Source organism: Anabrus simplex, chromosome 1 (genome assembly GCF_040414725.1).
Source record: "Anabrus simplex isolate iqAnaSimp1 chromosome 1, ASM4041472v1, whole genome shotgun sequence".
Lineage (NCBI taxonomy): Eukaryota > Metazoa > Arthropoda > Insecta > Orthoptera > Tettigoniidae > Anabrus > Anabrus simplex.
Window position 1 is genome coordinate 46561274 of NC_090265.1, and position 144179 is coordinate 46705452.

Here is a 144179-nt window from a genome sequence, read left to right on the forward strand (position 1 = left end):
TTGGAATCATGGCATTTTATACTATGATAAAGAGTACAAGGTCGAATTCAGTGACCAAAATTTCAACATAATGTTTTGTTGTTGTTTTGAATGACTTGATATGCCATAAATCATATTCCAAAATTTTATTACCTGGAATAGATTACAAGTACATTAAAAATTAAATCTTTATTAGAAAGTGAAATGTTACGCCCCTTTTCATTCACGCTATGTAGTAGTTTTGAAATTCACGCTTCAGAGCTGCTGAGCATACCTAAAATTAAAGAGAAAGTTCAAATCTTCCTATTGGCTGCACTGCCAAACCTTTACCGAAACCAAATAAAAAATTATACAATATAATATGAACGACGATTCAAATAGTAGCGGGTTCAATATGGTCTCAATTTGAAACTATGTTCCTGAATATTGGCAGTATGTCTTAGAATAAGCAATTTACTTGGCTTTATTTAGAGTATAAACCAAACCCTACAGCACGATAGCAACGAAAGTCCTTCGCCTACCAAGCGACCGCTGGTGAGCCTGAAGGCCTGCGGATCACGATATGTCGTGTAGTGGGCACGACGAATACTCTTGGTCTTTAATCTTGGCTTCCTAGACCGGGGCCTCTATCTCACCGTCAGATAGCTCCTCAATAGTATTCACGTAGGCTGAGTGGACCTCGAACCAGCCCTCAGATTTAGGTTAAAATCCCTCATCTGGCCGAGAATCGATCCCGGGGTCTCCAGGTAAGAGGCAGACACACTATCCCTACAAATAGTGTCAATAATTATCCACATACCCGTAATCGCTCTTCAAATAAGATTCAAATTAAAAACTCAAAAATTGTACGCAAGGGATGTTTTGAAATTGTGCATTTTTTTTTATATAAAATGTATTCTAAATCTGAGGCTATGATAAAAAATTATTCCAAATTTTAGAATAATCTAAATGGTTGCAACGTGAATGAACTCACAAAATATGGTGATTTTTTTTATTTCTAATTGCTTTACGTCGCACCGACACAGATAGATCATATGGCGACGATGGGACAGGAAAGAGCTAGGAGTTGAAAGGAATCGGCCGTGGCCTTAATTAAGGTACAGCCCCAGCATTTGCCTGGTGTGAAAATGGGAAACCACGGAAAACCATCTTCAGGGCTGCCGACAGTGGGGATCGAACTTACTATCTCCCGAACACTGGATACTGGCCGCACTTAAGCGACTGCAGCTATCGAGCTCGGTATGGTGAAAATCGGATGAAAATCCCAAGACTTACAAAACTCAGTGTGGTCCTCCCTTAATACTGCAAGCGGATGAGAAATGCGCAAGAGTCAAGAACATTGCTAATAGTAAGTTATGTATAGTTAAGACTTCAAGCCCACTCTTCAAAAATCAGAAGAGTCTACTGGAATCGAACGCAAGAACTTGGGGTCATGTGTCTAGAAATGTGATCCATCGAGGCAAATTAATTTGAAGTGGACAGCTAGAAAAAATGCAGCTTAGTGATTGCCCAGATTGGGTCTTCCCAACAACACATTGAGTCAACTTATTTACCTGTGGTGGTTTGCAACATGTTTACTACAAATTGGTCATAATTAAGGGCGACACTGCAAATCGAATCCAATACAACCTGCAAAGTGACTGTCATGCTAACCCTTTACATCGGAATTAACCCACAGTAGAAATGGGATCGGTCACTCCCTCTAGCACCCAGAGCCCATGTTTTGGTTTTGGCTGGCTCAAACGAATGGCTGGAGACACTGAAGAGCATCGTGGTCAGCGTGACAGGCTTCCTAGCCAGATGACCTGCAGGCACTACAGTGCAATGTGATGACCGTCACAGGCTTCCAAGTCAGTTAGCCTTCAGATACTGCATTGCATCGTTGTCAGCGTGACGTACTTGTCACTCAGATGGCCTGCAGGCAAACCAGTGTAACACAGTCAGCTTAACAGGCTTAAAATTCAGTTGGCCTGCTGACGCTACAATGCAACCTAGTCAGTGTGATAGGACTCCCAGTGAGTTTGCCTGCAGACACTGTAGTGTAACGTGGTCAGCGTGACGGGCTTCCAAGACAAATGGTCTGCAGACACTGCAGAGCAACGCTCTCAGTCTACTTCTTGACTTTCGTGATCGGGCCACTGCCTCTCGTGTACAACTACTACTCAGTTCGTCTCACGACGCTGAGTGAAGTACGTTCCAGTCCTCAGATCAGCGTTGAAATGTATAGACTTGTCGGGAATCGAAACCGGGGCCTCAACAAACAGGCAAGCCCTACACCCATCACTAGGGCTCCATAAGTTAGTTGTAACCAAGGAAGCTATCATGTTACCTTTAATATTTGAATTGTAATCACAGCTGGAATCGAGTCAATCTATCTACTGAATCCGATTATTATCCCTTTAAGGAAGCACCGTGTGCTAAACCTTAATTCAATTGTTCAACTTCTCTAAAGCAGAGAAGAGAAAAAACCCATGCATCATTCTAAATAATAGCGTAAAGAATTCTCCCCATTCACATTTCTCTTACCTTCGGCTGTATAACGGACAGAGAACGTACGAGAAATAAAGAATTTCCTCCTATCGTTTCAAGCAGCAGAACATTACCCAGTTATTATTCCCTACAAGCTTCACTTTCCCTTCAAAGGACGGATCCATCTTGTATCACAGAGAAAGAACAAAGTTACTGTAGAGAATTAAGAATTTTAATTGGAGTAAGAAAATAAAGATGAAGATCCCATTATCATTGAATGAGTGTTTTACAGAAAGCTGTGAAAATGGAGGAGTTGGAAAGGGAAAGGAGGGAAGCGCAGAGGAAGAAGAAGGAGAAGGGGTAACTTCGGAACGTGAGAATTGAAAAATGAGAAAAGTTCTTCTGATTCACAAATTAATGTTCCATCTTCCGCGTCTTGTCTGTCTGCGTATATCTAACCATTGTTTTCTCCTCCACTGAAGTTCCAGCCAAGTTTTTATGTAATCGCGCTAGATTAGGTGCGAGAAACTCCAACTTGGAATTAGGGAGTGATGCATTCAAAAGTTGAGCATTGGTGGAAGTTAATTCCTTTATGGGCCGCCCTTCTGGGATATCAGCCATCTCCACCTGCAAGCAAATGCGGGAGACTCCGTGTGTAGTGAAAAAGATTTAATTCTTTGTTTCGTTGATTCGTTTATATAGGCTGTAACATCCTACATATTCTCATATTTATTAGGTTGATTGTCTGTTCTGACCTTCATTGGGGTAATAATATTAACGAGGTTGTTATAAAGGTTACACCTACTGATCTCTTCACATGGTTATGAGGATATTTACGTGTTTTAGTAACGATGTAAAGGAGAGAACATAGAAGTCTCTGGTAAGATAGCATTTGGAGTATGGTTCCACGGTATGGGATCTCCACCAAGACTACTAGATACGAGAACTGGAAAAAATCGAAAGAAAGTAGCACGAATTTTTCTGGGTAATTTCTGACATATGAGTAGTGATAAGAAAATGTTACAACCCTTGGGCTGGGAAGACTTGGGAGTATGGGGACGAGATGCTCAACTATGAGTTATGTCCAGTGTTAGAATTTATAGATTTACTTCATCTCATTTATATACTGCAACAATGCTCTTAATAGAGATCTTTCTACTTTTGTTCTTTGTTACCATAATGGTCATTGTTGTAAAGATAATACCGTAGTTTACTGAATCTTAATTTGATAATCATCTATGAATGATGCTGTATGTTACAGTAACATTATATAAGACTGTTTTCTTTAACTATTAGTTTAGTCTTTAGTTTATTTTAGGTTTAGTTTTATTACTACATTTTCCTTGTTTTTATGTTAGTTTTGTACCATTTTGACCGAGCTCGATAGCTGCAGTCGCTTAAGTGCGGCCAGTATCCAGTATTCGGGAGATAGTAGGTTCGAACCCCACTGTCGGCAGCCCTGAAAATGGTTTTCCATGGTTTCCCATTTTCACACCAGGCAAATGCTGGGGCTGTACCTTAATTAAGGCCACGGCCGCTTCCTTCCCACTCCTAGCCCTTCCCTGTCCCATCGTCGCCATAAGACCTATCTGTGTCGGTGCGACGTAAAGCAACTAGCAATAATAATAATAATGTATCAATTTGTAATTTTTACTGTAGTCTACTGTGATAAGATAATTCCTCTGTTGTAAACTGTATTCAATAAATGTATAAAAATAAATTTTTCTCGCTGCCAGTGGAGAGATGGCTTGGAATGACACAATTAGATGAATAAGCTTGAGCCCAGCATCTAAAAGTTGGAAAAAGCATAAAGGATAAAAGGGTAAAGTTAGAACCCAAGAGGATAAGTTGAGGCAAATATTAATTTATAGGACGAGATGAAAGGGAATGGAATCAGTTATCAAGGGAAATGTTTACTAAAATTAAAAATTCTTCGAAAATGATTATAAAATGTTAGGTAATTATTTTGTTCTATTTGTTTTACGTCGCACCGACACAGATAGGTCTTATGGCAACGAAGGAATAGGGAAAACCTAGAAGTGGGAAGGAAGCTGCCGTGGCCTTAATTAAGGTACATTCCCAGTATTTGCCTGGTGTGAAAATGAGAAACGACGGAAAACCATTTTCAGGGACGCCGACAGTAGGGCTCAACCCACTATCTCCCGGATGCAAGCTCACAGCCGCGCGCCCCTAACCGCACGGCCAACTCGCCCGGTAGGTAAGGAATTGATACGGAATCTGTCACCTAGGCGACAGTTCTAAATACAGATTGATTGATTGATTGATTGATTGATTGATTGATTGATTGATTGATTGATTGATTGATTGATTGATTGATTGATTGATTGATTGATTGATTGATTGATTGATTGATTGATTGATTGATTGATTGATTGATTGATTGAATCAGTATCTCGTCTATTATTGGATATTTCTAATCGCAGAATGGCAGCAGTCGCCTTGCTAATCGTGACCTCGGGTATTTCTCACCAAAAAATTCGAACGGTCGATCAATAGCGTCGGGAAAACTTGACAAGTGTACGAATCTCTGCAGCATTGCGAACTGTGTGCACATGCACGTAAAAAACATTTTGAGGTAGCTCTGATGAGAAGGAGAGTGAGACTGCGTGGGAACATGGGTGGTACATGTCCAGCTTTCGTCCTGCTTTCATATTCAACACGTGGAAACAGTAGAAAGTAGAGCAGGAAAAATACAATGTCTTCACAGTTAAACTGACTTATCTTCAGTATAACTACCGAAACCATATGGGCATGAACATAGACCATCCCATGGCAACGAGTTTTCCTCATCTCTTCTATCTCGAGCAAGTCTTTCGACGTCCTCCCATGAGAAGCTCAGCCGTTGTGGCTAGAAAATACACTATGACTTAATATTTCAGCTTGGAACTCTAACCATTTGGCAGGTTCGATCCTGGCTCAGTCCGGTGGTATTTGAAGGTGCTGGAATAGGTCAACCTCGTGTCGGTAGATTTACTGGCACGTAGAAGACCTCCTGCTGTGCTAAATTCTGGCACCCCGACGTCTCCGAAAGTCGTAAAAAGTGTTAGTGGGATGTAAAGGGAATACAATTAGTATTATTACTACTACAACTCTAATCAGAAAGGTTCTGTCATTAGTGTTCAGTATTGCAAGAATTACTGTATATCAACGAATTTTCGTTCTGAGTGGTACATGCGCTGCGGGTTAGTATTTATCTCCTCAACAGTGTCACATGGCAGTATTTCGAGGCGCAACGACGATAATGCTCTTCGTTATGTGATTTAGGACGGCCTCTCTGTAATTAAGCGTTTGGTAGATTCGATATCATAGTTTACTTTGGAATTATGTTGTTTTTCACGTTTAGAATGTTACCAGCCAGCTGAATCTTCTGCGTGCAAAGATGTTACGAAGCTTCCATGATCTACTTCCTCGCAGTACCTCTTCTTGGTAACGAAAATAAATATAAGATATTCAAGATTCGACGAATGCACCGGTGTTGGAAGACGTAAACCCGTTTATTGATACTTGCTGGTGACTTCCAGTAAGGAACACATAAAAAATCCGCCAAGGATGGGACGGGGATAATTAATAGGGGTGTTGTTCATTGATTCTAAGGTGGTTGTTCATCTTTCCACGAGTACATAAACTGCCTCATATTTACTAGAGCTGTACGTAAATTTCCTTCCATATGCAGAGAACGTGGAAACTTCAAACCAATCATTAGTGCACTTCATGCAATGGTATTTATGAAAGTTACGTTGACAGTTTCTTTATAATTTGCTTTACGTCACACGGACACAGGTAGTTCCTATGGCGACGATGGGATAGGAAAGGCTAGGGGTGGCAAGAAAGCCGCCGTGTCCTTAATAAAGTACAGTCCCAGCATTTCCCTGTTGTGTAAATGGGAAACCATGAAAAACCATCTTCAGGGCTGTCGACATTGGTGTTCGAATCCACTATACCGGATGTAAGCTCACAGCTACGCGGCCATAACCGCACGGCCAACTCGCCGGGTCGTTGACATTTTAGCATTACAACCGAAAGATAAAAGTATAGGAGAATTCATTGATTCTGGACACCAACATATCAAAAGACAAGTAGACGCTCTGGAAAAAAGCTGTGAATCAACGCCATTCACCCGAATATTTACCATTGCACAGAACTTCTTAAGCAAGCACAGGTTTCGCTAAGAAGCATAGGCGAAGGGAATAAATCTGTTCTGAGCAAATAATTATTTAAAATTTTCTGCTCTTCTTCACAAAAAACAGGGCATTTGATTTGAATTTGTTAAGGCTGCTCGTTATGAAGCATTTTGTGTTTGAAAGAAAGTATTGTGATGGAGATTTTCTAACTGAAACTAATTTAAATTTTAACCACATTCTAACCACACTAGTAATGTCTGCGAACTGTGCACGTAAGGCACATTTGTTTACAGTCCTAATTTTGCAAAAGAAAAATGAACATTTTTACAGCCTATTTATAAAATGGAAGTACGTTCGCTGTCTAGGGGCCGATGACTTAGATTTTAGGTCCCTTTAAACAACGAGCATCATGACCATTGTACTGGGGATATAGTGTCTCTAAGTATTCAACGAGATGTTCTAAACTATGTCCATCTCTGCTAAAGACAGTGCAATCGATAGATAAGAGACCTCTTCAGGGAAAAACCCTAATCACTTTTGAAAGGAAGTTCCTATCTCTATGTCTGTGAACGTGATAGCATGCCGCTGTTACTTTTTCTGTAGATTCACGTACTTCCTCTACCACCTCCTCTAATTCTACCAGCCTGTCGTAAGCTAGAACGTAATATTTCTGACCAACTTGGGGCTCTCTTGGTTAATGGAAGCCGCCACATCCAATCCTTGGATCGTGAACATCCAGGACTTTAGGACTCTCTTTCTATATAAGCTGAGGCGTTTTCACCCTCAGTGCATTGCCTTGCTGTTGTGGTTGTATTCACATCGTGAAAGAGGGAGAGTTCCCCTCGGGGATCCCTGGAGGTGGGGGTTTCGACCAGAATGAAGTCTCAACTAATAAGGTATGATGGAATAAAATTATCTGAGAGTACTTAACTGCGTGTGAAGTGTAGACAAGATTTTCGCAGCTTTCATTTAAAACATAACCTTCAGGGCTTTCCTTTTTAATCGTAATGTAGGGTGGTCTCTGGACTTAAATAATTATTTTCCTTGTGGGAAATTGGTTGAATTGAAGGGAGCACGAGTGGTTAACCTCGTACTTCTCCCATTCAAATTAAACTCGGTGACTATTTTTTGTAACTCTAAAATTGAACTTACGTTTTTAGGTTTTAAATATTAATCTCACTTAGTCACCTCGTAGTATGGGATTAGTCCCTGCTTCATCGGGTCATTAGCCCTCTTAGGGTTCTAACATTTAATTTTGAAGTTTTTGGTGTCCACCTCCTTTCAAATTAGTTATTGGCCTGTCTTAAATATTTCCTTTTTTTAAATGCGTTTTGCTGTGGACAAGCAGTTTATTATCACTAAAATAAATTGAATGAGTGTATCAATATCCCATTATGGGGCTGATCTTGTTTCGTGAAATGGGTTGTGACCCATGTTCGGAAGTGTAATAATGGAGACATGGTCTCTTTCTGAAATTTTAAGGCTAGCCTCAATTTGAATTGAGCCTGGATCAACTCAACCTTGTCACGGTCATGTTCACGTAAATGGGAGCTAAATCCCTTGATGACTGTACCTGTTAAGAGTCAATAGGCAGAGCTTTTTAGCTCTTATCTTGTTTTACCGAGCTGATGAGCTCCAGTATCGTTTCAACGTTGTAAGGGTTTATCGAGCAACCTTGCTCTCCTAAGAATTGTAAACTTACTATGATGAAGTCACGGTCTGTTAGATAGAAAATAAATACAATTTCTAGAATTTTGCTAGTATAAGTTATACTTTGAAAAGTAATTGTCTGCCCATTCAACCCAGATGCCGCCTATTCCTCTGTGAGCCAAGAAAACACGGTAACAATCATCATCATCATCATCATCAACATAATCATAGCGTTCGCTCTCTAAGTTTACAGACATAATTTAAGTACCGTTGCTCATACAGACAGGGGTAAGTTACGGCTCTTTTTAACCTAGTATGGAAAGATACTGTCTCCAAAGTAATATTGAACTCGATCGTGAACGTATTGGCAACGAATTGGCATTAATCGAAAATAATTTACTAAAGATCACACAGATATGAATGCACGTTCAGGAAACTTGGAACAAGTCAAAACAATGAACACCTCTTTTACTCTGTGTTGAAAGTGATCATTAATTTGGAGATGACAATGGTAGAGTGAATGACAATGACCATATTATCCAGTCACGTGCGCACTGGAATCATCGCTATTATGTGCATGACGCTGTCGCCGTCATCATCATTATGTCGCCAGTACATTACGCTAATTGTGTTTGTCCGGGTTGAACTGGGTTAATGAAGTGCCGTTGTCCAGTTGAAGCCTCGCCGCGATCTCACCACTTTAAGACAAATGAGCAGTGCTTTCCAGCACAATGCATTCAATGACTTCATCCTCGAGGGGTCTTCGGATCGATAGCTTTAAGTGTTATCGTAGAAGCGTTGTGAATAACATAGTCTTTGCAGTCGGTCAAGTAGCGCGTTAGTCATGATATCGAATTGCCATGAGTAGAATTGTTACTATTTATTTATTTATTTATTTATTTATTTACTTATTTATTTATTTATTCCGCTTACCGTCCAGTATTGGTTTTCCCCGGACTCAGCGATGACCACACCTCTACCACCAGAAGGGCAGTGCCCTGGAGCGTGAGATTTGATTGGGGATACAACTGTGAAAGAGGATCAGTTGCCTCAGCTGCTATGTTGAAGAGAGGCCATGTGGATAATGGGAAGATTGGCAGGGACAGGCAAGGGAAAGGGAAGGTAGAGGCCGTGGTCTTACGTTAATTTCCATCCCAGAATTTGCCTGGAGAAGAAGTGGGAAACCACAGGAAACCACTTCGAGGATGACTGAGGCGGGAATCGAACATCCTCTACTCATTTAATCTCTCGAGGCTGAGTGGATCCGGTCATAATGCTCGTGCCACTTTTCACATTTCGTGGGAGAGCCGGAAATCGAACCGGGACCTCCGGGGCTGGCAGCTGATAACACTAATCACTACACCACTAAAGCGGATTATTACGCACAACATTTCGCAATTCGCAATTGTTTGTCCACAAGTCGACTAGATGTGAATGTCTTTCTACCCTGCATTCTGTGCTTCTGATATGCGAAACATGTTTTTAAGCCCAAGTTTTCACCTCAGAACGACTTACAAAGAGGATATTGATTTTTGGCAGGACCTATCACGCAATTGATATTGGGTCTTAACTTTCTTGGTCTCAGCCGAGTAACAACTTCTCAATAATTTATCCTGTCCCACATGCTTCCAACTTTCGAACAAGCAGACTCGGGGCGTTAACGGTAACATTATAATCTAGTAGAGTTACAAAATAAATTATGTGACTTCACCACATACCGACGAATCAGCAGTACAGTAAGTAGATGAAAGGAAAATATCACGGAATGTTACGGTAGTCTAATAAATAAGAAAGTGGCGTGCGGTTAGGCTGGACGAATCACGATTCATTTTTATCTCGCCCTTAAGGCATGAGAGCATCTTCCCGTCGCATAAAACAACTGTACCAAGCAAGTGGCCGCGTGGTTTGTGTCATTGCATTCAGGAGATCGTAGGTTCGAACTTTACTGTCGGCAAAACTAAAAATGGTTTATCGTGGTTACCCACATTCACACGGAAAACCAGCTTCAGGGTTGCCACCGGTGAGATTCGAACCTACTGTCTCCCCCGAATGCAAGCTCACGGCTGCGTGACCCTAAGCGCATGACCAACTTGCCAGGTTGTCAGTTCTGTCTGTCTGTCTGTCTGTCTGTCTGTCTGTCTGTCTGTCTGTCTGTCTGTCTGTCTGTCTGTCTGTCTGTCTGTCTGTCTGTCTGTCTGTCTGTCTGTCTGTCTGTCTGTCTGTCTGTCTGTCTGTCTGTACGTATGTACACGCATCACTCGAAAAAGGCTGAAAATAATTTAATGAAAATCGGTATGTAAAGTCGGGGCATCTACCACTACAATCTAGGCTATAAATAATGTTATTCGCTCTGAATGAAATGGAAGTTTAGGGGAAGGCCTGAAAATTAATAAATATATTTATATTATTAGTGGTCCTATCGATAAAAGTGACATAACTTAAGTTATATAGAATTAAATTTCCTATCATTTATGTCCCATACATGTTTACCGTACTGGCTATGATAACAGAGATATTCATGAGTTTGTATTTTTGTTGCTAAGTCCATATCAACACGGAGCCAGGAGAAAATGGTGAGCAGAATTTAATGAAAATCTGTACATAGAGTCGGGGAATAAGAAACTACAGTCTAAGCTATACACAATTTTATTCATCCTGGATGAAATTGTAGTTTTGGAGAAGGCACCTAAAATTTAATTCTTAAATACCTACAGCATGTTATTGGTCCTATCGAAAGTACTGCATAACAAAAGTTAGAGACAATACAATTTCCGATCATTTATGTTTATTCAGTTTTAGCGTACCGACTATGGTAAGAGTGGTATTTCAGAGTCGGAGGAAAACTAAATGTGAAGGCCTACAATATCGAAAGCGCATAACATTCATCAACAATAACATTATATTGTTCATTGTTTGTTGTGATGTTATTTGTCTTATGCTGCCACTCAACTCCGATGCGTACCGAGTATAACAGCCTAACTGAATATTGGCGGGAAATAGCTGCGGAGTTAGAAAGCTTTCTTCTTTAGCATTCCATTCCTCTGGTTCATGCATTTTCTGATACTGCTGGTACGTAACACGCTTGTTTATCATAGTATTCCAGCTATTCGATCCCTACTTTGACGGGCTGTTTTGAATGAGTTGTGTGCACATTAGCAGAGGCTCGGTTAGTAGTAGTTGTATGACACGGTCTAGAATTATAATTTAGGCCATTTCCTAATTATAGCACCACAATTCAACAAATAATTTAAAATGTAACCCTGAAAAGAGCCGTTTCTTAATAAAAGCTTCTTCCGCTTCACTTTTATTAAATCTACATTAATTTTATTCCAAATTAGCAGTGAAGAGGGGTTTCTTCTCTGGCTTGGAGGAAGAATTTGCTTCCAAGTCAGATAGTTCTTTCCGCCGTCAGTGTAGTGAATTGAGATTTTCCGATTCATCGGGTATCTTACGAAATATAATAGTAAATGGACATAGTTTTTGCCCTGGGACTCTCCACTATTCGGCCTACCCCACTATATCGAAAAAAAGACGAAGAGTGTTCACAGATCTCGGCTGTCTGCGGCTTGGTCATTCCAGCTCTGAAAATTTGGATTGTTAGATTGGAAGCGTAGTACTGTTCGTTAAAATTGAGAAAATGTGTGGTTTTTAATTTGATCGAGTATTTCCTATGAAAAAATTTCTTTTAATCGTGTCGTTGTAATGACCTATGTCCATTTTAGTTCGGAAAATTACTAAGACAGTCTTTCTGAGGATGTAAAAAGCCAGGTGGATATTGAGTGTCTGCAATTATAATGCTCCCCAACTTGATTGTGACTGACGGTAGGTAAGTGGGCCTACCGTTACAATGAATATTCCCCAACCCAGTCTTCATATGAGAAGAGACGTTTGGTGACTTCTCCGTCGCGTTTCTAGGGTAACGTTAAGAGCTATGCAATTTAATACAATCTTGCTCACAACATGTACACTACCTAACTTATAATTCTGTACACAATGTAAAATTCCGTAGCGAAGCACGGGTACATCAGCTAGTAATCTATATATTAAAAGAGTTTACTAAAAACAGCTTTGGCAAATCCGTCCGTCCGTTCTACTTGACCGATTAGCTTCATTGTTATTTTATTCTATTCGAAATGACCTGCCGGTGAATCATGAGACATTGATAGGTCTTTAAGTTCAGCCAACTTTGAGTTACCCGCAATACACTATGTACTTAACAGTTTGCTAAGCGACTAGCACTAACATTAATATTCTGATATGTCTGGTTTTCATCCTTAGTAACATCATTGCATGCAGCCATGTTTGATTACTACCTGTGAAGGCAGAGAGTACACACTTCTTCTGATCGCGGAAGAATACGGAAGAATTCCCTGCTAGATACTCTTTGATTCCTAGCTTCCAAATAATTATAATAAACAGATGGCACAGCGTTACTAATAACTTTTATGTTGCTAAGTGAAAAAAGTCTACGTCCAAACAGACCCCGTCATGACATATTCCTTAGACATTATCTGGGAACACCTATCGTAGGACAACGTAGCTATAAGAGAAAGAGTGAAGGCCATGTAACTTAAATTTTTTTTAAATGTCATAGCCTTCTATGACACATTACCAAGCTTTACATCAAGAATTTCACGATAAAGAGCGAATATATGGATATATTTTTTTACCAAATAGACGGTATGATGACATGACGTCAGAGTGGATGAATTCTGAATAGGACTGCGGCAATTCATAACGCGCTTCGTATTAAATGTTCTTAAAACTATCGAAAAGGGCAAGCAAAATATTATGACTACGATAGGCATATCAAGACGAGTTATCTGACCTACACTAGTGTCCAAAAGTTAAGCTTAGTAAGTTACGAGTAAGCAGGGCAACAGGAAATAGACCGGAAATCGCACGACATATGCACCTACAAAACTTATGTGTTCGCTCTGTGTACGAAAGGAGTGTTCCCTGCTTTGAATAGCAGCGTAACCGCAAGGTAAACACAGCCAATGCCTACGCCCCATATTCCCTCAGTCGTGTTTCCCTGTTTTAGTGTGAGGAGTGTAGCCTCGCGGTGAACGTGACAACATAATGGCACAACGACGCCATTTGGACCCCGTTTTGCTGGGTAGAATACTCGGCCGCCTGGAAGCAGGCCAGACACAGACCGAAGTCACCGTATCCTTGAAAGTGACACAAAGTGTCATTTCGAGGCTTTGGAGACGATTTCGAGACACCGGAGATGTTAGTCGTAGGCCAGTACTAGGTCGACCAAGGGTAACCACCCCACAGCAGGACCGATATCTGGCCTTAACCACCCGACGAAATCGGAGTGCACCTGCAAGACAAATGTCGGTGGAAACTGCAGCCGTCTCAGAGGTTGCCGTTCACCAGCAAACTGTGTACCGGAGGCTCAGAACAGTAGGGCTGTTTACCGACGTCCAGTGGTGTGCGTCCCGCTCACTCCAGCACAGAGACCTGCCCGTTTACTGTGGAGCCGTCAACATCTAAACTGGACCACGAATGAATTGAGGCATGTGCTCTTCACAGATGAATCCTACTTCAGTTTGCACAACGATTCCCGTCGCACATTACTCTGGAGGGGACCGGGTAGCCGATATAACCAGAGGAACATCGTGGAACGGGACCAGTACTGTGGTGGTGGCACCATGCTGTGGAGCGGCATCATTTTGAATGACCGTACGGACCTGCACATCTTCATGGGTGGTACGAGGAACACTGTTAACGCTCGCAGATACAAGCATGAGGTACTGAGACTTCCTCTTAATGGACGATAATGCCCGACCGCACCGCGCTGCTCTGGAGTTTGAATTTCTGGCTGGGGAAGTCATTCATCTCATGGACTGGCCAGCGAGGTCTGCGGATCTGAATCCTAGAAAACATGCCTGGGATGCATTCGGGAGGCGAATTGCATCCCATCAGCCTTCATAAAGGACTCTTCAAGACCTTCGCATTGCCCTTTTGGAGGAATGGGATCGACTGCCACAAAAGCTCTTGGACCATCTGATAGAGAGCATGCCACGTCGCTGCGAAGATTGTGTGACCGTTAGGGATAACTATACACCCCATTAACAGCATATTTTGTCGTGGAAGACATTGCCAAGTTTGGTTAGTTGTTGTCAAAGATGTACCATAGCTATCAGAACCTTTATAACACTGTTTTCTTGGATATCTTTGTGACATATGATGTATGAGTCAGCTTCCGTTTGTTCAGCAGTCGGTTTGACATTCCTATGGCCTCGTTTAGTGATTATGCAAATTTTGGAATTTATAGTGAATGCTGCTCATGGATCCTCTAGTGTATTTGAAATTCTTTTTTTTTTGTTTTATGATGGGTACTATTACAACTCGAAATATATTAACGGAGATCAAGAGTCACCCGTACCTTTGGTATTAGTAGAATTAAAAGTAACATAGAAGAGTTATATGTAGTTTTACGTCGAACCAATACAGATAGGTCTTAAGGCGACAACGGGAGAGGAAAATACTGGGAGTGGGAAGAAATCGGACGTGGCCTTAATTAAGACACATCCCCAGCATTTCACCAGCGCGAGAATGGGAAAAGCATATTCAGGGTTGCTGATAATGGGGCTCAACCCATTATCTCCCGAATAATTCACAGCTTCGCGTCCCTAACCGCACGGCCAACTCGCTCGGCAAATAGAAGGAGTTATGAATCTTCGAAGATTGAATGTGTCGGAAAAGAATGGTATAATAATAGCGTATGGCCCCCGGAGAAGCCTGGTGCTGTTCTTTTTCTCGTACACGGTCTATTAGGTGACCTGCATGTCTGTGAAGATGAGGGCCCTACCTAGGATGATTTCTAATGCTGAATATGTCACACACACCCAGCCCACGAGACATTGGAATTAACCAATTAAGGTTAAAATCCCAGACCCGGCCGGGAATAGAACCCGGGACTCCCTGAACCGAAGGTCATCACGCTGACCATTCAGCCAACGAGTCAGACAGACAAGAATGGTAAGGACCACTATGGCTGTCAGAATGAAAGACTCCTTGGATCTCACAAACCTGATGATATTAAGAGGTCACTAAAGAATGCCAGGAAATTTGTAGCGAATGCTATAATTAAAATTTTTACTACTATCTTAGGAATAGGCTACAAAGTTTCGTTGGCAAATTGCAGATAAAATTATGTTACTAACTGGTCAAGGAAAACCAATTTGAAATTAATTGTGCTCTTTCCTTTCGTTTCTGGTTATACACCGGCACAGCGGATCACACTTCGTGTCAGGATGTGCAAACGCTCTATTAAATATTATAAGATGTGAATGTTTGCTTGCTTGCTTGCTTGCTTGGTTGAAGGCTTAAATCCTCTACATCTCCACTAACAGCTGTTATAGATGGCCAAGGCATCAGTGAAGAGGCATACTAAAGAAATGAGGAGTTAGATAGTTTACCGTTGCCTTACTCGCCGAACCAGAAGTTGCCATTACAAATAAGTCGCCCACTGAAAAGCACGCACTCATCGACACTATCAGGGACATTTTCACACCATTAATAACAAGGACTAGCTGCATAAGAAATATCATTACTAGCATCCCTCACGACTCAAGCAGTTTTATTATGTTGAAGCTAAGCATGAGACTGAGACATGTCAATGAAAGTTACAAATCTTTCCTGGCCTGTACCAGAACACATCGTCTACTGTAAACATTAACAATTGCCAACAATGGTAGACGCTGGGATTGAATATTAGAAAATATATAAAACTCTGCACACTAAATAATATAGGAATAGATTAAAGTTACGTGGATGAATAAGAAGCACCTCATCTGGTGCACACAATAGTCCACGGTACCGTTGGCTGCCATCGCTGTTCCTCTGACATCACTGACTAAATTGCATGATATAATCACATGATTGGGCAGTGACATTGGACACCTGATCCCAACCCGCAATTGCACGTAATGCGAGGTCCACCGTGTGTGGCATACACACTAGGATACAGTTAGGTAACATGATACAACGTGGGATAATGTGCTATTCTCCTTGGAAACTACCGCATGTGTTAACAAATTATATGAAATCACGATAAACCATCATTAAAGGAGACATTCTGTTAGATATTTAAATGAAAATTTAAATCATTCACATTCCGAGAATTCATTGCCAATTAATAAATGAACATGACTTAGGGGATGCTCTGTTGAACATTTTGAGATGTATGCATTTATGTATTTTTTATTGACAGTCTTTACTTTTTAACAAGATCCCGTTGTAATTAAGAGAAATGTAGGGTGTAATCCTTACAGAAATGAAAGAACAGGCTGACGGTAAACAGGACTCAGTGTAAAGGAATTTGAAGGAGAATTGGTGCACCTGCATATAACTGAGGAAAGATGTGTAAGTATGCTGGTATATTATTTGCAGCGAATAATGTTTAGAACAACACATATTACAAGATGGATGATGTGCAGATGTTGGTATTATGTTATCACGACTTGTGAGGTAATTTAGTTATATTGTGAAACCTTGTATATTCATGATACTTTTAAACAACTTTTATGGATTGTTTGACTTTGTCTGATAAAATGTACGTTGTTTTATAGCAATAAATTCTATTCTATTCTTTTCTACTCTATTTTTATTGCCTTATATAAAGGTGAATATGATTTTTTCCGGGCAGTAATGATATCAATTGAGAAGAAAAATACTGCCAAAAAGTGTTGAGGATTTTAGAACCATCAGTTTGATATCTCATTCAGCAAAATATCTTTTTTCTTACAAGTTTATTTCCGTCGCACTGACACAGATATGTCTTATGGCAACGTTGGGAGAGGAAAGAGCTAAGATATGGAAGGGAACAGCCGTGGCCTTAGTTAATGTACAGCCCCACCATTTATCTTGCGTGAAAATGAGAAACCAGAGAAAATCATCTTCAGGGCTGCCGGCAGTGGGATTCGCACCCACTATCTCACAAATACCAGATACTGGCTGTACTTAAGTGATTACAGCTATCGAGCTCGGTGCAAATGTTTTACTTAGGGTGATAAGTAGGACTCTATTATCGAAAGCTGGACTAAAGTATTGCAGAGGAAGAGAGAAGAGGGAAAGGAACAAGGGACGCAATTGGACTAGTTAGAACTATAGGTGAGAGATACACTGAAAGAGGAAGATAAATATATCGATGGCTTTCTTTAAAAACCTCGTAAGTCCGAATACACTTCCTATCCATTATATTCCTTAAAACTGGTCACGCCTCCCAGTCTCATATTTATATGCAGTCCAAAAGTGTAATTTTCGTTATGGTCATTTTCTTCTGACAATTTGTAAAGGAAAATGAACCTTAAATATATTATAGTGTAGGAGTGTGTAAATTTGCCATGCAATCAACATCCCTACAATACGGTACGGTAAGGTCCATTTTCCTTTAGACTTTCGCAAAGGAAAATGAACACAGCGAAAATTATTCGGATGGACTGCAAACAAATATATGACCGGGAGGCGTGACCAGTCTTAAAGAATATAATGGGTAGGAAGAACATTTGGACATACGAGGTTTTAAAAGAAAGCCATCGATATACTGTTTTCATTGACGTGGAGAAATCCTTTGACAGGATACACTGGAATAAATTAATGGGCATTCTACGGAAGAATGGAATTGACTGGAGGGAAAGAAGGCTGATGAAGAATCTATACCTACAACAGAAAATAAAAGTGCAGATGACACAGGAAAGCACAATTGGAAGGGGAGTAATGCAAGGCTGCTGTCTCTCCCCGATACACTTTAATATGTATTTGGGGCACATTATTCAGAGATGAATGGATAGAAAAAGATGAGTGCTGGTTGGTGGTTCCGAGGATATAATTTATTTGATTTGCTGATGATATGATGTTATTTGATTCTACAAATTCGACCATTTCCGGGCCTTAGTTGGTCCGAATTCAATAAGTTTATATAAATATACGACGGGTGATGGTTTGGTCGCGCTGGCAATATATTATCTATTATCTATATATACTATCTCATATTATTTCATACAATTATTTCACTCGTACATGTTTCGGGCGCCCCAGCTCCCTTTATCGACGATTTCTACCTCATAAAGTAAGATTGCCCATTTCTTAAGATCTAACATCATTCGGCTATACATAAAACATCGTCAATACATAACGATATTTTTAACACATACACAACATTATTTCTTGATAATGTTTGTTATGTATTAGAACACTTTGAAACGTAAAGAGATCACTAGTTATTCTTGTTATATAACGCTTTAAAACACGCATTAAAACGTCTGATGGTTTCTTTGAAAAGACAAACGCAAATAAAATGATTTTTGCTACTGTCTTTATGCTTACTGTTGTAACTCACTAGAGTGTTGGAATGTCCACTTATATACTAGCAAAGTTAAAATATTCGCCTTATTGTTCTTAGAATAGTTACTAGAATGAACTGATATACCACTGGATTATTAGACTCTTTATCCATGTGCGTAATTGACTATATCTGGTCAGATGGAATCGTGCTATGTTAGTGTTGGGCTGGAATTTCGACAGAGCGGATCAAACCTCTCGTCATGTCCTTGAATTTGTGGCTAGTATTTGCTCTTCATAATCTAAAATAAGAATAAACCATGTTAAACGGTCTAAAATCAGAACGAAAATGCCGTGTAGGCTATGTTTGAATGCGACTGAATTTACGTATATTGTCGCTCACCGGCCAGCTATTACGACAGAGAGCGAAGGAGCTATGCTTGGAATGAAGAAGATTTAAATATGATCTGTATGGATTCCCGAATGAGAATCAATACGAAAAAGACAAAATAAGTGCAGGGAAAACAAGGAACGTTATCACAGATAGATATAGAACAAGTAAGTGCTTTCAAGTATTTGTGAAGCATAATAACAAAAGACATGATATGTAAACAGGATGTGAAAATTCATATCACAGTTGCCAACGAGTCATTTAATAAGAAGAGGAGGCTTCTTTTTTGGTGCATGGACAAGGACCTGAGGAAGAAAATGGTGAAGTGCTTTATGTGTAGCGTGGAATAATACGGAGCTGAGACATGGACACTGAGGAAAGAGTACTGAAAGCAGGAGGATGGAGAGGATGAAATGGGCTGAGAAAGTGAGAAATGAGGATATGCTGAGAAGAGTGGGGGAAGAGGGAGAAATATTAAAGGTAATCAGGGAGGGGAAACACAGTTGGCTTGAACACTGGATGAGAAGGGATTGTGTAGTAATGGATGCTATGGAAGGAAGGAACGGTGAATGGAAGTAGAAAACACCAAGTGGTTGATAGTATAAAGACAGATGCAAATTATGTGAAAACGAAGAGGATAGCAGGTCACAGGAATGCATGGAGAGCTGCCATGTGAAGACCTGCCCAAGGACAGACCACTAATGATAGTGATTAGAATAGCCAAGTATTTGACATATTCAGGATTGAAGTTTAAACATCAATGCTTACTGATCTATATTTAGGGCAATGCCCAGGTTGCACATTCTCTATCTGTTTTTCCTAGCCCTTTTTTAATTGCTTAAAACAAACTGGACATTTATTGAACATTTTCCTTGGTAAGTTATCCAATAGAATGATGGGACACATCTTAAGACACCGAGGACTTGTGCAGTTGGTTTTTGAAGGAAGTGTAGGTAGTAAGAACGGTAGGGGTAGACCAAGGTATGAATATGACAAGCAGATTAGAGCAGATGTAGGATGCAGTAGTTACGTAGAAATGAAAAGGTTAGCACAGGATAGGATGACATGGAGGGCTGCATCAAACCAGTCTATGGACTGATGACTCGAACAACAAGAAGTTATCCAATCCCTAACTCCACTTCCTATAAACGAATATTTGACTAAATTTGTCCTCTTGAATTCCAACTTTATCTCTATATTGTGATCTTCCCCACTTTTAAAGACATCAGTCAAACTTATCCGTCTACTAATGTCCTTCCACGCCATCTCTCCAATGACAGTTCGAAACATACCGCTTAGTCGAGCAGCTCGTCTAAATTTCTCCCACGTCTTCCCAACATTTTCGTAACGCTACTCTCTTGTCGTCAGCAAAGGAATGGAAACATCAGCAGTCATAAGTGGGCCCGGAGTGGTATAAAACAACGTGACTCTCAGACACCTGCACGAAATACTTGCATTTATCGCTTCATGACACACCACCCCTCACCACCGTATAACGCTAGTGGGGGGGATGACAGTTCAGTATATATTTGACTTAAGGTGTAAGGAACAAGTGGTTTGGCGCCCCTTCAACAAAACAGAATTTAATTTATTCCGAGCATCTGAGAGCGAGTCTCTGCCAAGAGTTATACGTAACCGAAGAGAGCGGAAATCACTGGTACAAGAACGTGGAGTGTCATCTACAACAATAGTGCCACATGTCTGCTTTCCACACATCATGATCTTCAGCACGTTTCAGATCTTCAACCTACAACGTGATACTAAAATGTGTTAAAATATACTTGTTAAGAACGATGAATAAAGATTTAAATTTATACTTATCTCAGTCTTGACATGCTTATGTTGAAACCTCCGTATTTTCAAAAACATCTGATGTAGAAAGCCACAATAGTTTACACCAATTTCTGCAGTAATCTTCATTCCTAGTTGGTATCATTGCCGTAACAAGTGAACCTGCCCAGATCTTGGTATTCTGTTAGTAACTTGAGGGTTTCGTTCTGGGAGTTTCCGTACATAATTATTATTACGCTGTCAGGTAAGTTCCGAATGTGTCACCATTGCTCTTTTACAGTAAATGTCGACGCGTAGGACATGGCGTGCCGAATGGAATTTCCTACCGCACGTAAATGAATACTGCTTTTTCATTAGTACGGGTATAATTTTTTCTCATTAACTTATGTTCGATTTCGCGAAAAGGAAACAATTTTTGCTTTATTTAGCGAAATACGGCTGACCCCATCGCTTTAATTTCGCGTTAATCATCTTCTAAAATTACTAGCAGTTTCCCGCTGGCTCCGCCCGCAATGTGCAAAGTATGGTGTTGTTCGTTACTATCCTCACGGATGTCTTTGCAAAGTTTCGAGTCAATGAAATAAGGCACATGATCTGCTGTGTTAATAGAATGTAATATTATGTCACCAAACACTTGAAAATACATCACACAAAGAAATTGAATTAAACGTTCCTTGGAACAACACTACGCGCCGAACTCTTAAAAAGTCCTTCAAAGATCTTCGTCATGGAGACAAATGTACTCATAACTTTTCTCAGAACCTACCAATTTAAGTAGTTATTACCTCAAAAGAAAGCGCTTGATCCACTGCGTATGTTTAGACCAAAACGAACTGCATACCTCAATTAGAACAAAAGGTATGATTGCTTCAATGAAAAAAAAATGTTGAAGAAAAGAGACGTCAAATTGAATGTGCACTCATAACTTTCCTCAGAATCAACCAAATTGAATAGTTAAGAGCTGAAATGAAAGAGCGTGATCAACTGAGTGTTCTTAGGCCAAAATGAACTCCGTACCTCAAATAGAACCAAATATATGATTGCTACAAAGAGACAGAAAATTGAAAAAATCAAATAATTTGAGGAAGGTGGAAGTTAAGTGAATTATAGTACCTGATAACAAATCTGTGCTTGAATACCTTTCAGTTAAAAAAGAATGAAGGAATTCGACAGGATAGAATGGCCGGAATGACTGACTTTAGTTTTCATATTTTTTAATATATTAGATTCATAAATGTTTAATTCGTGAGATTCGTGAATTGCGTATGTGAACTATATTTAAATAAAGAGAAAGAATATTGATAATCATTCCTTATGGTTTATAGGCTATGTAATTTTGGTTAGAACTATAATATAGCCCTAATCAATATTATATAACAAATTACCGTTTCAACGTGCATAACCGTACTTTCAACTTATATGCCCATTTTATATATATATATATATATATATATATATATATATATATATATATATATATTCGTTTACGGCCATTAGAGACCACGTTAGATAACAATTACATGTTTCTGGAAGCCTTCCTCACAGCCCAGAACTTCAGCATCCTCTCTCTGGCAGCCTGTCTTCTTTCGTCCGTCCACCCACGGTTAAGTTTTGGTTCGTCATGGAATCCCTGAAATCTGTCGATCACTGACCTAAACTTTGTTCGGATTGAGATGTCTTCCGAATTTAGTCCCACCTGTCTGAGATCCTATCTCACCTCCCTGAACCATTTGTCCGACACTTTAGGTCTGCTGTCTAGTATTGTGAAAATCCTTTTCGTTAGTCTCTTCTCATCCATTCTAAATAAATGCCCATAGAATTTAAGTCTCCGTTTTCTCGTGGACTCAGTTAGCCTTTCGTATGCCCATTTTATTGAGGGATTTTGTAGAATATTAATAAGATGAAATAATTCTGTCGAAATGAGGAATTCTTGTTCTGTCTTCTGTTTCGCTTCACACACGTGATATTGGAACACAGATTCAATATCGTTGTCTTCCATGAATTTCACTGCATTCTCGCACTTATCGCAAAATAAGCAAATTTCCCTTTATACTGGCCTTGTCGCTTTAATTCGCTGCAATTCGCGAAAATAAAAATTCACTAATTTGTTAACCAGAATCATATGATTCGTTAAGATATTTCAAAATTTCTTGAAAATATTTCTTGTCTCGCTTATCGTTAATGCTTTATCCGTCCTTACAGGACAGTGTGAACTATAACTCCCCTATAGATGGCTGTTTTTACCTTCCAATCGGTACAGTAAAATGGAACATCAAAATTGACATGCAAGCAGTCTAGATTGAGTAACATGATAATGCATTTTCCCAGTAGTTAAGGCCATATAATGATGATCGTTATAATTATTTTTAATATTAATATTACTATCGCCAGTCTCACCGAGAGAAGAAACCGTGCGTGTTAAAGAGCTATAACTGAGGTCTGCGTCAGAAAGGGCATCTGGCCGTACAAAACATGCCATATAAATTCATCTCACCTTATTCTAGTCAGTGGTATGTTGTATGTTGTGTATACATCCCGAAGGCTGGTTTGATCCTCATAGCTCTTCCAACAGCTGTAATAATAGCCTGGGCATCACTGGGGTTGACATATATTATTCATGGTCTAGAGACAACGAGTCAGCTTATTGACCATAAGTACTAGGTTGTAACCCCCCCCGACCAGGTCACGGACTTTTTTACAAAGATCTCAGTACGATTTCGAGGTCTACTCGGATATGTGAAAACAATTGAGGATCTTTTCGAGGGTGAGACAGGTGCCTTGGCCTCTAGAAAGCCAAAATCAATGAGGCATTGATATGTGAAATGTAGTAAGTGCTAAAAGCAGTTTCTACGTTCTGTGCTCCAAAAGCCTGGTACTGAACACAGGAGCGTTCTAGTGGGAACATTTTCAAGCTGTACTAATTTCGTGTGGACAAACTACTTCCTCTGTGGTGTTAGTCTTGGTTTTTACTACCTTCTTCACAAAAAAACGAATAATCCATTTTTGGCACTTAATACCTTTTCCGTGTCAACGCTATTATCGAGGGAATTCGTCGCGTTGACTACGCGTAATCCGCTCATCTTCATGTCTTGAGATAAGCAGTGACTGCTTGGTAGGTCAAGGCCCATCACGGCTGTATGGAGGACTTTTATTATAATTAATAATCAAAATGTTATCTTAAACTGCAGAAGATCTTGAGAAAATGCTGCTATGGGCAGAGTCTTGGGTAAGGAGTGCAAGATGAAAATAAATAAGTCCAAAACAAAAGTAATGGAGTGCAGTCGTTCGAAGTCAGGTGATGCAGGTAATATTAGATTAGGAAATTAAGCCTTGAAGGAAGTAGATGAATATTGTTACTTGGTTAGTAAACTAACTTACACTGGCAGAGGTATGGAGGATATAAAATGCACGCTAGCACAATCAGGGAAGGTCTTTCTAAAAAAGAAAAAAAAATTACTCACTTCGAACATTGATATAGGCATTAGAAAAAAGGCTTTTAAAGAATTTCGCAGGAGCGTGGCATTGCATGAAAGTGAAACATGGGCGATAACTAGTTCAGTAAGTAAGAGAACAGAAGCCTTTGAAATATGGTGTTACAGAAAAATGCTGAAGGTGAGATGGATAGATCGAGTCACAAATGAAGAGATACTGAATTGAACTGGTGAGAGGAGATCCTTGTGGTTAAATATAACGAGAAGAAGAGGTAGAATGATAGAACGTGTCTTAAGACACTAGGACTTTCCCAATTGGTTTATGAGGGAAGCGTATGCGGTAAGTACGGTAGGTGTAGGCCAAGTTATGAATATGACAAGCAAATTCGAGCAGATGTAGGATGCAGCATTTATGTAGAAATGAAAAGTTTAGCACAGGATAGGGTGGCATGGAGACCTACAGTCTCTGGACTGATGATTCAAACTCACACATAACACATATTGTTAATGTAAGTTTAATAACACCAACATCTGAAGTTTAATGTGACCTGCTATACACCAATTATTACTCTCTGATTCTCTATCACGTTAGATTTCATCTTTGCGCTATTTAACTGTCTCCTCACCACAGGGCTGCATAAGTAACCCTAATGTCTGCATCACTGTTGAAACTTACAACAGTCTGAAGCATTGAGTGCTAGAGAAACGCTTAAACTTTAAAAGTAGATCCTGCAAACGTTACTGCAGCATTTACCAACAGTCGTTTCCATACAAAGAGTGTTATTAAAAGCTGAATAAGTTTTCGACTAACCAGCACGCTGTATCCACACATTTTGCACACCCAGAACATCGTGCAGATGAGAAACTTGGAGAACTGATGAAGGAAAATTAAATATTTACAACTTCAGATTTGATGGATAAACATGTTATACATTATTTACACGAGGGATAAACATGTGCAGTATTTACAGTCTTACACAACAAAATCTCCGTTACAAAATACATTTGTTATTAGTTAGTTAGTTAGTTAGTTAGTTAGTTAGTTAGTTAATTAGTTAGTTATTTGGACCAACCCACTAGCGAAGAGACAATGTTCCTGCCTCTTTGCCGATGACCACGGGTTCTATACCTGACCAGTTCAAGGATTGCAGTTCTGGACTGATGGCTGTAACGAGTTTTATTGTGCCTAGCGATAATACCACAGCCAGCAGACCCAAACCTGGAAGCCAAGTAATACGACTGCGAATGATGCAACGCTGACGAAATGATCTCGAATATTTGAGAGACGTCTGGCAGGGTAGCATTCACATTGGCAGGATGATGGTCTTAATTGCCAATGGCTTACCCACATCAGTTATAGTCACACAGTACAGTTCGTGTTTAGTATCATCACTTCAAGTATGTGCAGAGAGTGTCAAAAGAACCCTTTCATAATAAAGTTCCTATTTCAATACTAACTCGAGACATTTACGTCATGAATATCAGCATTCGTCGTTATAACCCTCACCTATTAAAAAGTTGTGATCTAAAAATAAAAATGTAGAACGATTAAAACAATAAACGGTACCATAAAAACGTTCCGTATTGTAAAATTCATACAATGACGACTATAACACAACAAGTGTTAAGAAAATATATGTACCACTAATTCTTGTATTTATTTATTATTACACTATTATATGTAAGTATTTAAGTACTGTAAATACCTGATAAATTACGAGGAACTCCAAAACTGCATAACCTGATTCTTGTGTCTGTTAGGTCATCAGCCCAGAGGCTGGTTGGATCGTCAAATAGCACCACCAAAGGTTATGCAGTTATAAGGAAACCGCAAAAACCAATGGCAGCACCAAAATGGGGCATACTAGGCAAGACGAGGAGTGAGGTAGTTTGCCATTGCTTTCCTCACTGGGTCAGAAAGTACTATTGCAGCAAGACTGATCCTATGAGCAACACCTTTCGTAACATTCACACACACTACTTGTGCTCCAAATGTCATTACTCAGCACCACCCATACCCCAGCAGCTTCCATATTGTCACAGCCATGGATGAGACTGGGACTTCGGTGAAAGCTACACTTTACTTTGGCCTGTGCAAGCAAGCAAGCAAGCAAGCAAGCACTGAATCCAATGTAGCACACTGTAAATATTCCGGGTGAAGATTACTCTTTTACTAAACCGCCCCTGGTTTCTTTGCAAGAGAACTGTACTGCACCAAAACAGTCTCCGTCTACTCTGTCTCCTTTAAAAATGAAATAAAATAAACTAAAATAATGAAATAAAAGATGTATAACTAAAATCTAACAGAAGATCTCGAGAAGTTGCTGAATGGTATGGATGAAGTCTTAGGTAAGGAGTACAAGATGAAAATAAATAAGTCCAAAACAAAAGTAATGGAGTGCAGTCGAACGAAGGCAGGTGATGTAGGAAATATTAGATTAGGAAACGAAGTCTTAAAGGAAGTAGATGGATATTGTTACTTGGGTAGTAAAATAACTAACGATGGCAGAAGTAAGGAGGACATAAAATGCAGACTAGCACAAGCAAGGAAGAGCTTTCTTAAGAAAAGAAATTTGCTCACTTCAAACATTGATATCGGAATTAGAAAGATGTTTTTGAAGACTTTTGTGTGGAGCGTAGCATTGTATGGAAGTGAAACATGGACGATAACTAGCTCAGAAAGAAAGAGAATAGAAGCTTTTGAAATGTGGTGTTACAGAAGAATGCTGAAGGTGAGATGGATAGATCGAATCACGAATGAAGAGATACTGAATCGAATTGGTGAGAGGAGATCGATTTGGCTAAATTTGACGAGAAGAAGAGATAGAATGATAGGACACATCTTAAGACACCCAGGACTTGTTCAGTTGGTTTTTGAAGGAAGTGTAGGTGGCAAGAACGGTAGGGGTAGACCAAGGTATGAATATGACAAACAGATTAGAGCAGATGTAGGATGCAATAGTTACGTAGAAATGAAAAGGTTAGCACAGGATAGGGTGGCATGGAGAGCTGCATCAAACCAGTCTATGGACTGATGACTCAAACACAACTAAAATCTTTCGCGTTCATTTATTTCAACTTGCTTTACGTTGCACCGACACAGATAGGTTTGATGGTGACGATGTGAAAGAAGGGGGCTAGCAATGGCAGGGAACCGCCCGTAGCCTTAATTAAGGTAGAGCCCCAGCAATTGCCTGGTGTGAAAATGTGAAACATTGGAAAACCATCTTCAGGACTGCCGACAGTGGGGTTGGAACTCACTCTCTCCCGGATGCAAGCTAAGAGCTGCGCGCCCCTAACCGCGCGGCCGACTTGCCCGGGCTTCCAGTTTTCAAGATAATTGTTTCTTCAAAAAAATTCCTTCAAAAGTAAAACTGATACAAGTGGAGGCACATGCTTCCCCTAGTGCACTGTCACTGCATTGTCCTGCATACGAGGCTTGCAATGGTGTCTCATCGGTGCTCTAGCGCCAGCGTCTTGGAAAGATGTAGCATTCCAACTGATGAGCCCACTGCTACACTGAGGCAAAACGTTGGTAATTTCACGATTGAAAAGCCCAAAGACTTAAGAGCTTAAATGTTTTTATACTTGTTTCAGGAGTTAGTACGTCATTTTCTAGTTGTTGGTAAGATTTTCGTGGGACGATATTCGCAACTAGGTTTCGACAAGGTTTATAATCTGACCGAGTCGGAATGATGCAACGAGTTACTATTAGATCTATAGAATCTGACCGCTTGTGGAATTTGTTGCATTCGTTTCATGTGATAAAGCAGTCTTTCACAATAACACTCCGATATTCCTCGAAGTACTCTACATTATTCTATATCGCTATATCCTCCGTGAATGGGAACAAAATAATACATCCATGATATCCTCTGCCTGTTATATGAGACAACTAAAAGCGGTAACACCCAAGGGCTCTGATTTTGTGAATGTGTGTTGGCAATCACGACAACTCTAGCTGTGTGTGATATTGTTTCCGGATCCACACTTTCCTTTTTCCTATCCAGCCTCTCTTGGTTATCCCTTACGTTTTTCGAAACCCCATGGTATTAGGTTTGCGAGGACTAGCGTTTCCTTCATTTATACGTCAATTGTAGTCTTTCAATTTCTTTTTACGATACCTTCATTCTTTAAAACGTTGGATCATAGTCATTTTTTTCCTCTGATTGGTGTAAGGAGAGGATGGTTGATCGGTCAAATTTTTTCTTAAAGCAACAATTACTGTCATTATTTGTATCACTGTTATAAATCCTTCGCTTACAAGATTCTTGAACGTAACCTTTTAATCAATAATACATGATTATGATGATAACGATGATGATGATGATGATGATTATGACGATGTCCGATTCATAGGCTGAATGGTCAGCGACGGTTCAGATTGTCCCGGGTTCTATTCCTGGCCGTGTCGGGGATTTTAACAGCAAATTGTTAATTCTTCTGTCTCGGGGACTAGGTGTCTGTGTCCGTCCCAAAACATTTCTCTTCATATTCAGACAACACACTATACTACCGACCACCACATAAACACGCAATAAACACGCATAAACACGCAATACAGTGTTGACGCATCCGGTCGTAAAAGAGGAACAAATCCACATGTGTGATACAGTTCGCACCTGCAACCCTACAGATATGGGTAAAGCGGTAGAAGAATAAGGATAAGGGATTATTATTATTATTATTATTATTATTATTATTATTATTATTATTATTATTATTATTCATTTCAATTATTTTAATACTGTATTTTGTAGGTGATTTGCCTACAGAGACAGACATGTCTCTCGGTAGCATCTAATAAACCACGAATGTAAACATATGGACTTAGCCAACTACTGTACAGAGATTTCATGATAATTTTCTTCTTTCAATCGTGTTTTATTATGTCCCTTATTTTTTTCTGCGATTCGACATGAGTAAATGTATAATATGAAATTTAAATTCTATTGATAACCTATACATTGAATGATATTTAACACGTTACTGATGGTTTTCTTTTCCAGTTGATCAAACTGTAGAGTAAAATATGTCCCAAGAATAATCGTAAGAAATAGCAGAAATATTATTGAAATGCTCACACAGAAAATTTAAAAAGGTAATAGAAATTCAAGTTTAGCCTCTCTCAACCACTTCATCACCGCTCTGGTAAATAAACTACGTTCAGTTGTCATAAAGCACTCCATTCTAATTTCTAAAGACACAGCGCAGAAATCTCTCATCTATTTATATTCCATTCTTCTTCTCTATTCGCTAGCGACGACTATAATTCGTGTTCACAGTCCTCTAGATTATTGACTAGAGACTTGTTCTATGAAGTAATCGCACTAATAATTCAATTATAGAATTTGCTGCCTTCAAGGAGCTTTTTATGAAATTTAATTACTCTTCCTGAGATCTGTTTGAAGCTACCTAATGAAAGGAACTTTGTTTTCCGGTTCTAGTTTTTTCTCTTTATCTGCTCTACAGTTATTGTTGCCAAATCCAGAACCGCAGAGTAAAATGAATTTATTATCTTTTGGCAGTCACATTTGATGTAAAAATCAAATAACAATAATTACAGGAGATGTATGCTCAAATTATAGTCTATTTATGATAACATAATTTACCACCTGGACCAAAACGTTAGAAACATACATTTTCAATCAAAGCAACATACATGCATTAATGTATTTAATTTATTTAATACAAGAATTCGACCCAAAGTTCAGACGGCTGTGCGCCGACTTCCGTGGCTCAAACCCCGGTCACTCCATGTGAGATTTGTGATGAAATAACCGGATGTGGTACAGGTTTTTCTCCGGGTCTCTGGTTTTCCCTGCCATATTTAATTCCATCAACACTCTCAATGACATTTTATTTCATCTGTCAGTCATTAATCATCGCCCCAGAGGAGTGAGACAGGCTTCGGCAGTTTGCACAATTCCTATCCTCGCCGCTAGATGGGAGCTTCATTCATTCAATTACTGAACTGGTAAAAAGACAGGAAACCGGCTTTGGATTTTCGTATTTTCATCTTGAAAACAAAAGTACGTAACGCCTAATTAATAAGCGTGAACACCACATACATATATTAATCAATCTTACAATTAGACATTATTGGAAGTACAGTTCTTACATGGTTTAATTAAAGCATGGTTACACAATTATTTAATGAATTAAACTTTCGGTACATAATTTATGACAGGTCACTCACTTTTTCAGGTAGCCTCTTTGTTATTCAAGAATCGATGAATTTTTTAATTAAAACCCGATCGACCTCCTCGCAAATCTGCAAATTTGGGATCATAAGTGGGACATTCACCCACTGGTTCACTGAGTCAGTTAAACGACCATTAGAACTTGAGTGACCACAGCAGTATTAGGAAATGATTGACCTATTCAGACTATCGGCCACGTTTAGCTTCTACAAATGTAGGGGAAATAAATGTGTAGATATATACCATAGTCATTATCCAGCTAGGAGTACCTCACACACTGCCTACTGTATGTCTAATAAAACCCCTTCCACTTTACAACATTCTACGCGGTGAATTGTCTTGTGGGTTGCTTGCTAGAACGCCCAATTAACCCATTATTGCATAAAGTTCTTTTTGTCTTGCCGCCATCCTGGCTACAAATGTGATTCACCAATGAATGCTAAGAACTGAAAATAATGTATTGTTGTTTCCTGTTGGCTACAGCCTTTCTGAAGTGAAAGGAAGTAGTGTGGGCTTAAAACCATGCATAAAGGTCGTACTTTTTATCATTTTTCGGACGCTATGCACTAATGGGTTAAAGTAGACGAAGGTATCAACAAGTAGCAAGTCCGACCGGGAGACCTCGTGTTAAATTCTCGTCTTGTACGGGAGTGTTATCCTCGAATGAGGGAGGCAACAAATATCACTGGGTCGAATGAACCCAATTGACGAGATGTCTGACACGAGAAAGTAAGTGATGTCATCACGCTGACGTTTTTACACTCTATTATAAGTAGGCCAGCTGTTTGGGCAGCAGCTTTCTTGGCAAGTTAATAACATGAGTGGGAACAAGTTTGTTAATTAAGGACATTGGTGACCATAATCATGGCACATCCAGTTTTATGTGAAAGCGTAATAAAAGGACCGTGCGTTCTGATTTCATAGATTCTAAACACACCGGCCAGAATTCAAGCTGCGGATACTTTCGTGAAAGAGGAACGTCGATATCAAATTGTTTCCACGCTCTTCAGTGTTATGAAAAAAATATTTCCAAATGAGATGAAGAAGTGGTTCTTTTCCAATTACTTGGAACGAAACCTGGACGTGGATGTGGTGTAGTTTTCAGTCCTAATGTCCTTTCTGACATCGGTCATGAGCGGAATGATGAATTCAGTATTGTGCATCTGTGAGTGTTTGGTGGCGTGAAGGGTTGTGTTTAAACCAAGTAGTGTTTATTGAGCCTGGATTGGAAACGTAGGTTTTTTAGGACACAAACTGAAACATGGGGCACTGAGTACCCCATAATTTAAATGAAAATTTGTGTAAAATATCCTGCAGCATTACGACTGAAACATACTGTAACAATTAATGGAAATGCCACTTAACGAACTTATAAAAACACCATGGCACTAAAGCTCTTGAAGGGCCTTGGCCTACCAAGCGACCGATGCTCAGCCCGAAGATTACGAGGTGTCGTGTGGTCAGCACGACGAATCCTCTCGACCGTTATTCTTGGTTTTCTGGATCGGGGATGCTATCTGACCGTCATATAGCTCCTCAATTCTAATCACGTAGGCTGAGTGGACCTCGAACCAGCCCTTAGGTCCAGGTAAAACTCCCTGACCTGTCCGTGAATCGAACCCGGGGCCTCCGGGAAAGAGAAAGGCACGCTACCCCCTACATCACGGGTCCGGCACAAACGAACTTATACCAAATACTATTTTCAAAAGTCATACTTTCAAATTTAAGGTGTGAACCCGGAGATAAAAATCGATATTTTGGTCATTTTGGTAAAAAAATTTAATAACCGAAATTGAAAGGATTGAGTTTCCTTTTTCTGGCCACAAAGTTATTCCGCTGAATTCAAACAATTTATCACTGCAATAATGCTTTGTTTGCCAATTGTAATTTTACCTTTAAATCCCATTTTCCTCTAAAAATTATTCTGCAAAATGTAACAAAATTTGTATGGTATATGTATCACAGCTATATTAAGAGACTTGCGTAAGGAATTTTGGATTGCAAAATTTTTTCAAGTAGTAGCGATTTTTTAGTCCAAAATTTTAGAACGTAAATAATACACAAAAATTAGTACGATATATCTCCTTATACAAATTATGTACGGGAAATCGATACGTAGTGATTTTAAAAGAAGCACAATATTATCTACGTAATTGCGAATTTACATTAATATGTTAATTCTACACTGACTTACAGAGCAAATGCAACACCAAGAAGGAGTGGTCAGAACTTTATGCCAATTGCAGGGTAGACTGACGTCACTGAGGTATGCTCATGATGTGAAATGCGCCGCTGTGCTGCGCACGTAGCGAACGATAAATGGGACACGGCGTTGGCGAATGGCCCACTTCGTACCGTGATTTCTCAGCCGACAGTCATTGTAGAACGTGTTGTCGTGTGCCACAGGACACGTGTACAGCTAAGAATGCCAGGCCGCCGTCAACGGAGGCTTTTCCAGCAGACAGACGACTTTACGAGGGGTATGGTGATCGGGCTGAGAAGGGCAGGTTGGTCGCTTCGTCAAATCGCAGCCGATACCCATAGGGATGTGTCCACGGTGCAGCGCCTGTGGCGAAGATGGTTGGCGCAGGGACATGTGGCACGTGCGAGGGGTCCAGGCGCAGCCCGAGTGACGTCAGCACGCGAGGATCGGTGCATCCGCCGCCAAGCGGTGGCAGCCCCACACGCCACGTCAACCGCCATTCTTCAGCATGTGCAAGACACCCTGGCTGTTCCAATATCGACCAGAACAATTTCCCGTCGATTGGTTGAAGGAGGCCTGCACTCCCGGCGTCCGCTCAGAAGACTACCATTGACTCCACAGCATAGACGTGCACGCCTGGCATGGTGCCGGGCTAGAGCGACTTGGATGAGGGAATGGCGGAACGTCGTGTTCTCCTATGAGTCACGCTTCTGTTCTGTCAGTGATAGTCACCGCAGACGCGTGTGGCGTCGGCGTGGAGAAAGGTCAAATCCGGCCGTAACTGTGGAGCGCCCTACCGCTAGACAACGCGGCATCATGGTTTGGGGCGCTATTGCGTATGATTCCACGTCACCTCTAATGCGTATTCAAGGCACGTTAAATGCCCACCGCTATGTGCAGAATGTGCTGCGGCCGGTGGCACTCCCGTATCTTCAGGGGCTGCGCAATGCTCTGTTTCAGCAGGATAATGCCCGCCCACACACTGCTCGCATCTCCCAACAGGCTCTACGAGGTGTACAGATGCTTCCGTGGCCAGCGTACTCTCTCCGGATCTCTCACCAATCGAACACGTGTGGGATCTCATTGGACGCCGTTTGCAAACTCTGCCCCAGCCTCGTACGGACGACCAACTGTGGCAAATGGTTGACAGAGAATGGAGAACCATCCCTCAGGACACCATCCGCACTCTTATTGACTCTGTACCTCGACGTGTTTCTGCGTGCATCGCCGCTCGCGGTGGTCCTACATCCTACTGAGTCGATGCCGTGCGCATTGTGTAACCTGCATATCGGTTTGAAATAAACATCAATTATTCGTCTGTGCCGTCTCTGTTTTTTCCCCAACTTTCATCCCTTTCGAACCACTCCTCCTTGGTGTTGCATTTGCTCTGTCAGTCAGTGTATTTCATTGGAAAATGGAATTAGGGATATAAAAATATTATGGAACAATTATTAATTTTTATGAAAGGAATATTCGTGATACCTCCACTTTTATGTAGGTGACATTCCCACGAAATTTCGTGAAAATACATGCATTAGGTAAAATATAATTTTATCTCCGAAGTGTCGCCTTAATCAAAGAATAGTCCGTAGGCCTACAGATATCTCCATTATATCACTATCAAGCTTCACTGCTCATAGGTAATTAAATTCGCACATTTAATACAGACCGATGGTGTTCGTCAAATAGAATAAGTGTATTTATCACAGGGACTCGTACTATCCCGTGGTGTTCCTCACATAGTGGGTACTAATCATAGGCAAGCCAGAACCCGCTGTGCGATGATTTCTTCTGTACTGAAATGAACTATATTATCGAACATGCCAGCATCGATAAACAATCCAAAGCATTGGATAACGTTTTCAGGAGCGTAGCATGGCCTTTAGGATCGGGTACAATGAACACAATGTCACTCTTCAGTGTTCTTTCAGCTTTCACATGAGGCTTCGATGTCCATCGATGACCATTGTTTCCTTCCATTTTTAACATGCCTTTGAAACATATACGCAATCCTTTTCCTCGTAGTCATCAATCACGTCCTCCTATTCGTCATCTAAATTGAGTGAGTGATCTACACGCTCCCACTGATCTGACTTCATCAGTTCATCTCTAATCCAATCGTCATTCTTTCCAGCAATAAAAGTATTTTCCACTCATCCTATTAACCTGTAAGTAGTGAAGAAATCATAGAAAACAAATGCATTATATTACTTGTCGGAGAAACAATGACAGCTCTACTAACGGCACAATACTTGCAATAACAACAAACCAAATTTAAAATGCGGGATGCTGCATGCCCCAAGCTACCTCAGAGCAGGAAATAATAGCTCTGTGCATTAACATACCTTTCTGTTCGAATGTTGACTCCCTCTGAAGAAAAGTCATCTGATGACGTTCACTGATAGTGTCAACATAAAATTATAGCGAAAAGATTTTTGTCTGTGGCTCTGTATGTCCCATGTTTCCATTCCATGGTTAATGCAAACACAAACACCCGGTTACCGCTTGATGATGATGCTTGTTGTTTAAAAGTGCCTGACATCTAGGTCATCGGACCCTGATGGTACGAAATGAGAAGAAATGTTATGACAGATTAGAAGTCCAAAATCCTTCACTGACCAGAATTCAAAACGTGAGGACAAAGAATGAAAGGATGGATATGAATTTAAAACAATCCGTGGATCCCACCAGCAGTGCCTCACATTCACAGAAACTGACGTAAAACAATAGGATTATTAACCAATGAACTGCTTCTAAAGAACAATACTAAATCGATGATGCTTGAAGTCTAAAGGAGTCAAAACTTCAAGTTATCGACCCCTCATAAGGGTACTTATCCCTAGGAAAGTAGAACCTTGACATTTGTCATGGTGCGGTACTAATAAAAATTATCCTAGACTCGCAGTATTCCACACATTATGGTACTGCTCACAAGTAATTAAATTCGCACATTTAATACAGACCTATGGTGTTCATCAAATAGAATATGTGTAGTACTCGTACTATCCCGTGGTGTTCCTCATATACTGGGTACTAATCACAGGCAAGCCAGAACCATGGTGTCGCTCACCCATGGTGTCGCTTATACAGTGGTACTAATTACAGGTACTCTAAAAGCCGACAGTGCACTGTAACTGAGGGGCTGACCGCACGGTGCTCCTGCGTGTAATAATCACAAACCTATTTGGTACCTAACATAGTGGTACTATGCGCAAGTAAAAGCGACCCATGGTGTTCCCCGCGTGGTGGTACTAATCACAAGTAGTTTCATGGTTCTAATAAAATCATCCCTTGGTCGCCCCTTTTAGTCTCCTCTTACGACAGGCAGGGGATATAGTGGGTGTATTCTTCGTCTGCATCCCCCATCCACAGGGGGTCACCAAGTTACCAGAGCCAAAATAAATAGATACGTGTAAAATTACCTGCCCGACCACGAATTCAACCTCAGTCCCTCTGAAACGAACGCCATTACACAGGCCAGTTAGCTAAGGAATTGGACAGGAATACATTTTATTCAATTAACATATATCGTTCTCTCATTACTCTCCAAAACGAAACTTTAAAATACAAGGAACAGAGCAACCACTGGAAATCACTGACCTTCCAAAAATTCTGATATGTGGCAGAGAGTGAAACGTATCGCATAAAATTCGTTCGAGTAAGCAAAGCTGGAAAGGGAGTACATAGCTGCGCTGAAATTGTGAAAGGTTTAATAATATCATGCACCGTCTGTGTTAGCTCAAAGCCAGCCGTTTCTAGAGAGGAAATATGCATCTTGAAACAATGTTGATCGTGAGCAGACTGTGAATTTGGCTGCAGCGTTGCGCGCTGTGTGTACCCCACAACGTGCATTAAGATGTAAGTTTGATAAGTCGGGCTGGGAAACACAACAGTAAATCAAACTGTACGACGCCGCACCGCGACGCGCGGCTTTACCATTCGTCGGCGGCATAACAGTTCTCCTTGCAACTCAACGTACATACTGTTTCCTTAAGATAGTTCTCACCTTGAGTCGCTGCTCTTATGCTTTGTAATATAATGAGTGCTCCAGGATTTCTAGAAAGAGCCCGGAGTTCGAGTTGTATTTATTTTACTATTTAATGAATAATAAACTAAATCAGTAAAGATAATGAAAGTGAATATTGCTTCTTTACAGTCGGCTTTAGGTCGCACTGACACAGATAGGTTTTACAGCGACGATGGGATGGGAAATGGCTAGGAGTGGGAAGGGTTGCGGTCCTGGCCTTTTTGAAGGTACAACTACGGAAAACCATATTTAGGGCTGCCGACAGTTGATTTCGAACCCACTATTCCCCGAATGCAAGCTGACAGATCCGCGCCCCTAACCGCACGGTCAACTCGGTCCGTATGAGTATATATAAAACGAACCAAATTCATAGGTACTTGATTTTCTGATGTCATGGAAATTCCATTTAAAATCTTATTGCCACAACCTGATAATGTATCGGCTGTTGGCTCCATCAGAATAAAAACTTTCTGTCATTTGAGCGTTCTGTGGTCAAATTAATTATTGAAAAATTTTGATGCTTAAGCCTAGAAGCTATAACGATATCTCAGTGCTCTGTTATATTATTTACTTATTTGATGATGCTCGTTGTTTAAAGAGGCCTAACATCTAGGTCATCGGCCCCTGCTGGTACGATATGAGACGAAATGAAATAACAGATTAAAATCTGACCACTGAATAGGATTTCAAAAATAGTAATAATGATGGAAAAGATTTTGAAGTTAAAATAATCAGTGAATGTATGTTGCAGTGCTTTTTACCTATAAAGAGATAAAACATAGTAAAATGTTTTAAAATTGAGTAAGGCATTGGCATTTTATTCAACAAATCTAAAGACGTATTAAAAAGTACAAAGAGATAGTCCATATAATAAAAGCATAATTAACAATAAAAGAGAAAAAAATGGAAACTTCACATTTAAACACGATGAAATAAACCGCTATCCTTCATAAAACGGATGACGAGGTCTACTGACTGTTCGTCACAAATCATAGAATTAAGCAGATGGTACTCGAAAAGTCTGGACTACGGAGCAGATCGTCCAGGTCCGTGCACTCCATATGGTGGTGTACTACAATGAGATGACCGCCACAAATACGCATATGTGGAGAGGGGGGCTCTCTCTTCAATAAATAGGAGTGTCTCAGGGCATGAATTAAGATGTCGCCAAAAAACTGGCTAATGTTTCTTAAAGGGACTGTGATTCTATGCACGAAATGGATGATTTTCCCTAGTAAAGCGTTACTAAACAGGCAGACCGGTGAACAGTTCGTGTAATAGCAATGTATTGCATCTGAAAGATTAGAAAAATATACCAAAATATCTTTCCTTTCGCTGTCACCAAACAAAAATCCATGAACCACATTCGATGCCGAAAGTTGTCCGTAAGCGTAGCAGAGACACATTCAAGGCTGAGTTCCGCTCGTATACTTTGCCATGACTCGAATTAGATCCAAAGAGTACTGCTTCTCTCCGTGAGACCCGAAAGGAAGTCTTATATACCTTGAAAGTTCATTTTGAAAATGAAAACCTACCACCTGTTTTCCAGTCAATGACCGGGTCAGGGATGTAATGAACGAATCATATATAGGCTATTATTACGATGGGGTCGCCACTCCCAAAGTGATATATATTAATGACTGATAGATGCTATGAAATGAGAATGGAGAGTGTTGCTGGAATGAAAGATGTCAGAGAAAACCGGAGTACCCGGAGAAAAACCTGTCCCGCCTCCGCTTTGTCCAGTACAAATCTCACATGGAGTGACCGGGGTTTGAACCACGGTATCCAGCGGTGAGAGGCCGGCGCACTGCCGCCTGAGCCACGGAGGCTCTCGAAAGTTCATTTTATTGTTCTCAACTTCTTTGAAAGAGGAGTGGCCTGACACTCCAGCTATTTTCTTATTTAATCGTATGATTATCACACCGAACAGATAAAACCACAAATATAAAAAAGCACATATTTACGAGGGTTAACCCAGAAATAATGCCTCGTATTTTTTACAAATACAAAGAACCATTTGTTTCTATAATATTTACAACATTTTAAAGGTTGAACTTTAAACTGTTTAACTACGTAATCACCATTTCGGTCGATGCACTATTGTAGACGCTGTGACAGTTTTTGTATGTCCATGTCATACCAGCTCGCTGCCATACCGTTAAGGAACCCTGTGGTCTCGGGTATGAAATGGAACACTCAGGTTTCGTCACCCGCGACAATCGAGTCCAAAAAGTTATCCTTTCTTCTGCATAGCGCAGGAGGCCAAACAACATTCACGCGAGTGGCGGCAACACTCTTTGTCCAAGCCGCAAAAATTAAGTCAAACAATAGCAGACGACAAGCTGAAGTATGAGGTTCAATGCTTCCGCAGCAGCGTGGTGGCAAGCAGGTATGACATGGGCACACAAAAACTGTCACAGCGTCTACAAAGTTGTATCAACCGAAATTTATTTATTTCGTTTGGCAAAAGAATGCACTGTTACGATAGTACCAATGTGTGCAAATTTTTTGTAAATATAATTATTTACAAATTAGAACTGATCAATGACTAACTGCAGTACAATTAAGCCTTAATATCCAATTCTCTTAAGCAGTTCATAGCTCCATTGATGGCTTCATTGCGCCATTTAAGTTACGGTGTGGGCACTCCATGACGATGTGATGGATGGTATGAGGCAAATCTGAACAGTTACAGTAAGGGTCCTTGACGATCTTCCATTTGTGTTTTCAGAACTTACATCTGCCACGTTGGGTTCTTATTCTGTTAAGTGACGTCCATACTTTCCTTGGTAATTTGAAACCAGGAGGTTGCTCAACTGGATGCAAGATTAGACCCAATCTATCTGGGTTAAAAGCTTTCCACCTCTCGCTCCATGCTGCATTTACATTAAATTTATATTGAACCAGTATCTTGCCTAGTAGTCGGGGAGGTTTCCAAGATTTCAGCCTAATATCTTCGTATGATGAATATGTGGAAAAATAGATAAATGTTCATCCTTAAAAATGATGTAAATATTATAGAAATAAATGATTTATTATATTCATTAAAACGTATGAGACGTTATTTTTGGGATTACCGTCGTACGTCCACATTCTGCAGCCAGATGATAGCGTCAGAGGTGAGACTAAACTAGTATTTAGAACTACCAGAGGGCAGCACTTGGTGAGCAGTTCAATTTCTACTCTTCCAGATCATCGTCGGTCGCTGCTGAACTGATCCAGCCTCACTTCTGCCGGCACTAGTTGCAGTTTTCACAGGATTAAAGGAGTGAACACGTGATCATACTGTTTCGTAGAACACAAAGTCTTACTGATTTAATTCAAATCAAACTCTTTCACAGTGAGTTTGGCTACTATGGCACAAGACTGATATCCTCGATGAAAGTCGTAGTTTGTGACGGATGGCAGAATTCCTGATAGAAAGGAAAAGAGGGTGAGGTCCACGTCCTCTTGGTTTCTCTCAGCTGCGCTTGTTTTCTGCATAGTTGTGGTGAAGAAACGTGGCTCAGTGCAGGTTGCGAATGGCATGGAGTAGACTCCACAGTACTTGCGTCTACTCTTCCAGTGCCTTCCAAACATGAAACTGCAATTAGTCAGCACCTGATCATATGCGAATGATATCAGCTAGACGCAATCAATAGAGGCTCACCAGGTAGTACTACTAAGATTTTGCAATACAATGTTTCTTGCAGCATCTTTACGAGAGATCTTGCTGTGGCTTTTTGTACGATTTCTATTTAGAGTGACTCCGAGATATTTGGGAAAGTGCATTTATTTCCGAATAATACTCCTGTATTATAATTTGCAACGCGATTTGCATGATGGAAACAAGAGACTTCAGTTTGGTTGTACTCAGAATCAATCTCAATATTTTATAAATGCGGACATTTTCCCACGTCTGCTGTAAGGATGTCTTTCTCAAAATTCCTATCCTGTACTCCCGGTGCGATATCAGATAGAATAACTATGTATACTTAGTTGTTGGTAGAACAAGGATGAACAAGTTAAAAAACTGTGGACAGAAGTGATCATTGTGTCGATTGTTACTTAGCTTTCTTTTGTAGCTTTCACATTCACCCAACAAAATTTCAAGTTGTTCTTCACCAATCATAATGGATTTTGCTGTAGAATTGTCACACCTCTTAAATAAATTCACAGTTCTAAGTTTAATTAACTTGAATGTAACCTTCACCATTCTGTCACAAGAATGATCCTTTTGAAATAATCTTACGTATACTGCAGTCCTATGTCATGAGAATACCCCTAAAGGAATGAATTTGTATAAAATATGGTGAAAGTAAAAAAAAATGTCTAGAAGTAGAGTTAATGTGAGTAAAACATTACAAGTAATCATGTCAGTTACGAAGCACGACAAAGTATTAACACACTGACATATGTTTTAGCTTACCTTTCGACATTTTCTGGATTATTTCCGACAAAAAATATCTTCGGTGTAAATGAACCGGAAGCTACCGGAAACGCTATTGAGAGGATAGAGGGGAACCTTAGTAATTGAATATGACCAAGAAATCTGTACAAAACATGCCATAGTTTACCGGAAGCGCGGGAAACTCGTGGTATTCGCGCAGTAGGATATACAGCCTCATTATTTCATGAGCAAAACCAAACACAAGTTTGAAATCCTTGAATTTAAATTCTGATCATTTTGAAATACGAAGAAAAATTAATCTGTAAATTTGGACTACAAAGTTAATCATTCTCACTAATTTCATGTCTGTTATTTCTAACTTATGAATAAGATATCCTGAGAATCATGAATCTCGCCATTTAATTTGATAAACTTGTAAAGCACATTTCCACTTTCGAGGTATTAAAATCCATCACAGCATATCACAGTTATTTATGGTCTTCCTGGAATTATCCCTGGATTCTCCTGGATTTGAACCTGTGCTGTCTGACTGGAAAGTGAGTAACTAATCTCTTAATAACGCTTATTTTCTGTAAGGGAAGGAAGTATCCCGTCGTTGGTTATAATTATTTCTCGGAATTCATGCCTTCGAAGCCGACGTTTTCTCTCATTATGGATTATCCGAATAAATATTAAAGAGCGGGAACATTCAAATTTCCATGAAAACAAAGAAACTAAGAACGTGGGCTCATAAGTAGAAATGGACAAAAATCCCCTTAGCATTTGCATGATTAGTACATGAAGAAATAAATGAAGAGGACGTCCCTAGGAAATAAATCTTACTCAGAAGACGTAATTGCTCTAATTTAAAAAATAGAAATGAAGGAGATACATAGAGTGGATAAAATAATATATATATTTCAATATCTTCTAACAGAATACGTTATAGAAGTGGGAATTACAGTTATTTTAGAAAGAGTCATCCCACTAAGAATTAGATCTAGAGAACCTTTCCATTTATTGAAACAAATTTCGATTATTTAGTTTCGAACAGATGGCAGCACTTTGAGGCTGCAGATATGTTACTGGTGTGAAGTCGTGATACGTCTCACTCATGTGGCTTACAATCATCAATTTTAGTTAAGTTTGCTTTAAATATGACAGCAATATTTTTTATTTCGTTTTTCGTTCCGAAATCCGGAGAAATTAAAAATTGATGGCCCACCAACATCGCAATAAATGTCTACAGTATTGTTATAAATTACTGCGTATTTCAATGTCTAATTCGTAGACCATTGTGAATAAAATAAATGACTACCTACAGTTATCATTTTATGTTCTTTGGTTTTAGCGACTTGTACCTTCAAGGTGATGATAATTGTTAAAGTAAGAAACTAGACATCGTACTAATGGGATCCTTTAATTGAAGACATTACACACTGAATCTAAACTCTCTGTGATGTTATTATATACCATGGCCAAGTTTATAATAAATCTTCGTTATCTAACCTGTCTATTCATCCCATCTAACACCACTATCGAAGCGGTAAGAACACACAGCTCCATCTTACAAGTTCATTCATAACTCAGCCTTTGTATCTTCATCTCTAATATCTCACCTCCCGCCTTCCCATCCTCTTGTTTTAATCCTCGTACTCAGCACTTTCATTTCAGTTACCTCCCAGTAATGTAGCACAACCAGCTTTCACTTCCACACAGTAAATTCAGACTGCAAAGAGAGTAGCGTAAAGGATATTTGGTGTATGAAGCTCCGTCCTTCGCACGAAATTCCGCTGGTCTCAGTAGAACATAAAAATCAGGTACATGATATGGCCCATATATTATTATTATTATTATTATTATTATTATTATTATTATTTTGTTACCCTAATTCATATTAAAGCACTGTAAACTTCTTAACCGACGTTCATATTTAATTCGCATTCAAGTTGTTAGACTGCAAGTAATTGACATTGTCTACCATTAATACCAAGTCTTCGTCCGGCTCCATGGCTAAATGGTTAGCGTGCTGGCCTTTGGTCACAGGGGTCCCGGGTTCGATTCCCGGCAGGGTCGGGAATTTTAACCATCAATGGTTAATTTCGCTGGCACTTGGGGCTGGGTGTATGTGTTGTCCTCATCATCATTTCATCCTCATCACGACGCGCAGGTCTCCTACGGGAGTCAAATCAAAAGACCTGCACCTGGCGAGCCGAATATGTCTTCGGACACTCCCGGCACTAAAAGCCATACGCCATTTCATTTTCACCAAGTCTTCAATATTTCACAAACCGCTTATATTACAGATTGTTACTGATTTGTCGCACCTCTTCACCGTGTTATTGGGAGAAACGGGTAGAAAACTGCGATATTCCTTTATAAAGAATGAGGGGTATTTCCAGATATTTTAACACTGCGACATAGTTTATAAGCCAGAAGGAAATTATGCAATATGAGGCAAGAAAATTAGCACTCAATTATATCTAGAAACATCCATCACTTTGTATGGCATTTTATGGCTGTGGGATATTTGAAAATCTGCATCACGAAATTAGCGATACAAAATGCATGACGCCACGCTGCCTAGCAACCGGGGAGGCTGTGATGTGAGGTAATAATAATAATAATTTCGTGTGGCTATTACTAGCCGAGTGCAGCCCTTGTAAGGCAGACCCTCCGATGAGGGTGGGCGGCATCTGCCATGTGTAGGTATCTGCGTGTTATTGTGGTGGAGGATAGTGTTATGTGTCGTGTGTGAGTTGCAGGAATGTTGGGGACAGCACAAACATCCAGCCCCCGGGCCATTGGAATGAACCAATGAAGGTTAAAATCCCCGACCCGGCCGGGAACCGAACCCGAGACCCTCTGAACCGAAGGCCAGTACGCTGACCATTCAGCCAACGAGTCGGACATGTGAGGTAATGATGGATGGCCATGACTGAAAGACGGGCGTTAGGGTACCGAGATAGTCGATGTGATCTTCTAAGCTGTGATGTGAAGTATTGACGAATGGCCATGACTGAGAAACACGGAGAAGGCTCTATTATCATAGAGGCCTTATCTCACCATACTCTAGAGAAATTAATTCATCCATGGTAGATTGAGTTAGTTTCTCCCTTTCGACGCGGTGAACCCCACACTTATCGACTCCATACAGGTCTCTCGAATTCGTTAGATGCAAATAAATTTATCGCTATCAATTTCAGTTCCATTTATTGAAATATATATTCATGATAATTAGATTTTTCCAAAAAAATTCAACATTTTTTTATTTTTTCACAATAGTGATATTTAAGGAAATAATCGTTAACATCTCTTCAAAGAAGGAACAGGTACAACAATCATTAACAAAGGAAAGACAGCAACGTAAGCCGAACTCCGAATACCTGTCGGTGGTGAAGAGAAAAATTTGAAAGGCATTAAGGAGTTCAAAGGAATTATAATGGAGGATAGTGGAAATTTAACTAGGACCTTTGGCACGAAAAATATTATTGAAAAGACAGAAAATATCACTGCAGAAGAGTCTCATTAGTAACAAGATAATGATCTATGAACTAGATTTTAGTGTTCAGAGACAAATAGTAGTATTTTTAAAATTCTTGAACTGATTTTAAACTTTACTATGTCCTCCCAGTTTTAATTACTGTGTTGATGGAAAGACAATAATTTAAAATCTGCTTTATTGCGCACTGACACAGATAGGTCTTATAGCAACGATTGGGTAGAAAAGGGCTAGGAATGGGAAAGATACGAGTGTGGCCTTAATTAATGTACAGCCTAAACATTTCTTGTTGTGAGAATGGAAAACCACAGAAATCTATTTTCATTACTGCCTACAGTGTTGTTCAAACCCACAATCTCCTGAATGCAAGCTGATAGCTAATTGGTGACAATAATTCATTGGGACACAGTAAATACTTAACTTTTAGTGTAAGGAAAGACCTTCATTGGGGTTATCACATAAACGGGATAGTAAATAAAGTTTACAGATCTCTTCATATGATTATGAGGGTAATGCAATGAAATGGCGTATGGTTTTCAGTGCCGGAAGCGTCCGAGGACAAGTTCGGCTCGCCAGATGCAGGTCTTTCGATTTGACTCCCGTAGGTGACCTGCGCGCCAAGATGATGATGATGATGAAATGATGATGAAGACAACGCATATACCCAGCCCCCATGCCAGGGAAATTAACCAATTAAGGTTAAAATTCCCGAGCCTGCCGGGAATCGAACCCCGGACCCCTGTGGCCAAAGTCCAGCACGCTAACCATTTATCCATGAAGCCGGACATTATGGGGGTATTTAGAGATTGTAATAAGGATGTGAAGGAGAGGCCATATAAGTCTCTGGTAAGACCCCAATTAGAGTATGATTCCAATGTATGGGATCCACACCAGGACTATTTGATACAAGAATTGGAAAAATTCGAAGCAAAGCAGCACGATTTGTACAGAGAGATTTCCGACAAAATGTTATTACGAAAATGTTCCAAACTTTGGGTTGGGAAGACTTGGGAGTAAGGAAACAAACACCTCGACTAAGGGGAAAGTTTCGAGCTCTCAATGGAGAGATGGGTTAGTATGACATTAATAGACGAATGTGCTTCATTGTAGTCTTTAAAAGTAGGAATGATTATAAAATGGAGATACCGTTGGAATACAAGGGGTCACATTGAGGAAAATATTCATTAATGGAAAGAGAAATTAGGGATTGTGAAATAATTTTTTAAGAGAGATGTTTTATAAACTGCCGCGCGTCTTGGATCACGTTGTTATCAGTTTGCATTCGCAAGATTGTAGCTTCGAACCCCACTGGAGATAGCCCGGAAAATGGATTTCAGTGGTTTCCCATTTCTTTCCTGCTCGTAGGAATTCCGTCTCCCATCATCGCTCCCTCTGCGAATGCCAGCAGTAAAATAACACCCACGGTATACTCTGCCTATCGTAAGAGGCGACTAAAAGGGGCCCAAGGGGCTCTCAACCACGGGGAACTCAGCTGAGTCCTGTCATTGCTTCCACTTACTTGCGCCAGACTTCTCACTTTCAACTATCCTATCCCTCCTCCCTTGATCAACTTTTGTTCTTTTTTGACCCCGACGGTATTAGAGCACTCGAGGCTCAGGGTGTCTTTCATTTGCACGCCTTTCGTGGCCCGTGTCTTCCTTTGGCTGATATCTTCATTTTTGGAAGTGTGGGATCCCTTCCAGTTTTTCTCTCTGATTAGTGTTATATATAATCCGGCTCCATGGTTAAATGGTTAGCTTGTGGCCTTTGGTCACAGGGGTCGTGGGTTCGATTGCCGGCAGGGTCGGGAATTTTAACCAACGTTGGTTAATTTCCCTGGCACGGGGGCTGGATGTATGTGTTGTCTTCATCATCATTTCATCCTCATCACGACGCGCAGGTCGCCTATGAGCGTCAAATCAAGAGATCTGCACCTGGCGACCCGAACCCCTCCTGGGATCTCCCGGCAATAAAAGCCATACGCCATTTCATTTCAGTGTTATATAGAGGATGATTGCCTAGTTGTACTTCCTCTTAAAGCAATAATCACCACCACTACCACCCCCATCGCCGCCATAAAATCTATCTGTGTCGGTAGACGTAAAGGAAGTTCTAAACAAAAAAAGATAAATTCCCAACTACTTTGAAATCATTTAAGGAGTGACTAGGTAAACAAGAGAAGGGAATCTGCCACCTGGGCAACATCACTAAATGCGTATCAATAGTGATACATCAATGTATTTCGCAAGATAATCATACATTCTGAATATGTCACATTACTATGTGTTTGATCATAACCTCTTCCACAGAAAATCAAGGTATTGATCCAGGCCTCGATACAAATATTCTTATTACTAAATATCTTAAAAATATTCCCCATGTGTTATTGTGATATTATACAAGAGTCCGCAAGTGTTTATAACGGCAGGAATAGAAACATTCCTAAAACTCATCCAAGAGTGCAATCGTTTAATGTTTTTGTGTTGCCTAGTACCGCAATATATACCAGCTGTTGGAAATAGTCATCTCATACGATATCATTGCGTGTAGTTCTTTTTATCCCATGTTTTTATTTTCATTTGCGCTTAATTTCCTTTCGGCATTCTCTCCACGACCCATTCTCTACAGTCGGGCTGCACACATACATACTTAAAGAGAGTTGTCCCTACTGGGAATGGTAAGAGTGTTTCATGCCCCACACCTTGCATTAACGCACATTGCGTTCCTTCCGTTATTTCAACTTCTTTGAATTCAGCTCTACAAAATTGTAGTTTGCTGTAAAATTACGAGACAGACCTCAGACCTCTCCTTAATTTTCTTTGCTTTTTACCGGCACATGTGTGTATAATGGCATTTTAAGGATCTCTGTTACAATAACTGTACGAAAAGGCTAACAAGTTTACATTCTAGTCTTATTCAAAGTTAAGAACTTCATTTTGGTCCGTATTGAATCTAGATTTACACTATAAATTGAGGATAATTATGTCCACCTTTTCAATATAAATACAATGTGACGTCATTAACACATCACGAATTTGAAAGGTAATAAATTCGTGATGTGTTAATGACGTCACATTGTATTTGTATTGAAAAGGTGGGCATAATTATCCTCAATTTATAGTGTAATTCTAGTCTTATGTCAATACTAATATCAGATACAAGAACATGAGGCACTATCACAATAATATTAAGGATTAGTGGACATAAGGCGTATAGATATTTTCTATCGAGATTGCCCATTATATCTCGCTTGTTGTTGTTGTTGTTGTTGATGTTGTTGTTTGGGTCAGCAGTCCATAGACTGGTTTGATGCAAGTCTCCATGTCACCCTATCCTGTGCTAGCATTTTCATTTCTACGTAACTAATACATCCTAATTCTGCTCCAATATGCTTGCGATATGCATTCGTTGGTCTACGCCTTCCATTCTACACTTTCCTCAAGAACAAACTGAACAAGTCATGGGTGCTTTAAAATGTGTCCTATCACTGTATCCCTTCTTCTCGTCAAATTTAGCCAAATCAGTACCACTTCATTGGTTATTATATCTACCCCTCTTTCGACATTCTCCTGTAACACCACGTTTCAAAACCTTCTAATATTTTTCTTTCTGTGCTAGTTATCATCCTTGTTACACTTCCATACAAATCACCAGTCCAGATGAAAGTCTCCAAAAACATGTTTCTATTTCTAATAACTATATTGATGTTCGTAAGGAGCAAATTTATTCTCGTAAGAAAATACTTCGTTGCTATTGCTAGTCTATATTTTATGTCCGCCTTACCTCTAGTACCCAAGTAACAATATTTATCTACCTCGTTTAGGACTATACCTCCTAATGTAATATTTCCCGCATCGCCTGACTTATCTCCACTGCACTCCCTTTATTTATTTATTTATTTATTTATTTATTTATTTATTTATTTATTTATTTATTTATTTAATTTAATTTATTTATTGATTGATTTATTTTCAACTCGATCTCCTTCTCCAAAACTGTGTCCATACCATTCAACAATTTACCGAGATCCTTTGCAGATTCAGATAAAATAAAAATATCATCGGCATATCTCAGAGTTTCTACTTCCTCTCCGTGGATTGAGATTCCCTTTCCAAATTCCCCGTTGATTGCCTTTGCCTTCTGTTCTATATGTAAATGAAATACTGTCTACTGGCTTTCATGATGAACGTGTCAAGTCCTTATGATCAGGTCCCCACTGTCATCTGGTTCGAGTCCCGCTGGTGGAAAAAAATCACGGTCAGAAGGTTGACTGGCAGGAGTCAGAAATTTCTAATCATTAGACTGAGTGACGAAATCCCGGCTTCAATCAACCTCTCTCCACTCTGTCCATATGGAGTGAGGCCATATGATGTTGTTGATGATGGTTCGTCCGTCAGATCCCTGAGCAGACCCCTTGGTGTTACTTGAAGAAGTAGGCAATGTGCTGGCACAGAATTTCACACTTTCCCTGTCTCATATTCCTCATCACACACCCAGATTCGCAAGACACCCGTAAGCTTCAACAGGAAAGACCTATATCTGGTTTCTCCGGAGGGATCAGGATATCACGTCACGTCTTCGTGAGGAAGACTTACTGAACGTTTTTCTGAAGAACCACCTTAACACTATCACAAGTAGGGGAAGGATTTTAAGAAATTAATAGGTTAGAACAAGTTGCTAGTATCGTCAGTACGGCTCTACAGCTATGTGAGTTGCGTACATTTTAGGAGTTTTGATAGTTCATATCCCTGAAATGTATAAAATCGAACTGGTTGATAATTGGGAGTTGCTTAATTACGTTTGCTTTCCGACGTATTAGTGCCTAAACATCCTTTACCAGGTCATAGGGACTAATACTAGACCAAAGGGCATACAAATATTGGTTGAAGTCCAAGACGTGTAGGTGGCTAAGACATATAGCAAGGTGTGCTTTACGAAATACTGTATGATGAAGGCCATAACGGAGAGTATGCGCTAAATGGACAGCGGAGAAGAGGTCTAGGAGGTCTTATCAAACCGGGGAAACTGTGGAGTCACTGCGGATGAGAACATCCTAAGACAGAACAACCTGGAAGCTGAAGTGGAAGACCTTTGTTCCAAAAGGGATTTGATACGGCTGTGAAAAAATAATTATGATGATGATCTTAATGAAGTGGACTGTCTCAATGTTGTTTTAAAAATCTTGTTATAAGAAATCTCCAATATCAACCCGCTACGATACAATAAAATAGTAGAGCGCAAGGTCGGAAGAGATCTCACCATCAACAGGCACAGGCTTCTCTAATACTCCCTACTCTATGCCTGCCTCCTGGTGCTGTGTAAAGAGGGAGTAAATGTTACTGTAACTATAAGTCATCGGTTTTCATTCATATTCAACCATTCTACTTAATACTTCCCCAGTGGTACATGGTCTGCTTTGGGGATCATTTTACGCCACCTAACAAGGCCACCTAGATCGTCCGAACATAGACTGACTTTTTACGGAACTTGATTTAAATCCTACAATCATCGTTACCTTAAACGAAAGTGAATTAGGCAAATATCTCCAACGTTCTCTCATTCCCATATTCAGATTGATAAGGAGGAAAAAAATGCTTATCCCCTCATAATTCCAATACTTTTTCTTGATATTCTAAATAGCACAGACACGTATTCAAACTATCATTATATTCCCTATCTGGTTCGGAGACTATTACTTTAATGTAACTAATGTACAGATTGCGGAGGTTCAGAATGCATTGCAGTATTATTTACTACCGGGCAAGTTGGCTGTGCTGTTAGGGACGCTCAGCTGTGATCTTATATCTGGGAGATAGTGGGTTCGAACCCCACTATCGGCAGCCCTGAATATGGTTTCCCGTTGTTTTCAATTTTCACACCACGAAAAAGCTGGGGCTGTACCTTAATTAACGCCATGGTCGCTTCCTTCCCACTCTTAGGTTTCTCCCATCCTATCATCGTCATAAAACCTACCTGTGTCGATGTGACATAAAGCAAATTGTAATTTTTTTAAAATATGCATTCTTTACTACGATTATTATTATTATTATTATTATTATTATTATTATTATTATTATTATTATTATTATTATTATTACCTGGTACTCAGTTTTCTATAGCCTGAGTGAATCCTTCCCGAAATTTTAAGAATACTTGTTTGAAATGTCAGAAAACGACTCTACATCTTTACAAGTGAACTCTACACAACTTTACCGGCTCGGCTGAAAAGCTTTCTAGATTGTACTCTTTACCCAAAGTTTAAAGAAGTATCGGGAAGTAAGTTACCGGGAAAGAACGTTAGCGACATGAATTTGGAAGATCACACAGTGAATCGATGTTGTGATGGTACTGTATTTACAGGCAAATTTGAGTTTTTATGGCCTAAGCATTGCAGACTATTTATGGCTATGAAGTGATGCAGCTAACGTGCGATGATACAGCCGAGAATGATGACATTTTTCTCTGTAAAAGTTATTGGTGTGGGGTAGACATGTTGATGGTTACACCGCCCCACTTCGCTCGTCTCGTCCTCATTATATCGATAAACTGACTGCATAAAGAGAGCTATGTGTATGAAGTGCCTTATGCTTTGCCATACCACATGCGGGAAGTGAGGCTTAAGTAGATCTGTAGCCAAGTTTGTAAGGGACAAACATTTCAAAATTGCAGTCGAGATTTAATATAATATAAGCACTACCTCAAACAAGCTACTTTAAACTGTATTTTAAGTGCACGAACGAACATACGGCTAGGAATACTTAAAAGAAATATTTTAATTAGTTCTTAGTATGCAAGACGTAACTTATATGTATACAATATGCCATTTATGTTATGATATAAAAGGGGTAGCATAATTAAGTGAAAGGAACAGTATTTAACATGAATAATTTTATCACAATATTGGATTTGAAAATATATATGCATCCATAAAGTGGTTGAAATTTTTTTATACATTCAGAATGAAGGAAGCTGTTAATACTATAGTATACTGTATTTCAGATTTGTAGGAATAAATTTACCGCCACCCGCACTTCGTGCCGTAGGTACCATGTAAGTTGATCATGATGCTGTTACGGTAAATATCTTCTGAACTGGTGAGCTGTGGTCAGAACAAACACCTTGCTGATGTTTTGTCTGGATATATGTCACCTTGACACTAGGAAAGCATCTTCGAATTAGTCCTACATTCTAATCATAGCTGTTATTTTTTTATTTAGCGTATGGCATAAAAACTACATCTGTACAATTCAAGCGAGCAACAATATTCTGGCAGCCATTCTATCTGAAAAGATAGCTGTAATATTTGTAGACCAAACATCTGGAAGGATAATTACTCTTGGTCTATAAGTATCTAGACCAAAATATTTTACCCCAGTTGTTATCACCAACAGGATTGGCTTACATTTGAGTTTGAAATAAGCCCTCCTAATTATTATTGAAATGTGCAAATAACTCATAAAGGTGAAGCGAAAATATTTCACAGTTCAATACGTCCTAAATCTTATCTAATAGCAGTGAGTCATCAGATATATTTCGTAATGTGCAAAGAGCTTTGCCGAGGAGTACAATTAGGATACTAGGCGACCACTGTCTGCAGTTACAACTCCCTTGTACTGCTGATGGAATCGTGTTATTTGTGCGTGGCAGGCGACTAATGTAGGCATACCTTTATGTAAACAGCCTCAAAACTGGCCAATTGGCCAACTGAGCATGAGATTTCTTTAGTACATCTTCATGCAGAGGAAAAGCTGACAATGAAGCTGACTTGAATGTGTACTTTAAGTACATAAACGAAAATACGGCTCAGAATATTTGAAAGGAATGTTTTAGTTAGGTCTTTCTATGTTACTCGTAACTCATATGCAAACAATGCGTTATTTTGTAAGTAAGATATTAGATAACATGAAAGAATTAAACCTCTTTGTGTGAAAGAAACAGTATTTTACATGAAGAGATGTATTAACGGATTCGATGTGAGAACATTATTGCACCCCTAAAATGGTAAAAAGGGATTGTATAAATTTATACATGCTCCTTCTAACACCTTGCAATGTTTCAAGTGAAGATTTGTCCCAATAGTCATCGGGGTTCGAACTCGGGTCAACACAGAAGACTTGTAGCATCTAATGCTCATAATCTATTGCAATCTTCCTCGATCATGGTTCGTTCTGGAAGTGTTTCTCACAACTACTCCGAGCACATCTGTGCCTGGGCGACTTTGACAATGTAGTACTTGCCCATCTAAACATAGCTTCTCAGACAGCATCGTTTTAAGAATATTTTAAACTTACAGTTTCCCGCTGGCTCCGCCCGCAATGTACAAAGTATGGTGTTGTTCGTTAGTATCCTCACGGATGTATTTGCGAATTTTCGAGTTAATGAAATAAAGCACATGAGCTGCTTTGGTAATAGAATTTAATATTATGTCAATACAACACTGGGAAATACATCACACAAAGAAATTGAATTAAACGTTCCTTGGAACAACACTACGTTTTTTTTCTATTTGCTTTACGTCGCACCGACAGAGATATGTCTTATGGCGACGATGGGATAGGAAAGGCCTAGTAATTGGAAGGAAGCGGCCGTGGCCTTAATTAAGGTACAGCCCCGGCATCTGCCTGGTGTGAAAATGGGAAAACACCGAAAAACCATCTTCAGGGCTGCCGACAGTGGGGCTCGAACCCACTATCTCCCGATTACTGGATACTGATCGTACTTAAGCGACTACAGCTATCGAGCTCGGTACAACACTACGCGTCGAACTGTTAAAAATTCCTTCAAAGACCTTCGTCATGGAGACAAATGTACTCATAACTTGTATCAGAATCCGCCAATATAGGTAGTTTTATCTCAAAAGAAAGCGCTTGATACACTGAGTGTTTTTAGACCAAACCGAACTGCGTACCTCAATTAGAACGAAAGATATGATTGGTTTAATGAGAAAAAATGTTGAAGAAATGAGACGTCAAATTGAATGTGCACTCATAACTTTCCTCAGAATCAACCAATTTGAATAGTTAAGAGCTAAAATGAAAGAGCTTAATCCACTGAGTGTTCTTAGGCCAAAACTAACTCCGTACCTCAATTGGAATCGATGATACGATTGCTCCAAAGAGACAAAATATTTAAAAATCAAAGAATTTGATGAAGGCGGAAGATAAGTGATTCATAGTACCTGATAACAAATCTGTGCATGAACACCTTTCATTTAAAAAAGGAATGAAGGACATCGACCGGATATAATGGCCGAGCCGACTGACTTTAGTTTTCATTTTTTTTTAATATATAGATGACTGCATTAACCAACTGTAGACGGGGCACGAGGTTAAGGTTGGAAAATAGATTCGTTGTCAGAGAAAGGTGTATAGAGTGGTTGGAAACAACGTGAACTGGGTATATGAGCATTAGAGAGTTGGTCATACTGATGGTGATTTAAAAAAAAAATACGTCGATATCTCACCCCGTTGTCATTTTATCAGATGCTGAGTTTAGCCAATCAGATCGCTTCGCGGGCGACTTCATGTGGCATTGTTGCTAAATCTGCACGTGGCGCCAATAGAAGAAATAACTTTTCTCCAAGGAAGGGACTTGATAGGCTCGCCCCATAGCAAGCACGCTACGATGGATTTGATGAAACCCGCGGTGTGATTAGGGTTTGATGTCCATTTCTCGGTATGGATCTCAAGCCCGACCAAGCCATGTGTAGGTTTAGAAACATCGCTTCGTAAAGTCCATTCAAATTCGCCCGCGAAACGACCTGATTGGCTAAATAGACAGCGGCGCGAGATATGGACGTACTTTGTTCAAATTACCTATCAGTGTGACCAACGCTACAACGCTCATATACCTACCACCCTGTAGTAAGTTCACCAGGAAGTCATTGAAATAAAGAGTATAATAATTATAATTTTTTAGACGGGAGGAAATTAACATAAAGGTTTCCTTTGAATTTCCTAATGGTCCTATGACTTGTTTTTCAGTGTAATATGGTCTATAACTCCATACATAAAAATGTTTAAATTTTGATGACGTATAATTACACATTATAAATGAAAAATGGAGCATCCGTGGCTCAGAAGGCAGCATGTAGACTTCTGACCGCTGGATATCGTGGTTCAAATCCCGGTCACTATATGTGAGACTTGTGCTGGACAAAGGGGAGACGGGGCAGGTTTTCTTCCGGGTACTCCGGTTTTCCCTGTCATCTTTCATTCCAGCAACATTCTCCATTATCATTTCATATCATTTATCAGTTATTAATAAATAACTTTCGGAGTGGCGACCCCATCGTAATAACAGCCTATATAAGGTTCATTCATTACATCCCTGACCCGGTCAAAGACTGGAAAACAGGTTGTAGGTTTTTATTTTCAAAAGAATGATAATAATTACATATAATGTAATTTTGGCTAAGTTAAAACGAGGTTTTCAATATTATTTAAACTATAAAAACGTCTTCTAACCAACGTTAAACACCTGTAACTGTGTTTATGTTAATATGTCTGAGAGGACTTTCCTCTTTTCTGCTCACCAACGACATTCCGGTACTTTAATCAGAATGTGGAACATTGAATTACAATATCAGCTACCATAACATGTTTAATATCATTTATGATGCACACACGCTCATCAAAGGTACAATTAACCCGCATTCCCCTCTTCGTGTTGAATATTAATAAGAACAGGAACTTTGCCCCAATGGCACTGAGCCGATCTCCGATCTATAACACTGTATTATTCAGCGTATTCGTGAGACTGTTCTCCGACAGAATTAGTTTATTCCACCAGTTTGAATAATCCGAACATTTTCATGTTCAACTAACCGAGATGAGATTAGCTGGTTTTACTGATGAACAACAGAAGATATGGCCATACCTGTGGAATATATCGTTCCGGAGGAACTAACACCACGAATTTGGCAATGTTCTTCCTATCTGAAATTAAGAATAGGAATCTTGGACACCATTATCCAAACCATAGCGGACTCTGCGTTGAAGAATTCTTTGGCGATTGTTAGACAACACTTGTTTTGCTCAAGTTGAAGTATCATGTATTGGATTTTTCAAATAAAATCTGAAAGAGTTGTGACACAAGCCCTGTTTAATCCAAACATCATATAAAATGAATATTATACATTGACTAGCAAATGTACCCGTGCTTCGCTACGGCGTTCAACATTGTATTCGAATATCGAAGTAAACAGTGTACATGCAGTAAATAAGATTGTTTTAAAATTGCATCTCTCTTAGCGTTATGCGAGAAAGAGCATGGGGATGTCCCCATACGTTGTTTCCAATGTAAAGTGTTTGTTACGGATTTGTGATATAACGGCAGGCTCACTTGCCTACTGCCATTCACAATCGAGTTGGGAAGTTTACATTATAATTGGAGGCCCCATTGCCTACTGCGCGGTCACAATCAAGTTGGGAGTGTTCGTTACAATGGCAGGCCCCATTTCCTACTCCCAAACAGATTACAGTCGAGGAGATTTTATTATAATGGCAGGCAAATTCCCTACCACCATTCAAAATTGAGTTGTGCCGTTATCATTATAATGTCAGGCCGATTTTCCTACTGCCAGCCAGCTTACTGCCAGTCACACCAAGTTGGTAAGTTTCCATCAAAATAGCAGGCCACTATGCCTAATGCTAGTCACATTTTAGATGAGGACATTTGTTTATAATGGCGGGCAACCTTGCCTTCTGCCAAACACAATCGGGTAGGGAAGTTTTACACAAAACTGCATGTTCACTTGCCTTCTGCAAGTCAAATCGAGAAGCGAACTATTCATTACAATTGTAGACCTTCCTTACTAATGACAGTTACACAGGAATTGGAGAAGGGCCCTTTTATACAGCCAGTCAAAGTCGGTGTGGGAGGTACTGATTACATTAACAGACCCACCCTTTCTCGATCGCTACAAATCGACATCAGTGAATATATATAGATCGACATACGAAAGTATATGCGTGGTTACAATATTGAAGACCTTGATTTACAGATTAACTGCTACTAAACGTACGTCATATCGACAAAGAATTATACTATAAGACACGCCGGATTTAGTGCCCTAAATGGCTGGTCCTATGATATGTCATCTATTCTAGGGTCAGACTGAGTTAGAAACGTGGAACAGGGTAACGTTTTTGTAAGATTATCTCACATTACATTACTTTTCGGATAATTATGTGACAGCTACATACATAGCATTTGGCTCACATATGGCTACTGGGTGGGCCAATTTTCGTGAAGAGTTTGAAGATTCTGTATTTCATGTAAGTAATCGAAAGTATGAATTATGCTTGTGAAAATTCCAAACTGACTTAACATCGATTAATAGAGAAAAATCAAGCGTAAAAGGGATACAGATATGGCAAAAAGTCATAAGACCAAGGTTGTAGATCATTCCAAATTGAACGGAGATTGTGCAATCTGTTATGTGATAGGAATTTCCGAAGGTCTGCACCATCATTAAAATTGCCTGCATATTTTGATATTCTTCGGGGATAAAAAGTGAAAAATGTAATAATCTAGCATGTTTTCCGTTCGTTACAGGCTAAAACGTATAATTTTGTCAAATTTCAATTATCTTCTTTTTTTCTTCCGGCAGATTATGCCGCAATCTGGATTTTGGGCAAGGCGGTTAAAAATTAGGACTTTCAGGAAACTAAACAAAAAATTGTGCAGATGGTCATTATTACCCCTTTAATGGAAAGCTGTACGAAAATTTCGCCAAAATAGTCAGTGTAGGGGCACACAGTCGTTACGATTTGATTTATATAAATAAGGAATCTGCTCCATGTAAAACACCTTTGTGGCTATGTCCGCTGGACTTAACCTGCAAAACTGACCATTCATGGTATCTCCCTTATTAATCCTCCTGACGAAAAAATGTACATGAAAAAATGGTTTAGAGGTGGAATTCCATCACGTTTGGTCGATTTCCAGTCAGGTTGGTCTAGTTCTGTATATATTGTGGAAGAGTAAAATCACCATTTCGGTTCCCTATAAACCGCCAGTCCATTCCGGAACATGAAATGTTATTTACGTTTAATACCTACCTTTGGACAGGTGGATGCTAAATATAAATTTTGGTTCGAATGTCTTCAGTAGTTTTCCAGTTGTAAGGAATACGCTTTACACGCACCCGGTCGTGAGTTAAGTCCGATGGGACTTGTACAGAAAAACGGTCCGTTAATGATATCTCCCTTATTAATCCTCGTATCGAAATGATGCACATGAGAAAAAAGGTTTAGAAATTAATTTCTACCAAGGCAGGTAGATTTAAATTAACGTTGGTTGTGTATATTTTGTGGAAGTGCAAAATCCAGTTTCTGTTTCGTATAAACCCCCAGTCAGTTCAGGGATTTAGAAACAATATTTGCCCTAAAACCTGTCAAGGACAGGCGTATTCTAAATATGAGTCTTGGTGGAAATACATCCAGTAGTTTGTAGCACTCGCGTACATACGGCGTAATTAAGGAAGAAAATAATACAGTTAAGAAAGTTGAAACTAATAGAAAATGTATTATAACTGAGGACAGCCGGGTAACGACAAATATGTAAATGCCAAGTGAATGTATTGGAAAATCAAATGCCCCTCAATAAATTATGCTAGTGTGAGTTATGGATATAATAAAGCGGTGACAGAGGAGAAATTTAGGTCCAGTGATTCCTAGGTAAACAAATAATAATAAGATGACTAATGGTGTTATTACTTAATCTATTCGAGGGCGGTTATAACAACCAACGATATTCCGCCAATATCCCGCAGGTAGGCCGATTGACGCCTATCTTGTCTTCTACCCAAGGAACAACCACGAATTTAAAAGCATGATGAGAAAAATGGCAATACGTTACTTCCCTGCTGGCATGCAGTCAGAAACTTTGCCATGGTAACCTGTAGGTTCGTTGTCGGTCTGTCTGTCACTCAATGCAGAGCATGATACCAGCGGACAATTGTAAATTTCTCCGTCATGTGAAGAGTAAGGTAAATTATGAACATAACGAAAGTTGTTTATAATGATGAGACGTTTCCCGTACGGTGAACGAAGTTTACAGAAAATCAATAGTATAAGAGACAATGGAGGAAAACCATTCTGGTTTTCCTATAAACCCCCGTCTTTTCAAAGATTTTAAAATGATATGCATATCGAAACCTTCCCCGGGATGAGTATACTCTAAATATGAAGTTTGGTTGAGATCTATCTAGCCGTTTCGACGTGATGGTGGAAAAACCATTCTGGTTTTCCTATAAACCCCCCGTATATTCAAAGATTTTAAAATGATATACATATCGAAACCTTCCCCGGGATGAGTATACTCTAAATATGCAGTTTGGTTGAGATCTATCCAGCCGTTTCGACGTGATGGTGGAAAAACCATTCTGATTTTCCTATAAACCCCCCGTCTATTCAAAGATTTTAAAATGATATACATGTCGAACCTTCCCCGGGATGAGTATACTCTAAATATGAAGTTTGGTTGAGATCTATCTAGCCGTTTCGACGTGATGGTGGAAAAACCACTCTGGTTTTCCTATAAACCCCCCGTATATTCAAAGATTTTAAAATGGTATGCATATCAAAACCTTCCCCGGGATGAGTATACTCTAAATATAAGTTTGGTCGAGATCTATCCAGCCGTTTCGACGTGATGGTGGAAAAACCATTCTGGTTTTCCTATAAACCCCCCGTCTATTCAAAGATTTTAAAATGATATGCATATCGAAACCTTCCCCGGGATGGGTATGCTCTAAATATGAAGTTTGGTTGAAATCTATCCAGCCGTTTCGACGTGATGTTGGAACAGACAAACAAACAAACAGACAGACAGACAAACAGACAAACAGACAAACAGACAAACACGAAACGTAAAAACCACCGATTCGGTCTTGAGTTGACCTAAAACGGATAAATATCTGAAAAATTGGCAAAACAAAAGAAATTACAGACAGCGGACCCCCTACAATTTTATTTATATAGATTAGGAGGCTGATCTTTTTAATCCCTAATAGGGGTGGCCATCACGCGGATTATCTCTCTCTTTCCTTAATACTGGTCACACTTCTCAGCCGCGTACAGAAATGCAGTCCATCAGAACAAGTTTCGTTCTGTTCATTTTCCTATACTCTCATGTAAAAGAAAATTAACCTTACCATACCATACAGTAAGCATGTACGTCCGCATGACATATTTAGGCACTCCTCGAGTATGATGTATGAAGTTCATTTTCCTTTACACACGCGCATAAGACAATTAATACTATGAAAATTATTCTGATGGACTGCATATCCAAATATGGCTGGGAGACGTGACCAGTCTTAAGGGGACCTGGGACACATTTTTTCGGTAAATGGACGAATTTCTCGAAATTTGAATTCTGTCATAAATAAACTATATTAACCTTCCTCTACATAACAAAAGTGGTTTTGTGTCGCTGTGACTATTTTTGACGTAGTTACGGCAGTTTTTAAATAGCTGTCCACGGTCATTTAATTCTCCACCACGTCCCCTTTCCTCTGTATGCTTGGCTATCAGTGTCCCTTCTGTTACCATTAATTCCCTCTTTGCAGTAGCATTTAGATTACACTATTTTTGAATACTGCAATATATACTGCCATCTATTGGCTATGTTATGAACTACTTGAACCATCAATTTAGTCAACATAAAACTTTATATTTTAGAACATGTTTATAACTATATCCATTTTAGTGACTTGAAAAATTATATGTGTTTTTAGAAGTAGTATTTTAATATGTTTGACAGTTGTAATCAAATTCATATATTTAATAAGTTAGTGGATAGCCTATACACGTCCTTGTTTACTATTGGGTTTGTTTTGGTCAGTTTTGTGAAATGCAAGCAAAGTTGTGGGAAATTGTTACTGAATATTGTATCAAAATGGATAAAATTTGCCGGAGTTGAAGGAAACCGAAACAAATAATGAATAAGAATAAAGTTAAGTGTGTTTCTATGAGTGAAAAGCGATGGAGAAATAAACAGGATGCCATAAAATCTCCGTCTGAATCTCAGCCTGGAACTGACAATGTACTGTATGTTCAATTAAAGGAGATATTCTAATTCCTCACAAATCTGTTGATGAAGATGTCATCAACAGAGTTTCTTCAGATCCAGTTGTCACATCTCAAGATACTTCTGAAGCAGAGATTAACACTGTGTTGTACTCTAAAAGTGAAAGCAAATTAACCTCGTTTCACTATCAACCCCAGTTTTCTAAAACTATGGAAGATAAGAAATAAATATTGGTTCATTCAGCACTGCTTGGAGAGTTGCTTTGCAGGGTCATTTGTAATGAGTATGTAGAAAAACGTTCGGTCATTGAGATAGGCGGTAATCAAGGGCTGGCCCATAAATTATCTGTAGGTTGTAAGAACTGTAATGCTAATTTCAATGAAACTTTCTCAAGCCCTAAAGTGAATACCACACATATAGATCAGAGACAGCCGTTTGATGTAAATAGGAGAGCTGTTGGGGCATTTTTAAGCGTTGAGGGAGGTCAGAGAACGAGGCGGAAGTTTTGTATAGATATGACATTAGATTCAATAGACTCCAAGACCTTTACAAAGCATATGAACAATTTGTCAGCAGAATCAGCAAAGGTTAACAGAGAAATTCTCTCTGCAGCAAGACAGGTTGTGCGCAAAACTCATGAGGAAGTAGATCCATCCAATGTAGGTAAAGAAGTGCTTGACACTGCTGTATCATTTGATGGAACGTGGCACAAGCATGGCCATACATCTCTCTATGGCATTGGCATAGTCATTGACATTCTGAGTGGATTAGTTATAGAACACCATGTGTTATCTAAATTTTGTCACATGTGTGTTGTAACTACTCATGAACTGGGTGATGATTCTCCAGAATATAATATATGGCTGGAAGGTCATAAAGCATGTGGGGGATGTTCCAGGAATTATGAGAGATCATCTGTAGCAATGGGAGTATTTTCAGCCGATATTTTATTTTAACGATCAGTGGAAGAATTTGGCATGCGCTGCGCTACTGTGCTTTCCGATGGGGACGCGCAAACATTTCTCCACCTTTCAAATGAAGCAGTGCATGGACAGATGTACAAATGAAGAAAGAAGAGTGCGTTAACCATGTTGCAAAAAGGATGGGGACTGGTTTGAGGAATTTGGTGAAAAAGTGGAAAGTAAAAGGAACTACACTTGGCGAAAGGAGGCCTGGAAGTTTGAAAGAAGCAACTAGTGTGAAGCTCACAAGTTATTATAGGCAGGCAATATGTGCAAATATTCCCTCAAAAAATAATATGAAATTTGCAATATATGCCACACTATACATTTACACCTCCACAGATGTTGATCCTTGGCGTAGGAAATGCCCCTAAGGACCTGAATAATGGTATAGCAACAGAAAAAACCCTCAAACCCATAAAAAAAGCCAGTTCAGTTCACAACTGCAATGCTGCTGAAAATTGTGCCTGTATACCAAAGGCTGGCAACAACAGAACTTCCGTCTAGATGTTGTAGAGGGGCTACTCAAAATGTCAATGAAAGTCTTCATGCATGTATATGGAAAAAGTGTCCAAAAGAGACCTTTGTGTCCTCAAAAATACTTGGAATATCTGTTTCTAATGTAGTTGCAGAATACAATATGGGATGTAGTGCAACACAAGAAATTAAAATGGCTGTAAGGAATTATAAACTTTCACCAGTATCCGCCAAACTTGCCACACAAGGAGATGAAAGAAGAAAATTGGACAGTCAGCGGTCAGTCACCCAACAAAAGAAAACAGCGAGGAAAAAACTGAAAATCCTCAAGGTACACAGGGAGGAAGCCAAGAAGAAACAGGATGGTAGGAGTTATAGTGCTGGTGAATTTTAAGAGATTTGGAAAGGCCGTTATGAAAATTTTTAATGGTTTTAGAACTAAAATTCATTTAACTGAAAACACCACATTTTGTAACCTGCAGTGTTCCATGCGGGTCAAATCTAAACCTATATCTATCAAAGTTAGTAATGTAGCTTCTATGTGATCTAACAAAGAAATTGTAAGATGGATTTTGCATTCTTCTTCAATATACTCATTTTATGGGGAAAAATATACAGAAAATTAGTGGAAAATTACATGTGATAAAATAAAAAAAATTGAAACAGAATTGAACAACATAGGGTGAATCAAAAATTCCATCCTTGTGTTTTTTATGCTACGTATAAGGAAGAATCATTTCAGAAGTTTTCAAATTCTCAGGTAAAAATCCATCCCGCAGGGAACTTTTGGAAAGTTGCCTGTTTTGCGAGTGTCATAAGCACAAAGTACATAATATCTCATATACTAATAAGGATATTAAGCTGAAATTAAGATATGTTATTTCCATTATAGTCCTACATGTTCCATAACAGTTTCATTGTGATTGCTCAAAAATTGTGGAAAATAAATATATAACACAGGTTCCCTTTAGGGAAATAATGATTAAGAAGAGCATTGTCACGTACGCAATATTGGTTCATCAGCACCGATATGTGAGAAAAATACAAGTAGTTCAAATAAATAAATAAATAAATAAATAAATAAATAAATAAATAAATAAATAAATAAATAAATAAATAAATAAATAAATAAATAAATAAATAAATAAATAAATAAATAATTAAATAAATAAATAAATCATCAATGATCTGGATATAAGGCTGTCGGTCAGGTGGCAAATTTCATATCGTATGTTTTCCTAGCTTTTAAAACGTTTTCAAAGAACATGGCAATTTATCGAACACTTGCCTTGACAATTTATTCCAATCCATTACTCCTCGTCTTACAAATGAATACTTGCCCCAATTTGTTATCTTGAATTCCAACTTTGTCTTCATATTATGACTTTCCCTACTTTAGAAAGCTCCGTTCAAACTTACTTGTCTACAAACGTCATTCCATGTCTTCTCTCCACTGACAGCTCGAAACATACCACACAGTCGACCATCTCGTCTCCTTACTCGCAGGTCTTCTCAGCCCAACGTTTGCAACATTTTCATAATACTATTAAAAACATTTATAAACTGAATTCTCTTGCAGAAAATTTGTACGTAAATTTTCAGATATAAAATACAAAATTTTGTATTATCTAATTATTTATCTATTGTGTTTCTAACGGGTATGAATCCAGTAATAAGAACACGCAGGCCTACATACGATGTATTTATGTTAATAAATATAAGTAATTTCAAAGAAAATCCACATATTAATTTCATGCTTTCTACAAAATTATAATTATCATATCCAATATCTATATGATTAATTTACATTTTTGGTGAGATCCCAATATTCACAGTTATAACTTAATATTAATACTAACCTGTAGATGACAGACGGATTCTGCAGAAAATGATAAGGCATATAACCTACAACATATAGATGATAAATAATTTTTATGTGAACTATAATTTAGTTTACAAGTCTGCAAGATAATTTAAAACAATGGAATGGGCAGGATAATTTGTCAACATTTATCTTTCAGTATCAAGAGAAAACTACATACATTAATCAATCTTAGACATAACCGTACGGTTGAAGAATTTAACTGTAGGCTTGATTCTTTTTTTTAATTTCACCAGATGCATTTTTTTTGCTAGGGGCTTTACGTCGCGCCGACACAGATAGGTCTTATGGCGACGATGGGATAGGAAAGGCCTAGGAGTTGGAAGGAAGCGGCCGTGGCCTTAATTAAGGTACAGCCCCAGCATTTTCCTGGTGTGAAAATGGGAAACCACGGAAAACTATTTTCAGGGCTGCCGATAGTGGGATTCGAACCTACTATCTCCCGGATGCAAGCTCACAGCCGCGCGCCTCTACGCGCACGGCCAACTCGCCCGGTGCGATTCATTCCAATGCTGCATAACACTACACGCGAGTTTTAAGAAAGCCCAAAACTGACTAGTGATCTTGAGTAGGAGATACTATCTGATGCAAGAGAAAGTAAGAGTTCTGTGTAAGACTATGTTTAAGCAATATTACGTACAGAAAGAATTCATTGACTAATGTTTGGGTTTATTAAATTTACCAGGAACGACAGGAGAAGTATATTCCGATATTGTATTGATGTTATAGTAAGCAATAGTATACTACCTCACACTTCATCGTACCTAGAACGCTTCGTTTTAGTGCCGCCATGATTTTTATGGTTTTCCAGGACCACATAACCTCTGGTGATGCTATATGAGGATCAAACCAGCTAGTGAGTACCAGTGTGATGCAAGAAGACAATAATGGAAAAACGCATATAAGCCTTGTCGGAAGTGTCTCTTCCCCTATTTGTTCCTTTATTCGTTCGCTTACTGTCATTGTTATTGTTCTTCAATCTACTTGCAAGGATGTACCAGCAGACGACGCTTTTGTGGTGGAGCTCGGAACGCTCGTGTGGAGATTCTCTAGCTTGTGATAATGATACAGCTAACTATACTCAGGAATATTAAAGGAAACAGAATGTACTGATTAGGAAGTTTTCTAAAGATTAATCTTTGTTCAGTTGTACAAAATGAATATCGTCGTTGCCGGGACAAAACTTCCTATGTGGTAATATTTTTGGAGATATACTGACCCACAGCACATACAATATGAAGAGCGAGAATATCTTGACAGCATTCACACAATATTGCACCTTAGATGATAGAACCTTACCGGCCAAAGTCCTAATTCACATAGGAGGTTTTGTGAATTTGTGAATTTCTGTGATTTAAAGCAAGAAGGCGAGTTGCATTCAGGTGTATGTATTGTGATAATTATTTCAAGTGTATGTGATATGTTTTTAATTGTTATAATTAAACTTAATGTTCATTGCTGTGGAGTGGATATATTAGTTACTGAAGCTCGGCAAGATGATTTCGTGATGGCAAAATAAATGTGCACTGGAGCTCGGATGCAGAAAGGCGTACTTCCATCTTATATCCCTTTGAACACGACGCAGCAGCCAATGGCAACTTCAGAACGATGAGTTCCGAATATGTATTACCTCCCTTTTTCTTACACTTGAATGATCTATGGGAGTAATTCCCCTTGTAATAATTTTACGATGTTATTGGGTGTTTCATTAGGAATTTATGTTTATAATTTTAGCTGTATTTATTGATTTCGAATAATTATTTTCATTTGAAGCTTAATACGGGTTCCTCAGAAAGAATGAAATTTATCCAAGAATTTACGATCAGTTCGAATTTGTATCATTCTTCGGTGTGAATTTTATGGGAACTGAGCAATCTAGAGTTTTTCCTAATGAAGTAGTACTATGTGTAAATTGTTACATGTTGCGATTAAATGTTTAAGATCAATGCAATGAAATGTTACTTAGTAGGTTCGATTCCGAGTTTATATGCGCGGATATGAGATTATTTGCATGTATAATGTAACCAGGGATCTTCAAAATATGCGAGGGAATAAGCTTGGAATGTTATTCACTAAACAAATTCATACAATGTAATGATAGACTTGGGAATGAACAGATAGTGTGGGAAGAAAGTTATTCGATAGGAATTTTATTTGAATTTGGTTATTGATGCTATTCTTCGCCGATACGAATTTTAATTAGGAAGACGATAACGGATCTATGTTATTATAAGTATATTAAAGTAATGATGGGAATATTGAATCTTCGGATCTTGAATCATGAGCTATGGATATGCCGAGGCATTATGATTATTTGAGAATCTCCGATATTAAGCCTTTGTAGAGCAAAACTCTCGGGAACTAAAAAATAGTATTCATTTGGTTAAATATCATGTCATTGGGATGTATTGTTTTGGTTTTCACCAAACTCTGAGTCATTAGGGGGGTAAGTATTTTTACCAGATTTCCACAGTGTGTTACACGAGAGAAGTTCAAGTGGCGCTCTCTGTAACCATATGTACCACATTCAGATGTGCAATGATTGAAGTGTTCTGGAAGAGCAAATTTCAAAAAAGTAGTACATACACCTACCACTTAGGGTAGGGTATTACCTTCTAAACATTTTTATCCAATATTCAAATTCGTAAATATATTTCCCAGCAACCTATACAGAGTTAATCACAGCTGTGTTAAAACTGCTTTTTTGGAGTACCAACGATGAAGATAAACAGTTGTGCCTTTCTAAAATATGGTGTGTATATGCACATTATGTCATTATGGCACTACCCAAAGTGAGTATTCAGTCTTCTAGGATTATACTCCGATTTATGCATTTGAAGAGAGTATTTTTAACATGTGAGATCCTTATCTAGTTGGGTAACTTTACAATATTGGAGATAACTCTTATGTATGACTTGTGAATGTAAAGGTTTGGATCATCCCACAAGTAGATCAAGTCATGGGACGAGAGTTGTAATGTGTAAGGTCATCGAAAACATTTTATTCTACTGTAGGTGAAGAGGAAATCCTCGATGATGTAGTATTTGAGAATATGCATGCTGATCGTACCACTGTCATATTTCAGCCTACTTGCATCCAGAAGACGATAATTTTTCAATATGATACTGTATGGAATTTTATTACTTAAGTCTACAAAATAATATGTATGCCTTCTATGCGTATTTTTCAAGTGCTTTAGGCGCAGATAAGACGTCGATTTGTTCTGTTTCTTGTATTTGTACATTTGTTGCCATAGGAGTCTTCCCATCCTTGGCATTCTTCATTTATTCTTTTATGAATTTGTATTCGATTTTTGTAACTGTTAGGCTCTTCGGTCTGCTAAAACTAAATTTGAGTAATAAATTCATCACCTAGGCCTACATGAAACAAAAAATACATGGTGTAACAGAATTATACTTGAAAAAGAAACAACTTAATTGAATTAAATTAACTAATTTGAAACTGAAAAGAATTGGCTTCAGGTATTACGAAACAAAATCTCCTATCATTAAAGAGCTGATTTAATTTCAGTGTATATGATACTTTAATTTCCCTTCTAGAGATGAGTTGTATTTTGCTAAATCTTTGTTTGTTTGTTTGTTTGTTTGTTTGTTTGTTTGTTTGTTTGTTTCTTTCTTTCTTTCTTTCTATCTTGCTTTCTTTCCTTCTATTAATCATTTTACCTTCCGGTGTTGGTTTCTCCCTCGGACTCAGCGAAGGATCCCACCTCTACCGCCTCAAGGCCAGTGTCATGGAGCGTGAGACTTGGGTCGGGGGATACAGCTGGGAAGGAGGACCAGTACCGTGTCCAGGCTGCCTCACCTTCTATGCTGAACATGGTCCGTGTGAGGGTATGAGAAGATGAGAGGGGATAGACAAGGAAGAGGGAAGGAAGCGGCCGTGGCCTTAAGTTATGTACCACCCCGACATTTGTCTGGAGGAGAAATGGGAAATCATAGAAAACCACTTCCAGGTTGGCTGAGGAGGGAATCGAAACCCCTCTACTCAGTTCACCTCACGAGGCTGGGTGGAAACCGTTCCAGCGCTCGTATCACTTTTCATATTTTATGGCAAAGCCGGGAATCGAACCCGGGCCTCCGGAGGTGGCAGCAAATCACACTAACCATATCACAGAGGCGGACATTTTGCTAAATGAGAGTGATATACATCGGACTCTCAACGCACACCAACTACTTAATTTATTATTAATTAGAATTTTTTATCATTGTTATATCATTTGATGTGTGTTGATGATGAACCATTTGGCTGTAACTACCGAAGTTTTAGAAATCTCAAGACAATGTTGGTGTAAATAAGTTGTGGAATGCACGAGTTGGATATTCTTATTAAATTTCAGCGTCAGGCGAGAATCAACCTATCGTCGTCGAATGAACAAGTCAATCTCTGTCCTTGTTAACATGACCTCTGCTATCGATATGCATTATAATCATTTTTCACTCACATTTATTTGTAAATATCGAACGTCATTTACCAAGGTGTTACGTACACTTATCCTTCACGCTACCCTTTATATTTACTAATATAATTGGAATGGGTGTATATGACATATGGTGAATTAATTTCACGACGTCATGTAAATAATTTTAGATCTTTATGTTCGTTGAATTGAAGTATTTAGGTAGAATTGACTCACGCCATGCAATGCCATCATGTGCCGCTTGACTTGTAGAAAATGCTCGCCATTTATCCACTACATCTTAACCCCTGAGTTGATCTCTTGTCTCCCACAGGCTGATCTTAGCCGTGCTACTTTAAACATCCATGTTTTGTATTATTATTATTATCATTATCATTGTCATTATCATTACTATTACAGAGCCATCGCGCCTCAGGCAGCAGCGCTCCGGCCTCTCAACCGCTGGGTTCCGCGATTCAAATCCCGGTGACTCCATGTGAGACTTGTTCTGGATAAAGCGGAGGCGGGGCAGGATTTTCTCCGGTTTTTCCTTCCATCATTCATTGTAGCAACACTCTCGAATATCATTTAATTTCAACTGTCAATCATTAATCATTGCCCCAGAGGAATGCGACGGGCTTCGGCAGCCGGCAGAATTTCTATCCTAGCCGCTAGATGGGGGCGTCAGTCATTCCATTCCTGACTCGGTCGAATGACTGGAAACAGGCTGTGGATTTTCATTGTTATTATTGTCACGTCCGGATCTGTCCTTGTTAACATGACTTCTGCTATCGATATGCATTATAATCATTTTTCATCATATTTATTTGTAAATATCGACCGTCATTTACGAAGGTGTTACGTACACTTATCCTACACACTACCCCTTCGATGAATGGTCGGCGTAATCGGCCTCTTTTCAGAAAGCCCCGAATTCGATTCATGGCTAGCTCGGAGATTTTAATCTAAAATGAGTATTTCCCCTAGTTCTGGGACTGGGTATATTTACTGTCCCCAACATTCTTGCAACTCACATGCCACACAAAACACTATCCGCTACTACAAAAAGGCGCAATTCCTATACACGGCTGATGCCGCCCATCCTCGTTGGAGGGTCTCTCTTACAAGGGCTGCGCCTGTCTAGGAATAGCCACACAAATTTATTATTATTATTATTATTATTATTATTATTATTATTATTATTATTATTATGAACAAGGTAATAATACTCGCATCATCAGAACTTGTTTTCTAAATGATCCGGAATACTCTTCTCCGATAATGATATTTCATGACTGAATCTGTAATGAATGAACAATTCGTGCCAATGTTAATCATAAAAATTTACATTACAAAGCAATAGGAATTTAATATAAAGTTTCTATTTGCATGAGAATAAATCATGATGAAGGCGGAAATAATACCTAGCAACCAGTGTTAGAACCCCACATGAGCTAGGCAATAACACGGCTTAGATAAGTGCTATTATTTCCCTAGCAATTATGTCTCGTGAAATTTCTACTACTAAATACTCTAATCTCGTACTAAGAAATAAATATTCCGGGAAATATTTCCTCTTTTAGCGTCTGTAACCCTTTCATCATAATGACGATCTGGTCGTGATGATTCAGTTCATTCTTCCTTGCCATCTGCCCTAGGTTGATATGGGCATTAGGCCATTAATCAATGATGGCTGGTATTATGTCTGACGTTTATGGCCTCTATACAATCGAGTGATATCCATTATCCATGGCTTACGTCTATAAACTCAGGTAATCTCTTCATTATCACTAGGTGCGCTCACCGCTATACGTCATCTTCTTCAATGAGCTCTTACATCGCTCGCTGTCGAGGTGAGCGGATACTTTTCAAGATAACCTCCCTTTGAGAATGAACACAAATAATAGAGGTATTATTTGAAATGTGGAACAGGGATTGGATAAAAGTAAGGTACATACCTTCTTGGGATATTTTTAAACGAGTGAGTTAAGGGGATCATAACTGAAATGTTCAACTTATACGACTTACTACTTACTTAAAACACAAACACAGAATAATAACATATCATCATCATCCAGGTATTCTGCCTTATGGCCGGTCTTATCATGGGACGAACCACTGACACTTGTGCCTCTCCTGCGCCAAGTTTTTCATGTCCGAATATTTCTTTCCTTTGATGTTGTCCAACATTTGATATATTTTTCCTTCCTCTTCCTCGTTTGCCTTTCACCATTCCTTCTCTCAGTAAACAGTCCCTCCTCAAGAAATGTCCGATCCAGTTCATTTTTCTCCTTCTAATGATTTGCAACATATTTCGTTCTTCTCCAGCTCTTCGTAATATCTCCTCATTCCTTACCTGGTCTTCCCATTTCACTTGTTCTACTCTCCTTCATACCCACATCTCTAGTGCATCCAATCTTCTCTCATCTTCCTTTCGCAATGTCAACATCTCTTCAACATACAGCGCATATAATGCCCCCCACAAATTCTGGATTTGATTATTTAACTGCTTGCAAAGTTATTGAAAAATTACTGTTGATATTTATATGATGCATGGAAAATGCTCCTTTTGGCACAGTTCCCATTGTTCTGGGCTATAATTTGAGAGATTTGTCAAAAATAATCATACATTTAAGAACAATCCCGGGTTTTTCAGTCAGGTATAAACTATTGCAGATATATTTTTTTCAAGTTTTATTATTCATTCAATAGGCATTCTATTTCAGGAGTAAAACTGAAGGTAATGTTCAAGTGCCAATAAAATTCAGAACTACTTTTAATTCCTGTACATACGTATTCAAAACATTCCCTGAAAATTTCATGTCAATCCGATAAGAAATCTGGCTCAAAGGGCATTTAATGTATGGCAAAGAGCTGAAAAATTATTGAGGTATCTAACAGCAATATTGAATTTTGTAACAAGCAAACTTGCTTTGAAACTGCCCTGGACTGTAAATTTCTCCCTCAGATGCATTTCTCGTCTTAAGCACAGCGTAGGACAACTACAACTAAATATATTCCAGCGGTGTTATTGAAGTGGTAGTCTGATAATACGAGGGCAAGTCAATAATTACCTGCAATTTTGCTCTAATTGTCTTTAGATTGGCTCTATAGTGTTGTGTGATCACCAACCGCTGGATGGCACCGTTGTCTACATCTGTGCTAGGTTTCAGCATTATCAGATCAGTACAAGTTGCGCTCTTGCGACGTAAAGAGGTCACACCACTCCCTGTTTGCGCCAAGGAAGAACAGAGTTCCACAATCCATTTTTTGTGGTCTGAGGATGTACCAGGAGCGTAAATTCATAGAACAGTTATTCAGGTTCATAACACGCACTCGTTCATTATTGGTATCACTTACGGTTGCATATGGATGCCCGGATCTTTCCTCATCCTTCACGCTCGTGCGACCCGTTGTGAACTGTTCAATCCACTGGTAAACACTTTGCTGTGGAAAAACATTGTCCCCATATTGTGCTGAAATTCTTCTATGAATTTACGCTCCTGGTGCACCCTCATACTAGAAAAAATGGATCACGGAATGCTGTTCTTCCTTGGTGCAAACAGAGAGTGACGCGGCCATCTTTACGTCGTAAGCGCAAGCTGTATTGATCTGATAACGCTTAAACCTACCACAGACGTAGACAACGGTGCCATCTAGCGGTTGGTGAGCACACAATGTCATAGAGCCAACCTAAAGACAATTAGAGCAAAATTGCAGATACTCACTGACTTACCTACGAACTTTGAAGTTAATTTTGTTTAACAGCATGACACAAAGAAGCTTAGGCTTGATCTATACCCGCCGAACTGTTGCTCTTCATATACGGCATTTAGAGTTTCAAAAGTGACGCTAGGGAAAAACTGATAATGGAATTTGAAAGAGGAAGAATTGGGGATCTTTAAATTGAAAATTCGATTTCTTGGTCAAAATTAGCAAAAATTCAGTCATTTCGGCCTTAAAACTGTTCGTTTCCACCATTTTATAAAATATCTTCCTCAGGGGCTGTTTTGCAGTTATCAGTCAGCCCTAATGAATGGTACTAAATGTTATCAAAAACGTGTCCATCGAGTTAAAAAAGTATTGTACTAATTATTTATATAACAATGCACACCGTGATGGATCAGAGAGCACATTATTTTAAATAAACCTTCATTTGTCCCAAATTGTGACGACATTTTCACGAACATTGTCAACTTCATTCAGTGCACTGTTGTCACTTTCACTATCAGAATTCTTACACTCATCGTCCTCACTGCCTGAGAATATATCAGATTCGCTGTCAGAAGCCTCAAACATTTTAATTAAATCATAATATTGTTTCTCATAGTTCTTCTTCTTAGGATAAGACGGACCTGGTTTTGACTTGTTCTTCTCCATTTCGAAGCAATAATGATTATCACCTAATTGTTCAACAATATGAACCACGCGCGGCAAATGGTTCTAAAGGTAACCTTCCTGCAATGCCGCCATAACCACAAGCACCAATAGCCAAGTTGGCGCGTTTCTATGTAGCTTCAGAAACATAGGGCTCTGAACACCTCAAAGCGGTAGCGGCATTGCTGCATGTATCACCTTGACGCTTTAAAGCGTCTGTGGCAGTGAACGTATCAATGACACGATTGCTGTTGAATCACTAATTTGGTAACAATAATAATCGTTTGGCCTCAGCTACCGTGTGCAGACATTTAAATTTGACGCCATTTGGCTGTCTGCTCGTCAATTTCGACGTTCCGTTTTACTCTAGGCCCACTACATGGCAGACCGAGTAAACGAAACTCTGTTGGGCGTCTATGGCTGAGATTTCATGAATTTTGTCGGGTAAACACCAAATGTGTCACCAGAGATCTTTAACATGCCGACATCGTACGACATGGAGTGTCGAATGGACTTTCTTCCGCCCATCAAAAATACGACTACCTCTACCGGGTTTGAACCCGCTATCTTGCGATCTGGAGGCAGACACTCTACCACTGATCCACAGAGGCAGTTAATTCGGTAAAGGGTACGACCAGATTTCTTATACAGTGCTCCAAGAAAAAAAAAGTTTTGCATATAACGATTTCAAATGGTTTAACGTTACTTCACATTAGCTGCCTCTGTGGATCCGTGGTAGTGTCGGCCTCCGGATCCCAAGATAGCGGGTTCAAACCCGGCAGAGGTAGTAGGATTTTTGAAGGGCGGAAAGAAGTCCATTCGACACTCCATGTCGTACGATGTCGGCATGTAAAAGATCTCTGGTGATACATTTGGTATTTACCCGACAAAATTAAATCTCAGCCATAGACGCCCAAAAGAGATCCGGTTTACTCTGTCCGCCATCTAGCGGACCTACAGTAAAACGGAACGTCGAAATTGACGAGCAGACAGCCAGATGGCGTCAAATCGAAATGTCTGCTCACGGTAGCTGAGGCCATACGATTATTATTATTATACATACATAATTCGCTGGGGCCATCAAGGACCACGTTAAGTCTTGTTTCATTTGACACTGAACTTGGCCTTCTTTAGAGCCCAAATTTCCCTCATTCTTTGTGAGTGGGCCTGCTTACGCTCCTCTGTCCAAGGGGCACCGTGTCTTCTTTTCAGTTGCTGGTCTCGGTTTAGCCCGTTCGTCAATATTTTCTTGCAGAAGAGATCTCTGTTAAGGGCGTCTTCAGCTGAGATATGTAGCATTTGCAGGTCTTCTTTGGTATTTCTAAACCAGGGAATTGTGGTTTTAGGGTTTGAATCAAAAAAATGAAAGATTTCTTTAGTTAACTTTCTTCCGTCCATTCTTTTCAGATGACCGTAAAATCGTGCCCGTCTTTTTCTGATTGTGTCGGTAATTTTCTCTATTTTGCTGTATACTTCCTTGTTGGATCTCTTTTGATGGATTCCATTTCTGTACTTTGATCCCAAAATTCCTCTCACAATTTTGCGTTCTCTTTTCTCCAGTTCTTCAAGGAGTCCTTTGTTGGCATTTTGAGACAGGGTTTCGGCGGCATATAGAACTACTGGCTTCAGAACTGTTTCATAGTGACGTATCTTGGTGTTTTGGGAAAGGCATTTTTTGTTGTAGATTGTGCGGGATGTTTGGTAGGCTATTTCCAGTTTGCGTACTCGCTCCTGAAGTGCTTCTTTGTCCAGTCCATTTTTCATGATGATCTCACCCAGGTATTTGAATTTGTCTACTCGGGTGATGTCCCCGTATTTTGTATGGAGTATTGGTGGAGCCGCTTTGATGTTAGTCATTACTTCTGTTTTCTCAAACGATATCTGCAAACCAGTTTGTTCGGCAATTTCCTTTAAAATTTCAACTTGAGCTCTAGCGGTTTCTATGTCGTTTGAGAGAACAGCAATATCATCGGCAAATGCTAAGCAGTCTGTTGCGATCCCCTTGGATTTGGTTCCTATTCTCAATGGACTGTAGTTGGTTTCCTGTAATCTCACCCGCCAGGTTCTGATGATCTTTTCAAGAACACAGTTGAAGAGTATCGGGGATAGCCCATCACCTCGTCGGACTCCTGTTTTGATGTCAAAGGAATGCGAGAGACATCCGTGGAACTTCATCTTGGATTTTGTATCGGCCAGGGTGGCTCTAATTAATGCCTGCAGTTTCAAATCAACTCCAAATTCATTTAAGATGTTTAGCAGGACTTCCCGGTCAATGGAGTCGTACGCTTTCTTAAAGTCCACAAAGACAGATACATACCGCTTGGACCTTAGTGTACAATATCTGATGATCGTTTTGAGATTTTGGATCTGTTCAGCTGTTGAGCGACCTTTTCTGAACCCTCCTTGGTATTCAACTATTTGATGTTCGACTTGTGTTTCCAAACGCTCCAGGATGGCAAGTGATAGTATTAGTATTAGTATTTATTTATGAACAAACAGGCTTTCCGCCCCATTACATGTTCACAAAGCAATAAGACACAATAATAATAATAAAAAAAAATAAAAAAATAAAAATAATAATAAAATAATGATAATAATAATATAATACATAAAAATAAAATAATGATAATAGAGATAATAGGAATAAATAATAACAAAAATGATAACAATTCTGTAGCAGTCCTCGGCTCGAGGATCCAGCAAACTCATCACTTGTCCTTATGCCTACAGCAACTTTCGTCACATTCCTTTTCCCTGACCTACTCCCGATCAATACCAAAACATCGACAGTCAGCACTTACATTCTAACCAGCCATAACACAAACAAAAGTCCTCCACGTTCACAACAATAAATAACACAATCCTAACCCAGCAGAAAATCATAATAACTTACAATCAAATTTCAACACTGGTCTCCCTCCACACTTACCTTAAATACCACTTTTATTTCAATGCATTACTACCTCTCATGTTGCAACTTGACCATTATTTAGCCATGCTTGATCTCATTTTAAAACCCAAGCCATGCTCAGCATTACATTTGCTATCGCAACCACCACTCATTCCGTGTCCTTGTGGATTCAGCACATACGTCATCTTCATTGTCCTCTAACTTACTCTCTGTCCAAACCATAACAACCAACATTCCGCAATTGCCCTTCAATCCATCATACACTACATTTACCAACCCGCACTTAATACAATCATCTCTCCAACTCCAAAAGTTTCAGCAATAAATTAAACCATCTCATTACCAAACCATCTTCGCCTATACCAACACTTCTCCCACACCACATTTTATTTTTTTGATAAATCTAAACTAATTCAGCAATAAATAAACCATCTACATACCAACTCCCGGATTCAGATACCACCTCTTATCCACAATTTCCATTCCAGATCCACCTCATATACCTTCCACAATACACCACTAAATCTAAATTTACAACATCTCAGATTTACAAAATAACACCGCTTAACACCGCTTCTCACCATATTTCAACCATAGTCCTCAATAACTGCGACCATTTTATACCACCACTTCTCCAACACCTCATTTCAGCAATATGACACATCTTACCTTAATCGTATCTAGATACCAGGCCATCTTCACCTTAAAATACCAAACACTCATATACCATCTCTTCACCAACACCACATTCCAATCTCTACCATCCAAAACTCTTGTCCCTCTTAAAACTCACTTAGTTAGCATTAAATAAACCTCCTACCCAACCAAAAGCTAATACAGCTACCCTTCAATACCAACACATCACTTCATATACCACCTCTCAATCTCATACCACACTATCATGCTATCCTCTCTCTTATATACATCAACAATAAATATACCACTTCACCATTGCCACATTTCGGCCTTCACAAATAATTACCATCATAACCTAATAAATTTACAGTGAATAACAATTACTGACATATCGTAAGACTTACCAATCAGCGTCAACTCCAAATATCACAATAAATATATCACTTCACCCTTACCACGTCTCAGCCTTCACAAATTATTTACCATATTTCAGTCTTCACAAATAGTTACCATCCTAGCCTAATAAAATTACAATGAATAACAATTACTGACATATCATAAAACAAACAGACCATGCCATCCTGTCCTCTTACCCAACTCCCCTAACTAAATACTCAGTCCCTATATACACTAAACCATTAAAATTTTAACCTACTATCTCCTTCCCTTATACAGATAACTATTCTACCCCCCTATTCCCCTGCCCACCCTCTAACTCACTCTCCTTCATTTTACTCTCGCAGGCCTTTTTTGTCGCACAAAAATACCTGTTCAATTCACCCCCTTTTTCCCATTGTTTAAGAATCCATCTCAGTATTGCGTTCTCATCCCCTCTCCCCAGTACTTCCCGATTCTCGGCACTCAATAATCTATGTCTTAACCCCCTCGTTCCCTCACAGTCTCTTAGCAAGTGAAACTCATCATTCACATCTCCACAAAGTACACACCTTGTCTTATCCCTGCCCTGTAACCAGCCCTTATTCCTTGGCAGACCTAAAAGCCACCACATCATCCCATATCGATTTGACCTATCAACGTATCTAATATTCAACCCTGCTATCTCCTCTATTTTCGTCAAAACAATCAGCGAATTTCTTAGTCTGCTTTCCCCCAATAATTTCTGCCTATGGATATCCCTAATTCTCCTTTCTAGTATTTTCATCCCTCTCACTTCTGTCTTTGACCAAACCTCCCCGCACAGGTGCCCTAATCCTATCCTCTCTAAATATCCTTTTATTTTTTCTAACCAACCACCCTTATACATGCTCTTAAATTGCTGTACATATGCAGCCTGTAAAACTCTCCCACCTTCCTGTCTTTTTAAATTCATCCAATATCTAACTATTCTTTTCACACCCTCTGATTCCAAATCCTCCCCACACATTAATTCCGCCCCTACATTTGCTGTACACCTCGGTAAGCCCATCACTAACTTAGCAAAACTACTAACAATCTTTCTTAGTTCCTCTCTTTTTTCATCCAGCCCCCAAACTTCTGCTCCGTATAATACCCTCCCCACTATTACCGACCTGAACACGAGTCTCAGTGTTTTATAACTGATCCCCGGGAACTTGAGTAGCAAATTTCTGACTGAGGCTAAGGCTGCCAAGCCTCTATATTTCATTCTTTTGATCTGGTCACTCCAAGTTCCTTTATCATTAAAAATAACTCCTAGATATTCCAGCTTCCTTACCTGTTCCAGTCTTTCTCCCTGTATTACCCAATTCCCTTCCATCTTTCTTCTTTTGTTCACCTGTACTATCAATATTTTAGACTTATTTCCATTAATTTTCAATCCCCATTTCCTCGCAAATAGCATCACTGACTCTAAGGCCCTATTCATCGCCCCTGAAGTTAACGTCATCAATAACACATCATCCGCAAATATCAGTCCTGGCACTTCCAAACCATTAATTACCGGTACAGCCCAATTTCCTGCCCCAAACCCCTCTAAAATATCGTTTATAAATAAAATAAACAGTATGGGCGATAACTTGCAACCTTGTTTTAAACCCACCTTGGACTCCAATGGTCCACTCATTCTCTCTTCTCCTAATTTTACACAAAACCTGACGTCCCTGTATATTCCTTCCACTGCCCTCAACATCTTCTCCGAAATCCCTAGCCTACCTAATTTCTCTCGTAGGGCCTCTCTATTTACCTTATCAAAAGCTTTCTCAAAATCTATTGCTGCTACATAAACCGTACTTCTATTCATATTCTTATACTTTTCTAAAATAGTCTTTACTATCATTATATTATCCACTGTTCTTTTCTTTTTCCTAAATCCCCCTTGGTAATCTGTCAAAATTCCATTTTCTTCCGCCCACCCACTTATTCTGTTCGCTAGCACCCCCGTATATATTTTACTCAGAGAATCCAACAGAGATATACCCCTATAACTGTTCACATCGTTCCTACTACCCTTTCCCTTGTATATAGGGCATATAATTCCTGTTTCCCATTCCCTAGGGTAATTTCCTCCCTCGAATATCCTATTGAATAGTTTCACCATGCCCTCTATCATTATCTCATTTTTACTAATTTCCTTCCAAAACTTATTATTTATACCATTACACCCCCCGGCCGACTTCGCTCTGGCTCTACTTATCACTCCCCGGATTTCCTCTCTTGTGATTTCTTTATCCAAGTCATAAATTGCCACTCCCCTATTACTCCAAATTACTTCTTCTCCCGAACCTCTCCATCTATCACCCCCCTTTTTTCCTAGTAATTCCTCGAAGTGCCTGACCCATTGCACTTCCTCAATACTCGTTCTCTCCATATTCCTTCCACCCTTAATAATTCTATTAATCTTATCCCAGACTCTCTCAAAATTGTTAGTCTTGCAGTCATTATTTATGGCTTCCATTTGTTCCTCTAACCACGTCTTTTTTGTCTCAGAAATTTTCTTTTTATACTCCTTCCTCAATCTACAGAAAAACTCCCTTTCTTGGCTTCCACCTTTCCTTCTATATTCTCCTAAAGCGTCCATCACCCTCCTCCGCAATCCTTCACACTCCCTATTAAACCATCCTTCTCCCTCTTTCTTATTTCCTTTTCTAGCTTTCACCTTCTGCGCTATCATCTTTATTGGATGTAGCAACAATTCCAAGGCTTTATCAGTATCATTTTCTTCTAACGCCCCTTCCCACCCATATTTCAGAAGATGTAACTCCTCCTTTACTACCCTATTCCAATCCCGGCCTACCTTCTCTGTCCATTTGTACTTATTATAACCCCTCCCTCGTTTATCCTTTGTCTCATTTTCCTTCATTGTACGCTTCTCTACCTCTCTTTTCAGCATAACCCTCACCGGGAAATGGTGTGACTCAATCCAATCTCCTATTTCCATACTTACAACTTCCTCAATCATCCCTTCCGAGCTCAGAACCATATCTATCACACTACCCCCTTTCTCCGTAACATATGTCAATTTCCCCGTCCTGTCACCCTCTATCCACCCATTCAGAATATACAAGTTTCCCACAGCACACATCTCTAGGAGCTTCTCTCCATAACTATTTGTAATTTTGTCCTCACTCCTTCTGCTTTCTAACAAACACATTCCATCCTCCCTACTATAAATTGGGCTCTGTTCTCCTATTCTCGCGTTCCAATCCCCAAATAACAACATATCCTCCTCCCCTGGATACATTCCCCTTATCCTACCAATATCCACCAATAACTCTTCAAAAAAATATTTATTTGCATATTCTGAATTACTAGGATGACAGTAAACAAAAGCTAGATTTATTTTCTTCCTCCGTCCCTCTCTCTCTCCCAAATTCAATCTCAGCCATATGGTTTCCATCATATCGGTCTCTATATCCTCTACTCTTTCACTAATTTCTTCCCTAATTAGAACTATCATCCCTCCTGGTGCTCGTCCCTTATTCCTCTCTTTTCTTCTATATTTATATTTTATCTCAAACCCCTTCCATGTAATCTCCCTCCCTGTTTCCAACCACGTCTCTAAGAGTGCCACAACATCGAAACTTTCAATTACTTCCCTAACTTTCTTGTTTCCTAATTTGCTCCTTACTCCTTCAATATTCACACATCCTATCTTCCAAAATTGTTATAACTTTCCCTCCCTCCCTTCTAGGTCTCCCACTCTATTCTTACTTCTAGTATTTATCGACCTCTCTCCCTCTGTATCCTCCATCCCTTTACGTACTTTTCCCCATATGTCTTTTAAGCTCTTACTCCTGACTTTACTCATAAGTTTTTTACCTTCTTGTCGATCTGTCTCCTCTTGACCTTTCTTTTTCGCTACACCACTGCACCCTGCACTCACCTCTTCTTGCTGCTCACCCCCACTCTCCCCCTCACTATTTTGGACTTCTGAATCCATCTCCCTTTGTCCTTTCTTACTCACTGCACCACTACACTCTCCTCTCCCAGTTTCTTGCGGTCCACTCTCACCGTCCACTTCACTATCTTGGTCTTCTGTCTCCCGGCTGCACTGCCCATTCTCTTCCGAGATGCCTTGCTCTCCTGCCACGTCCCTCCTCCTCTTCTTTTCTTCTTTCTTCTTCCCATCTTGCCTTGACCTCTCACCACTCTCAACCCTCTCGTTTTCGTCCATTTCCTTTAGCTTAGAAACTGAATGAACTCTGACCCATCGCCCGTTCGTCACCTCCAACCTCAGACCTCTTATTCGGGCCTTTAGCCCCTGGTTCCTCGCTCTCCAAAGGTGCCTATTCAAGATCTTCGCGTTTTCACTTCCTTCTCTTCCCATGTCTCCTTTCACCCCTATTTTCCGCCCTTGTAAATTCTTGCTGTTTCTTAACACAGAATCTGCCATTAGGGTTGAGAACAATGTAACCCTAATTGGCCTCCGACCTTTGATTCTACCAACTCTCTCTACATCATCAATGTCTACCTCACTAAAGTTTACCTTCATAACATCACGTATAGCTTCCACCACCTTAAATATCAGCTCAATCTTGCTCTCTCTCGCCCCTTCCTCAATTCCATATAAAAATATGGCTTTTTTCAATCTCTCCTGCCTGTACCCCTCCGCTTCTTTCTTCATCTTCATCACCTCGTCTTTCAGATGCTTCACTTCCCCTCTCAATAACTCGATTTCTTTCTCGTTATTGACCACTCTCCTGCTCGATTCCTCTGTCTTCGTTTCAAGCCATTTCTTCATGTTCCCTATCTCCCTTCTCTGCTCCTCCATCATGTCCTTTATTTCCTGCACCTTATCCCATTGACACTTTTCCTGCATCACTTCACTTACAACCACCCTGAGTGCGGCCAAATCCTCTGCGCTAAATTTTCCACTGGTATTTGGGCCTGGGTTCACTTCCACCCCCCCAATAACCAGTAACACTGCTATCACTGTCACCACCAGCACCGCTTCACTCATTTTCAATCCGTCCGTCACCAATCCATTCCTGACCTCCTTCTTCTGCCTTGCCTGCCATTTCCCAATAGCGGCCCGGTACTGTTCAATGCCAACCATGTTTACAGCACGCACTTCGCTACGCAACCTCTCTCCTCGACTGCTCGAGCTAGACTGTGGGCAAGTGATAGAATTTTGTAAGTCACGGGTAGCAAAGATATTCCTCTGTAGTTGTTAATGTTCTTCATGCTGCCTTTTTTGTGTAATGGATGGATCAAAGCTATTTTTCAATGTTCGGGTAGGGTCTCCTTGTTCCAAATTTCTTCTATTTGCTTTTGCAAGATATCAAGTGATTCTTCTGGGGCATATTTCCATAGTTCTGCTACTACTGAGTCTTCCCCCGGCGCCTTGTTATTTTTGAGACGGGCAATGTGGCGCTTGATTTCATCTCTGTCGGGTAGTCTGGAATCTGGGTACCTGAGTAAGGGTTCCTTGGTCTCAATGGCGCCTTGCGGTTTAGAGCAATTAAGTAAATTCTTGAAGTAATCTGCCAGAATGCTCCAATTTTCCTCATTTATTATTATTATTATTATTATTATTATTATTATTATTATTATTATTATTATTATTATTATTATTATTATACTTCATATTTACAGTATACACTGTAGGCCATTGTCTGAGCCACATATCGACGTTAAACACGGACGAGGTACGATATTTTTTTCAATAGGTGGCAGTTGGGTCGATCAGCTTAATATCATCATCCCTATGATCCATTGTGTATAGACAACACTCGTAGGACTGAATATATTTGCCGAGAGTACCCATTTCTGCTACTGAATGCATTTTAATTGTGGTGAGGCCGCTGATCGACAGCGGAAGACAAATCTCAGACAGAATCGGTATTTTTATTATTGAAAACGTTTCTCAGCAGACAAAGTAGTGGTCCTCAATTGTGCCAAACCTTGAAGGGCTTCGATATCTCTATGAAGTAAATAAACAAATTTTGAAAAGCACTTCCGACATAAATGCAGTTCCAGAAAAACAGCCCAAAAACGTTTGTTTCTTTACTAGTTTCTTTTATCATACAAATCCTAGCCAAATTAACTTATATACATACAGCAATTCTTCCTGTAATGTGATCCTTCGTTCAAAACCTCAGCCCTTTTTTATTGTATTTAAAATGTCCATATGGAATGTAGTTATGAGGGCTTAAGTGAAATTCTGCTTGACTCACATTAGCGTTCGTAGTGGTAGAGAAAGGCAAACTACTACTCTAATAGACCGGATAACGGTAATTGAAGACATGGATGGAAGAAGGGCTTAAGTCAGGTTGTGGCGTTATTCGGTAAATTGCATATATACGTTCCTTGGAGGCTGTTCTAAATTCTACCTAAATGGCTTCTCGGTAGTGTCAATAGATGGCGTGTGATGTGCTATATTGAATTGCGCCGTTCTTCCAAATATTGCTCGTGCCCGACTTAAAATACACTCCAATGCTGACTTACGGCGAGCTAGCAATCATCACTCATCAGAAGCGAAACGGCTGACGCAGGAGTAATGTCAGGAGGAGAAACATCTGATATTTCAGCAGATGACAGTGAATATATACCAAGTGAAACCTCCGATGATTCAGATACTATATCCTTACTATCCGAATGTTCTGCCGTTCTCAGCCCAGTGTCATTTGCAACACCACAAACAAAAGGACTTAAGTTTTCTATTCCAAAGTATGTCATATTATGTCACTCACCTGAAGGAACTGTATGAGGAAGCCAGACTTATAATATTACGTTTCATGACACGTTTCAGTTAATGAAGGATATGAGGTCTGTAGATACTTTGGGTAGCTTTCCAGTCCCTCATGTAGGTATTGAACCCGGGAAATTAAAATATGTTAAGCTTTCTATGCGCAGCTGCACGTGCATGGTTTGAAAATATTTCCCGGGGAGCTGAATCTGTGGGAGTAGGAAATTCTCGATATAGTGAGTCCCCTAATAATATGTTGTGACCTGTCAAATGTTCTAACCTGTAAAACTTGTCTACATGCTTCCAACAATGTAAATAATATTAATTTTCAATGAAAATGTTTCTTGAAAATGGAATAAGGGCGTAACTCCAAAATATAAAATTGACAAAAAACCACAAAATTTATAAATACTTTTGATGTACATATTATGAAATAATCAAGAATGTAGGTAAATATAATATTCCAAAATTCTGTATTTCTGAGAAAAGTGTTTGATGTTGTAATTCTTTAAACTCATTTATCTCAAAAGAGTGTTTTTTGAGTTACGCCCTTCTTCCATCCATGTCTTCAATTGTGAACAGGATTGTAATTTTTAGGAAAAAATAATGAATATATTCTCACACTTTATTATATTTTATGTCCGGCTCCATGGCTGAAATGTTACTGTGCTGGCCTGTGGTTACAGGGGGCCCGAGCTCGATTCCCAGCAGGGTCGGGAATTTTAACCATAATTGGTTAATTCCCCTGGCACGGGGACCAGGTGTAGGTGTCGTCTTCATCACTATTTCATCCTCATCACGACGCGCAGGTCGTCTACGGGCGTCAAATCAAAAGACCTGCACCTGGAGAGCCGAAGTCCTCGGACACATCCCGGTCATACGCCATTTCATTTTTCATTACTTTTTATTTACATAAAATTCGTAGATCATACACCTAGGATGTTTTCAACGTTGAATTGCCTGCCTGAAGGGAAAGACCTGTGAATTTTTGGTTATAGCAGTGTTCGTAGGCCAATTGCTACTGGCATCTCGTTCTGCCAGGATCATTTTTGGAGGGACTGTGTCACACCAGACAGTGTGAGAAGTAAGACTGTAAGACGAAATATTCATACAAAAGATGCCTGTTTCGATACGTTCCTCTTAAATCACACCGCAGGGAAGTACGTGTGAGGTGGACAACAAATCATAGGCCATGGCCTCAGGATCAGTGGAAGTTTACGTTCCTTTCTGATGAGGTCATCGTAATCATGCACCCAAACAACATAGGTATTAGAGTCTGGAGACGTTCTGGTGAGAGATGGAACGAGTCCACCACCATGGAGCGTCTTCAACAGCAAAGGGATTTCATCATGTTTTGGTGGGATCATGTTTGTTCGAAGCTATTTCTAATTCCTATTCAGGGTAACATGACTGGTCTATTATACCGGCACAATATCCTGCAACCTGTAGTTGCAGGAATTGCTACAACTCTGAGCGAGGGATTTACAATAATGGATGATAATGTTCGTGCCTATCGAGCCAGAGTTGTCAGTTCCTAGAGACGAATGGAATCCCTACAGCGAAGGGTATGGTCGGCGTATTCTGCGTACATGAACTGCGTTTAATAAACATGACACGAACTGAAAGTAGCGCACGATTTAAGTTATTTGATAGAATGTGAAGATGCTCTTGTAGAGCGAAAGAAGTCATTTTTTATCTTAATACGTAGACCTTAACGACCACTAAATGATAAAGTAATAATTTGAAGATATTAGGTTGCCTCCGGGGTCAAGGAGACATATTATATTGACGAGTTAACTATGGAGGGTAGCCATAGTCCACTCAGCATATTGCCATCGCGTTTGTTAAAATTATTCTGATATTTAGCAATTTCTATCATCTCACGAATGATTCACGGCATAAAATGTTTCCCTTTAAAAATGACAGAAGTTGCATCAAAAATGATTGGATGGTCATTATTCATGAAATGTTCTGCCATAGCAGACTTCTCTCACTGGCAAAGACGTAAGTGCCTGAGATGTTCTTTAAACCTCGTTGCTACCTTCCTACATGTTTGGCCAATATACGCCGATTCACAGGAGCAGGAAATCATATGTATCCCTATACAGTTTATACCAACAGGATCCTTGATAGTTCGCAACCAATTGCCTATAATGATATTAGGCTTAAAGTTGGCCTTGATATTGTGCCTTCTGAGAATATTGCCAATCGCAGCCATGACAGATTGTGTGTATGGCAAGAAGCATAGACTCAAAGGACGAGAATCACGTGAAATCCTTTATTTTGGCTAATCATGTAGCACACCATGGCAAACATGAATTATCCATACTTTTGGATCACTTGAACAGCATACATCCTAACAGTAAATTTACCATGGAGATTGAACTCGGAGGATGTTACGTAAATATTCAGTTGAAAACTCCACGCTAGGATATAAACTGCAATATCAAAATAGAAACTGACTCTATGAATTCAATTGCAGTTGCACAAGCAGACACATGAGAAATAATACTGTGGCGAATTTGTTACATTAAGAAAATTCAATAACGGCTTTGAAGCCTTCTTGACGTTGTGTAACTAATAAGCTTTCTATTTGTGAGAAGACAGAACTATCCAATTGCTTTTCCATTGCCATTACCTGAAGGTGTCGTCAAATGGGTTTCTTCTTATCGACAAATGCCTGAGTTGGATATGCTCCACTCTTGCTCTTAAAAGACATTAACTCTACTCCTTTCTTCACTCGTTCAATATCAATTCAACAGGCTGCAATAATGGATTCCAAGCGGAAGTCGAATTAGGTTCCAGTTCGGCTCGTTTCCACCTTGAGCGGGGAACAGCTCCTTGTCCTCCCTCATCAATAGTGACGTTCAGCTTCCTCCCGGTACCTCGTGCGAACTGAGACTTTGAAACTACACGCTGATCGTGACGTACAAATAATGAATATGGACTACAATTGGCTGGAAATAACACAAACAAAATAATATACCTTCATATAATAACACGACACATGCAGCATTGGCGTTGACGTCGATCACAGGGATGTCATAAATCCTCAAGCAGAACTCTTTACATTAAAATATAATGATTTTCTGTTTTATATATCTATAGCTATTTTACTTGAATTTTATTTATTTATTTATTTATTTATTTATTTATTTATTTATTTATTTATTTATTTATTTATTTATTTGATGATGATGATGATGATGTTGTTGTTGTTTGTTGTGTGATTGGGCCTAACAGCTACGTCATCGGTCCTTAATGATAGAAGGTGCAATGAAATAAGCCGATAACTGAAACTTCCAAGTACCTTACTGATTAGAATATAAAACGAATGGAGGTGAATAAATGACCAAGAATCCAGAACAATCAGTGGATCCGATTCACAACGCCTTATTTTCTGGGATGACGCTTGTTGTCAAAAGGGGTCCAAAATTCAGGTCAGCAGTCCCTCATAATGCTACTAAGAACTAGTAAAACAGAACAATGATGTTTCTCCTATAGTAGTGCTAATCACACGCAACGAGGAATCATTTGCTCCCGCATGATGATACGAATCACAGATACTGTAGGCCCAGGGTATATCTCACACAACGGCACTACTCAGACACATCCCATGTTGTTCCTCATATAAGGGTTCCACTCACAAGGAACGTAGACCCATGGTACTAATCACGGGTGCCGGCTAGATTGGTGGTGTTGCTCACATAGTGGTACTAATCACAGGCTACGTATACTCATGGTGTTGCTCACATAGTGGTACTAATCACAGGTTAAAGATACTCACTGTGTTGTTCACATAGTGGTACTAATCACAGGTTATTTATATTCATGGTGTTGCTCATATAGTGGTACTAATCACAGGTTACATGTACTCATGGTGTTGCTCACATAGTGGTACTAATCACATGTTACATATACACATGGTGTTGCTCACATAGTGGTACTAATCACAGGTTACATATACTCATGGTGTTGCTCACATAGTGGTACTAATCACAGCTTACATATGCTCATGGTGTTGCTCACATAGTGGTACTAATCACAGGTTAAAGATACTCATGGTGTTGCTCACATAGTGGTACTAATCACAGGTTACATGTACTCATGGTGTTCCTCACATAGTGGTACTAATCACAGGTTACATATACTCATGGTGGTGCTCACATAGTGGTACTAATCACATGTTACATATACTCATGGTGTTGCTCACATAGTGGTATTAATCACAGGTTACATATACTCATGGTGTTGCTCACATAGTGGTACTAATCACATGTTACATATACTCATGGTGTTGCTCACATAGTGGTATAAATCACAGCTTACATATACTCATGGTGTTGCTCACATAGTGGTACTAATCACAGCTTACATATACTCATGGTGTTGCTCACATAGTGGTACTAATCACAGGTTACATGTACTCATGGTGTTGCTCACATAGTGGTAATAATCACATGTTACATATACTCATGGTGTTGCTCACATAGTGGTACTAATCACAGCTTGCATATACTCATGGTGTTGCACACACAGTGGTACTAATCACATGTTACATATACTCATGGTGTTGCTCACATAGTGGTACTAATCACAGGTTAAGGATACTCATGGTGTTGCTCACATAGTGGTACTAATCACAGGTTACATGTACTCATGGTGTTCCTCACATAGTGGTACTAATCACAGGTTACATATACTCATTGTGTTGTTCACATAGTGGTACTAATCACAGGTTATTTATATTCATGGTGTTGCTCACATAGTGGTACTAATCACAGGTTACATATACTCATGGTGTTGCTCACATAGTGGTACTAATCACAGGTTACATATACTCATGGTGTTGCTCACATAGTGGTACTAAACAGAGGTTACATATATTCATGGTGTTGCTCATATAGTGGTACTAATCACAGGTTACATATACTCATGGTGTTGCTCACATAGTGGTACTAATCGCAGGTTAAAGATACTCATAGTGCTGATCACATAGTGGTACTAAACAGAGGTTACATATACTCATGGTGTTGCTCACATAGTGTTACTAATCACAGGTTAATGATACTCATGGTGCTGATCACATAGTGGTACTAATCACAGGTTACATATACTCATGGTGTTGCTCACATAGTGGTACTAATCACAGCTTACATATACTCATGGTGTTGCTCACATAGTTGTACTAATCACAGCTTACATATACTCATGGTGTTGCTCACATTATGGTACTAATCACAGGTTACATATACTCATGGTGTTGCTCACATAATGGTACTAATCATACGCAACGTGGACCCATGGTGTGTCACACATTATGGCACCACTCAAAGGCAACACAGACCCAAGGTGTTCACATAATAGAACTACTGCCATAGTAATCTGAGGCAGTAGCTGTACGTGTTCCCGAGGTAGTAGTGATAATTGCTCTAAGAGGGAACATAACCAAGCACATATAGTAGAACTAATCACAGATTGTCTCATGGTTCCAAAAGTATCATCCGTTGGTAGCCCTTTTTATTCGCCTCTTAACGACAGACAGGGGATCTGAGTCCCCCACCCAGAGGGGGTAATTATTTAACATTTAGCGTATGAGATTTAGTGTCGGGAGGGTCCGTGGTCATGTTCGGTTTCCCTTGGACGACCTGCACGTCTGTGGTGATGTTTATAATGAGGTAGGGTGAATGTGAAACCAAGTGTCGATACATAGCGTATTTCTATCAATAGACACCAAGGGATTTGCTCGAGGCGTAACGTACGCTGCTTTCTAGGAGAAAATAAACAACGGTGCACTAGTATATGATGTTATTCATGTGTACAATAAAGTAACTTTGAAATAATGTATTCACCAGGAGAGTTGGCCGTGCGGTTAGGGTGCGCAGCTGTGTTATCTAACATCCGTGAGATAGTGGGTTCAAGCCCCACTGTCGGCAGCCCTGAAGTTTTTCCGTGGTTTCCCATTTTCACACCAGGCGAGTGCTGGGGCTGTACCTTAATTAAGGCCACGGCAGTTTCCTTGCTACTCCTAGCACTTTCCTTTCCTATCGTCGCCATAATACCTATCTGTGTCGGCGCAACATTAAGAACATTGTAAATAATAATAATAATAATAATAATAATAATAATAATAATAATAATAATAATAATAATAATAATAATAATAATCCTCTGTAGAAGAAATGATAGGCAAGGTGGAAAGATCACACATTATAACTAGGAATATCTACAACAAAAAGTGTTTATCAAAAAACCTTAAAATACCACACTACAACACAGTATTCAAACCGGAATACCTATATGTGAGTGAATGTCTAGTACTAAATTAAAAGTTTAATAAATTAGAAGTAGGGAAATAATAATTATACGGAAAATACTCGGCCCGCCAAGAAGTACAGAATTCTGGAAGTCAAGAAGTAATGATGGAATATACCGGAACATAGAAAACATACCAGATACTATGCGGAAGGGACAATTGATATTCTTTTGACATTTATACAGAATGGATGAGAACAGGTTAACGAAACAGATCTTCAAATATCTTTGGAACAAGAAGTCAGCAACAAATTAGATTCATGATGTCAAGAAGTTTTTGTAACGAAACAACATAAGGGAAGAAGAATCAACAATGAGAGAGAGAGAGAATTTTAGAAAGATATTGTTAAAAATGGAAGGATTCCAAGGTCGGGAGGGAAAGAAAACAGGCTCAAAATGGCTCAAAGAGAGGGAAAGGAGGCATAGTGAGCAGATGAAGGATTATTGGAGGAAGAAGGAACTCCAAAGAAGGAAGCATTTAAATTGTTACATGGTCGTTAGAGGACCCTAACGGAGAAAGAATACTAATAATAATTTATTCATCAAATAGTTGTATCGCTAAGACGGTAATTATTAAGGGCATTTATTAGTTTTGTAATTACTAGACAACACTGATTAAGTACGAATTTCAATAATTATCTTATTCTGTTAATGAAAATAATTATAATTGAAATTGATACTTAACGTTTGATTTTCTAGTATTTATGAACTGTCCCTTACTTTTGTGTAAAATCCCGTATTTTTAGGTAAGTATCCCTTATTTCTTATATCAAAAAGCAGCAACCCTACGGATAGCCTTCTCCTGTCGTATAACACCATGGAGTCTACTCACGGCTTTATGTCCCTATATGACGGATGAATCATAAACAGCAGGGTAAAATGCCCCTACCCCTTATGAACACTGTGGAGAGGTTTGAAATTTAATCCAAGCTTTTTGCACGCAATCTAGTGAGCAAAAATTATATACCACCATCTTTCCTACCCTGCCAGCCGATATTCTGATGGTGAAACTTTTTCTATGTATGGGAATCTAACCGGCTAACCACGGTGTCAGACAATAGAGACTTCACACGCTTTAATGAGCTTGGCGACCAGGGGAACTCTCTGCCAGTTTATGGTGGTTACGCTCTGCTAGTAAATAAATACATTTTAATATAAATGTCTTGTGGCTGCGGGTCGTCTGAAAATTTGCGTTACGGAAGTTTGCGTGACGCAAGTTAGTGTGACGGAAGTGTAACCCTAGCAACCCTGCAGGCTGTGATGTGAGATATGGATGGATAGCCAAACAATGTTACGTAGCAAGCGGCCGGGCTGAGTGGCTCAGACGGTTGAGGCGCTGGCCTTCTAACCCCAACTTGGCAGGTTCGATCCTGGCTCAGTCCGGTGGTCGTGTCGGTAGATTTACTGGCACGTAAATGAACTCCTGAGGAACTAAATTCTGGCACCTCGGCGTCTCTGGAAACCGTAAAAAGTAGTTAGTGGTACATAATGCCAATAACATTATTACGTAGCAAACGTGCAGGCTATGTTTTATGGCTGGCGGTCATATGAAATTATAATTATAGCAGCCGTTGTTGGATGACCATAACCGAGATACATACTTATGGTCAGTTAATTTTCTCGAAGGTAAAAGTTGTACTTTTTTATTTCACCACTATCTTCCTATTACACCACCTCGGCCTAACTTCCCGGCTCCATTTAAAAATTGGTTGGAGTTTCAATACTGGATACCCTTCCTACCGCCACGCGTTGATTCTGATGGATATCGTACCTGACGTCATCGGAATTTGGACTCAAAACATTCGAGATAGGATTGGAATAGCTAAGCCATACGCCAGAGTGCCTCTAAAATTAATTCATTCGTTAATTAAATCGATGTAAAAGTTTTCCAGACATTATTTTCTAAACTTTAAAATAGTACAAATTGAAAAAAAGCCCCGTTTTCCTCAAATTCCGGAAGATAGCACTGTGCCCCATGGTTACATTCCTCTGTTTCCTTGTACTGACGTAGAGGGCTGAAGAGAACTTCCCAAATACTTACGACAGAACCTTGGTGATGGAATAATTATACCGTTATCATAATTGTTTTCTTCACATCAGTGCTCATACAAATGGTGGTACACCACAACGCAGACGGATCGCATGTGCTAATATGATAGAGTCTGTCGTCTCGGGAACGAAGACAATGAAGTTCCGGATGTGAGGATTACTCCTCCTTGCCAACTCCGAATCATCTCCACTGTATTGTGCACTAAGCAAACAGTCACATACCTTTAGATAACTTCAGGGGAGATCCTCATTAGTTCTGCTGTGTAATAACATCCATGTTGGCAGTGCGAAAACAATTCCATTCGCTCTCTGTTGTAGGTAACGGGAAGCTTTATCGATCCCATGCGAAAGAGTTACAATTCAACTTTTGTTCTATTGCATGATGCGAACATGAGATTCATTTAAGGGAGCACTAGGTTGGGTTCTATGTCAAGAAGTTTTTTTTTTCTTTTTTGCTATGGGCTTTACGTCGCACCGACACAGATAGATCTTATGGCGACGATGGGATAGGAAAGGCCTAGGAGTTGGAAGGAAGCGGTCGTGGCCTTAATTAAGGTACAGCTCCAGCATTTGCCTGGTGTGAAAATGGGAAACCACGGAAAACCATTTTCAGGGCTGCCGATAGTGGGATTCGAACCTACTATCTCCCGGATGCAAGCTCACAGCCGCGCGCCTCTACGCGCACGGCCAACTCGCCCGGTTTGTCAAGAAGTAAAAAAATACTACTGTCGTATTTGAAAGCTCACCGATTGCTCTATTTAGATCAACTGCTTTACATCTTGATAGCAGTCGGGAAATATGTTCTTTCCGCGCAATTAAGCACATTTTTTCCAAATAGCAAAAAAGTATAATCTTCTAGATATGGAGGTTACATAATAATAATAATAATAATAATAATAATAATAATAATAATAATAATAATAATAATAATAATAATAATAACAATAATAATAATAATAATAATAATAATAATCTATATATATAATATAAGACTTTTGTCTGTACATTGCTCAGAATTTGAAAAGAATGGTATTTCTGTATCGGTCATGTCCACAGTAACAAGAAAATGCATTTTTTACTTTTCCGTAATTTCTGTCTGTCTGTCTGTCTGTCTGTCTGTCTGTCTGTCTGTCTGTCTGTCTGTCTGTCTGTATGTATGTATGTATGTATGTATGTATGTATGTATGTATGTATGTATGTATGTATGTATGTATGTATGTATGTACACTGACTGACAGAGCAAATGCAACACCAAGAAGGAGTGGTTCGAAAGGGATGAAAGTTGGGGAAAAAGACAGAGACGGCACGGACGAATAATTGATGTTTATTTCAAACCGATATGCAGGTTACACAATGCGCACGGCATCGACCCAGTAGGATGTAGGACCACCGCGAGCGGCGATGCACGCAGAAACACGTCGAGGTACAGAGTCAATAAGAGTGCGGATGGTGTTCTGAGGGATGGTTCTCCATTCTCTGTCAACCATTTGCCACAGTTGGTCGTCTGTACCAGGCAGAGGCAGAGTTTGCAAACGGCGTCCAATGGGATCCCACACGTGTTCGATTGGTGAGAGATCCGGAGAGTACGCTGGCCACGGAAGCATCTGTACACCTCGTAGAGCCTGTTGGGAGATGCGAGCAGTGTGTGGGCGGGCATTATCCTGCTGAAACAGAGCATTGGGCAGCCCCTGAAGGTACGGGAGTGCCACCGGCCGCAGCACATGCTGCACGTAGCGGTGGGCATTTAACGTGCCTTGAATACGCACTAGAGGTGACGTAGAATCATACGCAATAGCGTTGTCTAGCGGTAGGGCGCTCCACAGTTACTGCCGGATTTAACCTTTCTCCACGCCGACGCCACACTCGTTTGCGGTGACTATCACTGACAGAACAGAAGCGTGACTCATCGGAGAACACGACGTTCCGCCATTCCCTCATCCAAGTCGCTCTAGCCCGGCACCATGCCAGGCGTGCACGTCTATGCTGTGGAGTCAATGGTAGTCTTCTGAGCGGACGCCGGGAGTGCAGGCCTCCTTCAACCAATCGACGGGAAATTGTTCTGGTCGATATTGGAACAGCCAGGGTGTCTTGCACATGCTGAAGAATGGCGGTTGACGTGGCGTACGGGGCTGCCACCGCTTGGCGGCGGATGCGCCGATCCTCGCGTGCTGACGTCACTCGGGCTGCGCCTGGACCCCTCGCACGTGCCACATGTCCCTGCGCCAACCATCTTCGCCACAGGCGCTGTACCGTGGACACATCCCTATGGGTATCGGCTGCGATTTGACGAAGCGACCAACCTGCCCTTCTCAGTCCGATCACCATACCCCTCGTAAAGTCGTCTGTCTGCTGGAAATTCCTCCGTTGACGGCGGCCTGGCATTCTTAGCTATACACGTGTCCTGTGGCACACGACAACACGTTCTACAATGACTGTCGGCTGAGAAATCACGGTACGAAGTGGGCCACTCGCCAACGCCGTGTCCCATTTATCGTTCGCTACGTGCGCAGCACAGCGGCGCATTTCACATTATGAGCATACCTCAGTGACGCCAGTCTACCCTGCAATTGACATAAAGTTCTGACCACTCCTTCTTGGTGTTGCATTTGCTCTGTCAGTCAGTGTATGTATGTATGTATGTATGTATGATTGTACACGCATCAATAGAAAACGGCTGAAGAGATAATAATAATAATAATATATATATATATATATATATATATATATATATATATATATATATATATAATATAAGAGTTTTGTCTGTACATTCCTCAGAATTTGAAAAGAATGGTATTTCTGTATGGGTCATGTGCACAGTGACAACGAAATGCATTTTTTACTTTTCCGTAATTTTTGTCTGTCTGTCTGTCTTTCTGTATGTATGTATTTATGTATGTACACGCATCACGATAAAACGGCTGAAGACAATATAATGAAAATCGGTACGTAATGACGAATGATGAACCACTGCAATCTCGGCTACAAATTATTTTATTCACGCTGTGTGAAATGGTAGTTTAGGGGAGGGTCTGAAATGTAATTCTCAAATAAGTTATGTTATTAGTGTTCGTATCGATAAATACTACATAACTAACCTAACTTTAGTTATGTCGTAAGTTAGTAGTAGTTATGTAAGAAGTTATTAAATTTCCGATCACTTATGTCTTATATATTGTTACCGTACCGCATATAATCGGAGATATTCATGAATTTGGACTTTTGTTACTAAGTCCATATCAGCGCCGAGTCACGAGAAAATGGGTAAAGAGAATTTAGTGAAAATCGGTGTGTATAGTCTGAGAATAAGGAACTACAGTCTACGATATAAATAATTTTGTAAGACTCCCTAATATCACAGAGTCGAAAGAAAACTAATGTGGAGGCCTGCAATATAGAAAGCTCATAAACTTTATCAACAATAACACTATATTGACCATTGCTTGTTGTGATGTGCTTTTTGTCTTCTGTTTCCTCTCATCCCCGATCGATAGGATTGCTGCAGCGTACCGAGGTTTTTTTTTTATTTGCTTGACGTTGCACCGACACAGGTAGGTCTTATGGCGACGATGGGACAGGATATGAATAGTGGTGTGAAGGAAGCTGCCTTGGCTTTAAGGTACAGCCTGGTGTGACTGGTGTGAAAATGGAAAACCACGGAATACCATCTTTCTTTTTTTTTGCTTAACGTCGCACCGACACAGATATGTCTTATGACGACTACGGGATAGGAATGGTCTAGGAAGTGGAAGGAAGCGGCCGTGGCTTTAATTAAGGTACAGTCCCGGCATTTGCCTGGTGTGAAAATGGGAAACCACGGAAAACCATCGTCAGGGCTGCCGACAGTGGGGCTCGAACCCACCATCTCCCGAATACCATGTTCAGTGTTGCCGACAGTGGGGTTCGAATCCACTATCTCCCGGATGCAAGCTCACAGCTGCGCGCCCCTAACCACACGGCCAACTTGCCTGGTCGTACCGACTGTAACAGCCTGCCTGTATATTGGTGGGAAGTAGCTGGTGTGTAAGATAACTTTATTCTTTAGCATGCCATTCCTATAATTCATACATTTTCTGATATATCTGGTACGTAACACACTGGTTCATCATAGCATTCGAGCTATACAATCCCTACTCTGAGCCACTGATTGGAATGAGTAGTGTGCAAATTTAACGGAATAATGACAGAGGAGTGTTCACGGCAGTTTGCGACCTGGTTATTCCAGCTCTGGAACTTTGGACTCTTAGATCGGCACCGTAGTACTGTTCGTTGAAAGTGAGAAAGTGTGCGGTTTTTCATTTGATTGAGTATTTTATATCGTAACATAGCTTTCAACCGCTACATTCCTACTGACGTTTTTGTAATGACCTATGTTGAGTTCAGTTAGGAAAACCACCAAGTCAGTCTTCCTAAGAATCCCGTAGCGAAGCACGGGTACATCAGCTAGTAATAATAATAATAATAATGACGTGTGGCCTCCAGAGACACCTGGTGCAGATCTTCCGAGTTGACGCCTTATAGGCGACCTGCGTGTCTGCGAGGATGGAGCCCTACCTAGGATGATTTCTAATGTTTAATACAATACACACACCCAGCCTCCGAGCCATCGCAATTAACCAATTAAGGTTAAAATCCCCGACCCCACATGAATCGACCCCGGGACCCTCTACACCAAAGGCCAGCACGCTAACCATTTTGCCATAGAGCCGGACCATGTTAGATAATAATTATAGTTATTAATCTTGACTTTTCCTCAGTATGAAAATGTACCTTAAGGGCTAGTGTTGCGACGGTAGCGTCCCCAGTCTTAATGAAGATACAGCCCCAGCATTTTTCTGGTGTAACAATCGGAAAAGAAGGAAAACCATCCTCAGGGCTACTGACGGTGGGATTCGAACCTATCATATCCTTATTGCAAGCTCACAGATACGCGATTCTATTTGCATGGCCAGCTTGTTCGTGGTGGTGATGGTGGTGATTGTTGTCTTAAAAGGATGTAAAACTGGGTAACCATCCTCTTGGGGAGCTGTTTATACGCAAAGACTTTATTATTCATCTCTTCCAAACTAAAACCAAACCCCATGGCACTACAGCCCTTGAAGGGCCTTGAACTACCAAGCGACCGCTGCTCAGCCCGAAGGCCTGCAGATTATGAGGTGTCGTGCGGTTTTCAACCATCAAGGCCCATTGTAAAACGTAAATAAATTATTATTATTATTATTATTATTATTATTATTATTATTATTATTATTATTATTATTATTATTATTATTAGCCCGCCTGGTGGCCATGATCGTTAAGGCGCTGAAGTCTAAAACGGTCTGACGCCGAGGTTAGCCGGTTCGAGTCCCGTTGGTCGAAAAACTTTCACCATCAGAATGTTGGCCGGCAGGGTAGGGGAGGTGGTGGTATACAATTTCTAATCACTAGATTGCGTTCCAAAAAAAGCCTGGATTGAATTCCAAACCTCTCCACAGTGCTCATATGGAGTGAGGGCATATGACGCTGTTGATAGTGATTCGTCCGTCGGATGGGGACGTTAAGCCTCGAGCAGACCCCTTGGTGCTATTCGACAGGAGTAGGCTATGTGCCGGCACCGTGTTTCACCCTCTCCCTACTATCATATATCACGTCATTCATTTCATCTCATTAACTCCTCTGATGAGGTTGACGTCAAGTAGGGCATCCGGTCATAAAAACTCGCCACGACAGATTCATCTCACCTCATATCCGACCCCGTAAAGAAACGGGACAAGGGTTGGACAAAATTATTATTATTATTATTATTATTATTATTATTATTATTATTATTATTATTATTATTATTATTATTATTATTATTATTATTATTATTATTATTATTATTATTATTATTATTATTATCACCTTCATCATCATCATCATTTATGTATAATTTTACCTAGAGGGACTGCTGTTAATGAATATATTTCCAAAGTTCAATCTTTTGTCCACCTCTAATAGGTTGTTACGTTTCTCTGATGAGCAATGAGCAATTTTCTTGCTGTTTATTGCAATCATTTCATTTTCTGTATTCAGAAAGATTCTAATTTAAGAGTTGCTGATTGCACACGAACGGTCATGACTAGGCATTCAGTTCTTTGTACGCCTAATGAACATTATGAAAGAACGAAGAGGTTTGGCTGTAGGAAAATGCAAATCCAATACAATTCACTGCGTGCCGGAAAGGCAGAGAAATGATAATCAGGTTTAGGATATTTGCCATTCACAAATCATCTCAGTGATTTATTGGCCATCTCCAATTAAGGGCAAATGCGAACATTTCATTTCACTGTCTCGCTATTCCGTTCAACGTATCGGTGATATACAGTACAAACTGAGCGGTAAATAAAGAACACAACCTTCCTCTAATTGGAATTTATAACGCGTTTTCAATTGCAAGAGTGATATGATCGTGTGATTGATGAGTTCACATACAACATTTTAGAACACAAATATCTCCCCAGTATTCGACTAAAATTACGAATATATCTACAAATACTAACTATGAATATCAAGTTCATGGGGTGCAGAATTTCTCTTCATTGCAGGAAACTAAATACTGACTTCATTCGTGATGAATTTTTGTATTCATGTTCATGATTTCGACCTGAACACATATCAAACTTCAAATTCGGATTTGAAGTGCATGTACGTTTGTGAGATGCTGTAAGCAATATGAATGTTCAAATAACATTTCTTATTGGGGACCTATAAGTTTAACCGCTGAAGTATATGGTATACTTCACATTCTTTCAATTCATAGAAATAATATATTGCTGAAATCAAATCTTATACAACAAATATTCAGTGCTTTCTCAACATGTGGAAATATTTAGTTATCGCCCAACTTGCATCATAACAGGAAATTATCTATTCAGAATTGTGGCTGTATACTGTGCATTTTTTAGCTATTTTCCAGATGATTTACATAAATATCAAGATTTTACAATTATTATTGTTTTCACTGTACTCAATATAGCTATGGTTAGAAGGTTTTCTAGAATAATTAAAATACAGTATATGAAATATTAATGTTTTTGTAATGTATTTTCAAGAACACCATTTGCAATAATTCTAGAAAGTTTGGTTCTTTGTTACAAAATACACATGCGTGAAAAATTTCATTTCAGTATCTTAAAAATTATGAAAGTTATTAAGGAAACTATTTTGAAGAAGTAGTATTTGAGAATGATCGTTGCTGAGAGAAGTTTTAAGGGCCTCAACCCCAAGACAGACCTGGGAGTTTTATGTTATAACTCCAGGAGTGTTATAGTTATCAAAGATATTTTGTACTAATTGGAAGAAGGTACTTCAAATTACATCTTAAAGATTAAATGGAAAAGTTACATTTTTAACCCTCAAAGGTGAAGGTCCCCACCTAAAGACTTCTATTACAAAAGGTTTGATTATTATCCCTGCTAAGAATCGCACACTGTAATAACCAAAAGCCAGAAATTATCAGTCTCTACAAAACATAAAACAAGAAAAGAAATTCTAAAATGTAATTCCTACTCAAAAAATACATATTCATTATACAGTGGACTGCTATGCCTTTCAACGCTCAGTCTGCAAGCTTCATATACAAAGTAAACAAAATAATGCTAATGCGGTACATTGTAAAATTCTAAATATCAGACGAAAATCATAATCGATAGCTGATGCAGTATAGTGACAATGACCAATAGACTTATAAAACACCACCAATATATAGCGCACCAATATCAATTCTCAATAATATAATGAGGGCTACAGATTTTATCCGGAGAGAAAATGAGCTGGAGTTACATTTATTACCGGGCGAGTTGGCCGTGCGGTTGGGAGCGCGCAGCTGTGAGCTCGTATCCGAGAGATAGTGGGTTCGAAGGTGGTTTTCCGTGGCAAATGCTGGGGCTGTACCTTAATTAAGTCCACGGCCGATTCCTTCCCATTCCTAGGCCTTTTCTGTCCCATCGTCGCCATAAGACCTATCTGTATCGGTGGGACGTAAAGCAACTAGCAAAAATAAAACAATATTTATTTATACTATTAATTGAATAATTGACAAATTATATAAGAAATGGCAATACAAGTGTAGAAGTGTAAAACAAACCTAATTCATAGGAATTCATAACCTTTACAGAGAACATAACTTTCGGGGGGGGGGGGATATATATAGCATTTTTAATAGTAATGATACATTTCAGTCAGAATGTATATAATGAACGGTCCTGTAACCACAATTTTACATACCATTTCTACTTTTAAAAACCTGTCCGGTAGAGGTGTGACAAACGGTTATTTTGTATAATTGCTACATTTGTCACTGCTATAATAAAGTAACTGTTGAAAGTAACAGTTAAAAATAATGTCCAAAGTTTTTCACCTATTATTGGTCACGGTTTGAAGCTTTTCTCCTTACACCTGTGTTGCGAAGTCGCATTCATTCACTCGCACATGCCCACACGCATCACTACACTGTTGGAAGTCGGTGCAGCAAAACACGCATTCCTATTTACTATAAAGTTAACGAGAGGCAGACAACGGATGAAATGAAAAGCAACATAGGGTCTTTTCTGAAATCTAGAGGAGTGAGTTTACAATGCCCCGATCAAGGATAGAAGACAATGAAACATGACGATCTGCCTTTCCAAACCTCAACACACCGGGCAAGTTGGCCGTGCGGTTAGGAGCGCGCGGCTGTGAGCTTGCATCCGGGAGATAGTGGGTTCGAATCACACTGTCGGCAGCCCTGAAAATGGTTTTCCGTGGTTTCCCATTTTCACACCAGGCAAATGCTGGGGCTGTACCTTAATTAAGGCCACGGCCGATTCCTTCCCACTCCCAGGCCTTTCCTATCCCATCGTCGCCATAAGACCTATCTGTGTTTGTGCAACGTAAAACAACTAGCAAAGAAAAAACTCAACACAAACCGGTACAAGGGGATTGATTAAAATGAAGTAATGTTATGTTATCTATAATATCAATATGAAAAGTTAGCATACTATTTTATTTATGCTACAACGAAAATTATACGGCTGAAACTTACAAAAATATTAGAATGTAAGTAGCCCTGCGCGATGTCTGAGTCAACGATAACCCCTGAGCAGTTGAATATGTCGTAACAGTTTACACTTTAGTTACCAGATGACAGCAGCAACTTAAACAAATACACTATAGAGTTTATTATACACTATAGTACATTTGACTTAAAGCAATCTCCTACAAAATCGCGTCACTTGGAAGACATGCCCACTATCTGAACTGTGAAGGTTAAAATTTGTGTTTGTAAGCTGCTACTAGTAATAGTTCCCAAATCCCAGTTACTGTTTTCACTAGTACGTTATTCTGTTGTCGTTACTCGGTAACCTGTTATTTTTTGTCCTTGTTACATTTGTAACAGTGACAGGCATGTAACTGTGACAAAGTAACTGCTAGGTTATTTTTCAGCCATCTCTACTATCCGCTCCTCTGATAATCTAGCATTATTATATATAGCATATATTAATGTAGAAGATTTTCTAACCAGAGAGGAACTGGCCGCACTGTAATGAGCCTGCCTCTCACACTGTGACCCCGGATTCGTCTCCAGGCCAGGTCGGTGGTTTTTACCTTGACCTGAGGAATAGGGGATGTCCACCCAGCCTAGATCAAAACAACTTAAATAGAGATGCCGATCTAGAAAGTCAAGAATAACGGTGGAGAAGATTCGTCACGCTGACCATGCGTCATCTCTTATTCTGCAGACACGTATGCTGAGCAATGGTCTCTTTGTATACCAAGTACTATCAGGGCCGTGGCACCGTGGGTTATATTTGTTCACTTGTTCTTTCCCGAGACTATCCCCCAATAAATGAACTACAGGGCCTCTCTTTTAAACTAAGACCGAGTGCACAGTGTTTGTACACTGCGGTACGGCAGCTGCCTCAGCCCAAATTACGTCGCGCGCGGCCACCCTGCTTTAAGCGTGTATGGAGTCTTATATGAAATCTTACCTTTAAAAAGATGCTGGAAGTGCAATCGTTCATAATGAGGGCTTCACAAACACCATTAGGATTTTGTACACACTAATAATGAGAGTTATGACTGTTTACACGACCATTAGGATGAAATCAGGCTTCACCTGTGGATCGAATAAACGATCATTCAATGATTCAAGATTCTTCTTCTTCTGCCGCTTTTCTCACCCCTGTCGCGTGGCGGGTGCGAAGTGTGTCACACATATGTGGATTTGGCCCTGTTTTACAGATGGATGCCCATGCTGACGCCAACCTTTAATGGAAAGGTGTAATCACTATTGCGTATTTCTGTGAAGGTTACTAGTGCAGTGTGTTGTCTGAATATGAATGTGAATATGAAGAGGAAAGTATTGAACAAACACGAACACCCAGTCCTCGAACCATAAGTATTAATCAAACACGATTAAAATCCCCGACCCGGGCGGGAATTAAACCCGGGACCCTCTGAACCGAAGATCTCAACGCTGACCATTCGGCCAATGAGCCGGACTCAATGATGAAAGATACCACTCCCAATAACTCATTTATGTGTTTGGATCAGCAGGTTTTGGACAATAGGCCCGTGTGAACCTATATGGCTTCATGTGTAACAGCGCTGTAGCTCTGTGAGCATAAGATATCGAAAACCCTACCTCTTATGCTAATTTTGTGAATGATTTATTCGGTGACCGTTCAAGATTCGCACCAATGTCATCTAGCTTTTCCTCTGTTAAAACTGTTTGTACTGCGCACTGAGCCAGTAGTTTCAAATTTATGTACAATTACGTGAATCTGTGCTGATGAGGGTGTCACTTCACCAGGAAATTGCTGAACAAATGCATCGCATACACGTTGAACCGACTCGTACTTAATATAACATTTACATACGAAAACATGGTGTTGCAATGAAAACTGTCTGAGGCTGAGATTCATATTGGTTATTGATGCTAGGTCGAACTCGTCCACGCTCCGCGCAAGGTCAAGAACTATGCGCGCACCTGCCGTACAGCTGCATATGTCTCGGAGATTAGAAACGCCTCTGGACGGTCTGGATTTATAAGACAGACACTGTAAATAGTTTTCTCCGTATATAGTAATAACTCCTGAAAGAAATTGCAGAAAATTTCGGCCTCCAGATATCTTTTAAAAATACAGAATATATTACCTCAAGAAACGAGCACAAAAACTCATGCAGACAACATATGGCAAAATTAAACGAGTATCACAATTTAAGGCCAACGGCCGTAGCCGTGTTGAAACACCGGATCCCGTGAGATCTCCGAAGTTAAGCAACATTGGGCGTCGTCAGGAGTTGGATGGGTTGCCACGCTCTGTTGGTGGGGGGTAAGGGAATGGAGGAGCGGGAAGGAACTGGCCACCCTACCGCACGCAAACTCAGGCTCAGGAACACCTCTGCGGAGGTTCGGACCTGCCTTCGGGCAGAATAACCCTTACCTTACCACAATTTAAGCACCTTAGTGAAATAAATAAGGAGATTTGACTCGAAACAAAAGTCAATAAAATTAGGTGCCACAAATCTACGTACCGACTAACCCAAAATAACTATAATATGTATCCTATACCCAAGTATACAAAACTAAGGCATGGCAGTACAGAATGTATTCATTGATCCGAAACACTCATTTTGAACGGGAAGAGAGATATTTAAACCTCATACAAACACTAGTGCTTCCCACCCTTGACTACTGTGACGTCATTTCTTAGACGCAACAAAAGAGTAAACTTCGAAACTTAAACGAGCGCTTAATTGTTGGCGTAGATTTATTTACAATCTGAGTTTCGATACACATGTCACCCCATATTACCACACTATTTCATGGCTGAAACCTGATAAACAACGACCGTATCACTTACTGATACAGATATACCAACTGTTCTCTGAGGGCAGACCACTATACATTTTATTCCAGCTTAAGTGTACTTGTCCTCCTTTTACAGTAGTAATACCTCCTCCCTTTCTTATTCCTGTTCACTGATCCTCTGTGTATAACAATTCTTTTGTTGTATTACCTGCCTGTCAGTGTCAGAAATGTCCGACCAGATGGATGAATGGTCAGCGTACTGGCCTTCGGTTCAGAGGGTCCCGGGTTCGATTCCCTGCAGCGTCGGGGATTTTAACCTTCATTGGTTAACTCCAGTGGCCCGGGGGCTGGGTGTTTGTGCTGTCCCCAACATTCCTGCAAACTCGGACACCACAATAACAAGCAGTTACCTACACATAGCAGATGCCGTTCATCCTCATCGAAGGGTCTGCCTTGCAAGGGCTGCACTCGGCTAGAAATAGCCACACGAAATTATAAATTATAGTGTAAGAAATACCACCTCATTACTTTAATTTAAGACTTTTAGACTGGACTACCTGCTGAATGCAGCTGACTATCATGTATGACTGGATGAGTGAATGACTGTGAGTTAGGAAATTGTAACGTACTATTGTGTAGGCCTATTTTCTATATATTATTACGTACCCTTAAGCTCTGCTCCCTTTAATGTATCACTGCAGTGGTTACGTGTCAAATAGGGCCAAGATCCCTACATTCGTTACCTACAAAGGCATATTAAATGAATAAAAAACAATTTGAAAATATGGTAAAAATAAACGCAAAATCATAATAAAAATTATAGGCCCTAAACTCGTATATGGAGTCCAGTAGTGGCGCAAGAACTGAAAATGGGCTCCCGTTTCCTGATAAGGAAAGTTGCAAGTTTATTTCATAGTGCGAGTTTGTATATAATTACAATGAACAGCAAATACGATAATAATAATAATAATAATAATAATAATAATAATAATAATAATAATAATAATAATAATAATAATAATAATAAAAACAAAGACAAAGTCACCTCCGTACAGGCCATGAGGGCCCTTGGAGGAGTGGAAGGTAAAGGCTTCCACCATTGTTAACCGCGGCACGTGATGGGGTAGAGTGGTTAAATCTACGCCCGGCCGCCTTCGCCCCCAGGAATTGACCTGGTACTCACTTTTGGTGCAGGCTGAGTGAACCTCAGGGCCATATGCACCTCCGGAAGTGGAAATCTCCTTTCTTAAATTTTACAACTTCCTGACGAAGATTCGAACCCACGTCCTTCCGGGCGAACCGAGCACGCCTTTACCGCCTCGGCCAGGCAGCCCCTAATAATAATAATAATAATAATAATAATAATAATAATAATAATAATAATAAAAATAATAATAATAAGTTACACAATTTAGTTATCAAATCAGAAAAAATTAAAATAATGCACTTATATGGTACGAACACACACACACACAAAAACACACAAACAAGAAATGCATATTCCAATTATAGTAACCAAAACACGTTGACCGTCACAATATTAAGAAATAATCTCCTTCCTAGAATCAAGCAATTTAAAACTCAACCTTCCACCGTAGGCCTACTTAGCTGCACTGACTGCCGAGAGTTATAAACAGGCTCTAAAATTCAGTATTTAGAGTTTAGATAAGGAGAATATTATCTCTGTTACCGCATCTTCGCTGAGTACTGGGTTCTCAGGACTGGCTAATTACTTGTTGATTCTTGTGAGTGGCAGCAAGGGATGGTTATTATTGGAACAGGCTGAGAAGCCCACATTCTTTCAGAAATAACTACCGTACTCCTATTGACGAAAGAAGCTCTGCACTACGACGGCCAAAGTTTGGAATAACTTTCTGCAATACAAATAATACTGTGTTGTGTGCTCTATATGTACAATCACTCTTCTGCTACTGAAATTTAAAAAAAAAACAGTCATGGGCCTCTCACAAACCATGGGCCACCCCATCCCGCAGGGTCTGCGGGGTCCTTATCGCCACCACTGATATGGACAATACTGACACAGAGGCAAACAGGAAATCCATCAATACGCAAACATTGACCGTGACATTAATAAACGCAAGTTAAAATTTTATGGACATATTAAAAGACAGACATACAAAACAATTAGCTGAATTGTACGAAGATATGAGTAAAGCAAAAACTGGCAAAATGAAATGGATTGGCGAAATCAAGCCCGAAATGAAACAGGCAAGAATTACAAAGAGACATCCATATGTCCAGAACCCGGTAATCTTCAGATCCAAACTTCACAAATGGCAACTTGGTGAAGAGAAAAGACCAAACAAAAAGACTGGAACAACCTGGCTTGAAGACGGAAAAAAGCCCACAATAAAGGAATGATATAAATCTTGGCACAAGCAAGCCCTTTATCGGTAAGTATGTTGCGCGTTACCGGTAACCTTTGTTTTACTTAAACCGTTTCCCTGATAACTTTGAAAGTTTTTAACATACTAAGATGAAATTTTGCATGCATTTAATTTTCACTGATAAGAAGAATTTTAGTAGAACTAGCTTCATTGGTTAAGTTTAAAAAGTATATTTTCAGAAGAAAATTAAAGAAAAAATTGACTACTTCAAAATAACTTCATGAAAAAATATTTATACTTAATGAACTTCACTGATTCTAGTACAAGTTGTAGCTATAACATTGCTAATTATAATTAAAAAAGAATCATAGAAAAATATTCATGTGTTTGGAAATTATCAGGGAAACGGCACAATTGTTGCCATGGTACACCACCATTTTGATTTTTTTTTACATGATCTATAAATATGTAGGCTTACAATTATTAAGGAAAAATGTGCTTGTCATACTAAGTTTCCTTTTAGTATTAATTTCCATTTCTGCGGAAATACACCCCATTCTTCTATGTTCATAGGTGTAGGTCCCCCCTTTATAGCATAGAATATAACGCGTATGCATTTCTAAGAAAACAATGTTTACACTCTTAGTTAGTTCGTTAGTTAAAGATTGGTTTTAATTTTAATCGTTTCCTTTCAGCTAACAATATTGTGGTGTTATTTCTTCTGATTATATTCTGTGTGTCTTGTTATGTGCTCGTTAAATTTTGTTATTATAAACTACAAAGTTCTCATAGTATTTGAAGTCATATCGCGAAGGAGAAATAAACTCATTCCTCACATGTCGTGTGGTGAAAGAAGCAATATGGGATTTGGAGCTGCGAGCCTGTAAACGCACTAGCTGCACCAATTACACAGCTACACAGCATATTGTGTGAGAAAGAAAAGGCTCCCGCTTCATTCTTACCGATTTTGAAGAGTCTCGTTATACCAAGTTCGTAATGAGACGCTTTATATTGTAATTTTTTCTTCCCTGTGTAAATTGAGCCTGGATGTATGACAAAGCCGGGTGCGACTCGAGGTGAAGAGACAGGTAAACTTCAACAGCGTTCCTAGTAATATCCACATCACTCTGAAGAACTCGAGAAAGAGAGAAGAAAGAAGTATCCTTTTTAAATCGTAATAGCACCAACTTCACTGAGCTGAAAGTCCTGCTTCTTGTACATCTGAACAGGATAACGAGGGATAACTAAATGATTAACAATAGGAGGCATTTTACAAGAACTAAGCGATATATTCTAAACGGTTATATTATTTACAGCAAACTGGCTTAGTTTTTACTTTAAAGACCGCCAGTATATTTTTCATCATCATCATCTGTTTACCCTCCAGGTTCGGTTTATCCCTCGGACTTAGCGAGGGATCCCACTTCTACCGCCTCAAGGGCAGTGTCCTGGAGCTTCAGACTCTTGGTCGGGGGATACAACTGGGGAGTATGACCACTACCTCTCCCAGGCGGCCTCACCTGCTATGCTGAACAGGGGCCTTGTGGAGGGATGGGAAGATTGGAAGGGATAGGCAAGGAAGAGGGAAGGAAGCGGCCGTGGCCTTAAGTTGGGTACCATCCCGGCATTCGCCTGGAGGAGAAGTGGGAAACCAGGATGGCTGAGGTGGGAATCGAACCCACCTCTACTCAGTTGACCTCCCGAGGCTGAGTGGACCCCGTTCCAGCCCTCGTACTACTTTTAAAATTTCGTGGCAGAGCCGGGAATCGAACCCGGGCCTCCGGGGGTGGCAGCTAATCACGCTAACCACTACACCGCTGAGGCGGACCAGTATATTTTCCTCGTAGCGTATAACCTCTGCTTAGGCCTGGTGCAGATCATTATATTTGGCTCCTTAGAAGCGACCTATGCATCAGTGAGGATGGGGACTTAACAATGATGCATTCTTATGTTCAAGACACACACACACATCCAGCCATCTCCAGCCGATCGGAAATCAAACCCTGAAACCCTTGGACCAATGACAAGTACGCTAACCGTTTGGCCATGGAACCGAACGTCAGTATATTAATTGAGAGAGTCAGTGCTAGAAAGATCCATTAAAGTATGATCTAGGCCTTTTACATTTAATTGTTATCGAAGGAATATGAAGCCAACAGCCGTAGCCGTGTTGATACACCGGATCCCGTGAGATCTCCGAAGTTAAGCAACATTGGGCGTGGTCAAAATTTGGATGGGTTGCCACGAGCTGTTAGTGGTGGTAAGGGAATGGAGGAGCGGAAAGGAACTGGCCACCCTACCGTACGTAAACTCCGGCTCAGGGACACCTCTGCGGAGGTTCTGACCTACCTTTGGGCAGAATTCACCCCCCTTAGAAGGAATATGGTATTGAGAAAGAAATATTTAAGCTCAGTACTAAACTTATAGTCCGCCTCTGTGGTGTAGTGGTTAGCGTGATTAGCTGCCACCCCCGGAGGTCCGGGTTCGATTCCCGGCTCTGCCACGAAATTTGAAAAGTGGTATGAGGGCTGGAACGGGGTCCACTCAGCCTCGGGAGGTCAACTGAGTAGAGGTGGGTTCGATTCCCGCCTCAGCCATCCTGGAAGTGGTTTTCCGTGGTTTCCCACTTCTCCTCCAGGCGAATGCCGGGATGGTACCTAACTTAAGGCCACGGCCACTTCCTTCCCTCTTCCTTGCCTATCCCTTCCAATCTTCCCATCCCTCCACAAGGCCCCTGTTCAGCATAGCAGGTGAGGCCGCCTGGGCGAGGTACTGGTCATACTCCCCAGTTGTATCCCCCGACCAAGAGTCTGAAGCTCCAGGACACTGCCCTTGAGGCGGTAGAGGTGGGATCCCTCGCTAAGTCCGAGGGAAAAACCGAACCTGGAGGGTAAACAGATGATGATGATGATGACTAAACTTATAAGTCGCCTCTGTGGTGTAGTGGTTAGCGTGATTAGCTGCCACCCCCGGAGGTCCGGGTTCGATTCCCGGCTCTGCCACGAAATTTGAAAAGTGGTACGAGGGCTGGAACGGGGTCCACTCAGCCTCGTGAGGTCAACTGAGTAGAGGTGGGTTCGATTCCCACCTCAGCCATCCTGGAAGTGGTTTTCCGTGGTTTCCCACTTCTCCTCCAGGCGAATGCCGGGATGGTACCTAACTAAAGGCCACGGCCGCTTCCTTCCCTCCTCCTTGCCTATCCCTCCCAATCTTCCCATCCCTCCACAAGGCCCCTGTTCAGCTTAGCAGGTGAGGCCGCCTGGGCGAGGTACTGGTCATTCTCCCCAGTTGTATCCCCTTGAGGCGGTAGAGGTGGGATCCCTCGCTGTGTCCGTGGGAAAAGCCGACCCTGGAGGGTAAACAGATGATGATGATGATGATGATGATGATGACTAAACTTATATGCTGTTTCAACTTAAGAGTATACAGTTATGGTTGTAATATGTAGATCTAGTCTGTCTTTCTTTCTTTCTTTCTTTCTTTCTTTCTTTCTTTCTTCTTTATTTATCCGTTTACCGTCCAGGGTTGGCTTTTCCCTCGCACTCAGTGAGGGATCCTACCATTACCGCCTCAATGACAGTGTCCTGGAGCGTGAGACTTTGGGTCGGGGATACAATTAGGTAGAAGGACCAGTACTTTGGTCAGGCAGCCGTATCTGCTATGCTGAACAGGAGCATTGTAGGGATTGGGAGGATTGGAAGTGATGGGCAAAGAAGAGGGAAGGAACGGCCGTGCCCTCAAATTAGATATTATTAAAACTACTTCGAGGATGAATGAGGTGGGAATCGAATCCCCTCTACTCAGTTGACCTCTCGGGGCTGAGTAGACCTCGTTCCAGTAATCGTATTCCGTTTCAAATTTCGTGGTAGAGCTGGGAATCGAACGCAGGCCTCCGGGAATGACAGCTAATCACACTAACCACTACACCACAGAGGCGGACTTGTAGATCTAGTACGAAGGTAAAAGGACATTCACATTACAGAGAGATTGTGGGATCCAAGGAAAATCAAAAGTATTTACGATGACAATCAGGCCGCAATGCGAATTGATGGTAGAATGAGTATCTGGTTGAATGTATTTACAGTGAATATTCAAAGCTGTAATCGCTGCGACTTTTTAAATATTTGCCCTAATGTATAGTTATACATGAAATAGTATACGGAAAGTGAGCGAAAATAATAAGCTATGTCATTTGAACTCGCTAACAAATCCCAGAAAACCTTTTAGTTTTATTATTCAAGGGTATTCACAGCTTCTATAAGTTCGAAATCCGAAAGCTCACGCCATCTTCCATTTGAAGCTAATTTACAAGCTCTGAACACAGGGGCTTTCAGCGACTTGGTTGCGTACTGAGCTGGGTGCATTATTTCAGATATTTAACCTCACATTGTGTTAAAATTCAATCTGCGGTTTGACATTGTGTTCTCAAGAGATGTAGCTTGCTGCCGCTCAAGTTTAAAAACCAAAGGAAACTCGAAAGTGTCTATTTCCTTTTCAGAAATTTAGCAAAGACGTGACGTACAATCGCGCACAAGATATCTCGAGCGTGACACTTCAAATATAAGAAGTGAAAATCGCATATGGCTTTTAGTGCTGGGAGTGTCCGAGGACATGTTCGGCTCGCCAGGTGCAGGTCTTTCGATTTGACACCTAGGCGACCTGTGCGTCATGATGAGAATGAAATGATTATGAAGACGACACATACACCCATTCACCGTGCCAGAGAAATTAACTAATGATGGTTAAAATTCCTAACCCCGCCAGGAATCGAACATGTGATTCCTGTGACCAATGTCCAGCTCGCTAACCATTTCGCCATGGAGTCGGACATAAGAAAGGTAATATTACTACTTACTGTCGGCCGTCTTGGTAGAAAAATCCACATTTCTAGACCTTAAGGCAAGCAACTCAAGGTTGAAAACATCTCAGGGATATGAGCTAGGAATTTTAGACAAATATATAATAAGGTACGAGATTATATTCTTTATTTATTCCTAATAATTACAATTCCTTCCTTAGTCATCATCACACGATCGATTACATTAGCAGTTTGAATTTTTCTACCACTACGAGTGCTTATGTGAGTCAATGCATCGTTTCACTTAAGCACCACTCCGAGTGCTAATGTGAGACAAAGCAGAGTTTCACTTAAGCCCTTATAACAACACTGGGTGTGAACATTTTCCAAAATATCAAACAACGCCTGAGGCTATTGAACCAAGGAACTCATTAGAGAAATAATTATGTAAATACAGTAAGTTATATTGGCTAGCATTTGAATTAAAAGGAAAAGGAGTAAAGAAACTAGCGATTTTAGGTGTTTTTCTGGAACTAAAATTAGGCCGGAAGTGATTTTCGAACTTTGTTTTTAAAGTTTCATAGGGCTATCAGAGATTTACAATTTGAAACTTTTTCCGGATCCTTTAGTCCTTCAACTTTCGGCACAATTAAGGAACCCGTAAATTGTCTGCTAAGGAATGTTTTCAATATTAAAAAGTGATAATGCGACTCTACAATCAGACGGTCAGACACAAAGTTATTGGCATCTGTTTTTTTAACCTTGGCTAGGCCTATTATGTTTTAGAATCAGACATGTTAGCCATTCTGCCACACTACTACATACCGAGCTCGATAGCTGCAGTCGCTTAAGTGCGGCCAGTATCCAGTATTCGGGAGATAGTAGGTTCGAATCCCACTGTCGGCAGCCCTGAAAATGGTTTTCCGTGGTTTCCCAATTTCACACCAGGTAAATGCTGGTGCTGTACCTTAATTAAGGCCACGGTCGCTTTCTTCCCAATCCTAGCCCTTTCCTGTCCCATCGTCGCCGTAAGACCTATCTGTGTCGGTGCGACGTAAAGCAACTAGCAAAAAAAAGAAGAAGAATACACTACTACATAGTGTTATTGTGCGATACACGAGTGTATAACTATAGTATTACAATGATGAGCTTTACAGCTTTGCCATATCTTCAAGATAAAACCTATATAACTCGAAAACCGGTCAACATAGGTAATTTTTGTTCATAAGTTAGACTACCAACATGACTTCATGATGTGATGTGCTTATTCACGAACCTTTCTCTAACCCATAGATATTTTTATATTCCCGTTGTAAAACGCGTGAACCGAATGTCAATACCGTGGACAAAACCCATTAAAAGTCAGCGAGCAATATTTTGATTGAGTAACATATGGCACTGAACAACACGAGTGACGCACAGGCTGTACCGCCCTCGCTCAAATAATACTGCAAATCCCGTCTGCTGCTCATTCACCGCCCGTAACAACTCCACGAGATTCTCGTTCTTCCTGCTGGACGATCCGTTCACTGGCCAGAATAATAAATAATAAACATAACGGCTGGATGATGTAACGTGAAATACAAAAGCAAAAGCAAAGTCACCTCCGTACAGGCCATGAAGGCCCTGTGGAAGGTAAAGGCTTCCACCATTGTTAACCTCGACACGTGATGGGAAAGTGTGGTTGGCTCTACGTCCGGCCACCTTTGCCCCAAGGAATTAACTTGGTACTCATTTTTGGTGTAGGCTGAGTGAACCTCAGGGCCATATACACCTCAGGAAGTGGAAATCTCGTTTCTTTAATTTTACGACTTCCTGACGGGGATTCGAACCCACGTCCTTCCGGGCGAACTGAGCACGCCTTTACCGCCTCGGCCAGGCAACCCCTCTCACGTGAAATACACAGTTCAAAAATTAGGGGAACATGTTTTGTAAGGTAATTTAGTAGACGGGATTCCGATGGTCGTACAGAATACCCTGAGACCTTAGCTTCTCAGGGTATGTCAAATCGAAGTTATACTCCATCTGTAGGCGTAGCCATGCATTAAATTGTCAGTTCACTGGCCAGAATAATAAATAATAAACATAACGGCTGGATGATGTCACGTGAAATACACAGTTCAAAAGTTAGGGGAACATGTTTTGTAACGTTTGGTATGTGAACGTTAATTTGGTAGATGGGATTCCAATGGTCGTACAGAATACCCTGAGACCTTAGCTTCTCAGGTGACCCGTCAAAACAAAGTGAATAGCGGTGCGTCCTTGTGTCGTTGTGAGGTACACAGACTACTGCGGTCATTTGAGCACGTTGTACGTAAACCAGTCCACCCCTTGAGACATCTGTATGGAGGTTCAAGTCGCAAGGGCCGCCACTTTGATCCAGGAAGGATTGAATTTTCGTCGTGTTGCTGTGGATCTCAATGTCTCTCTGTCAGTTATTCAACGCTTGTGGAATCGCTACAGTGTGACAAGCCAGTTCACGAGGAGGGTTGGACAAGTTCGTTGACGCATGACAACCGCACAGGATGACCGATATCTGAACATTTTCTGAATTTGTACATGATGATGCTAGATTTATAATGTTAAACTAGTAGTATTTCTAGTAACATTTTGTTTCCATGGAAATGCTCGTTGTACTTTTCTTCTTCTTTTCTTCTTGCTTTTGCTGGTTAACTTTTTAGCTTTATTATCACTCTACTGTAAGTGATCGTTGCCACCGGGATATTTGCCAATTGCGATGTACATATTTTCATAATAATAATAATAATAATAATAATAATAATAATAATAATAATAATAATAATAATAATATCTATCTGGCCTTAAAGACGGCATTGCAGTCTAGGAGGCCCGCCGTCCACTTTAGGGAGAGAATGAAAACGTTTTATTAGTAGTAGATTCAAGACAAGTATTCCCAGTCATTAAGAACAGCGGGTGGCTGAGCCGTCAGAGTCCCGTCAAGACTCCTTTGTCCCTGCACTAGTCCGTGTCTTAACAGGAAGATGTTACACGTAATTAGAGTGATCTGCCAAACTTGTAAGATATAGACTGGTAAAATGGTGTTCTCACTTCAACGAATAATTTGCGCCCTATAAGTATGAAGAGTGTTACATTGAGCCGCTTTGGGCGGGATTTTGGAGAGGTTCCTTTTCATCAAGAAGCTCGACGTTTCAGCTACAGTATATTTTCAGCTAACTGGGAGAGAGGGGGGTAGGCCTGTAATTAGAGTAAAAATTTAAGAACGTCAGTCCATGGACTAGTTTGATGCAACCATTCATGCCACCCTGTCCTGTGGTAACAATTTCATTTCTACATAACTGTTTCAACCTACGTCTGCTCTAACCTTATTGTCATATATTCATCTACTCCTACGGTTCTTACCGCCTATACTTCCCTCAAATCCAGCTCAAAAAGTCCTGGATGTCTTATGATGTGTCTTATCATGCTATCCCTTCTTCTCGTCAAATTTAGCGAAATCGATCTCCTCTCACCAATTCCATTCAGTATCCCTTCATTTGTGAATCGATATATCCGTCTCACCTTAACCACTTTTAAAACCTATTATCCTTCTTTCTGAGCTAATGTTCGTCCATGTTTAACTTCCATGCATTGCCATTCCCCAGACGAAAGTCTTCAGAAACAATGTTTGTAATTCATATATCAATGTTCGAAGTGATCAAATTTCGTTTCTTAAGAAGGGCCTTCCTTCTTTGTGCTAGTCTGCATTTTATGTCCTTACTACAGCCATCGTTAGTCACGTTTCTACCCGAGTATCAATATTTACTTACTTCTTTTATGATTTCGTTTCCTCATACAATATTTTCTGCACCCCCTGACTTCGTTCGACTGCACTCCATTACTTTTGTTTTGAACTATTTATGTGCATCCTGTGCTCCTTCGCCATGATTCTGTCAATATCACTCAGAATTTTCTCTAGATCTTCTGCAAGACTCACATAAATCAACAATATCATCGGCAGATCTCAGGGTTTTCTTTCCCTCTCTTTGTATTGTGATTCCCCTTCCAAATTTGCCTTTGATTTCCTTTACCGCCCGTTCGATGTACACATTGCAAAGGAGGAGGGACAAACTGCAGCCTTGTTTCACTCCTTTTTGGAGTTTTTTTGGATTCTTATCAATTCACATCAGTTTTTGTACAGATTGTTGATAATTCTTTCTCGGTATTTGAATCCGATCACCTTCAGAATTTCAAGTAGTTTCGTCCAACCAACATTGTGGAATCCTTTTTCTAGATCTACGAAAGCCATGTACGTGGGCTTGTCCTTCTTGATTCGGTCCTCTAAGATAAAATGTAAAGTCAGGACTGCTTCACGTGTTCCTACATTTACTCTGCAGCCAAACTGATCTTCTCCCAACTCAGTTTCAACTTCTATTTCCATACTCTTGTAAATAATACGTGTTAAGCCTTTGCATTCGTGAGATATTAAACTAATGGTGCGGTACTTTTAACACTTATCATCGCGGGCTTTTTTTGGTAATAGGTATAACAATATATTGTCTAAAATCGGATGGCACTTCTGCTGTATCATTTATACTACACACTAAATGGAATAACCTCGACAAGCTGGTTTCTCCTACGGCAGTCAGTAGTTCACCAATTCCAGGTACCTTGCTTCTATTTAGGTCTCTCAAAGCTATGTCGAATTCTAACCAGAAATTTGGGTCTCGCATTTCATCTTGCTCCAGAACCATATCATCTATTTCTTTACCATGATAGAGCTGTTGGATATGTTCATGCCATCTTCCTGCCTTGTCTTCCTTCCCTGGATGTAGTTTTACATTTCAGATCTTAATATTCATACTCATACCTTTTATTTCTTCAAAGGTTTCCTTGATTTTTCCGCATGCAGCATCTGGCTTTCCTAAGACCATAAGACCTTAAACATCTTCCACTTTTCTTTCAGCCATTCTTGCATAGATATCCTGCACTTTATATCCACTTCATTCTTAATTCGCCTGTATTATTTTCTGCCCTCCTTAATTTTTGCATTCTTATACATACTGAAGAGTGAAACACATAACTATCTTAGCCCTTATCTTTACCATTCTACTTCTAAACTAAACCAATGGAAGCTCCTACACCAAACCTCAGATTATAACATTGATACCAGCTAAACTGTCAGCTGAACTTCGTGCCTTTCTAGCAATAATCTGGGCCCCTCGTTGTTGTTAGCCCCTGAGGGCTCTCTTCTTGCTCGCTACGGAAGGTAGTGATGGTCGGCTCTTCTAATGGCGCTACTGGATACTAATTACTGTGCTGCGCTCCAAGCAACTCTCTGTGCGGTTAGCCAAAGTCCCACCGAACACACATGGCCGCATGTTTACTGCCACCTGCAATGCACACACATAGTCGATGCACACTGTTAAATACAGTACAGCTCCATGTCGAACAGCTTTCGACTGGAAACAGTACAGCACAACTGTCATTTGTGATGATAATATTATTATCATCAGTTGCATAATAGCACTCATTCCAGGAAATAACAAGATATGGTAAAAAGTAAACTTTTTCAGAGGAAGCATGTTTAATCTTCTTTCTTTGTTTTTAAACAATGCGAAATCACTGATTGTTACCAAATGTTGTTGAAGCATTCTGCGTTGTATGAAAAAACTTGTGTGTATAATGGTTTGGCCTTGATTTTGTTTAATTTCAAAACTGATGACCTAGCGGGTTGGCCGTGCAGGTAGGGCTGCGCAGTTATGAACTTGCGTTCGGTTGATGATAGGTTCCATTCCAACCATCGGCAGCCCTGAAGATTGTTCTCCGTGGTTTCTCGTTTCATACCAGGCAAATTCTGGGGCTGTACCTTAATTAAGGCCACGGCCACTTTCTTCCCACTCCTAGATATTTCCTATCCTACTTTTGCCATAAGACCTATTCGTAACAGTGCGACACGAATATTGTGTAATGCATTCAATAATTTGTAGACCGTAGCTTTCAGCATTCACCTGTCGTAATTTCTTGACGGTCCAGTATCAGTTTCTCGGCAAAGGCAGAATACAATAAACCACTTTTACTTTTGCGAAAACCAAATGATCATAAATGTATCCTTCGGTCATAGCCATCCATCAGTCGCTGCTAATTTCAAATGACGACCAGCCGTAAGGTATAGCCTGCACGGTTGCTAGGTAACATTGTCTGACCATCCGTCCATACCTTACATCACAGCCTGCACAGTTGCCATGGTTACACTATCTATCTATCTATCAATCTATCTATCTATCTATCTATCTATCTATCTATCTATCTATCTATCTATCTATCTATCTATATCAATAAATGTTTTCATTTCCTACCCTGAAGGAGGGGGGCGGGCCATCTAGAGGGTAACGCCCTCTCCCTGGCCAAGAGATGCAGGCGGGTTGGGGAGATCCGATGGAAGAAGGAGGTGGGTAAATGATGTGAAGTAGGAGATGGGAGAGGAAGTGTACCTGTGTCTAAGTCTTGTACAATTGCTTTATTTATTTCATCTTGTAATTTACATTCTTGTATAATTGTTGGTTGTGCTGTACATTTGTTCCTTCCGCCACGCTAACTTCCTTCTTCTTCTTAAGACACCGTCTCTACACAGCGGTTGGCGATCCACGTAGCCAGATCTGATCTTGACGATACAATATGGAAAGCTTCTTCTGATGTACATCTGTGTCAGCTGCGAATATCCTTTAGCCATGAATTTCTCCGTCTACCAACAGAGCGATTCACTTGTATCGTCCCTTCAATAGTTAGCTGTAATAATTGATACCGTTCGCCCCTCATAACATGCCGTAAGTATGGCTTATTGTGTTTTCCTTTCTTTTGTAATAAATAACACTTGTTTTTTGCTTTTTTTTTTTCACCCGAGCGAGTGTCGATATTTTAATATTTCAATATCTAAGGTATACGCAAGAGATGGCGATACAGATATATTTCAAATGTATCTATCTATAGTTTTTTCATTGATTGAATGCAGGGTCCAGTTTTCACATCCATATAAGAGAACAGGGAATATGTATCAGTGGATCATGCGGATTCCTAGCTGAAGACTGAGAACTGGCCTTACAAAGTATTTCCTCATGGTAATGAATTGTTTCCTATACTGCTCAATTTTAGATTTTATTTCTCACGCTAACTTCCGGAACGAAACTTTTCAGATGATTCCCAGCCGTAAGACATATTTATGTCAGGATGTAGCTTCCAGCGAAGTCTTTCTCGTTTATGGCTGTTACAACATAAAAATTGGTAAGGTATGTGTGGTGCAGATAATTGTGAGTCATACGAAAAGTAATTTTCATAGGATCAGTCTTCGTGCAATAAACACTTTCTGGCACGGTGAGGAAATAAAAGGCAAACTACCTCACACCTCATCCCGTCTCATTTCGGTATCACCAGCAATTTTTGTGGTTTCCCTATTACTGAATAACTCTTGGTGGTCCTATTTGTAGATCCAACCAGCCTTCGTACTGATGACGTAACAGAAAAGCTTTCGGCCCTAACATGAAATTATACATTAATTTACTTAGACGTATATAAAGAATTCAATAAGTTTACTTAGGTAAGGTAAGGGTTATTCTGCCCGAAGGCAAGTCCGAACCTCCGCAGAGGTGTCCTGAGCCGGAGTTTACGTGCGGTAGGGTGGTTAGTTCCTTTCCGCCCCTCCATTCCCTTACCCCCCACCAACAGCGCATGGCAACCCATCCAACAACTGGCCACGCCCAATGTTGCTTAACTTCGGAAATCTCACGGGATCCGGTGTTGCAACACGGCTACGGCCGTTTAATTTTACTTAAAATCATTTTTATTAATTTTTATACCACAGCCAAATTTTCGAGTCACATTTCGTAAGCAAAGTTGGCCATCCACTGATCGACAACATCCTCTCGGAATTGATCGAATTATTAATTACAATTGGAGACTTACCAGTATAAAGGTAACCGGGCGAGATGGCCGTGCGGTTAGGGTTGCACAGCTGTGAGCTTGTATCCGGGAGATACTGGGTTCGTAACCCACTGTAAGTAGTCCTGAAAATGGTTTTCCGTGGTTTCCCACTTTCACACCAAGCAAATGCTGGGGCTGTACCTTGATTAAGATCATGGTCGGTTCCTTCCCACTCCTAGGTCTTTACTGTCCCATCGTCGCCATAACGTCTATCTGTGCCGATGCGGCGTAAAGTAAGTTGCCAAAAAATGTATAAAAGTACAAAGTGCCAAACTTTTAAAATCTTGAATTACATATCAATAGGGCTACGCCCAGAGAACTGAGTAAAGGGTTCTTATGTCCACCAAAAGAAGACAGTGGAGCTATGTCCCCAAGCTATCACATGTAAAAGGTGCAATATGCCATTCATTTACTTCGATTAATGTTCATTTTTTCTGGTAGAAAATGGATCATTTGAAAGTTATTGTTAGTGAGATTAGTTTCCTTCCTCGTGATTCTGATTTTACTTACATATAAAAAGGAAAGGATTCACACAGGCATATGTTGCCAGTAACTGCTATGAAACGTCAAATATTTTCTAAGCTGTCAAGGTCGGCGGACCGACCATCCGAGCAGAGTATCTACCGTGGCCGTACGCCTCTGTATTTGGGTGACGGATAGGGGCTGGGCCCCACCGTCGTTTGTCCTGAGAATGGTTTTCCGAGGTTTCCCATTCTCATGTACTATGGCGAATGCTGGGACAGTTCGTTTTATAGGTCACCCTCTCACCGTTACCGCACATCTCCTTCTCCGTAACAAATCTTCTCGCCTGAGAGACGGCGTCACAGTCTAGGAAGCCCCCCTTACCCCCTTCAGGGGAAGAATGAAACCATTTAGTACTAGTAGCTAAGCTGTCAACGCCAGCTGTGGCTCATTGGAATATTAGCATATATATCTGAAGCAATGATACAATAAGATTGAGCCTGGCCGTAAGGTACAAGTTCTGAACAACATGAAACTCATAAAAGGCATACAGTCAGAAATGTTAGAAGTTGGCTCCTTTTTTTTCCTATATCGTTAGAAGAAATGAACGATTTGAATGCCGTGATTCCATTTGGCCAAGGAAGGGTGTAAATAATGTTATTTACAGATCTGTAACTAATAAATGTAACAAAGCACATTATGAAAAGTTTGAGGACAATTGTAATTTTTGTGTATTTCTCTGTGTACTAATTTTGACTTTATCAACAATCTATTGTTAAATATCGATCAGAAGTTGTAATTTGTTCCTTAAATTTAATTATCAAACATTTATTTAATTTAATTTCGCTTTGTGAAAATCAAATGATGGAATAATTGTAATTATGTATTTCAATGAAATTTGTGACGCGATGTTACCTGGCAACCGTGCAGGGTGTGATATGAAGTATTGATGGATGGCCATGACATATACTGTAACGGTTCAAATCCCGTTACATGCATTCATTATTTTATTATTATTATTATTATTATTATTATTATATTTGTATTATTCTTACTATTATTATTGTAATTCTTATCAGTTTGATACAATTCTGTAATCTGATTTCGCTATGTATTAATTAATTTTCGCTTGCTTAATTGTAGTTAATTTCTTGTATATGCCATGTGGCTCTCGAACGCCGTACTTTCTACTTATAAATGCCCCGCATGCAAAAATGATGAATGGGATGTCTAGCAACTGATTTTCACAGGGGAACTACTGAAAGCGGGCAGGTTACTTCAGAATATGAAGAGATAAGAAACAGAGTCACTCTCGCAGCATGTTACTCAGCGCTGCAGGTCGAATACACCCCTTGCATTAGTAAACATCGTTTTAGACCGCATATTTCTAGGCTGGTGTATGGCATAGCCGCAATATATTTGCTGTCTGCATATCAGCAATGGCTAGTGTGATCAGCAGCGACGAATACACAGACATTATTTTAATCTGGACAGTCTGGTCGGAATGAAACAGAAGCTCCAAACAGACGTATGCCCTCTAGACACGTACTTCACCAAACAGTATTAGTTTTTGTTTCATAGAAGCAACACTCTTCCATCGAGTGGAATGTCTACACGTGTATAAATTAATAAGTTATTAGATTTCCTTTTCTACATCTTTGGGCTTGTCTACAAACAGTAGCGGCGATTAGGGGGTGCGGCGAGGACGGACAGTCGCTCCCCCCCCCCCCCGCCCGGACTTTGTGGAGTAAACATTCCATTTTCATTCCACTTTAGCCAGCTGGAACTAGGAATTATTTTTAAAAAACTGTTTGTACAAACCGTGTTATCTTATCTGCTAATTCTTTCGTTTACTTTCTTTAATTTTTAACATTATTATTGACGGAAATACGCACAAAATGCTGTTCGTCGCGGCTAAACAATTTGTATAGCACTACGGCGAGTAAAGGAGACTTTGCATGTGCTATGAGGAATAGTAGGGACACATATTTTTTGCCGAAGTCGTGGCCACTGAGTTATAATTCACCCACTTGTCGCGCGCATTCATCAGTCTGGCAATCTCTTTAGTGTCTGTTAGTTTCTTAGTGAGTATTCAAATACTAAATGATTTTAATTGCATAATCATGCCATACTTCTATTTCATTACACCGGGCGAGGTGGTCGTGGGGTTATGGGCGCACAGCTCAGAGTTTTCACTCGGGAGATAGTAGTTTCGAATCCAACTGTCAGCAGCCCTGAAGTTGGTTTTCCGTGGTTTCCCATTTTCGCACCAGGCAAGTGCTGGGGCTGTACCATTTTTAAGGTCACGGTCGCTTTCCTTCCACGCGTAGCCCTTTTCTGTCCCATCGTCGCCATAAATCCTAAGTCGGTGCGACGTAAAGCCAATTGTAAAAAATATATATTCAGTTGTAATTGTATTTCAACAGGAGCTAATACCAACGTTCCTAAATTATTTCTTTGTGTTATTTCATTTATTAAGTAAATGCCCCGTAGTATGTTTGTGAGACCTGGTGAAAATTTTATTGTAGTCTACAGCATTGAATAAAAATCTCAAAAAACTATTATTACGAATAGGTCTAATCCACTGGGCTGATTAATTACATTTACTTATAAAATAACATAATACAAACGAAATATTTTAGTCCGGTGAAAGTAAAGTTGGTATTCTCTCGCGTTGAAATTACAATTAAATATGTCTTTTATTACAATTGACTTTACGTCGCACTGACACAGATAGAACTTATGGGAAGGAAGCGGCCGTGGCCTTAATTAAGGTACAGCCTCAGCATTTGCCTGGTATGAAAATGGGGTACCACGGAAAAACATCTTCAGTGCTGTGACAATGGGATTCGAAACCACTATCTCCCGAGTGCAAGCTCATAACTGCGCGCCCATAACCCCACGGCCAGATCACCCTGTACAATTTCATAGATGTACGGCATGATTATGCAATTAATAATCATTTAGTATTTGAATAATCACTAAGAAACTAACATACAATAAAGAGACTGCAAGACTGACGAATGCGCGCGGCAAGCGGGTGAATTATAACTCAGCGGCCACGACCTCGGAAAAAAAATTATGTACCCCTACTACCCTTCCTCACAGCACATGCAACGTCTCCACTACTTGCCGTAGCGCTACACAATAAAGGAATTATTTAGCATATAAGACAACAAGGCTTGCACAAGTAGCTTTTTTAAAATAATTCCTAGTTCCAGCTGGCTAAAGTGGAATAAAATGTCATATTTACTCTACAAAGTGGGGGTGGGAGCGACTGTCCCTCCTCACCCTACCCTCTAACCGCCGCTACGTTTGCAGACACGCCAAAGATGCAGTAAATGGAATCTAATAACTTATTAATTTAGACACGTGTAGGCATTCAACTCGATAAAAGAACTGATTGCATGGAACAAAAACGAATTCTGTTCCGCAAAATATGTGTGTAGAAGGCGTACGTCTGTTTGGAGCTTCTGTTGCACCCCGACCAGGTTGTCCAGCTTAAAATAATGTCTATGTATTCACCGCTGCTGATCACACTAGCCATTGCCGATAAGCAGACAGCAAATATAGTGCAGCTGTACCATACACCAGGCTAGAACTATGCGGTCGAATACGATGTTTACTAATGCAAGGGGTGCATTCGACCGGCAGCGCTGAGTAACATGCTGCGAGTGTGACTCTGTTTCTTATCTCTTCATATTCTGACGTAACCTGCCCACTGGCAGTAGTTCCCCTGTGAAAATCAGTTGGTAGACATCCCACTCATCATTTGTGCATGTACGGCGTTCGAGAGCCACCTGGTGTATATATATATATATATATATATATATATGTGTGTGTGTGTGTGTATTAGCATTAAAACCATGTAGAGTGGGAGTTACTGCCTAATATCAGATATGGATATGTTTCGTGAAACCTTTTGACATTGCAACATATGGTGTAATACTGTTACCGTAACTGTCGAGTCATCGCTCTGTCATTGTATGCATTTAGCGATGAGATAATATTTAGGGAGTTCCTTAATTTGCCTGAGGCTATTTCAACACAATATGTAACATTTGTTGCCGGCTGGGAGTAACATCATGTATGTTTTGAGAAATGACGTGTGTATGACAGGTTATGTCTATATAAGGGCTGTATCCTATTGAGAGTTCAGTTGGAGAAGTCAGTTGAATAGTTCAGTTGGTTGGAAGCAGCTGGTTGCAAGGAGCTGAAGGGAGAGACTTGCCATGAAGTCAATTGAAATCAATTGGAATGAGACGGATGGCGAACAGTGATACGGATACGTAATCGTCAGTGACCAAATTGATTACATGTTCGGAGTGTGTTTCGTGTATCTGTTCGGTCCAGTTCTTGTGTCAGTTCGATGATAGCTGAATACTGAGTCGTCGTAATGCAGATTAAGTGTTATCAGTGAATTACTTGTAAAGTTGATTGTGAAGTGTGAATATAATTTCAAGTCATGCTATATCCCGTTTGTGAAACAAAAGGATACATCACCAAATAAGGTTTGAGATACCTACAGCTGATACCAACTCAAGGGAATACATCGTAATAACACTCAAGGTGTTGAAGGTACCGTTAGGTAAACCAGCGAGGGATAAATTTCTTGTACAACTTTCAAGTCTGGTCAAGAGCATTTCACGTTTTATGCCTAGAGTTTCATTCAGTTATAATGTCACAGTTTTATATTATCTGTTCAAATATCGCAGTAAATCTCACTTGTTAAGTCAACCTTTAAATAATATATTTTGTTTAGTGTCAAATTAATATTGTTTCAATTCAATAGTAAATCAGATAACCTCAAATTTGTAATAGGGATATCAAACTTCATCGTCCTTTTTCCAGAACCTATATGTTATGCTATCAAAGTAAGCTTATTACCCTAGAGACATTCAAGACTCTCATTCTATTATCGTTAGATGGATTTGTAGCTGGTGCCCATCAACAACTCTATGTGTATTTTTTGCTACTGGTTTTAAGTCGCACCGGCACAGATAGGTCTTATGGCGAAGATGGGATAGGAAAGGCCTAGGAGTTGGAAAGAAGCGGCCGTGGCCTTAATGTACACACCGAGCTCGATAGCTGCAGTCGCTTAAGTGCGGCCAGTATCCAGTATTCGGGAGACAGTAGGTTCGAACCCCACTGTCGGCAACCCTGAAAGTAGTTTTCCGTTTTTCCCATTTTCACACCAGGCAAATGCTGGGGCTGTACCTTAATTAAGGCCACGGCCGATTCCTTCCCACTCCTAAACCTTTCCTGTCCCATCGCCGCCGTAAGACCTATCTGTGTCGGTGCGACGTAATACAACTAGAAAAAAATTAATGTACAGCCCCAGCATTTGCCTGGTGTGAAAATGAAAAAAAACACGGGAAACCATATTCAGGGCTGCCGACAGTGGGATTCGAACCCACTATCTGCCGGATACTAGCTCACAGCCACGCGCCTCTAACAGCACGGCCAACTCGCCCAGTAACTGTATATGTGAGTAATCAGGTAAGTACTAAGTGTGAGTACATAGTCCGCCGAGTGAGTATTTTAATATTGTTTAATTTTAATTCTCTTTCATACTTTAAAATCAGTGAGATAAGCACAACACACCCATGGCCTGTGCAACTCTCAAGGTTCTGTAGGTAGGTGACACCACGTCACACATTTTGTTACATGACACTATTTCGTTACACAAATTTTCGAATGAGCCCCCTATAAGACATATTTATGTCAAAGTAAATCCCTTAAATTGTTCGTCAGAGACAATTTCATATCAATAACTTACTGTTCATAATTTCTACACTTTCCTGCTTTCTACTGATAAGTATCCAATAATTCCTACATCCATTGTTTCAAAGTTCCTAATGCTATATTTTTGGGAAAACGTCACGAGATACCGGTGGTGCTAGCCGGTACGGTAGTCTCTCTGGTGGGTACGAAGCATAAATAATACGAGAACACTCACGCTTCACGGAGCTTGGCTGGTCTTATATAACGTCTAGACACAGCAACGCGAAACGAATTTAACGTATGAGTGGGCAAGACACGTCTTGATTAAATCCTCTACACACTCCCCACCTGTTTTATTTGACGCCCTTCCTCGGCATCTTGTTACGAGACAAGACCAATTTTAGTGCCGTGTTTTAAGCACAAGTAGAATAATAGATGTAACGGGAACAGTGGGTTGCAACGGTATACCTTCTTGAGTTAGTATCAATACTTCCTGTATCCGACACTTAGCCCAAACAAATTAATCACGTGCAGAAGATGTTAACATTTTTACTGAATCTGAAGCTGGAGAAGGATGAACATGTGATCAATTTTCACATCACGTCAAGGGCGTATATCTACATTTATGTGATTTTATTTGTCGCTATAGTTGCAATTAAAGTTCAAATAATACTTCTTTAAATGCCTTGCACGTTCGCGCACACTATGGCAAACGCTCTTCAATCCTGTCCCAGGTAAAAGGGCGTTTAGAATTGTGGATGTCTGTCAAATCCTTCGGAGTCCAGCTCTTACGTTGACCCCAAACTTTCCCTTGTAAGCTTAAAAGGACCGTGACCTAAAATATTCCAGTATTTTATGTTTTATAAATTCCAGAAACTCCCGCTAGTTTTGGCTCTTCCTAATATTCTACGTATAAATTGGAATGACGAAGTTAAAAATGTGGGGCGTAAAACGAATGATGATAATAATAATAATAATAATAATAATAATAATAATAATAATAATGATAATAATACCCGTGTGGGGATTTACCGGTTACCTCCATCGGGTGCGTCCCATTGGAATTGGGGAAGCTCGCTGGCTCTGCCGCCAGCAGAGTCAGAGGGTAGTAGGAAAATAAAATACCACCGTGAAAAAAACTGGTCCCTTGCCAGGGTTACGGCGAAGACTGATAAATGACCAGAAGCCAGAAAACATCTTGAGGCAACCTCTAGGGCTAACAACGCTAGTTGTAAAAGGATAGGTACCCCTCCAAAGCAAAGTCAAGTCAAAAAGCATGATGGCACAACATTTCAAGAAACATACCCCAGGGGGTAAATCTTCCGATAAATCCCTCGTCGTGAACGCCACGGCGCACGAGTCTCGTTCGGATTCTGGGGGAGACTCGACATCATTTCGGAGCGTCTCGGTGTACCCCGAAGAGTCAAAAACTCAGGCCAAAATCTACAACCTTTCTAGCAACTTTCAACATAAATTCACTTACACAAACTGGCAAGCTGAAAACCCTCACCAAAGCTCTTCACGAAAATCAGATATCCATAATGGCCCTACAGGAAACAAGGTACCCAGATGAATAGATTTTTGAATCCGAAGGCTACCGATTTTTCAAGAGCAAAGCGCAAAGAGGAACCCTCAATGGAGCTGTGATGCTTGGAACCGCGTTTGCTGTTAGAACCAAGATCCTTAAATCGGTTGCAAATTTCGAATCTGTGAATGACAGATTGTCTATACTCACAATTAAATGCGCGAACAAAACCTACGCCCTAGTTAACGCACATGCTTCTACAAACGATAAGAACAAGTCTGATCCAGACGAAGTTGATAATTTCTGGGACCTACTGGATGAAAAATTAAACAAAATCCCCAAACACCATGTCAAGCTTCCTTTGGGTGACTTCAATGCCCAACTAGGTCGTGAACAGAAGTACAAGAAAGTTGTAGGAAATTACCCTGCTCACAAAAGAACCAATCCCAACGGCAAAAGACTGGTGTCCATTTGCGAAAATCACAACCTGCAGGTCATGTCGACCCACTTTCGCCATCTACCCAGAAAGCAAATGACTTGGTGTTCTCCCGTCCAAGCTCTCGGAGAGTTCCAAATTTATCATGTTGCAATCTCCAGGAGAAACAGCCCTGAGATTATGAATGTCAAGGTAAAGAAAGGCATCAATGTGGCCTCAGATCATTATATATCTCTTATCAAATTCAAACCAACTCCCGCAAACACAAGGAAGACAACCAAACAGATCACACGCTTCGATAATGATAAACTTCGGCAAAGGGTTGAGGAGTTCCAGGAGAAGGCTAGACCAAATGACTGTGACTTTAACAACGCCGAAATTCTCCTTGTTGAGGCCGCAAAAGACGTAGCAGAAATCAAGAGAAGCAAAAAGCATGCCTGGAGGAGTAGTACCTGAGAATCAGTCCTCCAAGGAAGACTCAATGCGTGGAAACAGTACTACTCTACGAAATCAGAAAATGATTGGGAAACCTACAAAACCCAACGTGGCCAAGCAGCTAGGGTGTTCAGAACTGAGAAACGTAAATATGAAAAATCTCCAAATGAAACGATAGAACAAAACTTTAGGAAGAATGAAAGCAGAGAGTATTACAGAACCTTCAAACGCAAACTCACTGGCTATAAACCACCATCTCTCTGCTTTGAGCGAAAGGATGGTGCACTGGCGACGTCATATGAAGAAAATTGCAGCATTCTGGCAGATTACTTCAAGAATTTACTTAATTGCTCTAAACCGCAAACCGCCATTGAGACCAAGGAACCCTTACTCAGGTACCCAGATTTCAGACCACCCGAAAGAGATGAAATCAAGCGCCACATTGCCCGTCTCAAAAATAACAAAGCGCCGGGGGAAGACTCAGTAGAAGCAGAACTATGGAATTATGCCCCAGAGGAATCACTTGATATCTTGCAAAAGCAAATAGAAGAAATTTGGAACTAGGAGACCCTACCCGAAGATTGGAAAATAGCTTTGATCCATCCATTACACAAAAAAGGCAGCATGAAGAACATCAACAACTACAGAGGAATATCTTTGCTACCCGTGACTTACAAAATTCTATCACTTGCCATCCTGGACCGTTTGGAAGCACAAGTCGAACATCAAATAGGTGACTGCCAAGGAAGGTTCAGAAAAGGTCACTCAACAGCTGAACAGATCCAAAATCTCAAAACGATCATCAGATATTGTACACTAAGGTCCAAAGCAGTAAGTGTCTGTCTTTGTGGACTTTAAGAAAGCGTACGACTCCATTGACTGGGAAGTCCTGCTAAACATCTTAAATGAATTTGGAGTTGATTTGAAACTGCTGGCATTAATTAGAGCCACCCTGACCGATACAAAATCCAAGGTGAAGTTCCACGGATGTCTCTCGCATTCCTTTGACATCAAAACAGGAGTCCGACGAGGTGATGGGCTATCCCCGATACTCTTCAACTGTGTTCTTGAAAAGATCATCAGAACCTGGCGGGTGAGATTACAGGAAACCAACTACAGTCCATTGAGAATAGGAAGCAAATCCAAGGGGATCGCAACAGACTGCTTAGCATTTGCCGATGATATTGCTGTTCTCTCGAATGACATAGAAACCTCTAGAGCTCAAGTTGAAATTTTAAAGGAAATTGCCGAACAAACTGGTTTGCAGACATCGTTTGAGAAAACACAAGTAATGACTAACATCAAAGAGACTCCACCAAAACTCCATACAAAATTCGGGGACATAACCCGAGTAGACAAATTCAAATACCTGGGTGAGATCATCATGAAAAATGGACTGGACAAAAAGCACTTCAGGAGCGAGTACGCAAACTGGAAATAGCCTACCAAACATCCCGCACAATCTACAACAAAAAATGCCTTTCCCAAAACACCAAGATACGTCACTATGAAACAGTTCTGAAGACAGTAGTTCTATATGCAGCCGAAACCCTATCTCTAAATGCCAACAAAAGACTCCTTGAAGAACTGGAGAAAAGAGAACGCAAAATTGTGAGGGGAATCTTGGGATCAAGGTACAGAAATGGAATCCATCAAAAGAGATCCAACAAGGAAGCCTATAGCAAAATAGAGAAAATAACCGACACAATCAGAAAAAGACGGCCACGATTTTACGGTCATCTGAAAAAAATGGACGGAAGAAAGTTAACTAAAGAAATCTTTCACTTTTTTGATTCAAACCCCAAAACCACAATTCCCTGGTTTACAAATACCAAAGAAGACCTACCAATGCTACATATCTCAGTTGAAGACGCCCTTAACAGAGATCTCTTCCGCAAGAAAATATTGACGAACGGGCTAAACCGAGACGAGCAACCGAAGAGAAGACACGGTGCCCCTTGGACAGAGGAGCGTAAGCAGGCCCACTCAGAAGGAATGAGGGAAATTTGGGCTCTAAAGAAGGCCAAGTTCAGTGTCAAATGCAACAAAACTTAACGTGGTCTTTGATGGCCCCAACGAATTATATAATAATAATAATAATAATAATAATAATAATAATAATAATAATAATAATAATAATAATAATAATAATAATAATAATAATAATAATGGTTTCACACCCCGTTAAATATTTGTAATGTTTTCAGAGAAATGGAAGGGCCAGTGTTTTGTCCCGCTTGAGTACTTTTTAACGTTGGAAACATTTCTTAGCAGAGAGGACCAGAACCACGCCCAGGAGGGCTCACCTGCTGTTCTGAACAGGAGCCTAGCGGGGGATGCGAAGATTGAAAGCGATGGACAAGGTACACTGGACCAAGGATTTTCTCCAATATTTTCGTCTATTATTATTATTATTATTATTATTATTATTATTATTATTATTATTATTATTATTATTATTATACCCCACACTTACACTAATCTCTTTGTCGTATTCATGCCTTGCTTTAACTCTACCATTCTTACCGCGTATACTTCTCTAAATATGTAATTGATCAAATTCTGGGTGTTTTACGTAGTGTGCTATCTTTCTACTTCTTCTTCTTCTAGTCTATTTATTTTCTTTTGTTAAATCGTTCTCCTACCACCAATTCCATTCAGTATCTCTTCATTCCTGATTCGATCGATCCATCTTAACTCCGATATTGTCCGGGTCCTTGTTTGGATGGTCATTGTAGTGTTCTCCGTTTCATCTGTCCCTGGGTTCGATTATCGGTCCGGTCGGAATAATTACTCTAGCTGGATGTTTATGTTCATCCTTCAACTACACGTAACACTTGAAACCACCACAGAAACACGCTATAGTGAATATAACCCAGCACATAGTTTCGGAGTCAAGAAAGGCACCAACTTTGCAGATTCGATCCTGGCTCAGTCGGGTTGCATTTTAAGGTGCTTAAATACGTCAAATCCGTGTCCGTATTTAAAATAATAACATTATTAAGAATATTATTGCCAAGCCTCCGTGGTTCAGCGCGCGCCGGTCTGTCACTGCAGGGTTTCGTGGTTCAAAACTCGCTTACTCCACGTGGGTTGTGTGCTGGACAAAGCTGAGGCCGGGCAAATTTCCTCCGGGTGTTTCGGTTATCCCTGTCATCTTTCATTCAAGCAACACTCTCCAATATCATTTTATATCACCTGTCAGTCATTAATCATTGCTCCAGAGGAGCGCTACAGGCTTCGGCAGTCAGTACAATTCCAGAATTCCATTCGTCGCTGCTAGATGGAGACTTCATTCATTCCATTCCTGACCAGGTCAAATGACTGGAAACTGGCTGTGGATTTACATTGTAATTTATTTTACAGCGTAATTCCCATCTGTAGAGCTCGATAGACATTATTTAGCTGATGCTGATTTTTTCTTCTCCCAAAATATCCTCATCCGTTCTTCAATCCATGAGTTATATGCCCATATATTCACTTCCTCAGCAAAATTATGGTTGTTGACCCCTTTTTTGAAATTGTAGTTGATCTTGAATAATTTCCTGTGGGAAAGATATTTTTCTATTTCACTAAGCTTGTACTTAACTTTCATTCAGAGAGCAAAGTTGATAATTCTTTTGGTGAATCTGTTATAGTTCATTCTGTCATTGTGGCCATAGAACTTTAACTGCCTTTTCCTGATGGTATCGGATCTTTTCAGGACGCTGATAAAGCTCCTGAGACTTCCATTTCATCCAAATTCGCTCTGAGTAGACTGCACCAAGGAATTTCTCCCAATATTTTCTTCTATTATTTTTATTATTATTATGATTATTATTAGTATTGTAAAGTACCATCCTCGGGTAACTGAGAATTGGGGAGGAAGAGAAGAAGTGGATTGCACACAAACTACACATTGCGTGTCGCTGACAACGATCTCAACACTTTTGCGCTTTCTTGACCGTGAAGAGGAATGAATTCTGGTTTGAGTATGGGGACATTTATTTGTGAAATAAGGACGTAAGTACAGAATAATTCAATTCATTAAATTTTAACGTAATGGTTTAAACAAATTAATGCCAAATCCTTTCTGTTTACATCATGTTGTTGAGTGGCACGCGAAGTGCTACATTACACACATGGCTCCACTCCCTGACTCGACAGGATTTCATTGCTACATCGATTTAATTGAAATCATTCCCTTTTTGTGTATGCCATTTTTTTCCATTTCGCTCTCAGCTAATTCCAGCGAATTACCATAAATTGATCCTGGAACTCACTACCAAGTAGCTCCATTCGGCAGAGCACAATGCGTAATTGTGTTTTGAAAACCAAAGAGAAGCAATTAGAGCAGAGATGGACAGGTACACCGAAGAGATTATTAGATTACCATTAAAATTCAATTTTCGTTTATGTTGTTTTCCCTACATTTGGGATATGAGGCTTGTTCTGTATGTTGAACTCACCCAACCCCTTCCATTTTTACGTCATATTTAATTGAGTGCTGGAAAAAATCAAATAACTGGGCATCAGGGCAAGCAATTCTCTTTGATGCAAGTTCTATCCAATACAATAGAGATACATTTCTACTTTCGCAGGGATGAACTTTTAACATGGGTGAAATATGTGCTTTGTCGGAAAGGGAATAAAAGCTATTTGTTTTTTCAAAAAATTCTGCCTTCTTCATTTCCCGTGCTCTTGGTGATTTAATCTGACCACCGTGACAAAAATAACTGCACTAAAATACCAGAGAGGTTGGGTATTTACGTAAACAATTGAGGAGCTTTCTTGCAAATAAAACTTAAGTAATTTTTAACATTTTTTATTTTTGTGTTTAAAATTCTTGTTAGAATGACATGCTCGTGTGTTTTCAAATGTAAACTGGGGGTGACTTAAATGTTGTTTTTCCACGTTTTTTTACTGGAGAACGAACATGTCAGTCTAACAGGAACTTTTAACACGAAAATAAGAATGTGTAAAAAACGATTTAGGTGATATTTGCAAGAAAGCTCCTCAATTTTCGTCTGGAGGGAATTTTCAATCTTTTATATTTTTTCTAGATGCTTTAAATTGCACCGACACACATAGGTCTTATGGTGACGATGGGATATGAAAGGCCTAGAAGTTGGAAGGAAGCAGGCGTAGCCTTAATTAAGGTACAGCCCCAGCATTTGCCTGGTGTGAAAATGGGAAACCACGGAAAACCATCTTCAGGGATGCCGACAGTGGGATTCGAACCCACTATCTCCCGGTTGCAAGCTCACAGCCGTGCGCCCCTAAACGCACGGCCAACTCGCCCGGTGAATTTTCAGTTAGTGTAGGCTTAGAGTTCAAGAAATTTTCCCTAGGAAGTATGCTCTATTTGTAAAAAGCTTTGAGCAAATTGTTTCAATAAGTGCTGACCTGATACATTTGCTGTTTAAGGTAGTGCAAAGTATACATTCTGGTGATGCGGGAAATATAAGAGTGTGAAAGGAAATCTTAACGTAATTATAATATGGATATTGTAAATTATTTTTCTATTTGCTATGTGCAAATAAACCGACACGGATAGGTTTTATGGCGACGGTGGGATAGAAAAGGCCTATGAGTGGGAAGGAAGCGGCCGTGGCCTACGTTAAGGCACAGCCCCAGCTTTTGCCTGGAGTGAAAATCGGAAACAACGAAAAACCATCTTCAGGGCTGCCAACAGTGGGGTTCGAACTATCTCCCAGATGCAAACTCACAGCTGCGCGCCTCTAACCGCACGGCCAACTTGCCCTGGATGGAAAATAAAGCGTCCACTATCCGTAACCTCGGCACTAGGTGGGGTAGAGCGGTTAGCCGGCCGGCGGAATTAATCTGGTACTCATTTTTGGTGTAGGCTGAGTGAACATTGGGACCATGTACTCCTCCGCAAGTGGAAATCACTCTTCTTGAATTTTTAGACATCCTGACGGGGAATCAAACCCACGTCCTTCCGGGTGAAACGAGCACGCCTTTACCGCCACGGTCAGGCATCTCCTATAACTAGTAAAGTCAGAAGCAAAAAATGGGATACAAAATATGAACTAGAGAAACCAGAAAAATTTGCTCACCACAAACATATTTATAAATAATATTTGGATAAATGGCGTATGGCCTCCAAAGAGGCCTGGTGCAAGTATTTCGAGTTGACGCCTTATAGGTGACCTGCGCATCTCCCAGGCCCAATGGAATTAACCAATCAAGGTTAAAATCCCCGACCTGGTCGGGAATCGAACACGGAACTTCCTTGACCAAAGACCAGAACTGTCACCATTTAGCTATGGAGCCAGACAATGTATTAGGATGAAGCCCCTGAAGATATATGTGTTAATGTGACACTGTGAAACACGGATATAAGTTAGCAAGAGGAAGACGAAGAATCTTGCCACATGAATACTTGCTTCAATCCAATCCTAGAATCATGAACCACAATAGCTCAAAAAACGTACTTGATTTGAGATATGCACTCAATCGGGACATTCAATAGAAGTCTACACCAGATAGTCAACACTAATCACAAAACTCACCTTAAAGTTTCTAGCAGTTCACAAGGAATCTCCTTACCTGAAACAGAGCAGAACAAATATATAAAACGATTGATTTTATTCGTTGTAAATTTGGAGTTATAAATTCTTTCCCAATTATATCTGTTTTACAATGCTTATACCTAGGCATACCTCCTAAATTTAAAGGATAATAAAAGAATAATAAAAAAATCAGTATTACGTTCTGTGCAATGAATCGAAAGCAGTTTTTCATGAGAAATCTCCACTGAAAATGTAGATTTTATCTCTAATACCATAACGAGAGCTCCAGAGTTTATCATCACAGAATCTGGAGCTGTATTTTTATTTATTTTGACCATTCAGCAAATGACTGCAAATTTAAGTAAGTAAAACAGTAAGATTTGAATAAATATCTTCTTCTCCTTCTTCTTCTTAATCAGTTTGACCTCCAGGGCTGGTTATTCCCTCGGACTCAGCGAGGGATCCCACCAATACCGCATCAAGGGCCGTGTCCTGGAGTTGCAGGCTCTAGGTCGGGGGAGACAACTGCGGAGGATGACCAGTACCTCGCCCAGGTGGCCTCACCTGCTATGCTGAACAGGGGCCTTGCGGCGGGATGGAAAGATTGGGAGGGATAGACAAGGAAGAGAGAAGGAAGCGGCCGTGGCCTTAAGTTAGGTACTATCCCGGCATTTGTCTGGAGGAGAAGTGGGAAACCACGGAAAACCACTTCCAGGATTCTGAGGTGGGAATCGAACCTTCCTCTACTCAGTTGACCTCCCGAGGCTGAGTGTACCCCGTTCCAGCCATCTTACCACTTTTCAAATTTCGTAGCAGAGCCGGGAATCGACTGGCCTACTGGCCTTCGGTTCAGAGGTTCTCGGGTTCGATTCCCGGCCCGGTCGGAGATTTTAACCTTAATTGGTTAATTCCAATGGCATGGGGGCTGGGTGTATGTGTTGTCTTCATCATCATTTCATCCTCATCATGACCCGCAGGTAACTACGGGTGTCAAATAGAAAGACCTGCACCTGGCGAGCATAACCCGTTCTGGGATATCCCGGCACTAAAAGCCATACGACATTTCATTTCATTCTGAGAACAAAACCCTCAGCACCGAAATGTCTTCGTTGTGCCTAGAAAAACAGCTTAGAACTCTGACCAGAAATGTTCTGTCATCTAAGGTTCAGTATTGCATGAACTGTCTCAATGAATTTTTGTTCTAAGTGATACATGTGCTGCGGGTCAGTATTTCCCCTCTGAACATTCTCACATAACTGCATTTCGAAGCGCAGTGGTTTATCTTTTCATTTAAGCACCTTGGGCCGCAGCGTATCAATACATCGACTATCCTGTTGATTGTGAGCTCTGTAGTCAAATGTGCGTTATCACCGAAGACAACTCAAGAAGCTATAAAGGTATATCAGTGCGTTGTTCTCATGAATTTACAAAATATAATGCACGTAGGTGAGATAAAATGAAAACTATGGAATTGTGGTGTCACCGCCAGTATTGTCATGTACACACATACAGAGAGAGACTATGAGAGAAGCCCCTGAATGTGTATGTATGTTCAGTTTTCAGCCCTAAGGCTGGTTGGATCCTCAACAGCTCTGCCATCAGCTCTCATAGATGGCCTAGGCATCACTGAAGAGGCGTACCAGGGAAATGAGGAGTGAGGTAGTTTCTCGTTGTTTTCCTCACCGATCCAGAAGTTGCTATTACATATCAGTCTGCCAAGCCCACTGAAATGCATGTAGCCTCTGAATATCTATGGAAAAATCAAGGTAGGACTCATCCACAGAAATTCATTTTCATTTCAGAACTTGTCTACCTATCTGCCAAGTCACTATGGACTCAGCGAGGTGCTTTGCAATTAAGTCATAATGGCTGATTACTTGGTATGGGTGGATTTTATTTGGCCACAATATCATGGAGTGAGAGGGAGAGAAAGGCAGCTGTGATTGGTGGAAATTCTTGATATTCTTATAGCGGACTGGTCGCTGATTCAGGAGATTTTCTTTTGCAATTTGCTTTACGCCGTACCGACACAGACAAGTCTCATGACCACGACGGGCTAGGAGTGGGAAAGAAGTGGCCATGTCCGTAATTATAGTACAGCTTCTGTATTTGCCTAGTGTGAAAATAAGAAAACCGGAAATAATGTTCAAGACTGCACCCTGTGGATTTTGCTTCTAATTACCCGAGGTCAACCGAAGTGTTCCGACCACGGTGAGTTGTGAAGCCAGAGAATGTGAGATGAGTTTGCAATAAAGAATTACGGTTGCACTCGTAGTTGCATCTTGCAGTTGCAATTTTCTAGTTGCAATATTTAGCAGGGTAGAATTATGGGTTCAGCTTGTCTGCGCCGGATGCGAACAGGCAGGTAACAACCTCTCACTATGCACGTTAAATTCTCTGAAAGGAAATGATTACAACGCTAAACTCAGCTAGGAGACCTATGTTCACCAATACGAAAGCCCCTGATGTTAACCCCTTTTAGTTAACACTTACTGCAGACAGGGGATTCGGCGGATGTACTGAATGTCCCACTTACAGAACGTCATATTCGCTTTAAGGTTTAATTATAAATGGATTAGAACTTCACAGCGATATTTACCGATAAGTGACTTCAGTTCTCATAATTTAATAATGACCTGATAAAGTACACAAGAAGTTTCATTAGAGCCTGCTAAGCCGTTCCACAGCGAGACCGTGCAGGCATCACGTCGTATCCTCTCATGGCTAGATTGAAACTCAGTAATTACTCACCAGCTCAACCACGTTGAGAGACCAACAGCTATCCAGAAGTATACAAGTATTTTAATAAATGACAGTCCATATTTATTATTTTTAGAGATATTGGAAAGCCAAATTTTCAAAATTTAGCAATTGACAATGTACATGTGTAAATTTCTGTGTGATAGTTTCGCATTTATAATAACCATTTGTCCTTTGTGAATGTGGCTACAAGCCAGCCTCGATAAGATACGATAAAGCCCTTCCTTGCTACCGGGCGAATTGGCCGTGCGGTTAAGGGCGCGCGGCTCTGAGCTTACATGTGGGAGATTGTGGGTTCGAAACCCACTGTAAGCAGCCCTGAAAAGGGTTTTCCATGGTTTCCCGTTTTACACCAGACAAATGCTACGGCTGTACCTTAATTAAGGCCACAGCCGCTCCCTTCTAATTCCTAGCCCTTTCCTATCCCATCGTCGCCATAAGACCTGTGTGTGTCGGTGAGGCGTAAATCCACTAGCAAAAAACATCTTCCTTGCTAGTGGTTTAACTTTCTTCGGCGACGTATGGGTGCGAAATAACAAGGGTTGGGAAGGTCGCGGCATTGGGCTTAATTGAGATACAGCCCCATCATTTACCTGGTGTGAAGACGGGAAATAATGTGACCGCAATCGTGATTTAAACCCGAATCTTCTATTTTTCGAGCATGCATGTTATGCCTACGAACAACCGCGCGCCTCGCCAAAACTCTGGCAAATAATTCAAATCTTAGACGGTAAGACTCTAGAAAGGGAGCTATTCCCAACATTCGTTTCCGTAACCCCTTAGCGATTTCAAGAATTCCACCTTGATCGGAGCGAAATAAATGCAAATGTTAAGAAACGAGCCGTCGTAGTCTACACAATACAATGCCCATCATTTCTCTATGGATTTTCTTTTAAGTTATGTTCTGGGAGTACAGTACTGACGAACGGATTTGCCAAAAGGAATTAATAAGGTAGGATTAAACTCATCGATCTGGTCTTGAATAAAATTTGAAGCCCTTTCTTCTTCTCTTCTTCTTCTTCCTTCTTCGTTAGGCCCAACTAAGAAGCGCGACTGAACTTCTTTAGCTGATGTCGTTGCTTTTTTCTTCACCATCTCCCTGTGGCTTTTCTTGCGATCTTCTGACCAGGTTTTCTTGGTGGTCGTGCTTGCTTGGATTATGTTTAAAGCGGTGATTGTGGGCTATTTTTTTCTGAACTTAGATCTGTCTAACACAGTATCATCTGTGATGCCTATTTGCTGGAAATCTTTTCCAAATTCGAGCAGTCATTTATCTTTTACTTTCATTGTTAGGGCAAGGTTTAGAATTGTTTTGGTCAATCTTTGATTGCTCATTCTGAGAATACGTAACTCTTCTTCTTCTTTCTTAAATTCTGTACCTACCTTTGGAATGAATGTGTGGTGCATCCTGAAACCGCTTGAGGACATTTTAAATTTAGATGAAAAAATCATACTGCTGATTTATCGTGGTCATACCCATGGCACCTCCTGTTTTATGTGACGAAGACGTGACATTTATCTTTTAAAATATCCACACTCATTGGTCTCTATTCGAACCACATACACCTTGGTGATGAGCCAGTGACAAAGCCACACTACTACTATTCCCCCAGTAAAAGCATTGACAGTATTATTCTTCTCTAGCCTAAGATAATTGACCGAAGAAGAGCACTCATTATAAATTATATCCAGATCTAATTTAGTTCAAGGTATTCTATAACAAACACTGTTTTCCGTTGTACTTTAAAAGCCAGACATCGTTAATGTCAGGAATATGAGGCTAAATGTCAACTCTCCGAGACGTCAATTTATCATAGGATATGACCAACACATGAAAGTGCTCGTACGGTCAATATCACGTAATCTAGAAATTACAAATCAAGCGGATGTGAGTCATTCCATTCGGCAGAGAAATATGGCTTAAAGGGAACAAAACAAAACAAAACAAAAAACAAAAAAACAAAACAAAACAAAACAAAACAAAACAAAACAAAACAAAACAAAACAAAACAAAACAAAACAAAACAAAACAAAACAAAACAAAACAAAACAAAACAAAACAAAACAAAACAAAACAAAACAAAACAAAACAAAACAAAACAAAACAAAACAAAACAAAACAAAACAAAACAAAACAAAACAAAACAAAACAAAACAAAACAAAACAAAACAAAACAAAACAAAACAAAACAAAACAAAACAAAACAAAACAAAACAAAACAAAACAAAACAAAACAAAACAAAACAAAACAAAACAAAACAAAACAAAACAAAACAAAACAAAACAAAACAAAACAAAACAAAACAAAACAAAATAAAATAAAATGCAATTACTCTCGGGAAGAAATGGGTAATATAGCAGAAAAAGAAGAAATTTGTTCTACCGTAAGCACTAATCAATGATCTATGACATGCTGCAAGTGACAAGAACAGTTCAGTATATATATTCATGTATGTATTTCATTATGGACTGTCATACCTCCTTCATCGTTCTCCCTCTAGGTCTCTGTGAATGATCTATGACGGAAACAAACCTACATTCGCCACGATTATGTAAAACAAAAATTATCAATCAATCAATCAATCAATCAATCAATCAATCAACCAATCAATCAATCAATCAATCAATCAATCAATCAATCAATCAATCAATCAATCAATCAATCAATCAATCAGTCAATCAATCAATCAATCAATCAATCAATCACTACTGGTCTGCATTTAGGACAGTCGCCCAGGTGACAGATTCCCTATCTGTTGTTTTCCTAGCCTTTTCTTAAAGGATCGCAAATAAATTGGAAAATTATTGAACATATCCCTTGGTAAGTTATTCCAATGCCTAACTCCCCTTCCTATAAACGAATATTTGCCCCAATTTGTCCTCTTGAATTCCAACTTTATTTTCATATTGTGATCTTTCCTACTTTTAAAGACACCACTCAAACTTATTTGTCTACTGATGTCCTCCCAAGGTAAACAGTAACGAATGCCCTTTGTATAGGCCTAATAATAATAATAATAATAAGAAGAAGAAGAAGAAGAAGAAAAATAATGTTTTTTACGTCCCACTAACTACTTTTACGGTTTTCAAAGACGCCGAAGTACCGGAATGTAGTCCCGTAGGAGTTATTTTACGTATGAGTAAATCTACCGACACGAGGCTGACGTATTTGAGCAGCTTCAAATGTCACCGGACTGAGCCAGGTTCCAGGATTGAACCTGACAAGTTGGGGTCGGAAGGCCATTATTATTATTTTGTTATCATTTCTACTATTGTTACATTACTCCTTTCCGGGGAGCAGAGAGGGGAAACATATGTGAGGGGTGAATTGCCGGACAAGGATTAACCAGAATATACATACACATCGCAAGCAAAATCGCATTTGAAGTTTATTTCTTTTCCTTCACCAATTTAAGCAAAATGAACAATAATTGCTGTTGTAAAGATACCTTCAGTTATTATAAAAAGAGCTGAGCCACTCTAGAATTTAAATAGATTAATCCGCAAAATTTGGACAATAGGAGCTCGAAGACTCAAAATATTTACAATAGTACATTATATGCAACTCGCTTTGAGTAGTACAGTCAAAATTTTTGACCCGCAGGTCCTAAGATTCTAGCAATTTATACAATTAAAGGAAGGCGAAGCCTCGTCTTTCATACTATTTACAATGCGCAGGATTCCCAACCCTGATAGATCAGCTTACATCAGAATTCGCCGATGAGTGTGTTAGGTGATCTTCATGTCATTTGTTTTGATGGTTTCTTTTTGAAGTGTGTTGACATGTTTTTAAGGTTGATTTCCATTCCCAGCTGTGTCGAGGAATTTTAATCTTGAAATTTTAATTCCCTTGTCTTGGGTGCTGGGTAGTGATGCGATAATCGAATACAAAATAATCGCGTATTCGATTATTTCTTTTTAATCGATTATTTCATTTATTCGATTACTTTTGCTATTAAATTTCCATTGGATTATTTTTTGAGTATTCGTTCGAAACTTCGTTCTAATTAATGAGGCAATTGAATAGTGAATGCTTTCTAAAAAATTGAACGAAACGTTTTCCGGATGTAATCCGCTCATGAATATCTTTAGGGAAGTGGGGATATTAATGCTACCTATGTCCATTCCCTTACAGTACCATTTTTTGTATTCCTTCAACATTCATTTTCCCGTTTCAACTCATGCTCCACACATCTACAAGAGTCATGCAACTATATTGCATCGCTCGCCCACGAGATTACGCGAAGCGCAATGCAAGTCTTGACTACTTGGCTCACCAAATTTAGCGTCATAAATTAAAATTCAACACAAATCTCTCTAAATGACGAAGTTTCAAGTCACTATTTTTGAAATTCTGTCGCTAAAGAACTTCAGAATGTTTGGAGATCGCTAGAGTCTGCTGCAAGTTAAAATAAATTGGCGATTGGTAGTACACTGGGGTTTTGTTCCATTATGTGGTCACAAGACGGCATTTACTTAATAAGGAACTTTATTCTACAGATAATGAAGATTGAGACAGTTCATTTACTCATTTCAATATTTGTTCATTAATTTGAAAAAGGGCGTTTTACTATTTTTTGTAAGAATTCAACTATTTGCTTATTTTAATCGATTATTCATCCGACACATTAAACCCGAAAACTTCATTCATGACGTGTCTGATTATTCTACGCCATACAACTGAATGCTATTTGAACCTCATTCGATAATTTATTCCAATATTTAAACAATCCTATGGAGGTTATTCCAGTTTAAAATATCCGATTATTCCATCACTAAACTGAATGATATTTGAAACTCATTCGATTATTTATTCCAATATTTAAACAATCGGTTGGAGGTAATTCGAATTTAAAATATCCGATTATTCCATCACTAAACTGAACGATATTTGAAACTCATTCGATTATTTGATTATATTATATAAATAATCATATGGGCGTTATTTGATTATTGAAAGTATTCGATTATCCCATCACAAGTGCAAGGTGTTTGTCTTCATACGCCTCGCACAAAGCACATAAATATGCTGTTTGTCATACAGGACAGACACCGCCCACTCACTTCACATCGTCTGCCTTACATAGCTTGCACCAGACTGGCAATATCAACACGAAATAAAAAAATGGCAGTAGGCTTTCACTATTTTAACGGCAAACGACAAATATTATGTGGATAATAAATTTGATTCAATAGACGGTGGTACACTTGGAATGTGGGTAATAACTCTGTGTAGTTTAGGTGTGTGATATGAGATCCAGAGTAATATTACGAGTATAAGTCATTGTAAAATGTTTTCTCTGTTTCAGTTTCTTATAATATTGCCCATTACGCTCTTTTCCTTTCCATTTCTTTTATTCCTTTATCATTCACTTTTCATGTTTCAACTCTTTCTTTTGCCCTTTTTTGCCGAATCCTAATCAAATCCTTCTTCCCCATTATTACATTTGTTATTCTATACAACTGATCAAGAGGTATTCACAAGGACAGCTAACCTCTGAGCGAGCGTGCGAATCAACAAAACGCCATCTTATAGCGGAGTACGCTTGTGACGTCCAGATTTTAATTTTTTTTTCAACAGATATCCTCCTCTTTTAAGTGTCAACTGAGACATTAAAAATAGTTGTTACTTAAATACTCTCGGTGATATACCCGTTCTACACAAACACTAAAAGCATCTTAAATTTTTTTCTTTCCATCCCATTGTCGAGGAACCTATGTTAAAAATTAATCAAAATTTGCCCCAGGGGAAACGTTTTTCAAAAATCTAGCACCAGTCAATACGACTACCATTATAGTGTACGTTAATTTATAGTTTTAGGTAATAGAGTATTGAAAGAAGAAAGAGATAGAAATATACAAATTACTAAGGAGGTCACGATAGAATAAGAAAGAACAAGTTGACGACATTATGGTTGAGAATCTCACGAAGGCTGGACGAGATGGAGAGGGGGAGAAAATCCAGGACAAGACCAGAACTGTCCGCACGGAGAAGTGCAATCAAAGTTTCAATTTGCCCTCAGCAGATGGCGGTGGGTTAATCACAGAATGGAACGATCAAGACAGGGGTATCCAAACATTTCAAGTTAAACTTCCATTGTGTGGAACCAGGGTGTGTAAAGTCATGCGAGATATTGTGGCTCTCTGGACTTCAAATATGACAGTAGTTTCAACTCCATGCGGGTTATCATTCTGGTTCTTTCATTCCCAAGATAGTTGGTTCGAATTTTGTTCGTTGAATTTTTGAAGAGAGAAAAATAACATGTATGTCTTTCGTCTCGGAGCCACAGGGGTCCTCACCTTGAAAGAGTGGATTGGCGACCATGGGGCCACCAGCTGAGTTCTGGTATTGCTTCCACTAATTTGCATCAGGCTACTCATTTTCATCTATCCTATCCGACCTCCATTGACCAATTCTTGTTTTTCTCCGACCCCGACGGTATTAGGACATTCGAGGCCTAGGGAGTCTTTCATTTTCACGCCCTTCGTGGCCCTTGCCTTTCTTTGGCTGGTAACTTCACCTCCATCCCCCCTCCCCGATTAGTGTTAATAGAGGATGGGGTGCATAGTTTTACTTCCTCTTAAAACAATAATCACCACCACCTTACACATTGAAAAAGTGCTTTTGAGAATAGGTAAACTGCTTACCTAGTAAATTCAATGTCAGGCAACGACTTCTATCAGCGGCTTAAAAATAATCCTCTTTTTTCATGGTATAGTCACTAAGTAATCAACAAATACCAATTCTGAGATAAAACGGTAAGCGGTTTTATCTTAGTGTTGTATGATTTTATATCATCTGTCAGAATCACAAACAGCAACATGTTCGGAATGCATCACTATGTCACTTATGTTTCACGATGCCAATATCACAATTATTATTAACCCTTCTGCACTGGCGCTTAGTCACTCAGACCCATGTTTTTATACTTTGTGGGCGAATGATGGGGGTTGCAAACCTATTTCTAAGTGTACCTTCCTCTCCCCTTATCAACTTTGACTTCGCACTCTCAAGTAGCGTCATTAGTTATGGAACCGGTAGTAATAGCCGTTTGGGTCTGTCAGACTTGGCGCCAGTGTTCGTGTTACACATCTAAGTGCACACACATTCCTATAAAATTACGTCTACGCGCATTGGGGTATTAAATATGATGTTTCAAATGCTGTTTACTTCTTTGTGGGTTTAGTGTGAACTTTTATATGAATGAAATTGTATTTAGTGAACTATGGCCAGTGAACGAGAAAGTGAGCGTATACTAGTGTTACTGGAAGAAGGCTGTGAAAGCAATTTAGAATCAAACCATGACAAATCAGACAAGTAAGAGAAAGATAATTGAATTCATGTGCAGAATAGACAGCGAGACTATTGCAAATTTGGTAAACGGTTCTTGCGCCGAATTGTTATGGCAGCGGTTTATGAGCAGCAAGTTCAGTCATAGAATTTCAAGCCCAGAGTGAAATTTTTTTGAAGGAAATGGTTTGCATTTGGTGTTTTTGTATTTTAGAATATAGCTTGCCGGCCCCGTGGTTTAGGGGTAGCGTGCCTGCCTCTTACCCGGAGGCCCCGGGTTCGATTTCCGGCCAGGTCAGGGATTTTTACCTGGACCTGAGGGATGGTTCGAGGTCCACTCAGCCTACGTGATTAGAATTAAGGAGCTATCTGACGGTGAGATAGCGGCCCCGGTCTAGGAAGTCAAGAGTATTCGTTCTGCTGACCACACGACACCTCGTAATCTGCAGGCCTTCGGGCTGAGCAGCGGTCGCTTGGTAGGCCAAGGCCCTTCAAGAGCTGTAGTG